At 43.7% G+C, this 144179-nt stretch overlaps 1 protein-coding gene across 1 annotated transcript; it reads right to left on the reverse strand.

Moving 5' to 3' along the window:
• Positions 1–21253: 21253 nt before the first annotated feature.
• TWIST2 (twist family bHLH transcription factor 2) lies at positions 21254–102802 on the reverse strand. Its single transcript, XM_034785750.1, has 2 exons — positions 102077–102802; positions 21254–22137 (listed from the first exon to the last, which is right to left on the reverse strand). Exon 1 carries the CDS (start codon positions 102595–102597, stop codon positions 102115–102117), a length of 483 nt encoding a protein of 160 aa, XP_034641641.1. The 5' UTR covers positions 102598–102802; the 3' UTR covers positions 21254–22137; positions 102077–102114.
• Positions 102803–144179: the final 41377 nt, after the last annotated feature.

Consider the following 144179-nt stretch of genomic DNA (forward strand, 5'->3'; position numbering starts at 1 on the left):
GCAATGGGCTGTATATTGTGAAAAAACGGTTTATACACCATTCCAGCTCACTAATGGGCTACAACTTTCTGATTGTGGGAGGTAATGCAGGGTGCAATAATAACACATTAAGAAACTCATTCCCAAATCAACTAATCTCTTGAGGCCTGACTCACAGCGGCGGCTCTATGTTTTTTACCGCCCCAAGCATGGCAGTCAGGTGGCTTTCGGCGGCACGCCTGTGGGCGGTCTGCTGGTCATGCCGATTCGGCGGCATGCCTGCAGGAGGTCCACCGGTGCCGCACCTTCGGCATCCCTGCTGCCAAATTGCCGCCGAAACTGCGGGACTGGCGGACCTCCCGCAGGCATGCTGCCGAAGGCAGCCTGACTGCCGCCCTCACAGGGACTGGCAGGCCGCCACCCGCAGCTTGCCGGCCCAGGCACACGCTTGCTGTGCTGGTGTCTGGAGCCGCCGCCGCTGACTCAACACCCCTTGTGTTGTCAGTCTTCCCTCATGTGAATACTCCCATCAGTTGCCACAGAACTACCCCCTGAGTGAGAGTTTGCATGATTGGGCCTTCAGACTCGAGGTCTCACTCTACTTCCTACTGGATGTTTGCCCATGTGGTGCCTACCTTCTGGTGGCCAGGCCACCTGAGCAGACACCTTGTTGGCAAACTCTCCCATCAGCTCATGTAAAGGCACAGGCAGTGGCTGTAGTACTGCCGTATGTTCCCTCTGTACCTTCTCTCAGCTAATTCAAACCAGGGCCCATGTGACCTGCTCTCCTAGAGCTAAGAAGCTACCTCCTCTGGCAGAGCCAGAGCTGTGTTAAGCTCCTCTCAGCTGGAAGTCACTCTCTTCATATCCTGCGGGCTCCGTTACAAAGCCAGAACAAAAAAGCCTTGGCAAAATAGCTTGGGAGAAAAGAAAAAAAGGGGTGGGCAGGTGGTGTGCGTGGGAAGTGCCGGAGGTCAGAATTAAGGCGTAGCTGTCTGATCTGGATGCCGTGAGCTTGAACAGTGCCTGGCTTTAGTCATCCTTCCACTCTTCTGAGAACCAAAATAGTCACCCTCTTCAGAGAGAAATGATGAGTCAGGGTGGATTCCCCTTAAAGGCTGGTATATTCAAAGGAGTCGGTGTCTAACTGCCACCATCAGTGGGCGGCACCTAATTCCTTCAGACCCCACTGAGTATGGCTTGGATTGGGATTTTGAATGCACAAAGGAAATCCTAGCCTCAGTACTGGCTATTCCCCTGTTCATCATTTGGCTCAGTTTCAGATTTGGTCTGGAATAGGAGAGGGGGAAGCATGTGATCTTTCATAGTAAATATCAGCAGGGGCTGACCCCATGTCCTCCACGCCAGCTGACCCTGGAGTGACTGGGCCCTGCAGAATATTTATTTTTAGAACGATGGGCTGTAAATCATTGGTGTTAGCTGCTTTTTGGTGTTTGCATGTGTTTCCAGCAGAGGAACAAGGCTCTGGCAGCTGAGAACTGGCCTGAACCACTGACCAAAACTTATAACTGAACCTAGCCTAAGGTTAAAAAAAGGTTGGTTAACTTTTCAAAGAATATTTCCCTGCTCAGAAACCAGGAAACATTGACAATCCTGGGAAAGCAGTACGTTCCTGTGAGGTTTCCAGACCAAAAAACCTTGGATAGTTATACAAGGGTGAGCCTCTTAACCTTTTGAGCTTAGTTTAGCATGACATCAAGGTCTGAGTTTGAGCCTGTGTCACCTCATAGGCCTTGTGTACCTGTAGGGGAGAAGTCCCACTAGTGATCTGATGGGAGGTGCCTTAGTGTAGACAAGGCTCTGGTAGCTCCTGGCATTTCTATCACTTTTATTAATGAAATTGGTTGGAGGAAGGAAGGAGTCTCAACATCATAATGGATGAAACTGGGTACAGAGAATGACTCACACAACCCCTAACCACTGTCTGTCTCCATGTCGCTTTCTAGCTTGCTTCCTCTTGTCTCTGCTGTTCCTGTTAGATATGTGCAGTTGAACTGGTGGTAGCATTGGCGGGGAATTTTCTGTGCAATTCCCTAGTGGAGACCAGAAGAGAAGGGAACAGAATATGATTGTATAGCTCATGCTACACAAAGCTCTTGTGTTTGTCCCTGGTATGCAGTGATTCAAACTGTGTAACAGAATAAAAGCAAAGTCCCAGCATTACTAATATGAGTGTGACATTGCATCAGATAATTTTTAATATATTTATTCCTTTGTGGAGTTTATATTTAGCTACAAGTTGACTTTGATGTGTTGGTTATTACACAGAGAGGATTTCGATTCACACTGGCAATACCTTACCTAAGAGTAAAAAAGTAAAGGCCAGTAAAAGAAGATGGGCAACATAAGGTACAATTTGTAGGCCACCATTAAAGGTAAGTCTTGTCCTAAACAATGCCACTTCCTAAGACTGGTTAATTGGTAATGTGATGTGCCAGGCATTCCCTGTCCCTGCCAGACCCTGTTACCTCAACACACTCTGTCTTCAGAAGCATCCCTTTAAGAAAAGAAGGGCAGTGAGTTTGGACTTCCAGAGGTTGCCTAGAAAGGCCTCCCAAGGTCAGGAAGACTTAGCCCTCTAGAGGCTAGAAGGGGTGGGAGCAGGCAGAGGCCAGTCGGGGTTCAGTAGGCCAGATGATAAGGGCTGTCTGCTTCTATCAGGGGGGCAGTTCTGGGTGAAGCCAAGGGTTGGATGGAAGGATCCTCCCTCTGCCTTTGGCCAAGAAGCCAAGCCTGGTGAAAGCGTAATTCTGACTGCACTTCATCTTTACGTCAGTGAGAAACCTTTGGATTTTTTGTGTGGAATCTGAAGCCCCAGCAGGCCATCCCGAGTTAGACATTAATTGGACTACTGAAATTAGGCAAGATCGCTTGGCCAGTGACATGACGGGTATATTTCTATTTCCTGCCTCATTAGAGTTATTATTATTAGAATTATTTGAATGTTGTAGATTTAGCCTGGGATTTTCAGAAGAGCCCAAAGGACTTTGTTAAAAAGTAATTTGGATTAGAAATGCTCTCTCTGGAGTACTTTTTAAAGGTAATGTTTGGGTTACTTGCTTTTGAAGATGGAGAGCTAATAAAAACAGCTAAAATTGGGCCTACAATGAGCAGGCATGGGGAAGTGGTATGCTCCCAACTTTATACCTGGGCCTCATTTTTCACCTGCATTACTATACTAGTGGTTACAAAACTACAAATGTCAAGCAGAAGATGCATGCCCTGCTCCAGTGCTCTTAAGTGGAACTTGGTGGTGTGTTTAGATGTTGATAGATGTTTGGCTGCGTGTGTTCCCTTTGTGTGCCGCCCCATCCCTGCACAGACAGCTAGCACGGCAGACCTTGAGTGAACCGCCCAATGATCACAGGATTCGTTAAGGGATGAAGGCACCCAGCCAGGCTAATTGTTGACAAAGCACAGTACTAGTATCCCACAGACTCTATCGGACCACTAATATACATGTATGCCTATAACAATGGACCAGCTCATTGAATGGTGGGACTTTCCAGTCCTCCCTAGGCCAGACAAAAAGACTCTCTCTGAGATACATCTTTATAGCCCAATACAAACAAGTGAGTACTGCCCCTCTGCCGTAGTTAGTTACTGCCCCCGTGACATGGCTAGTTATTACCCCTCACCTTGTACATGTTGATTCGATTAAAACATTTTTATTATGTACTGTCATCCTAACCTTATCCTTTAGGAGGGGTCAGTGTGTTCCTGTTATTCTTGGGCAATGTTTTTGTATCATCCTTGATATTGGGATGTTCTGGTACTACTTGATATCGGGATGTGTTTGCATGAGTACTCTGTGACTAGCACTTCTTAGGAATGTGTATTTCTGCAATATCAGCCCTGTTCTTGCCAGATTCTGTGAGCAGGTCCTGCCTTATAACTGGCCTCTGGTATAAGGGTGTATGTCTCAGGCTCTCTTCCTACTACAGAGGGCTGTGCCATGGCACTTATGTTCACTAGGGACTAAGTTGGAACTACAAAATTCATTTCCATTTGTGACCTAAGGCAGGGTTTGAACTCAGACCTCCAGTGCATTAAGCACCTTGAAGAATCAGGTTTTTCAGGGGAGACCAAGGGAATTTGACTTTGAGTAGGATTTGAGCACCTAACTCCCTTAAACTGCTTTTGCAATCCCAACCTAAATTGCCTAACCCAACATATGGGGAAAGGCTAATTTCTTTTCCCAGGTCAAATGGCCTTTGAAATTTCCTTTTAAACAGCAGGGGGCGCTGCTACCAAAGTGCCTACTGTGAATTGCTTGCCTGGAACATTTGAAAAGGTGGAATGCGAGAGTCCAGAAAAAGGGCTAATGCTGTGGAAATGCAGAATTACAGCAACCGCGTGTCCTGCTTCCCAGAGCGAATGTTTAGCAGTAGGCTTCTTTTCTCTCCTGGAATCACTCTTTCTCAGGGAGAATCACAGAGGCATTCAGAAGCTGCACAAAATCTTAGTGGGTTTGGTTTTCAGGGATTTCTCGATAGTTCGAACACTTGGGTTCAGATGAGTGAAACTAGTGAAAATGAAACGAATCTTTTGAATTTTACCTTGTTTCTCACAGAAACATACCAATTCTAATAGTACCAATTTTGCTACTCTCTGCAATTATGGTATAGGAACAGCTGAGGGAGAGAATAAAAGTGGACAGCCAGGAATCTCTGGGTTGCTGAGTTCCAGCTGGTTCAGTTTAAAATCGTTGCAGTATGTGAGGGTGGGAGATCATATTGTATTTGTATTTAAAACCTTTGCCACCGTTATTTTTACAGAGTTCCTCATTGACACTTTGTAAATTAAGTGCAGGAGCTGGGCACTGACAAGAGCTACAAAAATACTCTAGGATTAATAAAGAAGGAATGACCTGATGGTTTTAGTGAATGAAATATCCCTTTTGTTAACGCAAAGGAAAAACTAGTGGTACAAAATGAAAATTTATGTGACAGCCTCTTTGAGGGGAAGGACAGGGGGAGGTGTTGGATTTGTTTAAAAGTGAAATCATTGAGCTGGGGCCTAACCTCTGATCTCTCCTGACCTTGGTACTAATGAAGGGGAAAAGGCCTGGTCATATAAACATGTCACAGCATGAGGCTTGGTAAGGTGAGAGCTGATTACAGCACAACAAAGGAATACCAGGGCGGAGTTGAGAACAGTAACAGCTCCCAGTGAGGGCTGAGTGACTGCTTGGGGATCAGATTCCCCAAATTGTTCCTGGGTTGCTTTATCCCTAGCAGGACCTGAGGATCCCAGTGGAGGGAATGCAATCAATAGCCTGCTTTCTCCTGTCAGTCATGTCAGCCTTGGCTGATGGAGGTTTTGCTTTTAAATTTCGGAGTCTCTGTCCAGCTCCCCCTACTCAGCCAGAGATGCAGTGGTGACAGGCAGGTGCAAAATGCCCCAAACTGTCACATAGCTGAAATGCAAGTGGTGTGGCCCATTGAGTCATTTCCCCTTGTTCCCCAACAGATGGCAGCAGAGAGCTCCCTCCCGCACAAAGCTCCGGGCCATCTGGAGTTCTCAGGCAGCTCTGGGCCACTCTTCTCCCTATTCACCAACAGGTGTCAACAGTGAGTTCCCAACTCTCTCAGCGTTCAGGCCACTGGGCTTCCGTAGTCATACAACCCCCGCCCCAAAGACAAACATATAGAACATATAGTATTCATAAATAACCATAGAGCAAGCCCATGTCCAAAACAGAGCCTCTATGCAAATACCTTCCTAGCTGTGCAAACCTGACTGGTATGTGCCACTTTGAAAATCTGGGCCACGTATGGAATTCCTGTTCCATGGAAGTCAATAGCCAAACTCCATGTTGGGAACAGAGCACGTCTGAAAATCTAGCCCCACATTTGTGAAATCTATTGTCATTTTTTACAGTATCAAAGACCCATCTGTTGGGGAACAGGGGGAAATGACTGAATGGGCCAGGCCTCATTTGCATTTCAGCTATGTGACAGTTTGGGGCATTTTGGTTAACATATAGATAAATTCTGAGTTTGGGAGCAATAAATATTGACCCTGTTGGGAAATGAAGGGGTGAGAGATTTATACCAAATATGTCTGAGGTGAGGGGTCTGAAGTCTGGTACAATTGGATTAAGGATGACTGGGCATTCCTAAAAAAGGAGAGGGAATGAAGGAGGTTCCTGCTTTATGTTAGCAGTGCCTCGCTGGTGGTAAGGGCTCTGTTAAGGGCTCTGAATATTATGGATTCTTCTCTAAAGAGCTGAGCTGAGATTACTCTGAAAATGTGGACTGGGTTGAGCTCATGTGGTTGTGAGACACAGGATGGCACAGAGCTAAGGTGCTAGGGCTGAAGCTGCAGAGAGAGCAGTAGCTTACCTGAGGGACAAGCTAGCCCTACCCCACAATCAAAGCTGACATCACTTCAGCTGGCTCAGGTGGGTAGAGCCCTTGGAGCAGCCCAGGCAGCCCTGACCTGCCAGAATCAGTGGGCTCCACCAATCCAGAGCCACAAACTGTGAGTGGGGAACTGGGGAGGAGGGAAGTCGCTGGAATCATTCAGCTGCTCACCACAGCCAGAGGAGGATTGAGGTTGAGGCTATTGCGAAGACACCCTGTGGGGATGGGAAGTTGCACCTCGTATTGCTAATTTATTAATTGCTGACTTTCCCAAGTTTAGTCTGCTCTCCCCCACCCAGGAAAGTTCACTTTGTTGTAACCCCTGGTCTCAGTGCTTGTGAGTGGGGAAATATTGCCTATCAATGGTGCCCACGGTCGTATATATAGTTTTAAGGGCAGGGAGACTCAAGTGAGTGTTGATTAAGTTTTGAGACAGAATCCTTAGAAAATTCAGTCCGGCCCTTTTGCTGCCAACAACACCTGGTGGAAGGGTTACAGATACAGGATGTTACTTCAAGGAGAGGCTGGCTGGCAGGAAAGAGTACAACAACTTAAGATAGTGGTAGGATGACCAGACAGCAAATGTGAAAAATAGGGACGGGGGTGGGGAGTAATATGAGCCTATATAAGAAAAAGACCCAAAAATTGGGACGGTTGCTATAAAATCGGGACATCTGGTCACCCTAGATAGCGGCGCATCTACCAAATGGTGGAGGGGTGCTACAAGAGAATGGGAGAGCAACTAGCCTCGATGAGGTTGGCTCAACCCCCCACAGTGCTCACCAAACTGGTGTTAGGCAACAGGTCCCAAACTCAGAGTCTGAGGGACTTCTGGCAGGTTAAAAGGACTCTCTCTGGCCAAGGGTCAGTGAGCTGTTGGGGGAAACAGGCTGAAACCCACCACGGTGTCAGAAGGAGCTAGGTTTTCATAGGCTCCCTTCACAGGCGGGGTAAGTCTCCTGTATGATAGACATGCATTTAAAATGTTTATTGGGTTAAAATTCTTTTTCTCTTATGTTTTGCCTTGTTCCTACTGTTAAGATTAAACAATCCTTGGGTTTAAGAAGGCTGTCTGGTCTCTGTATCCATCACTGGTCACAGGCTCCCAGTGGTAAGAACCGCGAATACCCAGGGGGACTTGCTGGGTAAGTACTGTTGATCCACAGGGTGCTGTAGCCCAGGGTCCAGTGTGAGGGTGGGAGAATCATGGGAGTCCACCTTGGCAGAGGGGAGGACATAAGGACATAAGGGAAGGACATGTGAGGGGGTCATTTAGAGAGAGCAGAGGGGGTCAGAGCAGCAGCCAGGCTGCAACTGTGACAGGGCCCCTGAAAGTGTGAGCCAATATTAATACATGTTCTCAAGACTCTTTTAAACATGTATTACGCCACAGGTAAGGGCTATTTAAAAAAATACGAGTGCCCATACTCCACTGATGTAAATCAGGGTTGCTCTGTTGAATGGAACAATGCTAATTTACCCCAGCAGAGAATTTGGCCTGTGATTTTTATAACCTGACAGTAAATTTTTAGTTAAATGGGTCTGACGATGTTACTTGCCTGTTTAGTTTTGTTTACCCTCCCTTCTGGCTTGGATATTTTTTTCTTCCTCCACACTCCTTATTTTGCTTTATGCGCAAAAGACACATGTTTCCGTTTCATGGCAAAACCAGTTAGCACTCAGCCACCACCTAATTAGTGGTACTTCATATTAAAGTAGGCAGTGGAAGAGTTATGCGAGAGAGGTGAATGCCATCTAGTCATATTACTAATGGGTAGGATCCTTGCTCAGTTTGCCAAGGGTCCCCTCCATGGCACCATTTCCTCTAGCCTGGGAGCCAATGCAGAATGTGTTGCCACGTTGCCAGAAGCCCTGGAAGGGGCAGAGACTGAGTAGGTCAATGACAAGAATGGCTGCGGGGGGTAATGCAGTCCTGCCCAGGGGTCCTGGAGGTCAGAAAACCCAGTGGACCCACACTGCAAGGGATCTGGAGGGGGAACCTGCCAGGAACCAGAGCAGCTGTGAGGGCCTCCATGCAGCTAGCTCTGTGCCTCCTGTGGACACCCCAGGCTCTGCAAGGATTTTGAGGCATGGCCTATGGTCTATTCCTCTAAAGGGACAACCCTCCCATCCCCATAGGATAACAAGGTTGCAACTCTATTGGGAGAACCTTATGTAGGTTGCCCCCCCTCTCATGGGAAGGGCAATATTTGGGGGTTCCATGTTCTGGGCCTACTTGTGCAATATTTATTGCGCAGATGCAGTAACAACAAAGAGCTGTGATGTGAAATCTATTGATTTTTTTGCTTTGCAGAGGTGCTTATCCGTGTAGTTTCTGAACAGCTCACCACACACCAATCAGACAGGGAGTATTACCCCCATTGTGCAGATGGGCAAGTGAAGCCTACATTTCAGTGGGAATTAGGTACTTAAATACCTTTGAGGATCTGGGGCAGAGAAATGGGTCTGAAAGTCAATGGAACTTGGACAGCTAAGTCTCTGAGGCTCCTATGAAAACATCAGCCTAGGTAACTGGCCAAAGGTCACACAAGAAGTAGAATCTGAGGCGGAATTTCTGAGTCTGGCTGAGCTGGGCCTAAGGGAGTTAGGCTTATGGTCAATATCAGTGAGAGCTCCTCACAGAAGGAGGTTATAACATGGCCCTTACAAAAGGCAGCTTCCTTGCTGTTCTTATGGTGGAGAACAGGAAGGTGAGGCCTGTCTGAGTGAGCCAAACCTGGATAGTCAGATGGGAGCACTAGCTGATAGTTCATGAAAAATGGTTCCCCAACCACTTCCCCCGACATAATTTATCATCCCCTATACAAAACAAACAGATTGGAATGAAATGAATATTCCTTTATGGCTGAGATGACCAAGACTCAGGCCAGGCACCCAAGGTTCTAGAAAAGCAGATCGACCCATTATTATAAAAAGCAGGGAAAAAGACCTTCCCAGAGAGTACATGAGAGAGAGGTCTTGCAGGAGAAATCCCTGAAATGTTCCTGGATTGGGAGGATGCAGAAATTCTTCAGTCTGAAATTCATTTGAAGCTTCGTGGTTATTTATTGTCTTTTGTGGCAGGAGGGGAGATGAAAGCCAATTTCTCTCCCCTCCCTTGTTGCCAAGACACAGCATTCCAGCTCTGGTTCCCAAATCCTTTAAGCATCTTTGCGGCATCCAACTCAGTGGTCTTGGATGATGCAGAAAACAGCCCACCAGGCAGACTTCCTGATCGCCTGTGTATTGGGAACCCATTGGAGCATGCCATCCATCTCCAGCAGATGCTAACAAGCCCGAAGGAGCCTCTCAACACAAAATGCATCCATTCTCCATAGGAGCACTGTTACTGGGGCTGCACAACTTTATTACTGCAAAAGGATGACTCTGGGCTAGCGCTGAGCAAGGGGTGGGGTCTAAGCCCCCTCATCCTAGGAACAGGCCAGGGAGAGGCTGTAACTAGACACACCACTGAATCCCAATTCTTTCCCTGATTCCTGCTGACCTATACCAACAGCACATCAGAGTATGTGCCCGTGCTAGCTCGGCTGCACTGGCCAGTGAGTATGGGAATGTGGAGCCAAGGCTCTGCCCATTTGCCAACCCTCTCCACACACTCCCTGCCCACCTCTTCCTTGTGTGGGAGTGTGGTTCAAGTCACAACCTAGCCCTATGTCCTGCCACTGCCTGGATCTGAAAGGATGCATGGCAAGAGAAGGCTGTTAGAGAGAATATGGGGCACCAGGAATTTCATTCTTATCTGGAGGCCACATTTTAAACTGGACAGATTCTTCAAATAACTAAGCGAACAAATCAAAGATATCACAAACTGCAAGTTACCAATGAACCCCCCATTGCTTCTGTTGTTGGGAGAGCCAATGCAAGATCAGCAGCCTCTGAAACATAAAGATTTAGTACCTCACTTATTTAGTGAGCCTTTTGAGTACCAGGGCCTAAATATAGATTTAAAAGTCTAACATTTTTTAAAATGTTGGCCATGTTACTGTCTTAGAGAAATAAATCATTTTCAGGCAAATGCTTCATGCAGAAAGATATTTGTTTTGTTTTGAGTGTTGGCAAATTCACAGCCTTTGGCGTTAGCAGGCATTTCCCACTCATGATAACTGGCACTTGAGTAGGAAAAGACAAAAATGAAAGTATATAATATATTTAAGGATATACTCTACAACTGAGTCAGTCTATGAGGTCTCTACTGGAACAGGATTCACACTTTAAAGGTGAACAGCAAAGGAAACCCCAAAATTGAGCCAAGCAAGGATGTATGGACAGAATGCTCCTGCTAACTTGCCTCTGATGAGTATTCAACACAGGAATCATAGAATATCAGGGTTGGAAGGGACCTCAGGAGGTCATCTAGTCCAACCCCCTGCTCAAAGCAGGACCAATTCCCAACTAAATCATCCCAGCCAGGGCTTTGTCAAGCCTGATCTTAAAAATCTCTAAGGAAGGAGATTCCACCACCTCCCTAGGTAACCTATTCCAGTGTTTCACCACCCTCCTAGTGAAAAAGTTTTCCTAATATCCAACCTAAACCTTGAGACCATTACTCCTTCTTCTGTCATCTGCTACCACTGAGAACAGTATAGATCCATTCTCTTTGGAACCCCCTTTCAGGTAGTTGAAAGCAGCTATCAAATCCCCCCTCATTCTTCTCTTCTGCAGACTAAACAATCCCAGTTCCCTCAGCCTCTCCTCATAAGTCATGTGTTCCAGCCTCCTAATCATTTTTGTTGCCCTCCACTGGACTCTTTCCAATTTTTCCACATCCTTCTTGTAGTATGGGGCCCAAAACTGGACACAGTACTCCAGATGAGGCCTCACCAATGTCGAATAGAGGGGAATGATCACGTCCCTCGATCTGCTGGCAGTGCCCCTACTTATACAGCCCAAAATGCTGTTAGCTGTCTTGGCAACAAGGGCACACTGTCAACTCATATCCAGCTTCTCATCCACTGTAACCCCTAGGTCCTTTTCTGCAGAACTGCTGCCTAGCCATTCGGTCCCTAGTCTGTAGCAATGCATCTGTATAATCTTATAGACAATTTACAAATTCCATGAAAACTTCTGTCCAGTTCTTGGTTCATTTTTGTCACCCCTTACTACATAAATCTGGGACATCTCAGATACCACATGTTGTACTGTCTAGCTAGGGAATTATGTGACCATCACCTCCACCAAATCTGAGCACCTCATGACCATGAATATATTTTAGCCTCACAACTGAGGTATTCTCCCCATGTTCAGACAGAACAGTGTGGAACAAGGTACATTAAGTGACTTTCCCACCATCACACGTGGAATCTGTGGCTGATCCAGGAGCAGAACAGAGATCTTTTAAACCCTAGTTAATGCCCCAATCACAGGAGCATCTTTCCACTCTAATGACACCAGAGACCCCATGAAAGTCTCGGTGGCTGACATTTTCAATGGGACCTAAGACCTTTGAGTTTTCAGTGGGAATTGGGCTCCTAGAGAGGTAACTAGTGATGTTCCCCAAGGGTCAGTCCTAGGACCAATCCTATTCAATTTATTCATAAATGATCTGGAGAAAGGGGTAAAAAGTGAGGTGGCAAAGTTTGCAGATGGTACTAAACTGCTCAAGATAGTTAAAACCAAAGCAGACTGTGAAGAACTTCAAAAAGATCTCACAAAACTAAGTGATTGGGCAACAAAATGGCAAATGAAATTTAACATGGCTAAATGTAAAGTAATGCACATTGGGAAAAATAACCCCAACTATACATACAATATGATGGGGGCTAATTTAGCTACAACTAATCAGGAAAAAGATCTTGGAGTCATCGTGGATAGTTCTCTGAAGACGTCCACGCAGTGTGCAGTGGCAGTCAAAAAAGCAAACAGGATGCTAGAAATCATTAAAAAGGGGATAGAGAATAAGATGGAGAATATCTTATAGCCTTTGTATAAATCCATGGTACGCCCACATCTTGAATACTGTGTACAGATGTGGTCTCCTCATCTCAAAAAAGATATACTGGCATTAGAAAAGGTTCAGAGAAGGGCAACTAAAATGATTAGGGGTTTGGAATGGGTCCCATATGAGGAGAGATTAAAGAGGCTAGGATTTTTCAGCTTGGAAAAGAGGAGACTAAGGGGGGATATGATAGAGGTCTATAAAATCATGAGTGGCGTGAAGAAAGTGAATAAGGAAAAGTTATTTACTTGTTCCCATAATATAAGAACTAGGGGCCACCAAATGAAATTAATGGGCAGCAGGTTTAAAACAAATAAAAGGAAGTTCTTCACACAGCGCACAGTCAACTTGTGGAACTCCTTGCCTGAGGAGTTGTGACAACTAGGACTATAACAGCGTTTAAAAGAGAACTGGATAAATTCATGGAGGTTAAATCCATTAATGGCTATTAGCCAGGATGGGTAAGGAATGGTGTCCCTAGCCTCTGTTTGTCAGAGGGTGGTGATGGACGGCAGGAGAGAGATCACTTGATCGTTACCTGTTAGGTTCACTCCCTCTGGGGCACTTGGCATTGGCCACTGTCAGTAGACAGGATACTGGGCTGGATGGACCTTTGGTCTGACCCAGTATGGCCATTCTTATGTTCTTATGTTCCTAAATCCAGGTAGTCTCTAGAAATCACAGCTTTTATTCTTAAATGGCACAATTTTCAAGGACAAAACACCCCAACTCCCATTTACGCACTAAAATATTTAGCCAGGTTTTCAACAGAGCTCAGCACGTTGGGTACACAGCAGGAGCTCTTGGGTGCTGAGTTTTTTTGAGAGTCTGACTCCAAATGTGGATGCTCGTTAGTTGAAATCTGGTCTCACCCAGAGTAAGAACTTTAAAAAGCTCATCTCTGCTCTGGATCTTTTGCCACAGAAACCAAAGCTGAACGGATAGATCTGTATTTAAATACGAATCGAGCACCTATCTTACTCTTAACTGCATCGTTTTCTTTCAAGGTTTACCTTGAAACTGGCAACATACTTGCACATATTTAAAGTGACAGGAGAGTCCTGGAAAAAGATTTAGAAGGCACTTTCACTCCAAGGCTCTGAAATACTACAGGAAATCATAAAAAGGCTTAGTGCACTTTACTATATTCAAAACAAATTCTGAGACTACGAGACTGAGTCTGAAAGGGCATTGAAATCACAGTGTAAAGACACGGCTGAAACCCTGCCTAAGCTGGAACGATTGCATTCGAATTCTGAACAAACAGTTCTCCTTTCACTCGATTTACAAAACAGTTGTCTCCTGTTGTGCTATAACGTGGGAGAAATTATTACTGATGAGAGATTACATGGCAGCTCTTACCACCTTGTGGGGACTGCATATGTAAATAATAACGTGTACTGGTCTGGAATAGAGTCTTCTGATAGTTTCACAGCTCACTGCCCTTAACCTTTCCTCTGGCTTATTGTACCTCCTGGTAGAATTTCTCATTTTAGGCACTCGCTGAAAGAATCAGAACAGTTTTAAACTAGGTTTATCTGAACATTGTGCAGCAGGAGGTCAGTTAGCATTGTAGGGGTTGATTCTCCACTGAAATTCATGGGTATGCATCACTGCTTACGTTGGCCAATCCCGTGGAGCCCGATCTGGAGTCGCTAAAGTCAATGGCAACACTTCCTTGGGGTGTGCCACTCTGTATAATTCATGACCAAAAACGTAAATTGCTGCTCTTGTTTGACATTTTGAAGAGCAGTTGCAAAAGTTCAAGGAACCTAGGCCCAAATTTTCAAAACTGAACACTACGTTTGGGGGCCCTGATTTGGGAGACACCCATAGGAGAGAATGTAGGTAGGCCCGGGTGAGCAGAAAAACCTCTGGCACAGATTACTTGCTACTGTGTGGTGGCTCACCACTGTAGACCGGTGTATTTCAGGAAAAGGGCAGAGGGAGGTTGAACATTGGCTCCCTCCACTCCCCAGGATGACCTGTTAAGCATCACACATCTCACTTGACACTCATGCAGTTGGCAGGTCTGTCATATTCGCCTGCTTCTCAGGGAAAATGTCTGATATTTTTAAGACATTGGGAGAGCTCCTCCATAATACAATGCCCTATACCCTAGAGGAGTATTCGGTGAGCTTCAAGCCAGAAGGCTAAGCACTCTAGTCCCAGCTTCTATGTTGATTGCTGTTAATGCATCTATCCATAATGCTTATTAAGTAAAGCCTTCTCTCTTATTTTAGAGGAGGCATTCACCTGCAGCTACAACAACTGAGAAGTTGCAGGTCATGTTAAGCAGCACTATGACTAGAACCCCAGCCTCTAACATGGCAGAGACAAGCCTTAGCCTCGCTTTGTCAGGTTGTTCTGAAGAAGGCATGTACCAAAGTATGTGCTTGGCTGAGTTATCTGTAACCACTCGACCACACTCTGCTTCCAGGGCCAGGAATTCTGAAACACAACATTCCAGTGTTGGCTCACCAGTTGCTGTGTAACCCACTGGCAAGCTGTATGTCGTTGTAATCCCTCTGGGGGTTGTCTGAATCCCAGCTCCTGGAGCTCCTGTCTGAGAATGTAGGGAGCCTTACCAAAAGGACTCCAATTAAGATGGCTGCCAAAGTGTCTGACTTCATTCCCAGCATGCTTAGAATCAGAGTTGGTGACAGAAGGAACTAGAAAACCCTGCTGGGGCTGATAAGGAATCTTCTTCGTGGTGTGAGCTGTCCACTGGACCAATAAGACAGACCTGTGCAGAACCCCTTCCTACTGGGGGACAGCCTGACTACACAAAGGAGAGAGAGTTTTGCTTTGGTTTTGGTTTGGAAGCTGGGAGAGAGACAGCGTGGCATGTGGCATCCCAACTATGCACTTACTGCCCCCAAAGGGAGTTCTCTGAGACTCTAGCTCCAGCATTGCAGTGACCAGTAGCCAGAGAAGGAGAGAGCCCACCTAGCACTGGCTACCAAGAGCCAGCCAACACCCCAGGAAGATTCCAGACCAGGAAACCCAAGAGCCTGGCTGGAGTCAGAAGAGGACTCCAGCCTGAAGAGAAAATAAGGTAGCTTTTGGTTAAGTCAGTTGATGCCACACTGCTGCAACACTCTGTGTCAGGACATGCCACCTCAACACTGCCATCCACCTCAGGAAGGCAGCTGGGGTAGGAGGAGTTTGAGCATGTTAAGAGGTGGGAATTAACTCATTTATAGGTATTGGTTAAATATTAATTAACGGTAGGCTGTTACTTCCCCAGATCCTATGTTCTTGTTCCCAGTAAAGTCACTCTCTCTGTTGTCCTGTTATTTTATTCCTTTGCTGGGGTTCATTTTGTTTAATTTATTGTCCCCCGTGTACTGGGCTTTACACTCCTTGCCAGCTTGTAGTATTCTCATTGATTTCTCAAGGCCACAACCCCTGAGTATCTGGCACAGGGGGAAGATGCTTTGTGCGGAGGCACCAGGTGCCAAGTAAAAAGTACTCAGGATCTGCTGTATGCAAGGAGAGAGGAGAGGCACTCCAAGGACTGGTGATTGCAGGCATCTGGGAGAGAAAAGGGAAAAGGCTAAACCAACACCTTGGGGGAAGGGCTGCATTATTTCCCTCTATGGGCTGTCTCACAGAATAGATAACATCCCATTTATGCCGCTGGTTGCTACTGTACTATTCGTAGGACTGGGATCGAGTGTGTGCCGGGTTGCTACTGTAGCTGAGGTGGAAGAGGTCTCTCGTGGACTCTGGAGGCAGTGGGTTCAGAGCCTGCTGATGAGTTCCAGGGGTGACAGAGCATATGCCTGTGATTCCCTCTTAAGTAAGTATGTGGTTAAAATGACTATCTGAAAGAACAGGAATTCAAGCTTTCTATGTTTTTTTAATCAAAACTGCAATGTGATTTAAAGAATGAGCTGAGATTTCAAGTCAACTGCCAGGCTTCTTACCTGAGATCTGGGTGCAATGTTTCTGCTCAGCAGTGAGTGATACCACACCTACATTCCCCCGCTCTGCTTGCTGATTTAAGACTAGATTAAGCCTTTATGTCCAGCCCTGAGCAAGGGCCAGTATGTAGCTGCACAGCAGAATACACCTTAATTTTCTCCTTTTTGTTGGGTTTTCATTTCAATGAGCTTTCAGTTCATCCAAGGCTTCAAGTTAATGGGAGTTTTACCCTTAGGACCGGATCATGCAACTGGCTGTCTGCAGGGGCGCCTCTTCACCTGCATGCAGTCCTGTTGAAATCAGTGCAGCTCAACCTGTCCCCAGTTTCCGGATGAGGGCTTTAGATTGTAAGCTGTTCAGACCAGACGCTTCATCTTCCCTGTGCCTTTGAAGTGCTTAGTACGTTATTGGTGCTATAGAAATAATGCTAACCATTTGCTATAAACAGCAAATTGACTATTTCTATTCATGGTCAAATATTAATGGGGATTGATTTTGTTTTCCAGAAATGTCACTTGAGTGGTCCCAGCAGAGCAAGGGCTAGACATTGATAAGTGTCTCTGAGCAATTGAGAGCACTCCCTTCCTACCTCCTTCATGCTGTCAAAACTCAGGCTGGGAGGGGGTTAGGAGATTTTGCTTTTGAGAGAAAGTCTGTTAGGTTTTATTTTTATTTTTATTTTTATTTTTATTTTATTTTTTTTGGTTTGGAGCTGAGAACTTGAGTCTGAAAACTCTTTTTTCCCTTTGGAAAATCAGACTTTGGTTGGCCTTTGCCTGAGTAAGGTTTGAGAAAAAACTCAGTAAATCTTTGTTGAAAGACGGCTTTTGAATAAAGGTTACTTTGCAGTTTTGTAGGCTCGCAGCTCATTACAGTGTGTGTTGAATGTTTTCTGTAGTCTTGCATTTGTGTGTGACCAGTTTGGCTATAATATTTAGACAGTCCCTGAATGTGTGTGTGTGGCGGCTTGAAGAACTTACTATTGTGAAAAAGGATGGTCGTGTGGCTTAGCCCTAATGCAGTGCATTATGGGATGTGGATTTTACTCCATGTTTTACTATGCTTTCACTGATTTCAATGGGAATTAGGTGCCTAAATGCTTTCAAGGATCTAGGTCTCAATCTCTCTCTCTGCCCTGTTTTCTATCACACAGGGGTGTTTGTGATTGGAGCAGGGACTGTGGCAGTGAGCACCATAAACAAACTATAAATAAAAATGAACACAAAATATGTGAGTGGTTAGTTATAGCGCATTAGGACAAAGCTGTATTGTTGGTTCATTATTTCACCTTGACTGTTGCTTCTGCTTACTTTGTATTTGCTTACTTGTATTTAATTGATACATGGTGCTGACTGAATAGCTACAATTCATAATGAACAATTTCTTAGACAAATGTAGCCCTTTTTCTCTGTTAATCAAAATAACCGACTTTTTCTCTATTAATCAAAATAACTGACTTTTCAAATGTATTTGCTATTCAGAGTTGTTTTACGTGAACAAATTTCAGTTCACAAACTGATATTCACGACTCAATATTGGGGATCTGTGATTGGTGACTTAAATCACATGGCATTCTTCTGTTTTCTCATTGGATAACCAAACCATTAGTTTCAGGCAGAAAAAGGTCTTTATAATTTTGTTTAATCATTATATTGATTTAGATTCATGATTAAATCAATATTGGCTATGGGCCCCAAATTTGCTTTCTATGAATATTCACGTGAATAAACCTTTGCTTGACCAAAAAATCATGAAAAGTCCATACTGATGGGTGTTTGTGAGTATTTATTTTCACTATTTGCCCAGCTCTAGTTACAATAGATTTTTAAAATTGGTATGTCCTACAAAAAGAGAGAGCTTTAATCCGTCATTCGGTGTACTTGAGCACATCACTGTGAAACGAGGAGTCCAGAGCATCAGAAAAAAATAGCAAAACATGTTGATGATTTGATTTTAAAAATCTTTTCCCACTGCAGAATATAGAACCTTTCATTCCACTGGGTTCCATGAGCTATGGATTGGGCACTTGTGCCCCTTGGTAACATTAGCTAAGGTAACATTAGATGGCAGCCTTAGCAGAGACGGTAGGTTTGAGGCTTCAGTGAAGCATTTAAGCATGGGTTAATAACTACAGTGTGTGCTTAAATCTCACTGAAGTCAAGCCTGTGCTTGGGTGTTTGGCTGACTAATGGCCTGCATGTGCACAGAGAATGAATTACCCTCTTACTCCGAGCTGTGTTCCCTGTAGCTCAGTGTTGGCACTTGTGAAAATCAGGCTAACATTTTGCTTCATTGAGATTTGGACTCAATTTATCTTTGAGCATCATTAAAAGAGCAGCTGCGAAAGGAAGGGTGAGTGTTGCATGGATTGTGAGAAATCTAAGACCAGACACCCACTGTGAAAATCTACCCACTGCACTGTTGCGTGACCTATGTTAAATATATCTTATTGAATGGTACCAGAACCCAGACAGAGATGTCAATTACCTTTTGAGGCAATAAAGACTTTTAATTGTTTTGTTTGTTTTATTCCATGCAACTGGAAACATTTGGGATTACAGTTTTAAAACCTACCAAGCAAATAATGCATTTCATGCATATATGTATGTTCTCTGTCCAGTGTGTTGAAACACTTCTCTCTGAAACAAGTTTACATGGACTCATTTTATTTCTGGTTGAAATAACTGTAAACCATCACAGAATTATTTTTCCATAGTAAAATGTCCTTTTCTATCTTTTTTGGACACGTCGTATTTGTCTGTTTCCAACACAATCTTTCTTATGAGGCTATCTTTTCTCTCTTTGCAAAGATGAATTGATACTGCGATCACTGAGTACTGAGACTCAGACGTTGTCTTTGTTAGAGACTCTCCATTTAATCAATCTAAAATAATTTTTCTCAGGCACCTGTGTTGTCTCTGAATATTTCAATCCCGATGTTCTCAAATAGGCACGATCAACTGGGGGTGTTAGTCTAGCACCGAGAGGGCATAAGAGCAAACAGTCAATTTTGATGATTAATCCCTTTTTTCAAATCCAAGGTAAGTGTTTCTTAAAGGCGTGCCTATTAAGAATGATTTCTTCTTATGGCCTGGAATTTGGAACCTCTGCTTCATAATCTGTAGCACCAACAGGTTTGACAGAAAACCTCTGAATGATGCTAAAAGGAAGGTCAGTCTCTGGTAAAGTAGCCCTACCTATGGTCTATTGTTTATTATTTTGGTGCTAAGGTGAATTGTAAGACAGAGTGGATAAGCAATGCTGACAAGTACATCTTTCCAATCCACACAGCTTCAGTTCCACAAGATTCTAGCTAACAGTCTTTAGCTAAATAGGAGCATTGAGAGGAAGAATGGTCCAGTGGTTAGGGCACTAATCTAGAAGTTGGAAGACCTGTAGTCAAGTCGCTGCTCTGCCACAGACTTCCTGTGGAACATTGGGCAAGTCATTTAGCCTTCCTGTGCCTCAGTTTCCTATCTATAAAATGGGATAACAGCACTTCTGTACCTTGCAGGGAGTTGCATTCAAAGATTGTGAGATGCTGAGATACTATAATGATGTGAGTCCTATAAGTAGATAACATGAATTGGGCTAGAAAGGTCTCTGTCCTGGGTATAGAGTATATGTGGATGGATGAATGATGATTCCAAAGCCAAACTAGGTGACTTGATTGTAATTTTCCTACATACCTTTTTATTTTAAATATAGGCGTTCAGTAGAGCTGTTTGAAATTTGATGGAAAAATACCTTTTTGATCAAAGCAAAAAAAATTGAGAAAATATTATTTTGCTCAGAATGTTTGAATTTTTAACAAAGAAAATGGAAATGAAAAATGTTGAATATTTTAATGAAATTCAATGTGTTTTGATGGAGAAAAAACAGTTTCTCTCACATTTTTATCATTTGCTGTAGAGAGAAAAAAGTCAAAAAGTGAAAGGAAGTGAGGTTTTTTTCACCCCACTGAAATTAAACAAAACTTTTCAGAGAATTTTGAAAAATTAAAACAAAAGATCATGGGAAATTCCAGACAAAACATTGAATATTCTTTGTTTTTTTGTGTGAAATATACTTTTTTTTTTAGCAGCCTTAACATGTAGTAGTAACAAGGACCAACATGATAGAACATGGTATGCATTCTGTTGTTCCATCTAACAACAGGGATTTATTGGAACTGCCTGTTTCCTTCACTGGATCATACTAGACATCCCATTAAAGTTAATGGGACTACCCAGTCTTTGCAGGACTAGGACCTGGGTCTCTGTACAGTAATTTAGGATCACAATATTGCTTTTGCAAAAGCCACTAACAACTGTGAGCTGATACTGAATTGGAAAATGTGTGACAGACTTGGTGAACCAAGCCTCCCTCTGAGCAGCTTAGCTTTGGCAACATCCTGCTATCCAATGTTCATTGGCAAAACACCACTACTGCCATAGCCTTCCCACACACACACAGTTCATGAAGACTTCAGAGGTTTGGTAGATAATCCACTGCTTTGGCAGTTAACAGACCTAGTTTATCTACTGATATGTTTTGTGACCCAGGGCAATTCACTTCTCTCTATGTTCTGTTGTAAGCTCTTTGGGGCAGGGACTTTTGCCCACTATTTATAGCCCCTAGCTGACAGAATCCTCTAGGTACTACCATTATATAGATCATACATAATAAAAGAAGTGCTAATTTTTAGAGAAAGCAATTCAGAAATAGATACACGGTTAAGTGGCATTATATTTTATTTAATAAAGACTTTGACTTTAATAAAAGTTGCACCAAAGGTATGATTTAAAATCAGTTTAGTTAAACTAGTGCAAACCCCTTGGACGACACTCTAAAACTGATTCAAATTTGGCTTATATCCATTTAGCTTAAGTCAGTTAGTAACCAAATATAAGACAGGTTGAAATCAATTAAACATAGAGGTTTGCGCTGGTTTAGTTGATTCCAGGGTCAGAAGGCACCATTAGATTATAATCTAATTTTACCTGCATAACACAAGCCATAGAATTTTACCCTATTACCGCTGTAGTAAGCCCTATAACCTGTGAAACTGATTTTAGTTACTGGTGTGTCCGTTTAAATGTAGACATGGTGAAAAGAACAAATAAAGAATTTAGTGTCCTTTTTGCTTAAGTGTTGGATGGTGAAATCACAAAGTAAATCAAATACCTCCAGTAGCTGCAGGACAACTTTATTTTTAGTGGCAAGAGAAGCAGTATACACAGCCACATTGCAGTCTCGTAGCTTGTTAAAAATATCTCAATAAATAAAACAAATAAGCAACATATACACTGGAACAGAAAATGAAACATTAACAAAGGGTTTAGCTGTAGCAAATCATGGAGCAATTGGAAGAGGTGATGAGTGTGTGGAGAGCAGAATCTGTAATCCAGACTTTACTTGAAACAAATCATGCAGGATTTGGGGAGGCCATGATGTTTTTTTTCTGAGCGCCTTGGTCCAGTTTTGATGTTACTGTACAAGAAATCATTTTGAGTTAAAATATATATTAAAAAAAAAAGAATACAGCAAAGGGAAGATAAAATCCAACCCGAAAGATTTCTCATAAATGTACTCCTGAATTAAGATGTTCAGAAAAAAAAAAAAAAAAAAAACCCACACCCACAAACAAAATCCCAATGACACTACACAATCAACATGGTTTTCTTTTCTTTTTGGGTCAGTCTCTTGGGGAGAAATGTTGCAAAATTTCAGCCCATTCCCTTCGGTGCTGTTTTTCCACTCAGTCTAAGTGCTCTGCAAGAGTTCAGAGCTAGGGAGGTCTAGAGGGGTCTTTTGGACCAGTTTACTTGAGGTTGTTAAGGTTTCAGAAGCTACAAACTTGGATACATCCCAATTCCTCTTCAGTCTCAGATACAGGACAGTCTAGAATAAAAGAGAGGAAAAAAAACAAGTCATACTGGACATCTTCCTATGCATGTTCTCTGATAAGCCCTTTTCTCTTACAAATCAAGGCAATGATTCAGGACAACATATGCCTAAATCTATTCTTGTTCAGGCTAAAATGACACACACCCAATGTTTACTCCCCACCCCACCAGCAGTCTTTTAGGCCTCCATCCATTTTAAAAACAAGTCCACTGATTTCTATATAGGCTTAAAGTTAAGCATGTGTTACAGTGCTATCCTGAACAGAGCGGCTTTCATGAATCAAGATTCATACCTACACACGCACCCATAGAGGCATGGAAAGCCTTTTAGATGAGAGAGACTTCCTGACAGCCAGGGAGGGGAACTTTAGGATTAGTTGAGAATTATTTAGCTTAGTGAGGACACAAACAAGAGCTAACATAGTAGAAATAGATGCAGTGATGAATGGCGTAGAGAATGTCATTCAGATGCTCCCGTTTACCTTCTCTCATAACACAACACCCGGCACCACCTAGAGACATGAAATGACAATATATCTTAAAACTACTGAAAGGAAAAATGTTGGCAGGACTAATCAGTGGAACTCGCTGTCACAGGAGATTTTGAAGGCTAAGAGGTTAGCAGGAGTCAAAAAGAAGGTTAGATGTTTCCATGATTGATGATGATATGCTATGCTCAGTTGTGCTAATTAGGGTGCATTTTATGCTGGATATAAATTTGCCATAGAATCATAGAAGATTAGGACTAGAAGAGACTTCAGGACGTCATCTAGTCCAATCCCCTGCTCAAAGCAAGACCAACCAAACTTAAATCATCCCAGCTAGGACTTTATCAAGCTGGGCCTTAAAAACCTCTATGGATGGAGATTCCACCACCTCCTTAGGTAACCCATTCCAGTGCTTCACCACCCTTCTACTGAAATAGTGTTTCCTAATATCCAACCTAGACCTCCCCACTGCAACTTGAGACCATTGCTCCTTGTTCTGTCATCTGCCACCACCGAGAACAGCCCAGCTCGTCCTCTTTGGAACCCCCTTTCAGATAGTTGAAGGCTGCTATCAAATCCCCCCTCACTCTTCTCTTCTGCAAACTAAATAACCCTAGTTCCCTCAGCCTCTCCTCATAAGTCATGTGCCCCAGCCCCCTAATCATTTTTGTTGCCCTCCGCTGGATTCTCTCCAATTTGTCCACCTCCTTTCTGTAGTGGGGGGGGCCCAGAACTGAATGCAATACTCCAGATGTGGCCTCACCAGTGCCGAATAGAGGGGAATAATCACTTCCCTCAATCTGCTGGCAATGCTCCTACTAATGCAGCCCAATATGTCATTAGGCTTCTTGTCAACAAGGGCACACTGTTGACTCATATCCAGCTTCTCATCCACTGTAATCCCCAGGTCCTTTTCTGCAGAAATGCCACTTAGCCAGTCGGTCCCCAGCCTGTAGCAGTGCATGCGATTTTTCTGTCCTAAGTGCAGGACTCTGCACTTGTCCTTGTTGAGCCTCAGATTTCTTTTGGCCCAATCCTTCAATTTGTCAAGCTTGAGTCACTACAGCTTGAGCTGAAGTGTCCCAGTCCAGAGGTGACGGATGTATATCCCCTGTGGATCGGACACATGTAACACACACTCGTTATACAGGACTCTGCACTTGCCCTTATTGAACCTTATCAGATTTCTTTTAGCTCATCCTCCAATTTGTCTAGGTCTCTGTGGCCCCTATTCCTACCCTCCAGCATATCTGCCTCTCCTCCAGCGTAGTGTCATCTGCGAACTTGCTGAGGGTGCAATCCATCCCATCATCCAGATCATTAATGAAGATGTTGAACAAAACCGGCTCCACGACCAACCCCTGGGACCTACCCCTGGGGCTTGATACCAGCTGCCAGCTAGACATCGAGCCGCTGATCACTATCCATTGAGCCCGATGATTTAGCCAGCTTTCTATCCACCTTATAGTCCATTCATCCAATCCATACTTTTTTTAACTTGCTGGCAAGAATACTGTGGGAGACCCGTATTAAAAGCTTTGCTAAAGTCAAGATATATCACGTCCACCACTTTCCCCATATCCACAGAGCCATATCCACTATCTCATCATAGAAGGCAATCAGTTTGGTCAGGCATGACTTGCCCTTGGTGAATCCATGTTGACTGTTCCTGCTCACCACCTTCTCCTCCAAGTGCTTCAAAATGGATTCCTTGAGGACCTGCTCCATGATTTTTCCAGGGGCTGAGATGAGGCTGTAGTTCCCCAGATTCTCCTTCTTCCCTTTTTTTAAAGACGGGCACTATATTTGCCTTTTTCCAATCATCCAGGACCTCCTCTGATCACCGTAAGTTTTCAAAGATAATGGCCTATGGCTCTGCAATCACATCACCCAACTCCCTCAGATGCATTAGATCTGGACCCATGGACTTGTGCATGTCCAGCTTTCCTAAATAGTCCTTAACCTGTTCTTTCACCACTGAGGGCTGCTCTCCTCCTCCCCATACTGTGCTGCCCAGTGCAGCAGTCTGGGAGCTGACCTTGTCTGTGAAGACCAAGGCAAAAAAAGCATTGAGTACTTCAGCTTTTTCCACATCATCTGTCACTAGGTTGCCTCCCCCATTCAGTAAGGGTCCCACACTTTCCCTGACCACCTTGTTGCTAACATAGCTGTAGAAACCCTTCTTGTTACCCTTCACGTTCCTTGCTAGCTGCAGCTCCAATTGTGCTTTGGTCTTCCTGATTACACCTCTGCATGCTCGAGCAATATTTGTATACTCCTCCCTAGTCATCTGCCCAAGTTTCCACTTCTTGTAAACTTCCTTTTTGTGTTTAAGCTCACCAAAGATTTCTCTGGTAAGCCAAGCTGGTTGCCTGCATATTTGTTATTCTTTTTGCACATCGGGATGGTTTGTTCCTGAGCCCTCAATAAGGCTTCTTTAAAATACAGCCAGCTCTTCTGGACTCTTTTCCCCCTCATATTAGCCTCCCAGGGGATCCTGCCCATCAAGTCTCTGAGGGAATGAAAGTCTGCTTTTCTGAAGTCCAGAGTCCATATTCTGCTGCTCTCCTTCCTTTTGTCAGGATCCTGAACTCTACCATCTCATGGTCACCGCTGCCCAGGTTGCCACCCACTTCTACTTTCCCTGCCAATTCTTCCCTGTTTGTGAGCAGCAGGTCAAGAGGAGCATGGCCCCTAGTTGGTTCCTCCAGCACTTGCACCAGGAAGTTGTCCCCAACACTCTCCAAAAACTTCCTGGATTGTCTGGGCACTGCTGTATTGCTCTCCCTGCAGATGACAGGGTGATTGAAGCCCCCCATGAGAACCAAGGCCTATGATCTGGAAACTTCTGTTAGTTGGCATCTTCAAGTCATGAACCATGGGTTTAGAAACACTAAGGCTCAGATCCACAGTTATTTAGGCTCTAACTTCCACTGAAATCAATGGAGGTTAGGTGCCTAAATACCTTGGAGGATCTGTGCCTAACTACCCAAAGTTAGGAGGACAATTCCTGCTTATATATGCTATCATGGGGGGTTAGCACTTGACTGTGAAGAAGCATCTGGCGTTGGCCAGTGTTGGAGACTACTGTACAGATGGACCTCAGGAATGGTCCAGTCTGGCAAGTCCTATGTTCTTTCACCCTCACCTTTACACCTTCCTCTAGGCTGCTGTGATGGGGAGTACAAGCCCTGTGCTGGAAAGGAAGGGGTTAATGAGGTACTTTGGGTCCAGGCACCCCACCCTGGTTGGAGGAGGCGTTCCTAAGGAGGTGCTCCTAAGGAAACCAGGCCAGCTCAGTAGTAGGTGGCCTGGGGAAGTGAATCCATCTACGCTTTTAGCTCTATGGAGGCAGCACTGCCTGGGACCTCTGCCTATTGTGACTCTGCCAGACCCACTTGAGAAAAGGGACTCAGATGGTCTGAGATTGAGCTTTGATTTATATTCTTTCATGTCTGTACTTTGCCTATTGGGAGAAGGGGGCTGGGAAGTAGCAATTCAGGGAAGCAGCAGTACAGAAACCTTGGGTGCAGACCTTAGCCACCTGCCCCAGGGCTGTGAATTGGAACCCCGTGGAATGGGTGGGTCTGGGTTCCACGACCAACCCCTAGGACATGCAGAGGGCGATGAGCGTACCCTGACATATGAGAATCGAGATGGACAACAAGGCCCTGAGACTAGGGGAGTAGGGCCTTCAAGACATAGACTCAAGGGAAACTTGGAGAACTCTTGACAGATCCACAACCAGAATCCTTTGCATATCCTGAGTGGAACAAGGCATGATATGACTCAGGTTTTTGTTTGCTTTTGGGGCAATGGGAGGGTGGAGGTGTTGAGCTTCTGGAACTAGTGTCCCTTCTGAGTGATTAGAGGCAGACTCACCCTAAGGCTCTGTCCAGACATAAGGGAGTGCCCTTTGTAAAGTGCTTTCAACAGTCACTAGTTAGAGCCCGGGCCGTGATGTGCCATGGCTGTTTACAGCATATCACTGCTGGCATCTGGATTGAAGGACCATTTAGCCAGCCCTGGGAGATCCCTCCCACCAGAGGGGTGGCAGAGGAAGCATGGCAGAGGGGAAAGGAAGCGTGGGTGGGTTTCCCTACTACCCACTAATTGCTGACTGCTGTATCCACCTCTTGATATGCAAGAGGACCTGCCAAGCACACAGCCAGCCCAGGATCAGGGCAGCACAAACAGCACTCTGGCACTCTGCCTCTGACCCATGCTGTGTGCTCCTCAGGCATAGCTGAGGATCTGAGCTTGGCAATGCAGTTACTTACAAGCCGGACTAGTGTTATGCTCACAGAACACTGGGGCATTTCATCAATTCCCTAAGAAAAGTGCTATGGAATTTTATCATCTGCTAAGAGAAAGACAGAGGGGATCTCAAGGCAGTGCCTGTGATAATTGCAGCACTCTTTGTTAAGTACCTTACTGTGCAACAGAACCAGCTCTAGGTACAAGCTAGGGCTGTGCAAAAGATTTACACCAAAATCTGAAAACCTCCATAGCTGGGGGTGTTGACATGAATCTGAAGCTCCAAGCCCCCCTCTGGAGATTATGAACCCATGAACCCAGGTTATGAACCCTTTCTCTCTCAGAAGGAGAAAGAGGAGTGTCCATGCACCAGCAATGGAGATACAGGTGAGCAATCGTTTCCATGTTCTCTCTACAGGTACTAATGCGGAGAATGGACTAGATGACCCATCTGAGGGAAGGGAGCAGAAGGAGACTCCACCGATTGGAAGGCAAAAGATGCACTGTCCTAGGGATGGGGGTTCCACGACCACCATTCCCAAGAGGAGGGAGGAGGGTGGTGGTGGTCAGGGACTCCCTCCTCAGGGGGACTGAGTCATCTATCTGCCGCCCCGACCGGGAAAACCGAGAGGTCTGCTGCTTGCCAGGAGCTAGGATACACGATGTGACGGAGAGACTGCCGAGACTCATCAAGCCTTCGGATCGCTACCCCTTCCTACTTCTCCACGTGGGCACCAATGATACTGCCAAGAATGACCTTGAACAGATCACTGCAGACTACGTGGCTCTGGGAAGAAGGATAAAGAAGTTTGAGGCGCAAGTGGTGTTCTTGTCCATCCTCCCTGTGCAAGGAAAAGGCCTGGATAGAGACCGTCGAATCGTGGAAGTCAACGAATGGCTATGCAGGTGGTGTCGGAGAGAAGGCTTTGGATTCTTCGACCATGGGATAGTGTTCCAAGAAGGAGGAGTACTAGGCAGAGATGGGCTAACGAAGAGAGGGAAGAGCATCTTCGCCAGCAGGCTGCCTAACCTAGTGAGGAGGGCTTTAAACTAGGTTCACCGGGGGAAGGAGACCAAAGCCCTGAGGTAAGTGGGGAAATGGGATCCTGGGAGGAAGCACAAGCAGGAGAGCGCAAGAGGGGAGGACTCCTGTCTCATGCTGAGAAAGAGGGACGATCGATGAGTTATCTTAAGTGCCTATACACAAATGCAAGAAGCCTGGGAAACAAGCAGGGAGAACTGGAAGTCCTGGCACAGTCAGGGAATTATGATGCGATTGGAATAACAGAGACTTGGTGGGATAACTCACATGACTGGAGTACTGTCATGGATTAATATAAACTGTTCAGGAAGGACAGGCAGGGCAGAAAAGGTGGGGGAGTTGCGTTGTATGTAAGAGAGGAGTATGACTGCTCGGAGCTCCGGTATGAAACTGCAGAAAAACCTGAGTCTCTGGATAAAGTTGAGAAGTGTGAGCAACAAGGGTGATGTTGTGGTTGGAGTCTGCTATAGACCCAGTGCCGGCTCTGGCTTTTTTGCCACCCTAGGCAGAAAAGCCACGCGCCGCCTCCCCCCCCCCCCCCCCAACGCGGCAGGCCAGAGCGGAGAGCCCCCGGCGGCCAGAGTGCCGGGGGGAGGGCGGAGAGCCCAGCTGGGGCTCTCCGCTCTCCCAGCGGCCAGAGCAGAGAGTCCCCGGTGGCCAGAGCGCCAGGAGCAGGGCGGAGAGCCCCCAGTGGCCAAAGCACCGGGGGGAGGGCGGAGAGCCCAGCTGGAGCTCTCCGCTCTCCCCAGCGGCCAGAGCGGAGAGCCCCCGGCGGCCAGAGCTCTCCGCTCTCCGCAGCGGCCAGAGCTCTCCGCTCTCCCCAGCGGCCAGAGCGCTGGGGGGGAGGGCAGAGAGCCCGGCTGGGGCTCTCTGCTCGGGCTCTCCGCTCTCCCCGGTGGCCAGAGTGCTGGGAGCAGGGCGGAGAGCCCAGCTAGGGCTCTCCGCTCTCCTCGGCAGCCAGAGGACCGGGGGGAGGGCGGAGAGCCCCCAGCGGCCAGAGCGCTGGGAGCAGGGCGGAGAGCCCGGCCGGGGCTCTCCGCTCTCCCCGGCGGCCAGAGCTCTCCACTCTCCCCGCTGGCCAGAGCGCTGGGGGGAGGGCGGAGAGCCCAGCTGGGGCTCTCTGCTCTCCCCGGCGGCCAGAGTGCTGGGAGCAGGGCGGAGAGCCCAGCCGGGGCTCTCCGTTCTCCCCGGCGGCCCGAGCGCTGGGGGGAGGGCGGTGAGCCTTCCGCTGCTCTCCGCTCTCCCCGACTGGCTGGCGCGCCCGGCCGGGCCCCTCTCTCCCCGACCGGCCGGAGCGCTGTGGGGAGGACGGCGAGCCTGGCCAGGGCCTGCTCTCCCCGACCGGCTGGAGCGCCGGGGGGAGGGCGGCGAGCCCAGTCGCAGCCCCACTCTCGGGCCGGAGCGCCCTGCCGCGCCGCCCCACTCCAGGTGCCGCCCCAAGCACATGCTTGGTGGGCTGGTGCCTGGAGCCGGCCCTGTATAGACCACCAGACCAGGGGGATGAGGTGGACGAGGCTTTCTTCTGGCAACTAGCAGAAGTTGCTAGATCGCAGGCCCTGGTTCTCATGGGAGACTTTAATCACCCTGATATCTGCTGGGAGAGCAATACAGCGGTGCACAGACAATCCAGGAAGTTTTTGGAAAGTGTAGGGGACAATTTCCTGGTGCAAGTGCTGGAGGAACCAACTAGGGGCAGAGCTTTTCTTGACCTGCTGCTCACAAACAGGGAAGAATTAGTAGGGGAAGCAAAAGTGGATGGGAACCTGGGAGGCAGTGACCATGAGATGGTCGAGTTCAGGATCCTGACACAGGGAAGAAAGGAGAGCAGCAGAATACGGACCCTGGACTTCAGAAAAGCAGACTTTGACTCCCTCAGGGAACAGATGGGCAGGATCCCCTGGGAGAATAACATGAAGGGCAAAGCGGTCCAGGAGAGCTGGCTGTATTTTAAAGAATCCTTATTGCGGTTGCAGGAACAAACCATCCCGACGTGTAGAAAGAATAGTAAATATGGCAGGCGACCAGCTTGGCTAAACAGTGAAATCCTTGCTGGTCTTAAACGCAAAAAAGAAGCTTACAAGAAGTGGAAGATTGGACAAGTGACCAGGGAGGAGTATGCAGGAGTGAAATCAGGAAGGCCAAATCACACTTGGAGTTGCAGTTAGCAAGAGATGTTAAGAGTAACAAGAAGGGTTTCTTCAGGTATGTTAGCAACAAGAAGAAAATCAAGGAAAGTGTGGGCCCCTTACTGAATGAGGGAGGCAACCTAGTGACCGAGGATGTGGAAAAAGCTAATGTACTCAATGATTTTTTTGCCTCTGTCTTCACGAACAAGGTCAGCTCCCAGACTGCTGCACTGGGCAGCACAATATGGGGAGAAGGTGACCAGCCCTCTGTGGAGAAAGAAGTGGTTTGGGACTATTTAGAAAAACTGGACATGCACAAGTCCATGGGGCCGGATGCGCTGCATCCGAGGGTGCTAAAGGAGTTGGCGGGTGAGATTACAGAGCCATTAGCCATTATTTTTCAAAACTCATGGCAATCGGGGGAGGTCCCAGATGACTGGAAAAAGGCTAATGTAGTGCCCATCTTTAAAAAAGGGAAGAAGGAGGATCCGGGGAACTACAGGCCAGTCAGCCTCACCTCAGTCCCTGGAAAAATCATGGAGCAGGTCCTCAAGGAATCAATTATGAAACATTTAGAGGAGAGGAAAGTGATCAGGAACAGTGAGCATGGATTCACGAAGGGGAAGTCGTGCCTGACTAACCTAATTGCCTTCTATGATGAGATAACTGGCTCTGTGGATGAGGGGAAAGCAGTGGATGTGTTATTCCTTGACTTTAGCAAAGCTTTTGATACGGTCTCCCACAGTATTCTTGCCGCCAAGTTAAAGAAGTATGGGCTGGATGAATGGACTGTAAGGTGGATAGAAAGCTGGCTAGATCATCGGGCTCAACGGGTAGTGATCAATGGATCCATGTCTAGTTGGCAGCCGGTTTCAAGCGGAGTGCCCCAAGGGTCGGTCCTGGGGCCGGTTTTGTTTAATATCTTTATTAATGATCTGGAGGATGGTGTGGACTGCACTCTCAGCAAGTTTGCAGATGACACTAAACTAGGGGGCGTGGTAGATACACTAGAGGGTAGGGATCGGATACAGAGGGACCTAGACAAATTAGAGGATTGGGCCAAAAAAAACCTGATGAGGTTCAACAAGGATAAGTGCAGAGTCCTGCACTTAGGATGGAAGAATCCCATGCACTGCTACAGACTAGGGACCGAATGGCTAGGTAGCAGTTCTGCAGAAAAGGACCTAGGGGTCACAGTGGACGAGAAGCTGGATATGAGTCAACAGTGTGCTTTTGTTGCCAAGAAGGCTAATGGCATTTTGGGCTGTATAAGTAGGGGCATTGCCAGCAGATTGAGGAACGTGATCGTTCCCCTTTATTCGACATTGGTGAGGCCTCATCTGGAATACTGTGTCCAGTTTTGGGCCCCACACTACAAGAAGGATGTGGAAAAATTGGAAAGAGTCCAACGGAGGGCAACAAAAATGATTAGGGGTCTGGAGCACTTGACTTATGAGGAGAGGCTGAGGGAAGTGGGATTGTTTAGTCTCCAGAAGAGAAGAATGAGGGGGGATTTGATAGCAGCCTTCAACTATCTGAAGGGGGGTTCCAAAGAAGATGGAGCTCGGCTGTTCTCAGTGGTGGCAGATGACAGAACAAGGAGCAATGGTCTCAAGTTGCAGTGGGGGAGGTCCAGGTTGGATATTAGGAAACACTATTTCACTAGGAGGGTGGTGAAGCACTGGAATGCGTTACCTAGGGAGGTGATGGAGTCTCCTTCCTTGGAGGTTTTTAAGGCCCGGCTTGACAAAGCCCTGGCTGGGATGATTTAGTTGGGAATTGGTCCTGCTTTGAGCAGGGGGTTGGACTAGATGACCTCTTGAGGTCCCTTCCAACCCTGATATTCTATGATTCTATGACAACCAAGCCATCTGACCTGGTTAACTAAAAACCCCGTGAACCCTAATCGACGAGCTCCTCTGAGCTGTCGCGTGACCCCAAGTTGTGGTGCAGAACTGAACCCCCGCAGCCTTCTGGCCCAGAAACAAGATTTCTGCTACCTGAACATCCGTGACACCAACGTGCACCTAGTAGCATTTATTCCCAGCATTTTTAACTCAACCCAAACCCTTTAATTCCTTAGAAACCTTTTCCAAACAAAGAACTACCCAGGATAGTTTTGCCTGAGAAAGAGACTCAGTGACCCACTGTATATAATTCAATACCTATTTTAATTACATGTTTAAAGTGTGTGTCATGTTATATATTGCATTATGAAATCAAGCCAATGGTGTCTGTGTGTCCGTGTTACACATTGAGTACCTGGCACTTCATTTTTTTTTTTTTTTTTTTTTGCTATGTGGGCTAGTGAAGGAATACTGTACAAAGGCAAAATGCCTTCACTTTATCTTGTGCTGATGGCTGCATATTTGGAATGTTAAATTACAGATGGTATTTGCCCTGTCCCCATTCCCTCATCAGCCTTGAGAATTCAAAGTACCAGAAACCCTGCACGGAACCTGTTAATCAAATAACATGTGAAGATCTGATGCTCTGCTCAGGTGAGCTTGCCTATTTTATGTTACATTTTAAAGCAAAATAATGTAAAACTGCCATTGACTTCCATGAGAGTGAGGGTGGGCCAATGCCGAGCACCCCCTTTCAGTGACTACGTGTTCTCCCTGTATGATGAAGCTGACCCTTTTGCAAATACACGCATTTACACCCCACTCTTGGGGGGCAGTAGTCTGGGTGCAGGCCTCAGGCTTCCATGCTTTTAAAAACCAAGTCCACTGATTTTTATGCCACAGTAGGCTGCACAGCTTAAATCTAGTCTGTAGTTCTACAGCCTCTCCAGGGCATATGGTATGATGGCAGCGAAAGGGTTAAATCCAGAGATGGAAGCAACACCCTCATCATGCAGCCTGTGCAGTCCCGGGTCCAGGTCCGTGCATCACTTTCCTGGATCCTAGGGAAGCCGCAGGGCTACCATCCTTCAAAGCCAGTCAGTATCTCTCATTAGGTGCTGGACTGGCTGTGTTGTTTAACCTTCGCCATTCCAGCCAGTCAGCAAATTTCAGGTAGATGTCCCTGGGAGAATCCAAAGAGCCAGGGCTCTAGGGCCTTTTAAAACATACAGATAAGCTCATCATTTCAATCCAGCTGTAGCACTTCAGCCTAGCTCCACGGCTCCATCCAACCCACAGTGTCTCCGAAACACCCTTTAGGCTCAAGCGCCACACAGGTTAAATCTCACCAAGGGGTACTGAGCTCATCTCGCTTAAGCACGACTGGGTCATGCCGCAGGACAACAGAGGCCAGCAGACGCCTTCCTGTGCAGAATAATGAGCATGCTGCTGTTCATTTGCCCAGTCCAGCTCAGACTAATGAGGCAAGCCCTGTAAGCCATGACTGCCCAGGGGACGCCCCGCGTAATTTTTTGGCTTTTCATGGAAGACACTGTATCTCCCCTCCGAGGGCTGACTCAGCTCACATATCAAAAATGATATATACTTATTTCCTCTCTCTAAGGAAAGCTTCCATTTAGCCTTTTAAAAAAGTTATTAATTATCTAATTACACCCACATTCTGCAGAAGAGTTGAGGACTTGACTGACTGCCCAGGGCCACTTAGAAAAGTTTACATGTTGGGCGTGCACTGACAGAAGTGGCTTGTATGTGTGGGGGTGTGTGCTGGCGGATGACAGACAAGGCTTTCCTTTGCACTTGTGCACTACAGCCCTGTTGTTTGTGTGTGTGTTCTGCAGGGGGAATAACGAAGCAGAGGAAGGAGAAAGACACCACGGGATAGTCCCTTGCTTGGGGTGGAGCAAATGTTAAACGCTGCACTTCCTTAAATCCCTGTGTCATGTGTCCAGGGAAAATGCTATGGTAGTACTCCTAGCTTTTATGCAGCACTTAGCATCAGTAGGTCTCAAAGGGCTTTACAAAGGAGGTCTGTATCATTAACCTCATTTTATACATGGGGAAACTGAGGCATGGGGAGGGCAGGGAGCCCAGCTATATACTGGGTTCCACCATGATTTCAACAGCTTCCACCCCACCATCAACCTCAGCCTGGACCAATCTACACGGGAGGTCCACTTCCTAGACACCACCGTACAAATAAGCGATGGCCACACCACCCTATACCGAAAACCCACCGACCGCTATGCCTACCTTCATGCCTCCAGCTTCCACCCCGGTCACACCACACGATCCATCGTCTACAGCCAAGCACTGAGGTACAATCACATCTGCTCCAACCCCTCAGACAGAGACCAACACCTACAAGATCTTCACCAAGCATTCTCAAAACTATGATACCCACACAAGGAAATAAAGAAACAAATCAACAGAGCCAGACGTGTACCCAGAAGCTTCCTCCTACAAGACAGGCCCAAAAAAGAAACCAACAGAACTCCACTGGCCATCACCTACAGTCCTCAGCTTAAACCTCTCCAACGCATCATCAGTGATCTACAACCCATCCTGGACAATGATCCCTCACTTTCACAGACCTTGGGAGGCAGGCCAGTCCTCGCCCACAGACAACCTGCCAACCTTAAGCATATTCTCACCAGCAACCACGCACCGCACCATAACAACTCTAACTCAAGAACCAACCCATGCAACAAACCTCGATGCCAACTCTGCCCACATATCTACACCAGCAACACCATCACAGGACCTAACCAGATCAGCTACAACATCACCGGCTCATTCACCTGCACGTCCACCAATGTTATATATGCCATCATATGCTAGCAATGCCCCTCTGCTATATAGGTTGGCCAAACTGGACAGTCACTACGCAAGAGGATAAATGGACACAAGTCAGATATCAGGAATGGCAATATACAAAAACCTGTAGGAGAACACTTCAACCTCCCTGGCCACACAATAGCAGATGTAAAGGTAGCCATCTTACAGCAAAAGAACTTCAGGACCAGACTCCAAAGAGAAACTGCTGAGCTCCAGTTCATTTGCAAATTTGACACCATCAGATCAGGATTAAACAAAGACTGTGAATGGCTATCCAACTACAGAAGCAGTTTCTCCTCCTTTGGTGTTCACACCTCAACTGCTAGCAGAGCACCTCACCCTCCCTGATTGAACTAACCTCATTATCTCCATACTGATTTATACCTGCCTCTGGAGATTTCCATGACTTGCATCTGAAGAAGTGAGGTTCTTACCCACGAAAGCTTATGCTCCCAATACTTCTGTTAGTCTTAAAGGTGCCACAGGACCCTCTGTTGCTTTTTACAGATTCAGACTAACACGGCTACCCCTCTGATATATACTGGGTGTAGAGATGAAAGTGGTTCAGGTTGATATTGGGGAGGTATAGGCAGCAGTACTCTGCTTTCCTGCACAGCACCTGGTGTAGGAGTGGCTGGAGGTGTGGCCAGAATGCTCTCTATTCCAGTTAGTTTGGGCAGTTGAATTTAGCAAGATAGAGGCCATTGGGCTGCTCTAAATTACACTAGGGATTTAAGTCCCCAGCAAGCCCAGCATTAGGTGGGTGTAGAGCCACCACTGTCCCTGGTGTGCCTCCTGCATGGTGTAGCACAGAATCTGGCCTTAAAGGTTTGGATAAACCTGGGGAATGGAAGTGAACTGGAACCTAGGGAGTCCTGGGATCTCAGCTGGCTGTCCAGAATTACAGCACTTTGCATCAGTAGATCTTATAGCACTTTAATTAAACATTAATGAACTAAGCCTCCCAATACACCACTCAGCTAGGTAAGCATTAGACCTGTCTCCCATGTTTCCCAGGGGAAACTGAGGCACAAGGGCTGGTGGGGGGAAATGGGCATGTCACAAGCTACCTTGAAGGTGGATTTTGGGGGACATTGTGCCTCACTCACTGGCCCTTCTGGGAATGGGGTGTTGGGCCCACCGTTCCCTTCCCTCAACAATGATGGAGGAGAGTGTTCACAGGGCTACCAGGCCTCCCCCTTCAGGAGGTGGCTGGAGTGCATTGGGAGAACAGAAGTGTGGCAAGGAGGTTGAGGAGCAGGGGTTAGTACCAAGGGGATAGAGCAAGGGACTGGGACTTAGGATACATGGGTTTAATTCCAGGCTGGGCCACTGGCCTGCTGTGTTACCTGGGACAAGTCACTTCCCCTCCCTGTGCCTCAGTCTCCCCATCTGTAAAATGGGGATCATGATGCTGACCTCCTTTGTAAAACACTTTGAGAGAACTACGGAGGAAAAGTGGTCTGTAAGAGCTAGGGATTATTACCATGCATCAGACTAGATGATACAACTATATAGTATGTCAAAAAGCAGAACCCCCCAGGACCACTTTATTTGAATCTGAGTACTGAGGTGCCAGCCCTGCCGTAACCTGGTATCGACTTTTTAATTTACAAGATCTTTCCTTTGACAGTATGACTTCCAATTGGAAAAGGTGCAGAGAAGGGCTACTGGGATGCTCCGAGGAATGGAGAACCTACCTTATGAGAGGAGACTCAAAGAGCTTGGCTTGTTTACTCTAACCAAAAGAAGGCTGAGGGGGGAGATATGATTGCTCTCTATAAATACATCAGAGGGATAAATACCAGAGAGGGAGAGGAGTTATTTAAGTTAAGGGCCAGTATGGACACAAGAACAAATGGATATACAGTGGCCATCAACAAGTTTAGGTTTGAAATTAGATGAAGGTTTCTAACCATCAGAGGAGTGAAGTTCTGGAACAGACTTCCAAGGGGAGCAGTGGGTGCAAAAAAAACCCTAACTGGCTTTAAGACTGAGCTTGATAAGTTTATGGAGGGGATGGTATGATAAGATTGCCTACAATGGTATCCGGTTTCAGAGTAGCAGCCGTGTTAGTCTGTATCCGCAAAAAGAACAGGAGTACTTGTGGCACCTTAGAGACTAACATACAATAGTATGTGGCCCATCTGCAACTGCTATTAGCAAATATCTCCATCGGCCAGTGATGGGACACTAGATGGGGAGGGCTCCAAGTTACTACAGAGATTTCTTCCCAGGTATCTGGCTGGTGGGCCTCACCCACATGCTCAGGCTCTAACTGATCGCCATATTTGGTGTTGGGAAGGAATTCCCCCCAGATCAGATTGGCAGAAATGCTGTGGATTGTTGCCTTCCTCTTCAGCATGGGGCACAGGTTCCTTGCTGGTTTTAACTAGAATAAATGGTGGAACTTTAAACTATGATTTGAGGACTTCAGTAAACTCAGCCAGAGGTGAGGGCCTATCACAGGAGTGGTTGGGTGAGGTGCTGTGGCCTGCAATGTGCAGGAGATCAGACTAGATGATCATGATGGTCCCATCTTGCCTTACAGTGTGCAAGACGGAGCGCAGGGAGACTTGCCTACCTGGTAAACAGCAGCTAGGCTGGGCCCTAGGTGTAGGATTTGGTTTCACAGGGCACGGAGTGCTTTGGAAAGGGATGAGAGAGAAACTGGACTTATAACGCAGTGACTGTGTGGGCAGATGTGGCAGCTGCTATGCACTTAGCCATGGCTCACGCACAGGCTATGATCAGAACCATCTTTGTCTGGATCACAGGAATAGCTCCTGCTCTTTTCAATACGTGCTATGAGACCCAGACTTTCACCTGGGGTCAGGTGAACAGCACCTCTGAGAGATTGCATCTCCCCTCAGCTCTGCATTGGAGTGGCTGCCTTTTTGAGTGTGCCAGGGGGGAACTTCACCACATAGAGTACGTCTATACTTACCGCCGGGTCCGGCAGTAAGCAATCGCTCTTCTGGGATCGATCCCGGAAGTGCTCGCCGTTGACGCCGGTACTCCTGCTTGGCGAGAGGAGTATGCGGAGTCAATGGGGGAGCCTGCCTGCCACGTGTGGATCCGCGGTAAGTTCGAACTAAGATAGTTCGACTTCACCTATGTGGTTAACGTAGCTGAAGTTGCATATCTTAGTTCAAAGTGGGGGGTTAGTGTGGACCAGCCCACAGTCTTCTGGCCCGTGGATACTAATAGAGTGACTGTGGCCCATAGCCTCCTTAAAGTGCTGTGCAAACAAGATTCCCCGGGGCCCTACCCCCATGGGAGTGAGGCACCTAAATACCTTTGAGGCTCTGGGCCTGTGACACTGCAGATTACATGGTATGGGTGAGAGGACTTCAAAGCAAAGCCAGGCAGTGCTGGGCACAACCAAACAAAGATGGGCCTCACGATAAGGACAGGATTCACTGCTGGCATAAGTAAAAGCAGCTTAATTGAGGAAGTGGAGCTGTACCCTTACACCAGGGTGGAGCAGACTGCTGTGCAGAGCTACTAATTTTCACTCTGGTTCCAGCTAGCCTTCCTCACTGTGGTGTCTGAGCAACTCCCAGTGGACGTCATTCTCACCTCAGTGAGGTAGTGAATATTGTCTCCCATTTACAGATGGGGGGACGGAAGTGTAGGGTAGATTAAGTGACTGGCCCAAGGTCCCACAAAAAGTCTGTGAGGGAACCAGGAATTGAATATGTGCCTTTATATTTGTGAACCCATGCTTTACTTATATAGCTCCATACGTCCTTGGGAATCCGAGCCAGTGTGGAAACGTACATAAAACGAGGGCATTCAGCCCTCTGAGTACAATTACAAAGTTGCTACTGATAGAACTGTGGCTACTTCCACCTTGAACCTGCTTTTCAAATTGAAATGATACCTGCTCCCCCCATGGAATCTGATTTGCCTTTTCAGTAGCATTTCAACAGGAAAATGTTAAAAAAATGTCATTTTCACCCCCCATCCCTCCCACAGACCCTTGTTTGTTGTTGGGTCGGAAATGTTTTCCACAAGGAGCACCTGGTCAGGATTAGCTACCTATTAATGCTTGCCTTGAAACTTTCCTGGGGGTCTAATTTCAAAGGAATAGGGCAAAATCAGTGTGTCGTTCAAAAGAGAGTGCATTTTCCCATGCCTCCAGTGTTACTTTTATGTCTCAAATAAATAAATAACAAAATAGCCCTACTCTCAGGTGCCTGTATCTTCTCTTATATCCTAGTCTAAAATGTCATTTTATTTGATGGGTTGGTGATGCTTCCAGAAACAATGATCAGCCCCACAAGGAAGCAGGTCTGACTGGCAGCAATAGACCCATATATTAACTGCAATTGTTGTTTCTTTATTCAGAAGTACCTGCAATGTTTTGGTACTGTGTGATATTTTGTTTATTTGCATGGGTTAAAAACTCTAGGCAGTATCTAAATGTAAGAAAATAAATCAGTCAGAAGAGGGGAGCGAGCTATACTAGGGATATTCTCAGCTTCCAAACGAAGTGCACCACAACTGACTAAAAAGCATTTGTCTGTGATGCAATTATGCATTCAAGATATATTTAGTAAGGCCATCAGCAATAGCGCCACTTAGAGACTTCCAAGAATATTACAGTACCCAACTCACTAGAGGAAAAGGCAGTGATAAAGCTTTGTGATAATGCTGTTCTTGTCTGTTGTACTGTTAGATGCTGAACTTTTTTGAGAAGCTGGTCATCAATATCAAAATGGGAACTGCTGAATGCTGAGCTATTTTGAAAATCTGGTGCGAGGAGACTGGGCTGGGGGGTAGGGAGGGAGACAGGACTAGGAGAAAGACAGGCTGGAGGGAATGTGTAAAAGAAGTCAGGCTTAGGGGAAACAGGAACAGAAGAACTGTGGCTATTAGAGAACACTGCCCTCAAGACCTGGAATGGAGCCAAGATTTGAGTCTCACCATTCCTCAGCTGTCAGTAACGATGTCTGAAATCCACTGGCAAAGTGTGTGTCTCATGCCCCTACTGTGGCTGGTCCATATAACAATAATAATAATAATACCTAGCTCTTATATAGTGCTTTTCATTCATAGACCTCAAACCGCTTTATAAAGGAGGTCAGTTTCATTATATAGAGGATGACAACCTATTATTGCTGTCAGTTACTTAATTGGTTCAAGGGGCAGAGGCCTGTGCTGGGATCTAAAGAGTCCAACCCTGCTGATGACCCATGTGGGTGTTAATGTGATTCCACATGAGAGAATTCCTGTATTTTCAGTTCACTTTTTAAATTACCTAGGAAATTATACACAAAAAAAATACATTAAAAGAACATTAGGGAGGTTGCAAAATTAAGTACTCAAAAGTTAGGAAATGCCAGAATTTTTGCTTGTGACCTTAATTGAGCCCCTTTGTGGGTCTGCAGTTTGATACAATCTTTCGTTACATGATCACATTCTATTTTTTTCTCCATTGGACGCCTGTCTCATTCAGTGCACAGGATGGACCAGCTCAGTGGGTGAATTGGGGTTTTGTAATTCAGGAGACTGTTGTTTGTCAGCCTGCAGCCTCGTGTGTTGCTGTAGTTGGAAGGTGTGCAGTAGGAGGAGGGGGATTACAGGAAAAGGAAGAATGGTCTTGTGGTTGAGGTGGTTGAAAACCTGGAGAACTGGATTCTATCTCTGCCACTGAGTTGCTGTGTGTGGCTGGGTAAGTTGCTTAAACCAAATTTTTAACATGTGGCCACTAACTGTGTTTCTCATTTTCTGAATATCCAACTTCAGACCCTGGGGGCTTATTTGCAGATGTGCTGAGCACTCACAGCTACAAGTGAAGTCAATGGGAGCTGTGAATTGGACACACAAATTGCTTTATAATGCTAAGTGTTCTGAAAAAACAGGTCCTAAGTGTCTCAAATCGGCATCCAAAATTAGTGGATACTTTTGTCCTTAATCTCTCTGGGTCTGTCTACACTGCAATTAAAAAGTCATGGCTGGCCTCTGCCAGCTGACTCGAGCTCATGGGGCCTGGGCTTGCGGGACTATTTCATTGCACTGTAGACTTCTGGGCTTGGGCTGGAGCCTGGGCTCTAGAACCCTATGAAGTGGGAGAGTCCTAGATATAGGCACTGACTCTGTGGGTGCTCTGGGGCTGGAGCACCCATGGAAAAAAAAATAGTGGGTGCTCAGCACCCACCAGCCAACCACCGATCAGCTGTTCGTCAGCGGGCAGGAGCTGCTGGGGGGAGGGATGAAGCGGGGCTGGGCCAGGAAGTGGTGAATTGAGGGGGAGCCTTGGGGAAAGGGGAGGAGTGGGCGTGGAGCACCAAAGGGAAAAATGAAAATCAGCGCCTGTGATCCCAGAGCTCAGACTTCAGCCTGAGACCAGAAATCTACACTGCAATGAAACAGCCCCGCAGCCCAAGTCATATGAGCCTGAGTCAGCTGGCACGGGCCAGCTGCGGGTTTTTAATTGCAGTGTAGACATACCTCAGTTCCCCATCTGTAAAATGGGGATAATATTAGTTCCTCATCTCTCAGGGGTGTTGTGATATAAATTCATTCATGCTTGTGAAGCACTCGGATACTACAGTGAGGAGCATAGAAAAGCGCATAAGGGAGAGTAATAATTCCGTCTTCAGAGCAGGGTTTGAATAGTATGCAGTAAATAAGTCTAGGGCGGAACACTGAGCAATGAGGATAAAACACAATATTGAATGGCTGCTCATTCTCTGACCACTGTCTGTCATGGGCACTGAAAAAGGCAGGAGTCTTGTGGGAAAACAGTATGTGATCATGTAATTAAAGACTGCCTCATACTGCATACACACAAGGGGGCTGAGTTAAGGATGTGCAAGCCACCTTAATCCTGGCATTTCCTACCCTTTTTGCCCTCAACACTTTTTAACAGTTTTTGTGTGTAGCAGAACTATAGGCCGGTATAATCTGTGAAACGCTATAGGACCAAATCGTCAACTGGTGTAAATCGGCATAGTCTCATTGAATTGGTTTACATCAGCCAAGATTCAGAGTCTTGAGTGTTTTCAGAGTTTTCTATAGGACTTTGTTTAATTTCTATAGACTCCTACTGGCTTCATCAAGTTATACCAACTTTTCTGTGGTGTCTCCCACACCTTTCACTTACTCGCGCAAGGTGCTGCTACACATTTATGATCCTTTTACCCAGGAGGGACTGAGGAAGGCACTCTTCAAAGCCTGTCAATGGATTCAGCTGGTGGCTGCTTTTGAGGTACTCATTTGCTCCCTTCCTGACTGCATCACTTACACAGCTTCCCTAACTCCTGCTGGCCCTGGGGAAACCAGCAGACTCTGATCTCATGTGTGGCAGTGTGGAGTAATAAGAGCCCGCTTCAGCTGCCTACTGTTTCAGTGTAGCTCTCTGAAATGGCAGTATAAGTGTGTATTGCCTTTAGAAACTCTGCACAGCTTGCTGCTTACCAAGCTCATTGTAAACCAATCCATTCAGCTATTTTTCTTATGGTTTTCTGCTGCTGCCGCCACCCATAGAATCATAGAATATCAGGGTTGGAAGGGGTCTCATCTAGTCCAACCCCCTGCTCAAAGCAGGAACAATCACCAGACAGATTTTTGCCCCAGATCCCTAAATGGCCCCCTCAAGGATTGAACTCACAACCCTGGGTTTAGCAGGCTAATGCTCGAACCACTGAGCTCTCCTCCCTAATCACTGTGGTATCTGAGTGCCTTCCATATCAAATCAATAGCAATAGCAAAGTCCTAATGGACGGCTTGGAATCACTGGCAAATCTTCCTTTTCAGGGTCAAAATTTTGCTTGTGGTAAAATCATAGAATATCAGGATTGGAAGGGATCTCAGGAGGTCATCTAGTCCAACCCCCTGCTTAAAGCAGGACCAATCCCCAACTAAATCATCCCAGCCAGGGCTTTGTCAAGCCTGATCTTAAAAACCTCTAAGGAAGAAGATTCCACCACCTCCCTAGGTAACCTATTCCAGTGCTTCACCACCCTCCTAGTGAAAAAGCTTTTCCTAATATCCAACCTAAACCTCCCCCACTGCAACTTGAGACCATTACTCCTTGTTCTGTCATCTGCTACCACTGAGAACAGTCTAGATCCATCATCTTTGGAACCCCCTTTCAGGTAGATGAAAGCAGCTATCAAATTCCCCCTCATTCTTCTCTTCTTCAGGCTAAATAATCCCAGTTCCCTCAGCCTCTCCTCATAAGTCATGTGCTCCAGCCCCCAGTCATTGTTGTTGCCCTCCACTGGACTCTTTCCAATTTTTCCACATCCCTTCTTGTAGTGTGGGGCCCAAAACTGGACACAATACTCCAGATAAGGCTTCATCAATGCCGAATAGAGGGGAATGATCACATCCCTTGATCTGCTGGCAATGCTCCTATTTACATAGCCCAAAATGCTGTTAGCCTTCTTGGCAACATGTTGATTCATATCCAGCTTCTCGACCACTTTAACCCCTAGGTCCTTTTCTGCAGTGTAGGGATAGCATACAGAGGGACCTAGACAAATTAGAGGACTGGGCTAAAAGAAATCTGATGAAGTTCAACAAGTGCAGAGTCCTGCACTTAGGATGGAAGAATCCCATGCACTGCTACAGACTAGGGACCGAATGGCTAGGCAGCAGTTCTAGCCATTCGGTCCCTAGTCTGTAGCGATACATGGGATTCTTCCATCCTAAGTGCAGGACTCTGCACTTGTTGAACTTCATCAGATTTCTTTTAGCCCAGTCCTCTAATTTGTCTAGGTCCCTCTGTATGCTATCCCTACACTGCAGAAAAGGACCTAGGGGTTAAAGTGGTCGAGAAGCTGGATATGAATCAACATGTTGCCAAGAAGGCTAACAGCATTTTGGGCTATGTAAATAGGAGCATTGCCAGCAGATCAAGGGATGTGATCATTCCCCTCTATTCGGCATTGATGAAGCCTTATCTGGAGTATTGTGTCCAGTTTTGGGCCCCACACTACAAGAAGGATTGTGGAAAAATTGGAAAGANCGGCAAGAATACTGTGGGAGACCGTATCAAAAGCTTTGCTAAATTCAAGGAATAACATGTCCACTGCTTTCCCCTCATCCACAGAGCCAGTTATCTCATCATAGAAGACAATTAGGTTAGTCAGGCATGACTTGCCCTTGGTGAATCCATGTTGACTGTTCCTGATCACTTTCCCCTCCTTGAAGTGCTTCAAAATTGATTCCTTGAAGACCTGTTCCATGATTTTTCCAGGGACTGAGGTGAGGCTGACTGGCCTGTAGTTCCCCGGATCCTCCTCCTTCCCTTTTTTAAAGATGGGCACTACATTAGCCTTTTTCAAGTCATCCGGGACCTCCCCTGACTGCCATGAGTTTTCAAAGATAATGGCCAATGGCTTTGCAATCACATCCACCAACTCCTTTAGCACCCTCAGGTGCAGCCCCATGGACTTGTGCTCGTCCAGCTTTTCTATATAGTCCTGAACCACTTCTTTCTCCACAGAAGGCTGGTCAAGCTCTTCCCCATACGGTACTGCCCAGTGCAGAAGTCTGGGAGCTGACCTTGTTCTTGAAGATAGAGGCAAAAAAAGCATTGAGTACATTAGCTTTTTCCACATCCTCTGTCCCTAGGTTGCCTCCCCCATTCAGTAAGGGGCCCACACTTTCCCTGACCACCTTCTTGTTGCTAACATACCTCTAGAAACCCTTCTTGTTACTCTTAACATCCCTTGCTAGTTGCAACTCCAATTGTGATTTGGCCTTCCTGATTTCACTCCTGCATGCCTGAGCAATATTTTTATACTCCTCTCTGGTCATTTGTCCAAGCTTCCACTTCTTGTAAGCTTCTCTTTTGTGTTTAAGATGAGCAAGGATTTCACTGTTAAGCCAAGCTGGTCGCCTGCCAGATTTACTATTCTTTCTACACATTGTGATGGTTTGTTCCTACAACCTTAATAAGGATTCTTTAAAATACAGACAGCTCTCCTGGACTCCTTCCCCCCTCATGTTATTCTTCCAGGGGATCCTGCCCATCAGTTCCCTGAGGGAATGAAACTGCTTTTCTGAAGTCCACGGTCCATATTCTGCTGCTCTCCTTTCTTCCTTGTGTCAGGATCCGGAACTCGACCATCTCATGGTCACTGTCTCCCAGGTTCCCATCCACTTTTGCTTCCCCTACTAATTCTTTCCTGTTTGTGAGTAGCAGGTCAAGAAGAGTTCTGCCCCTAGTTGGTTCCTCCAGCACTTGCACCAGTCCCAGCCCAGCCCTGCAGGGTAATGGACCCCGGCCCGGGGGGGCAGGAACTAGCGATCCCTGCCGCTCACCATGCCACCGGGCTCCCTGGGACGCACCACTTCCCGCTGCCTGCACCGGCCTCCGCCTCCCGCGCTGCTCTGAGCCCGGCCCAGCCAAGCTGCCTTTAAAGGAGCGGCTGAGCCAGTACCTCCTGCAGCCCCCGGGAAAGGCACCCAAAGGCCGGACGGGGAGCCCCTCTTAGGGTGACCAGATGTCCTGATTTTATAGGGACAGTCCCAATTTTGGGGTCTTTTTCTCATATAGGATCCTATTACCCCCAACTCCCATCCCGATTTTTCACACTTGCTGTCTGGTCACCCTAGCCCCTCTCACCCGGCTGCGAGTGGGCTGCAGCGCTTGGCTGCCCACGGGTGAAGGGAGCGGGCGGGCGCCACCCTTCACCCCCCTGCGAGCTACCTTGACTGCCCTCCATGCGCTCCCCGTGGCTGCCGTTTTTTTTTTTGCTTGGGGCGACAAAAAAGCTAGAGCCGGCCCTGGATCCTGCAAAGAGACAGGACCCATGGGTCTGTGGTTGTGAGCTAGCCTTCTCCCCCTTCCTTAGTCAGCGCTATAGCTTTTGTTTTCCTAGTGGGAGTGGCTCTCAGGTCTCATGCTGCCAAAGTGACAGCCCCTGGGAGAGGAGGAGCAATGGGCAACAAACTGGGGCACTTCTGCTGTGTATTTCTCCGAACCAGCTGCTCACAACTGCAGCAGATGTTATTGATTTTTGCAGCCACCGAGAAGTTTATAGCCTGTTTCCTCCCCCTGCCCTTAATCTTGGGGAAGTAAAATACTATGTAGGTCAAAGGCAGAAAACCCCTATGCTTCACCATTGGTAAGAGAAGCCAGAGAGGAGTTCCCATTCTGTCCAGCGGCAGCCCGGTGACTGGGAGCAATGGAAATTGGAGCATTTACCTTTGTGGCTATTCCGAAGGGATGTGGTTTCTGACCAAACATCCTTCATTGCCAGACTGCGTTTGACTTAAAACAATAACAGAGTTCCTATTACACAATCGCAGAGTGTATTTTGAACCGAACCCCATCTGCTGCTGTCTGTATGAGCAGGGGTCATAGAAATCCACAGGTGCAGAAAGTCTATGGCTCCTCAAGGTGTTGCTGCAGATTTTGCTGCATCCTGCAGAATCCAAGCTGCTGTTTTGTGTTTCCCTCCTTTAATACGTTTCCCTTCTCAGACTGCCTCTGCTCTCGAAGTCTCCTGATGCTATTCATTTTAATGGTATCTTTACTTCAAAGCTAATTTTTGACTAACTCTGGGGCTTGGAACTGTGAGCTGTGTTTTCAGCCGCTCTTCTAACTTTCGAGTGACAGCGTTGCCTGCTGATTAGATAGGATTTGGCATCACACAAAAGCACCACCAAAAAAACCCAACAACCAATACTGTTCATATGAATGTTTTCCGTTTGCCCTAAAACCATCTTCCTCCCCCTGAAACAAAACACACGTGGAAGAAATTAATATTAAAAAAATAAAGGGCAAGGGGGAAAGGAGAGAGCCACAGAATCAAATCAAAAGATCAGAATCAAATCTCCCCAGTCCACAGTGAAAATCCATAAATAAAAGGGAAACAAAAATCCCAAAGGGAGAAAAGCAGGAGAAACCCAAGACAACAAGGTGTTCAGATTATCCTTATAATTATCATCATAATCCCTAGAGGGTCCCATCATGCCAGTTGCTATAGAAACAGGATTTCCCAAGGCCCTACCTCCATGCTACGGTCCTAGTGTGGGATTTGCTGAGGGCTCTTCCCCTATCAGAGAGCCAAAGGCAGTAGCATGAGGTCCGTTTCACCACCCAGGAAAAGCAGCAGGGCCACTTCCACCCATGAGCAGCAAGGGGCCACCCAGTACTTGCTTCACTGCTGTGGTGTGACTGCTTGAATGGGTCATGCCTGCTGCACTCTTCTCTGCTAGACACACTCCAGTGCAGTGGGTTCTGGAGGTATCTTAGTGAAATGAATGAGGGAGTCCAGTTGTGTCTCAGGCTCTTGGCAGACTCAGGCAGGCAGCACTGCAGCGGCTATGCTCAGGTAACATTTTCAGGCTTTAACTATGAGAGCTAGAGACTTAGGCCCAGATTCTCAAAGATATTTAGGAGCCTAGCTGTGAATAGAGAAGTTGTTTACTCTTTTCCACAATACTAAAATGAAATGAACAGGCAGCAGGTTTAATACAAACAAGAGGAAATACTTTTTTCACACAATGTACATTAACCTGTGGAACTTATTACCATGGGATGTTGTGAAGGCCAAAAGTATAACTGGGTTTAAAAGAACTATGTAAGTTCATCGAGGATAGGTCCATCAGTGGCTATTAGCCAAGGTGGTCAGGGATGCAATCCCATGTCCCTAAACCTCTGACTGACACAAACAAGGAGGAGAAGACGAGTGGCTCTCTCCAAAATTGCTGTGTTTTGTACACTCCCCCTGTAGCACTGGCCACTGCTGGAGACAGGATACTGGGCTAGCTGGATCATGGGTCTAACCCAGTGTTTCCATTGGAATTAGGAACTTAAATACCTTTGAAGATTTGGCCCTTACTGTTTTTAAAAAGCTGGGACTCCGATCTAGCTGCGTGACTCTGGAAGTCTTGGGCCCTAGGCACAGTCCAATAGAACCTATCCCTTAATTTATTCCTGCTCCCAGGTGCTGTTGTCTCCCACAGAGCACAATGTGGGGGTGGAGAAGAGCATCGCTGCTGGAGAAGAGGGGCAGCTCAGGGCACAAGAGAGCACCAGGTCCAGGAACCATTAGGAATATAAGAGCAAAGTCCAATGGCACTAACTACAGACCATTACAGAACTAATGTCCCACCTGCTAGGGACTAGACTGAGAGGATGCGTGACTGGGGGATGCTCCCAGCCTCACAGGGCACCCATGGCTGCTGTTCTGTGCTGCATTGGCCCAGACCCCAAGCTAGCATACTGCCCATCTCACAGCCAGCCAGCGGAAACTCCGTCTGCTCCCTCCTGCTGCCTGCATGGATACTGGACATGCAGCCCACACTCCTCCCCACGCCTGGACTGCCTAGCTGTCTGGAGGCTGGGGCCATCTTGTCTCTGTGGCCTGGCTGCCCAGACTCAATCAGAATGGAGATCTAAGGGGTGAGGGCAAAATCCTCCTTTCAGATCTACGTGGAAATAACTCAGCTTTTGTTAACTGGTCTCTGTCACCTGTGCCTGTATAACCAGTGTGTGTTACATGTGTCCGATCCACAGGGGATATACATCCGTCACCTCTGGACTGGGACACTTCAGCTCAAGCTGTAGTGACTCAAGCTTGACAAATTGGAGGATTGGGCCAAAAGAAATCTGAGGCTCAACAAGGACAAGTGCAGAGTCCTGCACTTAGGACAGAAGAATCCCATGCACTGCTACAGACTGGGGACCGACTGGCTAAGCGGCAGTTCTGCAGAAAAGGATCTGGGGATTACAGTGGACGAGAAGCTGGATATGAGTCAGCAGTGTGCCCTTGTTGCCAAGAAGCCTAACGGCATATTTGACTGTATTAGTAGGAGCATTGCCAGCAGATCGAGGCAAGTGATTATTCCCCTCTATTCGGCACTGGTGAGGCCACATCTGTAGTATTGTGTCCAGTTTTGGGCCCCTCAATACAGAAAGGATGTGGACAAATTGGAGAGAGTCCAGCGGAGGGCAACGAAAATGATTAGGGGGCTGGAGCACATGACTTATGAGGAGAGGCTGAAGGAACTGGGTTTATTTAGTCTGCAGAAGAGAAGAGTGAGGGGGGATTTGATAGCTGCTTTCAACTACCTGAAAGGGGGTTCCAAAGAAGATGGAGCTAGACTGTTCTCAGTGGTGGCAGATGACAGAACAGGAAGCAATGGTCTCTAGTTGCATTGGGGGAGGTCTAGGTTGGATATCAGGAAACACTATTTCACTAGAAGGGTGGTGAAGCACTGGAATGGGTTACCTAGGGAGGTGGTGGAATCTCCATCCTTAGAGGTTTTTAAGGCCCGGCTTGAAAAGCCCTGGCTGGGATGATTTAGTTGGGGTTGGTCCTGCTTTGAGCAGGGGCTTGGACTAGGTGACCTCCTGAGGGCTCTTCCAACCCTAATCTTCTATGATTCTGTGATCTCTGGTGGTCTCCAGTTCCTTCCCTGCTGGTGGACAGCACGTAAGTGTGTAGGTGGGGGTGGGGATGATTCAAGTGATTGGGTGCCTCAGAAAGCCTGGATGAGCTTTCTATGGCTAACCCAGAGGTTATTTGTCCCACAGCTCTCACATTGGCTTTTTAGTTGTAGCTGCACATGCTTGTACCTCTGGAAATCCCTGATTCAGTCCTTGGTGTGATGGCCACGATGGTGGGCAGCGAACCCAGCTGCTGTGGCAATGGTTGCTTTAGCTAGGCATATTGAACGGAGCTGTAACAATCGCAGCCGCAGGGTTGCACAACAGTTTCCATCCTAACTCCGTGCTTTCATCTGCTTATCGTCGCTTGGTGAGACATGCTATCTTTGGGCTGGAATTTTCCATGCCTGAAGGTGATTTGTTTTTGTTTTTAAAGTCTGAGCAAAAACGGTCCAGCTGTTTTTGAGCACGAGGGGAGTGGAAAGCACACTTTATCCTCAAATGTTCCTTCCAACCATGTTTTGAACATCTTTAGGGCTGCCATGGCTGGGATCTGAAAGCTGTAATCGGGTAAGGAAATAGCCCGCACGGAGGCGCAGGGTCTGACCTAGTACGGGAGGAAATTGATTTTGTTTTGACCTACTTATGAACCTTCCACAGTCCTGCTTCTGAGCAGGCCTGGTAGCTCTTTTTCATTAAGACTTTGAAGTGTGCACCCAAGGAAGGCAGCATGTGGCACTATTTTGGCTTGTGCTGTATCTGGGCTGGCACTGCCATAGCCGGTCAAACACTGCTGCTGTGACTTAGAAGGGCTATCGGAGGCTAGGGGAATGGGTTTCTAGATGCCGCCATATTTGGGGTCGGGAAGGAATTTTCCTCCAGGGTAGATTGGCTGAGCCTCTGGAGGTTTTTCGCCTTCCTCCGCAGCATGGGGCAGGGATCACTAGCAGGAGGGTCTCAGCCGATTGAAGTCACTAAAACACAGGATTGGGGACTTCAACGGAAGAGTCCAGGGAAGGGTATTGCGGCCTGCAGCATGCAGGGGGTCAGACCAGATGATCATAATGGTCCCTTCTGACCTTAAAGTCTATGAGTCTATGAGGAAGAGTTTCTGTGGGCAGCTGCTAAAATGAACCAGAGTGGGACTCACTCCTATGTCCTTTAGGACATGCTGGGTGAGGCTGGCTGGGGATGCATTGCAGTTGTGCACTAATTTCTGTAACATGGGATTAGGAAAAGTGCGTACAGCCCCCATGGGTCTGGAAGCTGGGAAGGGATGAAGAAGGAAGTTTACAGAAGAAAGCCCTGTTCTAATGAAGTGTATGTCTACTCTGCAGCTGGGAGCAAGTCTCCCATCCTGGCTGCTGCTAGGAGGGCTCAAGATGGCATGCTATTGTTTGCAGGCTAGTGTGAGTCTCTCTACCGCGGCTTTGAGGCTCATTTCCAGCTGCAATTCCCTAAGAGCCCCACAACTGGGGATGCCCATCCTGCCTTCCTCAGCCGCAGAGCACCTCACGTTTTTGGAGAAGAGAATCTCCCCGGTGGAGCTCCTTAAGATCCCAGGTCAGTGAAGTTCTTATGCACATACCTAACGTGCATAAAGTTAGGCAGGTGCTTAGGTGCCTTGCTGAATCCAGGCTTAAATCTGCCACAGAGGGCTCCCTCCTTTAGCCTTTTTAAAGGGTGTGTGAGTGCTGTTCTGGTGGTGTTGAGGCAAACAGATCTGGACTGGAATCTCATGCTACTTGCTGGGTTTGGGGTACATTCAAAGTTTCCTTGGGGGATGGGAAAAGCATTTCCCACCTACCTCTATCCAAAATGTTTGCATAGCTACTGATACACAAACACAATATCTCTGTGTGTGCGCGTGCTGGCATATGTACATAACACTATCTACACAGAGCACACTCCGCTTGATGTCTCAGCATTTGATGGCTGCCTGCCTCATGCTTTCAGAGTTCATTTAAACAATCATGCCGGGGTTGTGTTCAGGTTAGCCTCGAAGAGCAGAGTTTCTTAATTCTCATGAAAGAGTCAAGGTAGGTAGTATATAACAAATCCATGTGTGCAGACAACAAACACACTTACTGTATAAATCACATGTGCATCTGAGATCTAGAACCATTTGTCCTTCTGCTCCCACACCACTAGTCTCTACGGAAAATTCCCATATCTCATAGCAGTAGCACCTCTTTAACCCCACTGTGGGCCAGCCACTAGAGGGCAATATCACACTGGCATGCACACAGAAAAGGCAGTATGTTTTAGTAGGAAAAAACGAATGAGGAACAAATTTTGGGTTGCCATATGCATTTAACATCTGGAGCATTTCAGAAAGGGAATGTCTACTGCTTGTTGGTAGCACTCTAGGTTACACACAGCATGAAGGGGGAATGAGAGAATGATGAGGAGCAAAAAATGGATATCTAACTTGTGTCCTTGCACATGTATATTTTGCAGGCAAACAGATAATTTTATGTATAGGCAACCTGACTGTTATTCTGTTATTCACATTACAGTTATGCCCAATGGGCCCACCACTCTAGGCACTGTGCAGACATATAGTGAGAGACAGTCCCTACCCCAAAAAGCTTACGGTCTGGACAGACAAAGGTGGAAGGGGCAACTGAGACACATGGGGAAGCCAGAAACAGAATCCAGGTCTTCTGATTTGTAGGTAGTTCCCTGTTCACTGGACCAAGAAGAGGTCATAATACCTAGCTTCTATATAGCATTTTCATCAATAGATCTCAAAGCACTTTACAAAGGAGGTCAGTATCATTATCTCCATTTTACAGATGGGGAAACTGAGGCACTGGGTGATGAAGTGACTTGCCCATGGTCACCTAGCAAACCAGTAGCAGAGATGGGCATAGACCCTGGGTCTACTGAATGGTGGCCCAGTGCTCTTTCCACTAGGTTACACTGCCTCCCTGTATATACTCTGTGTGTGTGTGTGTGTGTGTGTTTGTGTGTGTGCGCGCGCACACACACAATTATCCAATTTTCATGCCCATTTTCCCTTACTCATTTGCCAAGTGTGCATTATGTTGCAGGCACAATTTGGGCACCTGCTTATTTAAAAATGTGGTCCTAGCTTGACAGAAAGTAGCTGAGCAGCAGGTCCGAAAGCGGAGCCACTTTCTCTACACTTGCATAAATGCCCAGAGTTTGCCTGCAAGGTTCAGGCATGAGGAAGCAAGTGGAGAAAGGAATTCAGATAATCATAAAAATGAGGAAAAAAAAGAGATCAAATCAGATCCAATGCCGTGAGTGAGGATAGACTGAAAACAGATACCCCTTGCTCATGTTTTTCTGCTTCCACTGGTATGAACTCTTATCGACGTCCACTACTGAAGTCTTGCAGATGAAAAAAAGCAAGCCACAATTATGTGCCTCTTACATCTGGGAAACCATTAAATAACATATCTCTTCCAGCCTCTGATTCCTGAACAGCAATCCCTTTGCACTATCACCAAACTCTCCCCTGCTCCTTTGGTTTTCTCCAAACATTCTTTGCAGACAAGAATAAATCCTATAATCTTAATTTACCTCAGGCATTTCAGATCTTGGAGGATTTATCTGCCCCCGTTCAGGAGTAATGGAAAATCTCCTCAGCTGTGTCATCAGGCTCTCCTGCAGGCTGCGCTCCCATTAATGGCACCGGATAATGTATGACTCAGAGGCAGTTTACCACAAGGGAGAGAACAGTCTACTCCCCCTTCACTAGATGTAAACTCCACGCCCCTGCCCCATACCTGCTTCCACTCCTGTTCACTGTCAAGAAAAGCTGATTTAAGTTAAATGCTGCCCACTGGGGTGGGATGTGGGCTCACCCAGGTCTAACTGCCCTGGAAAAATTGCAATAACAAATATCCCTTTTTAAAACCCCAACTCATGGAAAAATCATGATTCTTCCTCAGCCTTGTGGCAGTACTTCCTATGGGAAATACAACCCCAGCCAGAAAGGACACTTTGAGCCAATTTTGTTTCTGCTGGGTCCTTTATCAATGAGCATTTCCACTCCTCCTCATCCAGGGTCTGTCTCATCTGCCCTTCTTTTCCTGCCTTTCCCCATTCCTTTATCTTCTTTCCCTTTTTGATTTGGTTGGTCTGGTTTACCTTTGCAGCCAGGCCCCTTTCACACCCCTCTTGCAGTGGAAAGTGGGCACAGATGACACGGAGACTCACTTTAAGGTTCCTTCATGGAGCAGAGTAAATGGGATCTTAATGTTAATAGGAATCAAGGCCTGTGAATCCTAAGTATTCGATGTATACATATGGATGGCATGCCTCAGTCTGTGGCAGCAAAGCACAACTTAGCGGTGGCCGCATTATTGGCATGGTTTTGCTGTTAGAGTGGTAGGCAGGTTGGCCCTAACAAATCCTGAAAGGACAGGTGGTGAAGCCCTGCTTAAGGCTGTCTGAAGTACCATGGGGCCAGGCAAGTTCACACCACACCTTACCAAAGGATGTGTCTTTGTGATGGCCCCTATCTTGGCTGACACACCAGGGACCACCAGAGCTGACAAAGCACAAGCTGCTACTGCTTGAGTTAAAGCACAACAACACACTCACAACTGCAGATTGGGCATAGAGGGTAGCAAACACTCATTGATGGATTACACCTTAATGATACAAGTGAAACCTCCAGTTTTCACTGAAGGTAATGGAAGACTCTCTGGCATAGGTGCCGATTCTGTGAGTGCTCTGGGGCTGGAGCACCCACGGGGAAAAATTAGCAGGAGCGCCGCACCCACCAGCAGCCAAGCTCCCCCCGCCCCTGCCCTACTTATTCTCCGCCTCTTCCTCCCCTCCCAAGTGGGCCAGGTCCCCGCTACTCCTCCTCCCTTCCAGTGCTTCCTGCCCCCCCAACAGCTGTTTGGCAGCATTTAGGACTTCTGGGAGGGAGGGAGAGGAGCGGGGATGCCGCGTGCTCAGGGGAGGAGGCGGAGAAGAGGTGAGGTGGGGAGGGGGTGGAATAGGGGCGGGGCGAGGGCAGTGCAGGGGCAGGAAGAGGTGGGAAGAGGCAGGGCAGAGCCGGGGAGGGGTCGAGCACCCACTGGGCAGAGGGGAAGTCGGCCCCTTATGCTCTCTGGGATCCAGCCCTGTTATTTTTTTGTGGGAGGTGGGCGGGGAATTTCCCATGACACTCTGTAGCAGTACAAGCTCTCAATTCAGAGTAGGGAGCTGCCATCATCATAGTTGGAGGTGCCATTGTAACCATATGCCTTCTGGGTGTGGTGTTGTCCCATCTAGTGGCACTGAGACCACTTAGAGAGAGAGAGAGAAAATGAGTCTGCTCTACAGCCTTAGCTAAGCACAGCCTGGCTTTTAGGGCATGTGGTAGAGGCTCATGCACTAAGCTCCCAAGGTCCCCGGTTCAATCCCACATACTGTATGAATTTCCAAATACTGCCCAATCAAATGAGATTCTTTATCACCTCTACACATAGAGTAGTTTTTGTTTTGCAATCTGAAGTTTCACACCCCCTCTCCTGCAAATCCCAGGCTGTGGATTTACATGCACATTTTAGGCCCTGCTCCTGCAAATATTTACACACATGGTCAACTCCATGCATGTCAGGAATCCCACTCAAGTCAATGATCTGCTGACAGTGCAAAAGTCAAGCACATATTTAAGTGACTGAATGATCAGGGCTCTAAAAATTGCAAAATGCATGGAAGCCAAAAGAGCAAGTCTCCCCTATGTTAAAAGCTAACACCAAATAGAGGGACAGCTCCTCACCTTATGCCTGGTCAGGATGGCTGTGGAGAGCTCTGCTGATCTCCACTGAGGATGAAGTAATTTCTGTGAGTCTGATGGAGGTCTTTGGATATTCTTGAGAGAGGGGACTTACCCTTGTGGCTCATAATAAAGTTCTGAAAAGCCATTTATTTAACCTTTAGTTTGGACCACACTGAACCAAATATCAACAGATTTCCCTTCTTACACTCCCTTGCCCCACTCTACTTCAAATTAAACATGCTGAACACTGTCCTACACTAGCTATATACTCAGTCTACTTTTCAACCATTCCCAGAGGTGGGCCTTTAATAGGTCTACTCCAAGGCACTGCCTGGCCTCATGGTGTGACAAAGTGTGACAAAGTCTTTTGCTTTAATGGAAAAAGAAATGAATAGAGGATTCTTCACACCCCACCCTTCTTTGCTTGCATGGGACAGGGGGTTTGTTGCAGGCAAAGGGACGACTTTTTAGTGGGAGCCCCTTATTAAAATATTGGCAACACATCACTGAAAGCAAGGCTAGAAATTGCCAAAAGGCGGAATCTGCTAATGAGAAGTTGGAGCAGGAAAAAGCAGGGCCGTTTCCGAACTCTAGAGGACCATCTGAATTTGATCCCCGGCTGTACCCACCCACCTTGTTCTTGAGCAGCATTCCTAAGAATCAAAACTCAAAGAGCAACACCCAAGTCTTCTGGCAACAGAAACTGCTTACGATGCTAGAGACCATGGACAGCAAGTATACAGCGACTCCCTGATGCATACAAGATTGGAATAAGAGCAACGTAGAGTTGAGAAAGGGACAGACATTACTGTTTAATGTCATTTGCAGCAAATCATACTACATATGCAGCTGCAGCTCATCCATGTAATTGGATTTCTTTCTTTCTTTGGTGGATTCTTTTTTTTATGGACATGTTTCTTTAAAAACAAACAGACAAACCCAACATGTCCATGGCTTTGTGACACTTTATGCAGAAGGGTGAATAAGGGTATGTACGGGTGGGGAAGATGGAAAATAAGATTGTAATTTTGAGTAGCTCCAGGAAAGTGTGTAAATCAGAGCAGTAAGACTGATAGGGAAAGGTGGGTGAGCGAGAAAGAGGATGGAATATATATATACACATACATACACACACACAGTCATATTCATGCATAGTTAAGGAATGACACCGACATTAACAAAGTACGTGCCAAACATGAGCTCAGTCATTTTGCTTGTAGGTTGCATCCATGCCTCCCTCCCTGTCCTTTTCTTTATCTGATTTTCTTTATTTTTCATGACTCCTGCTTCAGTGTAGGATCAGGACAGTAGATTGAAAGCAATCTGGGGCAGGCACCTGCCTTATTTTCTGCCTGAAGTGCACCCACCACATTTTGTGGACTTAAAATCATAATCAATAATTGTAATTCATGGCAATGTGACATCTAAAATTAGATGAGGAGAGCTAGCGTTGTCACATGTGGCTCAACAATGGATTGAGCCGTGCTATGTGAAATGTTTATGATGAAATCTATGTGCAATACATCTAGTTCAGTCATAGAGTCGAAATGCCAACTAAGTCGTCTCAAAAGACCATAAGAGTGGCCATCTTGAGTCAGACCAATTGACCAATCCTGTCTCAGTGGCCAGTGCCAGATGCTTCAGAGGGAATGAACAGAACAGGGCAATTATCGAGTGATCCGTCCCCCATCATCTGCTGGCAGTCAGAGATTTAGGAACACCCAGAGCACGGGGTTGTGTCCATGACCATCTCGGCTAATAGCCATTGATGGACCCATCCTCTATCAACTTATCTCATTCTCTTTTTAACCCAGTTATACATATCCTCTGGCAACGAGTCCCAAAGTGCTTCCTTTTGTTTGTTTCAAACCTGCTGCTTATTAATTTCATTGGGTGACACCCTGATTCTTATATTATGTGATGGGGTAAATAATACTTCCTTATGCACTTTCTCAACACCATTCATGACTTTATAGACCTCTATCATACATCCCTTAATCATCTGTTTTCTAAGATGAACAGCCCAAGTCTTTTTAATCTCTCCTGATATGGAAGCTATTCCATACCCCAATCATTTTTGTTGCCCTCCTCTGAACTTCTTCCAGTTCTAATATATCTTTTTTCAGATGGGGCAACTAGAACTACACACAGTATTCAAGGTGTGGGTGAACCACAGATTTATATAAGTGACATCATGACACTTTCTGTCATCTATCCCTTTCCTAATGGTGCCTAACATTCTGTTCGCTGTTTTGACTGGCACTGCTCACTGAGTGGATGTTTTCAGAGAACTTCCATGATGACTTCACATTCTCTTTCTTGAGTAGTAACAGTTAATTTAGACCCCATAATTTTGTATGTATAGTTGGGATTATGTTTTCCAATGTGCATTATCTTCTACCTATCAACTCTGAATTTCATTTGTCATTTTGTTGCCCAGTCACCCAGTTTAGTGAGATCCCTTTGTAACTCTTCACACTCATCTTTGGACTTAACTATCTTGAGTAATTTTCCATTGTTGTATGCAGTGTTGTTGTAGTTGTGTTGGTCCCAAAGTTCACAATCACCGATATCCAGTGGCTATAGTGTACTTGGACTTTCAGAAAGCCTTTGACAAAGTTCCACACCAAACGCTCTTAAGCAAAGTAAGCTGCCCTGGGATAAGAGGGAAGGTTCTCTCATGGCTCAGTAACTGGTTAAAAGACAGGAAACAGAGGGTAGGAATAAAGTCCATTTTCACAATGGAGAGAGGTAATTAGTGGGGTCCCCCAAGGATCTGTACTGGGACCGGTACTGTCCAATGTATTCATAAAAGATCTAGAAAAGTGGGTAAAAGAGGTAGGCAAAATTTGTAGATGATACAAAATTACTCAAGAGACAATGTGGGTGAGCTAATATCTTTTATTGGACTAACTTCTGTTGGTGAGAGAGGAGGTGAAAGCACGATTTGCCCCAAAGATTACTGATAGGGGCTCTAATAAAGAGCAGAGGGCCACCTGTCATGCCCCACGAGCTCTGCACACTTTCATAGATTTCAAGGCCAGAAGGAACCATTGTGATAATCTAGTCTGCCCTCCTGTATAACACAGGATAGAGGACTTGCCCCAACTATTTCCTAAAGCAGATCTTTTAGAAACTACACTACAATGGTGAAATCTTAATATGCAGAACCAGGGGATTAGCCATGGGCCAAAAAGGCACATTGGACCAGAACTTTGTGTCTTATAACGGGCAGAACCAAACCGGTAGAACAGAAACTCTCAAAGCTGGGAATTTGCAATCCAGATCCAACTCCAGATCCAGGCTTTTCCAAATGTCTGGGTATTCAGATTTGGCCATTTATTGAGGTAGACTGAGATTTGGAATGTGGTTTTGGTCTGGGGCCATCTCTGCAGGGAAGAACACAACCTAGATTTGTGAAATTAACAGGTACTCTGGTGCCAATGACAGCAATACAAATGGTTTGTGTGTCTATACCATTTCTGAATGACACAGAGTATATGGTAAGTTTGAGCCATTTCTTATTCGCCTAGTAAGGGTGAAGACTTTGCAGGGAAACGTCCTGCTGGGATAGACTGTTTCTCTGAGAAAAGGACTGCAGATGTTTTTCGTGAAGATCTTATATTGTTTGACCACCTTTGAGCAGGGGACTGGACTAGATGACGTCCTGAGGACTCTTCCAACCCTAGTGTTCTATGATTCTATGCCAAAACTGAATATCTGAGAAAATAAGAGACAGAGCACAATGCCTTTTACATCTGTATGATGGAGTGAGGCTGTTGTAGAACTAAGAGTGAGGAAAAGATTGCTGATTGGCCAGATGGGCTGTCAATCACCCTGAAACTCCTTGCCTTCTAGTGTGGAAAGGGAGTTGCAGGAAGAAGTTTCAGCTGGTGAAAACTGGGCCTGTTGGAGTTATGGTATGTAAAGTGTTTCCTTTTTGAATTATTATGTCTTGCTGTTGCACTCTGGCCCCTGTGGCATATGTATATGGGACTGTATTTATTTGGGTTAATTAGGGTAGTGCATAACCAACAAATCATATTGTTGTTCTCCTCCCTCAAACCCCCAGCCACTGCTGTATGGTTTTGACCTTAAATTGTTCTCAGGTCAGGTTTCGCCTGTATGCTAATTGAGGCAAGGGCCATGTCTACCACTTGGCTTTTGGGAGGTGCCCAGCACATATTATTTAGGCTCTCAAAAAGATGTGATTATATCAAGAATAATCTGTGAAAACCCACTTGAGCTGCAAATCAGCCTTGAGATCAGGATTTCTCACATTTATTTATTTGTGCGTCAGCAGCTTCCAAAAGTCCCATAAAGAATCCCATTGAAGCCAGTAGTAGCAGTAGTAATAATAACATTATCCAGCTCTTATACAGGGCTTTCCATCAATAGATCTTAAAGCACTTTACAAAGGATCTCAATATCCTATCCCCATTGTCCAGATGAGGAAACTGAGGTACATAAAAGTGAAAGGACTTGTCTAAATTACCAGCTCCAGATAATTGGCATCTGAGAGTGTAAAAAGAGTTGGCTGAGTAGCTTGCTCAACCATTAATGTTGACTTTCAATAAGTCTTAGAGCAAAGACTGGAAGAAAAGTTAATATTGTACCAATTTTTAAAAGGGTAAATGGGATAACCTGACTAATTATAGGCCTGTCAGTCTGACATCAATCCCAAGCAAGATGATGGAGTGGCTCAGATGGGACTCGATTAATAAAGAACTAAAGGAGGATATACATGGGTTTATGGAAAATAGTTTGACATGATCTATCTTGATTTTTTTTATTAGATTATACATTTTGTTGATAAAGGTAACATTATTGATTAAATAGATGTAGACTACTCTGAGTGTTTGCCTTGATAGCACACAACACTTTGATTACTAAATGAGAACGATATCAAATGAACATGGCACACCTTAAATGGACTGAAAACTGGCTAACTGATTGGTCTCAAATGGAGAATCATCATCAGGCAGGTTTCTTTCCATTGAGGTCCCGCAGGAATCTATATGTTTTTGATCCTACTCTATTTAAGATCTTAATCAATAACCAGGAAGAAAACATAAAACCATCTGTGATAAAGATTGTAGATGATGCAAAAATTGGGGGAGCGGTAAATAATGAAGAGTACGGGTCACTGATTCACAGTGATCTAGATCATTTGGTAAGTTGGGCACAAGCAAACAATATTAATAATTGTTAATATGGCTAAATGTAAATGTATACACGTGGGAACAAAGAATGTAGGCTGTACTTAGAGGATGGGGGACTCTATCCTGGGAAGCAGTGACTCCAAGAAAGATTTGGGGGGGAAGGTGACTAATCAGCTGAACATGAGCTCCCTATGTGGTGGCCAAAGGAACTAGTGAGATCCCAGGATGCATAAACAAGGGCATATTGAGTAAGAGAAGAGAGATTAATTTACCTCTATTTGGCAGTGGTGTGACCATGGTTGGAATATTGTGTCCAGTTCTGGTGCCCACAATTTAAGACCGATGTTAAGAAATTGGAGAGGGCCATGAGAGTGATTAAAGGATTAGAAAACACGCCTTATAGTGATAAAGTCAAGGAGCTCAATGTATTTGGCTTAACAAAGAGAAGGTTAAGAGGTGACTTGTTTAGTCTATAAGTACCATGGTAAACAAGCAGAGAAAGGGCTAACCCAGGACCATGGCTGGAAGTTGAAGCTAGGCAAATTCAGACCGGAAATAAGGTGTACATTTTTAATGGTGAAAGTAATTATCCACTGGAAGATCATGGATTCTCCATCATTGAAAAGTTTTAAATGAAGATTGGATGTTTTTCTAAAACATCTACTCTAGAAATTATTTTGGGAAAGGTCTCTGGCCTGTGCTATACAGTAGATCGGACTAGATGATCACAGTGGCCCCTTCCTGCCTTAGTTTCTATGGATAAGGTTACCCAGCAGGCCAATAGCAAAGCCAAGAATGGAGCCCACAACTTCTGACTCCTAATGCAGTGTGCTATACACTAGGCCATACTGCCTCCCATTAGGTGCAATAGTTCATGCTAATGGAGCTTGAGGCAGGATTTGGGCCTAATTTAATAACAAGTAACAGTGTGAAAGAACTTATTTAAGTCAGATGCTAGAGATAATATTATTCATGAGCCCATCTGATTCCTCATAGAAAGGTAGCTTTCCTGTGGTACAGTTCGACTGCTATAATTAATATAGTCAAGCGGAGGGGAAGGATAAATGAAAGACAGCAATCGTCTCTAATGAGTAGTTATACAAGGTTTTGCTTAACATAAAGGGCCAAATTCTCAGTTGGGGTAAATATCATAGTTCCAGTGACTTAAATGGAGCTTCTCCTTTTTTACACAACTGGGAATTTTATCCCAAATTGTTTTTAAAAATAAAGAATTTACATTATTTTTCCTTCCTCTAAGAGGGTTAAAGAGGACCATGATACTAAGGCTATCAGACGGAAAACCCTATTTTATTTCCTTATCAGTGTTACTAGTAACAACTCAGATGATAGAGGAGAAGAGAATCTTTACAATCTAATTTGTTCCTTGTTCTTTTGGCCCTTCTCTCTGCAGGGGCCATGAGAATTAAACTAGCTAACTTTCACTCTTGTTTGTAGTCCATTTCTAGCGCACTTTTCACTTTCAGGTTCTTATGTACTAACACAGTCCTGCAATATTTGGGTTGCAGTCAAGGCAGGGGAATGTTTAATTATTGGAAACACTACTGTTCATCTTGTATGTTTCAGGCCAAATTTAACGCCTTCCACATCTTGCCCATCAACTTGTATCACAAAGGACAATATTAGGGCATCCATTCTGACTAACAGTCCAAATTTTGATCTGGACACACTGCTCGACAGGAAAAGGCCATTTGGCCTGATAGACTTCTTCCCTTTTAAGATCTCTCATTGCCCTTTTCCTTCAGTGTTAGTGTATCTTTCATCTCTGTCTCCCCACACCTGCTTTAAAAAGGGCTAGCTGTCTGAAACTCATCTAAAATCAATTGCTTTCTCAGCTTATTCTCTGGGCTGTCTAGTATGTGAATGAAATACATTGTTCTGCTTTCTCTGTTGCATTCTAACGTTCTAGTTGGCAACAGGGTGAGAAGCAACATACATTGTGAAGACTCTCTGCTTGTCAGCTCTTGTGAGTTTCATAATAATTGGTGTTTTTCTTAAAACCTCAGCTGCTGGAGTCATGTGAATCACACCCTTGAATTTTAAAAAAAGTAAGTTTCTAGCTCTCATGGTTGCAGAGAATAGCATGAAAGTGTGCCCCCCATGGATTCTACAGGCACAAAAACCAGAAAGAAAATGAAAAGGGCCCAACATTTTTTTGCTTGGTTTTTAAATTCCATGATTTTAAGACAGCCAAGATTAAAAAAAAAAAAAAATGGGACTGGCAATCCTGGATCTCTGCAGCTCTAAAAGTCTCTACTCTAATATTCCACTAACCATTGGTGTGTGCACCGTGAATTAGAAAGGGACAGCACGTACTGCAGTTGTCTATTTGATTTTGTATTCACTCTGCATTTCGTGCCTCCACACTGAAGGTTATCACGATAAGCCCTTGTAAAGAGTGGTTTTGGCCCTGATTTTCTTCTGCCCTATCTGTTAGGTAATCATTTACATCTTGGCAAAGTGGGTGGGTAGAAAATGATACCATATCAGCCTGGTAGCTACATCCAATCATTTTTCACAAGGTCCTGGCAGCGGAGGACCAAGATGTTCTTTAGTGCTTAGTTCACATCACCATGTTCCCCTGTGAGCTACCAGCAAGTACAAATGAAAATTGTGGGTCTCTTGCATCTGTGTTCTCCTTCCCTCTGGTACAACGTACACATTTTGCGAAGTTGACCTCCTCAATAAAGAGGTGGCTTTGTTTTAATTAGCATCTCCCCACTCACTACTGCTATAATGCAAAGACACTTACAAAGAAGGTGACTTATGTTGTCCATGTATCCTGTCAATGACCCTCTGAACGATTCCCAGAGGGGCGCACTCAGCTTTTCCGACAGCACTTTCTATTTCCTTCCCTCTCCAAATTATCTATGTGATGACTCACATGTTCAGAAGCTACAAAGTGTGCGGGGTCTGTGTGGCAATCTTCTCTCTCAACCAATTTGGGGAAAGCATGACTCGCTGACTACTGCAGCTTATAAACATGGGGCCATCTAGGGATATGTCACATTCTCTCTGTGGCATCATGGATGGTGCTATGTATTTGTTGTTTCATCGATGTTGAATTCGTGTCTACAAGCTCTTTATGGGCCTCATTCTCATATACACTAAAGCCCCTTTAAGGGGCCTTCAAGTGGGTATTTATCTCTATTCTTAGACCCTTTTGCACTGCCAGAGAGTGGTGTGAAGGGCCTTTAATGCAAATGAGAATCAAGTCTTTTAATTTCCAATGGCATCGCTTCACAGTAGATGGGGCTGCACTTTATTTATATATAAAATGGGAGGTTGTATGATTTTGAAGAGCCATTCTGATCCATTGCAGAAAACAGGGGAGGGATGGGGAAAGCTATTTTTACAGGAAGAAAACGGTTATGAAAAGCAGTTCTTCCCAGGAAGTGAAGAAATCTTACCAGTGTAAAGTCCCTAAAAGACCTGAGGTCTAATTCTCATTACACTAAGGCCCCTTTAAACTGCAAGAGCAGAGTAAAGGGAACGTCATGTAAATGAGAATTGGACCCTTGACCTTTTGCTCAGAGGTCTGCATGTCTCCATACCTCTGTTTTCTGGCAGAGACGAGAACCTTGCCCCCTTCGTCAAATTCGTGAGTAATAGCAAAGAGAGAAATGGTAGCTTGGCCCAGCTTTTCTTTACATGAGGCAACATTTTAAGAATGTGGCCTTTCTTGACCACACCCTGCTCCATTATATCAGAAATTTGACTTGTTAGGCCTAATCCAGTGTGTGTGTTACACACCAGCAGGTGCGGCCTTTTTGATAACCACAGAGCTCTGAGTAACTCTGGTGATTCAGTGGAGATGTTACTCATCTGTTGGAACTTCAGAACCTCCCACCCAACCCCTCGCTGGTGTCAATTGGCACAGCTCCGGTGGAGTCAATGGTTCAGATCCCAAGTGCTGTAAATCTGCGTAGCTCCAACGAAACTAGTACAATGTACACCCGTTTAGAATCTGGCCTGCCATTTTTTTTATCAATAATGGCCAATTCAGCATTGCTGCAGTAGGATCCACAGGGCTGTATTGTGTTACCCTTGGGCAGAATGAAAATACCTTACCCATCGAGTCATCCCATCAACAGGATGAGCTGTGGAGCAAGTTACTACTCAGTGTAAGGATAAGACAATCTGGCTCATGAGTAACTGCCCGATTCCCTTGAATTACCTCCAAATATTCATGTACTGTTTGTCCAATGTGGCTCTCTTTAAAATTCATATTGTGCGATCAAAGCAGTTTTTATACACTATGCAAATGGTGGTAGTGACTGCTTGGTTAAAGAATACTTTAGAGACAGTTATAGTCAAATGACCTCAGACTAGAAAACCAATGAGGACTTTTTACAGAGTATTTAGAATTTTGATTCATAGATCTTAAGGGCTGGTCTTCACTACAGGGAGACTGATGCTGCTGCAATCGATGCAGCGGGGGTCAATTTAGCGGGTCTAGTGAAGACCCGCTAAATTGATGGCAGAGCACTTTCTGATCGACCCCGGGTACTCCACCTCTCTGAGATGAGTAAGGGAAGTCGAACAGAGAGCGTCTCCCATCGATGCAACATAGTGAAGACCCTGGGGTAAGTCGACCTAAGCTATGTTGACTCTGGCTATGTTATTCATGTAGCTGGAATAGTGTAACTTAGGTCGACTTACCCCAGTAGTGTAGGCAAGCCCTAAGGCCAGAATGGACCATTATGATAGAGTCTGACATCCTGCATAACGCAGACCAAAGATCCTGTTACATATATTCCATATGTGCATATTTGTTACATATCTTAGGCAACAGAGTACAAGATTATATTATTCATTGTGTGTATCACACAAATACATAGACTGAGATTAGGGCCCTGTTGTACTAAACACTGTGCATATATATATAACAGGAGGCAGTCCCTGCCCCCCAAGAGCTCACAGTCTAAATAGATAAGATGTACTAAAGATGGCAGGGGATATGGGGTGAAAGGACTTGTGAAAAGTCACCCAGCAGGTCAGTAACTGAGCCAGTAATTATGTCTAGAGTTCACCAGTCTCAGGCCAGTGTCCTAGCATTATACTACACTGTTACCCAATTTGTTTTGATAATTCAGCATTTCCTAATTTTGGCTCTGATCCTACCAAAAGTTATGCGTGCATGAACTTAGGCACATGCTTGACTCATTCCTATCCAGTTAAGCACTTAAACACATGATTAATATGCCTCAAAGATGTGCTTTGCTGAATAAGGAGGGACTGCTGAAAGGGAGCTTAGAAGTCCAGCTTGATGTAACATATGTGCAGTAAGTTTGTGAAAGCTCTGGAAAATTGGTTTCCATGGTCTTTTCCAGGCTGTCACACTGTAAAAGCCAGATATAGATTTTCTTGCCTCTGGTCTTTAGATTTTTTTGTACTGAATGAGTTAAATCTACACTTTGAACCAAATTACTATTGGGATGACTAAATTCAACACCAGCTGGTTTGTCTTGTTTAGGATTGCCATCTGCAAGCTAGACATGTTTGAACCTTTGAGTCTGAACCCTGCTATGCTCCCACTGAGCTATTTGTCTGTATTGCTGTCAACTCTCAAGTATCCCATATCTCTTCTACCCCCCCCTTTTTTTTTTCGCTCCTTCTCTCCGAATCTCCATTCTGATCCAAGCAATTATTCAGCTGACTTACAAGTACTTTTGGATTTTCTCAGACCATGTTCTTGGTTAATATCCTCCTAAACTTGTGCTCTTGCTGATCCGGGACTCCACTCAAGTTACCGCTTGTGTGGTTCCCAGTCCTACCTGCCTGCCTGCCTTTCTGAGAGAGATGCTGAACAGCCTCTACCCTGGACACAGCCTGCTCATTTTACATGCAGTTTACACATGTAAAATATAAATGTAAACCACTTATATATACACTGCCATTCCCCCAAGTTAAAAAAGTCACAACATTAAAATGTTTGGGTGCATACATCACATATATGCTTGTGTGATGTATGGATATAATGTGTACACAATTACATATGTTTGTCTACAGCTATAGACATATGCTTAGCCATATGTAGCATATAAAATACACATAGCGGATGTAATTAAAAAGTTTTCCTTTATTCTTTTACATTGTTACCAGGTCTGATCAGGTATTCCAGTTTTAGTTGTCGGAACTGGTAATATCTTATGTAGCACTAAAAAGATAAAAGAAAACTTTCCAGTTGCCCCTCTGTGAGTGTGCATGTAGGCAAATATCTGTACAGATGTACATGCATACACGTAAGTATAGGTATATGGCTGTGAGAGTGCATATACACATACAGTAACTCGTCACTTAACGTTATAGTTATGTTCCGGAAAAATGTGACTTTAAGCGAAACGATGTTTCATAGACAAAAGACTATATATATATATATATATATATATATATATATATATATATATATATGTATATATACACACACACAGAGTATAAGTTTTGAACAAACAATTTAATACTGGTACACAGTGATGATGATTGTGAAGCTTGGTTGAGGTGGAGGAGGGAATGCCTTACTGCTAAATGATGAACTAGCAATTGGCTGAGCCATCAAGGGTTAACTCTCACACTCTATAAGGCAGCAGGAATGGAGGGAGGGGAGACAGCATCCCAGAGACAGAGATGCGCATTTCCCCTTTAAGTACGCTGACCCTACTCTTAAGTACACTGCCTTGTTAATTAGATCAGCTGGCTGAGTCTGCAGCTGTTGCCAGCAAGCTCCCTCCGTCCTGAGCTCTGTCGTGTGTCCCCCCGCTCTATGGAAGATGGGGTAAGCGGGGTGCAGGAGCAGAGAGGAGGGGGACACCCTGACAGCCCCCCTTTTCCTCCCCTCCCCCCCACAGCAAGCAGGAGTCTCGGGGAGCAGCTCCAAGGCAGAGGCAGGAGCAGCGCATGGCAGTGGGGGGAGGGACAGCTGAACTGCTGGCAATTGATAACCTGCTGGGCAGCTGCTGCACAGGGAACTTAGGGGAGGGGGGAGCTGATGGGGGGCTGCCGGTCCACCCTGGTTCCAAGCCTCCACCAGCTAGCTGCAATGGGCTGCTCTTCCTGCAAGCAGTGGACAAAGCAGGAGGCTGCCAAACGATGTTAGAAGGGAGCACTGCACAACTTTAAACGAGCACGTGCCCTAATTGATCAGCAACGTAACAACGTTAACTGGGACGACTTTAAGTGAAGAGTTACTGTATCGCCATATATGTAATATAGCGTGTGTCTGTATACGTGTACCTATCTACCAGACATTCAGCTGCTTGGGAACAGACTGTAATGATAACAGGCAGGTCTAGTGATGCGATCTAGGTGTAAGCAGTAAAAAGTTTATTATGCTGCTGCTTCATACCTGGATGGAAGCGATTTACTCACTGTCCATTATCACCTTAAAGAGAGAGTTTCCACCTAGTAGTGATAAGAAGTCCTCTAACTTCCTTTAACATGGCATACACCTTAGATTCAGTTAATGCTCAAATGACACCCACATGTTAAGCTCTCCATCAGCCTGTGCTCTCCGGGGTGTCCACAGCTCAGATGAAATGGGAATAAAACAGTGGTTTTACAAAGTGCTGCTGCTAGTTCTTTTGACTCAGATATGTAAAAACTCAATGAAAAATAGAAACCCTCCTGTCTCATATACTGAACTGTAGGTGGAGTGTGTTCAGGAGTGGAGAAGTGCAAAGGTGTCCATAAGTCACATTTATTTCCCTCTCCCCTGCTCCAGTGGCTGTCCTGATGCCAGTCTAGTCCCTGGCTCAATGGTAGAGCCAGGACTAGGGATCCTGAATCAGAGCCCACAGCACCATCTTGGATCACTGTACGAGGCAATGGATCCTCTGGTGCTGGTGCTATGGCAGGAGGTGCTGGTGCTATGGCAGGTCTGCAACAGGGATAGATGCAAAACTGCCCCCAGGGCACTAGAAGTTGGGGGCTCTATGGGTTATAGTGGATAACCTTTGCTGCACATGCAGCTGCATGGATATAGCTGACTCTTTAGGTATGTGTGTAAATCCTCAGTGTCTAACCTGTGGCCCCTAGATCATGTTCCTTCAGGGTAACCCCGACAAGAAGAAAATGCATGTTTGATTATGGATTGAAAACGTCCTCCCCAGGTTGTGCCTTGTGATGTTTAAACTGAAGTGTTTAATCAGCCTCATAGCTAAGCGGCCGACTAGTGCTGCCTTCTCAACTGCCTCCCACTACTATCCCTGTGGCTCAGGCTCTGGAGTGAGCCAGGACTCCTGCGCAGAACAGCTGCTGTTCCTTTCCAGCTGCAGCTGCTCAGTAGCTCGCCTACTGGTCACCTGCTGCATTGCAGGGGAGGGAGAGGAAAGTACTTCTGGGGGCTGCATTGCTGCCAAGCTGTGGGAGCCACGGGAGAGCAGGATCTGAGCTTGATGGACAAGGCACTTAGCAAAGAATAGTTCCTCCCTCCCATACAGTCACCCCTGGAAGCATAGGAGAATGGAAGAAGCAGAGAAGCTGAAAACCGAAAACCAAGCAGGACTCCCTTGTTCTTTGCCCAGCCCATCCTTTTTGCTGCAGGTTATACTGCTCTACAGCCAAAATGCTTCTGAAATAAATGTAGTCAAACTTTACTAATTCTGGGTCACTGAGAATGAAAATGATGCTTAAAATTGTTGATTGGCTCTAGTTTTTAAGATATGCTATTGGGTCAGTATATACAACCCTTGACTTGGGAATGGCCGAGGATAAGTGAGTTATAAAGGGAAGGGATCTCAATTTAAACCAGAAATGACTAAAATACATCTTGACTGGATCTATGAATAAATCTATGACTGGGTTTGGACAGTACTTGCTTTTTAGGCAAAACAATGAATGATGCAATCTGAAGCTGGTATTGCGTCATACATTATATGAATTGCATCATGTTATTCCTAGAAGTCATGGATGATGCAATCATAACCAAGCTTACATCACTCTGCTGAACAAATTGCCCTATATCAGCTCTAGAAATCATACAGTGTCGTGCTCTCTTATTTGTCAGTGTTTGATTTTGCAAAGGGACACATTTCTGTTTAGCCAAAGTGAGCAGAGATGCCTCGTACTTGTGTGAACAGTGCAGATAACTTCTGCTAGGTTTGTGGTGAAGTGACTTTTGCATCACAAAAGCGCAGTATAACCACTATGGTTAAGAAAGCCTATCACTTTTATTTTAGCTGCAAAATTGGAGATCAGGACAAGAGGTGGGCCCCACACATATGTTGCAACACTTGTGCAACAAATCTTCACCAGTGGTTGAACAGGAAAAGGAAATTTATGCCTTTTGCAGTACCAATGATTTGGAGAGAGCCAACAGATCATACCAGCAATTGTTACTTCTGCATGGTGCCTCCAGTTGGGAAAGGTGTGTCAAAGAAGAAAAAGTGAACTGTGCATTATCCAAACATTCCATCAGCTATACGTCCAGTACCCCACGGAGAAAGACTGCCGGTTCCTGATGCACCAGAAGACTTCTCACTTGAGTCAGATGAGGAAGAGGAAGAGGATGAAACTTCTGGTCCTGAACCATCAATGTCACAGGACCCACATTTTCTCCCATCCTCCTCCTCTGAACCACACCTCATAACACAAGGTGAACTGAATGACCTTGTCAGGGATTTGGAACTACCCAAGAGTAAGGCAGAGCTGTTAGGCTCCAGACTACAGCAGTGGAATCTCCTGGCAGGTGATGTTAGGGTTTCCATGTTCCGTGACCGTCAAAAGGATCTTGTCCCATTCTTCTTCATGGAAGGTGATCTTGTAGCCTGCAACAACATCGATGGTGTGATGGCAGCCCTCAACATCGTTCATGATCCAGATGAGTGGAGACTGTTCATTGAGTCATCGAAGACGAGTCTTAAAGCTGTTTTACTGCATAATGGCAATGTTTTGCCATCAATTCCAGTTGGTCATGCAGTCCATATGAAGGAAACCTATGACAACATGAAACAACTTTTGAGGTGCATAAACTATGACCAACATCAGTGGCAGCTTTGTGGCGATTTGAAGATTGTTGCTCTCTTGCTTGCTCTGCAGACTGGATACACAAAGTACTGCTGTTTTCTCTGCGAATGGGATAGTCGTGCAAGAGAGTGCCACTACATCAAGAAAGATTGGCCACTCCGACAGTCATTGGAGCCTGGGAGGAAAAGTGTTCAGCATCCACCACTTGTTGAATCAAGGAAGATTTTGTTACCACCCTTACATATCAAGCTGGGTCTGATGAAGAACTTTGTCAAGGCCATTGACAAAACACAAGCAGCTTTCAAGTACCTCCATGGAAAATTTCCAAGGTTAAGTGAAGCTAAGATGAAGGAAGGTGTCTTTGTTGGTCCTCAGATTCGTGAACTTCTTCGAGATGATGCATTTGACCATGCACTGCGTGGCAAGGAAAAGATGGCATGGAAAGCCTTCCAGTTAGTGACAATAAATTTTCTCGGAAACAACAAGGCAGACAACTACAGGTTGTTGGTGGAAAACCTCCTCAAGGCATACAAAAGCCTTGGTTGCAACATGTCACTAAAGATACATTTTTTGCACTCTCATCTAGATTTTTTTCCACTGAACTGCGGAGCAGTGAGCGATGAGCACGGCGAGCGATTTCACCAGGACATTGCAACAATGGAGAAACACTATCAGGGCAAATGGAGCCCATCAATGCTTGCAGACTATTGCTGGACAGTGACAAGAGATGCTCCATTTAAGAGACAAGCCAAGAAGCGCTGAGTAGACACTGAATAGGACTAAACTATGTACATAATAGTTTTTTGCCTTTTGTTTCATAATACATTTTATTTATATAACCCTTTTGCTGATTTTTAAAGTGTTACATAAACAGGACAGGTGAAATATTATCATGTAAAGCAACCATAAACACATGAAAAAACCTAGGTTTACAATTTATGATTAAAACTCTACTATCTACACAATATACATAGACCTAAAATGTAAAAACGTAAATATCTTAGAAACAGTAGCCAATCAGTTGTTTTAATTGTCATATTTGAATTCAGCACATCAAAATACATAATAAATAGCACATTTTATCTCTGAAGCAGACGACTTCTCAAAAATTGTAGACCAGTGTTACAGCAGCCTGGAGGTTGCTCTAGCCTGCTTCAGCTGGCTATGGTCTTCCTGGGGAGAGAAGCACAGTGCACTGCAGTCCTTCTGTCTCCCTGTCCTACCAGGTCCTCTGCTCTACATCCAGCAGGGGCTGTGCAGGCAGTTACTGCTCCCTTTGCACCACCTGACTGTAGTTCACAGTGTTGATTGTGGCTCCCTGACCATGGCCACCCTCTGGACAGAGAAGTTCAGAGACTACTGCTCTAGATCAAGTCTTGCTCTCGATAGCAGTGGGAGTAAGGATGGCAGGTTTCAGCTCTAATGCTCTGGCTTCAGTAAGGCATTCCTTATGTGTTAAGTTTATTCTAAGTGGAATTAGAATAAACGTAGTCAGTAGTTGAAAACTTTCTATTAATGTTATTCCAACAGAAAATGACTTTTTCAATGCCAATTTATGCAAAAAGTTTTCATTTTTGTCAAAACCTGAAATTTTTTGTGTTTGAAAAATGAAAACCAACATTGTCCTGTTTTAAACCTGAAATCTTTGGTGGGGAAATAAATCATTTCCTGAACAGCTCATTCAGTTATTTGCACACGTGGTTAGCTGCACTTGAAAAGCTCCAGTAAGGGCTTGTCTACATGGGAATCCTCAGGAAAATTAATCCCAATTAACTAAAGGTGTGAATTTAAAGTGGATTAATTAAACTGTATTGTATCTATGTGTGCACTCTTATTCACAATTAAAGTGGTCTTAATTTTGTTTAGTTTAGTAAACTGAACGGAGGCCACCTTAATTCTGAATAAGAGAATCCACATGGGGATTTTATGGGGATTAACGAATCCACTTTAAAAGTTAACTTTGCCAAGTGGGCCATGTAGACAAGTTGTGCTTCCAGGGACTGTTGTTCCACATAACAGCTCTCCATGATAACAAATTCTATTGGCCCTTTTAGGAACCTTCCTTTCAAACAGCCTCAAAGTACAAGTGAGTCTTTAGTGCAGTCTGACTAACAGGAAAATGGGGTGAGGCACAGGGACTGATTCTTGAAGAAAAGGCTCTTACCTCAAAGGTGGAGAAATCAGGAAAGAAAGGGTAGGCAAGTTAGCTAACAGGTGACAAAGATGCCAGACATTCAGCTAGGAATGATAAAGACCCTTAACCAAAGCACAGTGATTGGCTGGAGCTTAAGTGGGTTTTAGCCCACGAAAGCTTATGCCCAAATAAATTTGTTAGTCTCTAACTCCTTGTTGTTTTTGAAATATATTTGGAGTTTCAATCTACTTGAACTGCAGAAGAACCCACCTTTCACCCGTAGGAACTCACAGAAAGTTCATAGAACTCAGCTCCCACCACACAAATGACAATGTTCGTGCATTCTCCTATGCCATGCTCAGCATCAAGACAGGTGATCTGCAAGAGCTGGTGAGGATTTCAGATCACACTCTTCCCCCAGGCGTGTGTGTGTGTGTTTATTTGCATGCACAAACCCAGTCTACAGCCATTTAATCCCCCTACAGCCCGCAGAACAAAGCAGGTTGTGTCTTCTCTGGTGCTTTTTTTTCAGTTGACAGCACAAAGTGAGCCTTTAGAAAGTCCCATCAGGAGGTCACACAGCTGAAATAATAACCAATGAATTTTTTAAAAATGGGAATTTTGATTATTAAATGGTCTTTTCCCCTGTTTGGTGTGCTGAGAGGAGGGGGGAAAGCTCAGATCGGACACTGAGGGGTGTTTCCAAAAACTAGAGCAACTGCCCTTCTTCTTTCTATAAGGAACAGTCCTGCTCTTAAGCTAAAGTCCACGGAGGGCAGCCTCAGAACTCAGTGGTAGCGGGAATTGTTGCAGAACAGGGAAGTTAATTGAGGGACTCTCTTGGCACTTGGCAGCATCATTGGCAGCAATCTTTCTTCTTTTGGACTCAAAGCTGTCTCTCTGCTTGGCTCCCACCACTTTGTCTTACTGTTTTATCCTCCTGGATGCTCTTATATGCAGGCACTGCAGCTCAAAAAGGAGGGACATAACTGGATCAGATCCTCAGCTCCTGTAAATCAGCATGGCTCCACTGATGCTAGCTTACACCGTGTGGGACTTTGCTCGTTGACTCCAGGGGCACTGTGCCGATCTACTGGGGGTCTGGCTACATATGTTTATTGATCATATCGCCATACTGGCAAATCCGGTCTCCTCCTCCATGGATGTGAAGGCTCCCTGGGCAGCCTGGTTAAAGATCTGTCTCTAGGGTGACCAGACAGCCTATATAAGAAAAAGACCCAAAAATCGGGGCTGTCCCTATAAAATCGGGACATCTGGTCACCCTATCTGTCTCTGAAGCTGCACCAGAATAATAGACTTTCAGAGCAGTGTCTTCAACAGTACATCAGGTGGGAGCTCTGTTCCTTTCCAGGGAAGCCTCAGGAAAGTTCATGCAGCCATTCTTGAAGAGATGCTTTGACATGGCTGGGGGGAGGAGAAGGGGAGTTGCAGAGGAAGTGCAGCCATGCTCCCAGGGAGCTGGAGAGGGCAGAAGGCCACAGAGCGAGTGCAGAAGCAAAGAGATTTGGCAGGTTGGTTCATTTCATAAAGGGAGGCCCCTACCCACATGACTGAGCAAGCCAAGCAGAACTCCTGTAGGTCCTCCTGAACATGGGGGTGATCCGGCGTGTGGATAAAAATCTCATCTGCTTGTTGCAATAAAAGCGATAGGCTAGGGGTTACAGTCTGAAATAAACTCACGTGCAGAGGTTTGCAGCAGCGTAAAGTTTCAAAGCTCCATAGTGGAGATGCCCAAGAAACACACCTGCCATACCGAATGTGTCCATGGACCTCTTCAGGCCTGTTCTGTGAGATGAGGCATCATGGCCTCAGTAGGAATAAGTCAGGAGGGCTAAAATTTTCATCTCTCCCATGAGCTGTTGTAAAACCCACTAGGAAATCTACTGACTAGTCTGGAATCTGGAAAAAAAAAAAAAAAAAAGGCTGCTTAATATACCTTAGAGCTTGGGGGGAAAGGAAGAACCCTGACTTGGGAGACCCAGGTTCAAATCCTCCTTCTGCTTCTTATAACCTTGGTCTGCCTTTGCCTCATTTCCCCCTTTATAAAATGGGGTTAATAGCACAGTTCTACCATAAGGGGGTGCTGTGAAAACAAATGCATCAGAGATAGCGAGGTGCACAGATCTTACAGTTATTTGTCTTCTCTTGTGGGCAAATGCCATCTGTGTCCAGAACGCATGCACTGAGCTGGTATTTGTCTTGTTGAGCCCACAGAGACCCAGCCAGAAAAACTCAGATTGTCACACAAAAAAACACTTCAATTGCGAGCCTGTGGAGGGGAATTAATAAGGTGTTCAAAAAACCTCAGCCACCGGATGAGATTTAGTCAGAAAAGCTTAACAACTTCTAGGAAACAATTGGGTACATATGAGCCAGTTCAAAACCAAGTCTGATCTTCTCCCAGCAGTCAAATTCAACCTTGTTTAAAGGGAACATTTTGGTAAAGCCTTTTTTTTGGGGGGGGAGGGGGGTTACAGATAAAATTAGAAGCTGAAATGGTGAAATATGGCAATTAAAGTTGGTGTTGAATATGTTCGGTCAGACCAGAAGTACTAAGTGTCTGAAATTTTGGGAGAACCTCGTTGAGCCCTATTGTACCCTAAGAAGCCTCGGATCTGCATCTGGGCTGGTATTTTTTCCAGGGGTACAGGAGTTAGGAACCCAAGGGAGTTGGATACCTTCACAAATACTTGCCCTGGACTTCAGTGGCCCCTCTTTGAACTGGACCTCCAAACTTCTTAGGTTTGCTGTCACTTCTAACTGTATATCAGAAACCATAGTAATTATAAATACAAATCAGAACAGAAAAAAATTATGTTCCATTGAGCATTGGTGGAACTATTTCATCAGGAAGCTAGCAGCATGTATGTGAGGCTGCTCCACTGTGGGGATCAGGTGCACGGTGCTATATGGAAATAGTTTTATCTTGGTTCCAATCACTCACTTATTTTTTCCTTCTGTGGACTTTTTCTTTCATCCGTTCTCATAAACAACTTTTTTGCCCTATGGATGTGTGAGATACGTCCTCCACAGGGCTGCCCACTCAAAGGATGCAGCGGTATGTGAAATATGAACCTTCCCAAAACTCCCTGGGTGCCAGATTTTGTAACAAACTTAAAACGCGGACTAACTTTGCTGAAGTCCACAAAGCTAGTGAGGCTGGACTGAGCTAGCTGGGTTGATATGGGGATTCTGAGAGAAAAGCTGGTGAAACTTGGTTTCAACAAAACTCTGTTTTGAGTTCGGAGGTGTTTGTGTCCTTACATTCGCTCCTAGTCTGCAGTGATTTTTCTGGAACACTTTGTATGTCCCTCTCCTCTCTCACTCTACTCGTGTGTATCTCCTGGTGCGCATGCATGTTGGTTTTTGGAAACCTCTCATTTCCAGTTGTATTGCAGAGCTAGATGGGTGGGATTTCTGGACTTAGTCTCTGTTGCATTCGATGGCTGTCCAGCTTTCTTCTCCTTGGCCTGCTTGGAGGTTGCCCAGAATGCTCATTGACATTTACAATTTGTTTGCACATACTTGACCAAAGCTTTTTTTTTTTTTTTTTTTTTTAATTGAACTCCATCTGGAGAGGACAGGGAAAGCTGCATAGTTAGTTTGGTTTCCTTAGAAATGTCAGTCTACAGTCTTACTGTGATAAACCCTCCAAGAACTCCCCTTGGGGAACCCACCCTATCTTTGAGGCTTTGCACTGCAGACACTCCAGTACTTCCAACCAGAGGTACTGGAACTAGGAGTGCTAGGGGTGCTGCCACACCCCTTGGCTTGAAGTGGTTTCCAATATATCCAGGGTTTACAGTTTAGTTCATTGGCTCTCAGCACCCCCACTATACAAATTGTTTCAGCACCGCTACTTCCAGCTGAGCAGGACTGGGTGGGACTCTGCTCAGAGACTGTCAAAACTCCCCCTTAACTGGTCAGCAGGTTCACTGTGAAGCAACACAAACCATTCTCCCAAGGGCAGGAGAGACCAGGATCAGAACCTGGCAGTATAGATAGGGTTATGCCGATGACCTTGTAGCAAGGCTCTATCATCTTGGTTTTTAAACTACACTTCCAAGTCACACCATATATTATCATGTTTGTCTATATCTTGATGTACCCTGTGTGCCAGGTAAAGAGTTGGAATTAAAACGTGCAAATATACTTTGTGTCTCTTTGTGTGTATTATAACTGCAGCATTGGTGATAATTATCTTTGAGGTTGTCTAAAAACATCTCTATTACGGCTCCTTATTTTCAGTTCCTTATAACTGTCCATAACTTGCACCACTCAGTATGAAATGTTCTATGCCTGAACTCTGCCCAAGGTGTTATATCTTTGGAAAGATTGAATGAAAATAGCTCAGCTACTTTAGGATTTGGGGCGGGGGGAATAAACAACCTAATGCATAACCCATTAAAAATAATCTTGGCAATAAAAAAGCTCTACAGCCAGGGGAGCTGGGAGCAGAAGGTGGAAATGCTGATAGGCAGATAGTCCTCACTGAGGAGAAATGTCTTTGATGGTTCTTGTTACAATTGGCTTTGATTTGGCTGATGTAAGAGACTTTGAAAAATCATACTGAATGCACAGGAGTGTGGGCCAGATCTCAGCGGGTGAAAGTGGATGTTGCTGCACTAAAATCAAAGGAGTAATGCAGATTTACACCAATTGAGGATCTGACTCTATATTTAGCCATAAATATATAACTTGTTTTGTCAAACAAAAATTCCCCAAATTTTTGGTTTTCAAAATCAGTTTTCAGTACAATTTTTCAAACACCAAATTTTTTTTACCAAAGCCTGACATTTTTAACCAGAAATCCCAATCTTTTTCACTTTCCATTTTTTGGTTTATCATGCAAAAATAGAACATTTCAACCCCACTGAAGATTTTGTCATGAACATTTTTGCTTTGGTTGAAAAACCATTTTTTGTTGGAAACATATTGGTGAAAATATTATAGCCAGCTCCACTTTGTAAGCTGATGGTCCCCATCTAGGAGATGTAGATGAAGATAGATCATATGCACTTTTGGTCCTTACATCCTCCTTCTCCGATTTTAATCGCGTGTCTCTTGCTCACATTATGCCTCAACTCAGCTCTAGTCCATATGAACAAGGATTTTGCTGGGTGTGTGTCAATGAAATATTTATAGTATCACTAATTGCTTTTTTCAAAGAGCTCCCTCTTTTCAAGAGCACGAGGGTCTGCTGGAGAAATTTACATACTACCCCAAAGTAGTCGGTATAGACTGGGATTTTTAAAGGTGTCTATGGGAGTGAGGTGCCCAAATCCAATTGGCTTCCAGTGATTTTCAGTGGGAGTCAGGTATCTAATTCCCTGAGGCATCTTTGCAAATCCCAGCCATGATGCCTGGTATGGATTCTGTAGAAAGGCTCATCTTTCCCAAGAGCCCATCATACATTAGGATGAATGCAGTGTCCCACTTCTGTTATGTGTATTCTGTCTCCTGTAAATACCAGGTGTGAAGTAAAGAGGGCCAATGCCAATAGACAGTTTTAATAATTATTATTATTAATTATTATTATAGACCTCCAGATCATTCTCCCTTGTTCTCCCCTCACACTGTCCCAGTAAAGAATGACCTGCTGTGTCATTATTTAGTCAGTGTTTTCAGTGCTTTCAACTTTATCACAAGCCTCACATTTAGTGTTCTTCTTCAAGCCCCAGGTCCTGGAATCAGGTGATGATGTGAGAATTTGAGCTTTCTTTTTAAAAACGTTTCTGCCCCTTATGATGGTTCAGAAAAGCTTGAAAATATGAACTCTAAAGATTTCAGCACCAGAAGGGAAAATAAAAAGAACCCCAAATGTATGATTTAAAAAAAAAATCTCATGACAATCTGGAGCCTGACTCATGAATTTTCAATGCTTGGGATTGACAATAGCGCATATGTAACTGGTAGAGCTTATGGCATGGGGTGTTAAAAGTTTAAGAAACCGGACAAGACTGAGACTGTTGTAAGACATGATATTAAAAAAAAAAAAAAAAAAAATCTGAGCAGGCAGTGAACTGTGCATTCAAAGATGCCCATACAATAATGGTTGCCTCAAAAGTACTTGTAAATTCTGCATTTATTTGGGCACAAAACCTTACAGTTGTCTCTTTTGCATGTTCAACTGCCTGTTTGCCAGCACAAATTGAGGCTCTAATAGCCATAATTTTGCCAGCCAGTTTAGAAAATGTGGCCCAAGATGCATTTTGCTAGAAGCCAGAATTACTATTTAAACTAACTGGTTAGGGTACTATTGAAGCAACTGTTCAGCCTCAGATCTCAGCTGCATATTCATGTTTCATTCATAACAATGAATCATTACTCTTACTTTCAGCCCCGATTCAGCTAGGTAGTTAAGCACTTGGGTAACTGCAAGCACGTGAAAAGTCCCATTCATTTGACTAGGCTTGTAGCATGATGAGTGGACCTGGAGAAAGAGAATCAGGTTTCATAGATTGATGTGACATCACGGGGTGGGGTGAGGGGGGGTTCTGGAATGTAAACTGGGGCTAAGGCGTTATTGGACAAACACAGGCCTCTTACCATGCAACTCTGGCTGCTATGCATGGTGAATAAAGAGCGCTTTCCTACCACTCTACCTGTTTGCTCCATCACATATTGTCAGTGAAACGGGTCTCATCTTTAAATGTAACCTAAATATTCTCACAGAGTATACATATTGTGACCTGAAATCTGGTCAGTTTAACTGGTTTAAATATGTATTCAATCACATATTTTACACAATGTAATGGTGGAATATATTTGGCCAATTTTAAGGGAACTAGACATTTTCTTAACACACTGATCTGAATGCCAAAGCATCAGAAATTTAAAGCCCATCTAACTCTTTGGGACACTTTACACAGGCTTTTTAGTGAAATTCTGCTTCAGTGTGAGACCTCAGATGGCTCTGGGTTGTGCCCTGAGATCCGCAGATGCTGACCTTCTTATAAACTCCCACTCCTTGACTCAAATCCCCGGGAAGCCAGTCCTTCTGTTGCTACATCCCTGGCACTTTGAAGAGAGACAGATTGCACAAACTCTGTCTTGAAATCAAGGTTCGTATATTTCAAATGTCTTCATAATTTGAAGTGGCTTTAATAGCAAAGATGAGTGACAGACAGAATATGCAAGCTTGTGTGTATCTTTAACATAGAGACATATATTCACCCAAAATGCGTGTTGAGCCTAGCTCATGTGCATATTGCAAAGTTAGTTCATACATTGACACTGTACATGTATGTCATGCGCGTTAGCAATGACACGGACGCTTTTCCTGAGTTATGCCATTTTTCCAGGATTCGCTTTCAGCCTTGTGCTTCCAGTGTGTACTGAACACGTAACTGAAGTGAATTAGTAAATTACTTGGGGCTACATGTACCATTTGGTTATAGTTCATAATGGAGGGAGCAGGTATGGAATTGCAGATCCTGGGTGCAGTGAGTCACTCCTCCATTTTGTAGTGGGTACATGTGTAAAAGTGGCAGAGCTGTAGCCCCCTTCCGAACCTTTTGGAACTGCCCTGCACTCCCACGATAGTAAGGGCAGAGGATTCTCTGTGCTCTGCCATGCACAGGGGCTGCAATGATGCCTGGCTCTTACATGGTCTCCTTATGCAATGCCCTTGTGCATGTGCATAAGGGCCACTTTGCTAATGTTTACTGGTTTGAAGATGCAAAGTACTATGTGTAAGTGTTGTTGCCAAGGCTGGGCCTATGCACTAGCATAGCAAGCAGCAGCTGGGTCCCCACTTGATGGAGACTCTGATCTGGTTTGTGTCTGATTCAGCGGTTAATGAAACAGACACTATCAGCACATCAAGGAATTCCCCCCTCAGTGTGTAACTCTGCAACGTGCCCAAAGGTTTGTTAAATGGAAACCACACCTCCAGAGCCAGACCCCTTGCCAGTGAGACTTTTGCTATCGACTCCAGTGGGAGCAGGCCCAGGCCCATCTTTGCTTTTGTCATTACACTGTAAATGACAAACACTTTGCCCCATGCAATCCATCTTCCTGTTTGTTTGGAAAGCCGTTGCTCATGCTGTTTGTTGTACTGAGCTCATTGGATCGGTTCCCAGAGATCAGTACAGCCTACAATCCTCATTTTCTTTGCTATCTGCTTTGTTAATTTGTGTGTCTGTCTTTTGCCTTTCATGTTTGCTTGTTTTTTTCTCTTCTCTAGGTCACCCTTTTTGGGTCGTTTTTTTACTAGCTGCTCGGCAGTGTTTTCAGATTCTTGCTTTTCGGATTCAAACCTTTGTTTTAGGAGCTAGAATACAAAAAGTAAATGGCTTTGAAACCTTCATTCAGCATTTGCTGCCCAAGTAAGTTTCTAAACCAGCAATAACTCTTATTAGAGTGACTCACATTGAGCTGTTTAACCTCGTTGTCCGCTTTTATCTCTCTCCAAATTTGAAATGAACATCTGTAATTTAGATTTATGAAATGAAAAGCTGTTAAATGCATCTAAACAGATGCAGCTATATTAGTTGGAGACTAAAATACATGCAGAGAGCAATTGTTTATTTGGAGCCAGAGGGTCAAATCCTGACCAGCTTTAAAAAGCAACTGAAAACATTAGACCAATGTAAGTTTGGCACCCGAAAAACATAGCTAGTAGGGGGGAAGAATCGTCTTCTGGGTCAGACCTAGGAGAGCTGGGTTCAGCTCTGTACAGACATTCTGTGTGACCTTGTCACGTAATCTCTCTGTGTTTGTCCTGCCCCAAAGATCTTACAAACTGGACAGACAAAAGATGGGACAAAGGAAGTGTTATCATTCCTCTTTTACAGGTAGGGAAGCTGAGGCATAGAGGTTAAATGTCTTGAGCAATGTCTTGTTTGACATCCAAGCCAGGAGACTTTTCAGAGCAATGCCATACACACAATATTAACCTTCTTCAGATAACTGTACCAACTACAGCGCTAGGTGGAAGCTGGTCCTGACCAGAAAGCAGCGGTGGGGCATGTGCAGCACTACAGCAGGAAGTAACCACCAGGTCACCAGGATGGGAAAAGCAGAAGAGGGATGATATGTACAAAGCAGTAGAACATTGGACACAAGCCTGCATGTTACAGCTGATAACAGCTGGATGGCAAGAGCAAAGCCAGCAGGAAATCCCTAAGTGGCCCTCAGGGGAATCAAACAAACACACAGCAGATGCAGCATTGCCTAGCAGCCTGAGCATCATAGCTGAGGCATGACAGTAGGTGCCATAGCTTTTTTTCTGACTGCCATCTTCCAAGGTGCTCCCTCATTTTTCAAGCCATGTACTGCTCCGGATCTAGTGCCAAACTGATGTGAGTGAATTGCCTTCCCCGGTAGTTTGACCAGCTAGCCATGTTCATTCATTTGAGCCAATGACACCCTTGGCAATTTATGCCTGTCGCCTTACCCCACTTTTCCATTCCAGGGGCCTGTTTTGAAAAGCTGCCTACTGAAGTGCAGTTCTACTCTGAACAGTGCCTCTATTGTGTGGTTCCAAGCACCTCTCAGTGATCTCACAAGAATCGTGCTTGGACGATCAAAACGTTTGAAAGTGGGTTTTCAACTAAACACCATTTTTCATTTTCTTCCAAATTGTGTGTTTTTTTTTTTCAACTGAAAAATGAAGTACATTTTTGAAATGTTCATTTTGTATTGGAAGAAGAAATGTTTCCATAATTTTTGAATAAAATGAAAAAAAAAATCATTTCTTTTAAAGGATTGCTCAGAAAATACTTCCCATTTCTCCAACAACTGTACTGAGTTTACAGTTGTGAGGGTAATTTCTCTGTTTGCCAGCCCTGCACACTTTATATGGACTCAGATTCAAGCTGGGTTCTTCCCGCCTCACCCATCACCAGTAATCAAGACTCTGCAGACCATCAAGATGGCCGTGGCTGGAGATGGGACATTGGATGGGAAGGGCTGGGTCTCCGAGGTGGCACTGAGAATTTTCCCTCTTAGGTGCTTGGCTGGCTGGTTCTTGCTCACATGCGCGGGGTGTAACTGGTCACCATATGTGGGGTTGAGAAGGAATTTTCCCAGGTCAGATTGGCAGTGACCTTGGGGATTTTTCACCTTCGTCTACAGTGTGGGGGTAAGGGTCACTTAACGATTGTGGGGCCTCGAGCACTGGTGTACCTTGATCCTCCCCCACCCTGTTCTCCGTCTGAGGCACATCATAGTCTAGTCTCCTGAGGGGAGGGCTGTAATATTTTGGCCTCATTACGGTTGTTGGGTTCAGGGGCAGGTGCTGGGTGGCCTGTGCTATACAGGAGGTCAGATTAGATGATCTAGTGGTCTCTTCTGGCCTGAAACTCTATGAAATGCTCAGTCTAGATTCCACAGCCACTCTCGTACAGATAGAAGTGAGGGCACAATTTGAAGGCAATAAGGGCTTCAGAGATTTACCCAGAGGAGAATTTGGCTTTTAGATTTTTACAACAGGTGATGAGATGTGAGAGGAAAAGAACCCAGCTTGACTCTCAGCCCAGATTGAATTTGCTGGGCTGACAGCACTAGTTGGACAAAGCATTTTTTTCGTTGTGGAAAATGATGACAAAATGAAAATTAATTTTGGCAAGAAATTTAAGATGGAAAAATTCCAGCAGGAAATCAGACATTTTGATTCTGAAATGTTGCTGCAGTGCCTTATGGGAGTTGTATTTTTGGGTTCCTCGTGGCCCGTTTCTCCTCTATGAGTGGCCAGAATACATCTCCAGTGATGCACCATAATGTCCCCTCTTGGTGAGCTGCCCCACTGCATCATGGGAGTGATGTGGCTGCAGCATTTCCAAATTGAAATCTTCTGTTTTTCAGCCAAAATTCAGTTTTCAGGTGCTCAGTTTTTCAATGAAAAGTTGGTTTTCTGAGGACAGTGGAACATTTTAATTTAGTCAAAAACCCAATTTTCTGTTTAAAAACAGTTTTGGCAAAAAAAAAAAAAAATTGACTCATCCTGCTGACACGTTGTAGATACTCTGAGGCCTTGGCTACACTTACCAGCTAGTTCGACGGCTGGAAATCGAAGTTCTGGGTTCGACTTATCGCGTCTAGTCTGGACGCGATAAGTCGAACCCGGAAGTGCTTGCCGTCGACTGCGGTACTCCAGCTCGGCGAGAGGAGTACCGCGGAGTCGACGGGGGAGCCTGCCTGCCGCGTGTGGACCAAGGTAAGTTCGAACTAAGGTACTTCGACTTCAGCTACGTTATTCACGTAGCTGAAGTTGCGTACCTTAGTTCGAATTGGGGCGGGTAGTGTAGACCAAGCCTGAGAGGCCTGAAGCCCTAGAGAGTTGGGAGCTCGCTATTGACACCTGTTGGTGAACAGAGAAAAACAGCCCATAGCTGCTTGAGAACTCTGCATGGGCAGGAGATTTAGTGGGCAGGGAGCTCTCTGCTGCCATCTGTTGGTGAGCCAGAGTAAATGACTGAATAGGCCAAGCCTTGTTTGCATTTCAGTGACATGACAGTTTGGGGCGTTTTGATTAAAATATGGCGAAGTTTTGAGTTTGGGGGCACTAAAATGCAGTTGACCCTGTTGAGAAATGAAGGGATAAGAGATCTACAAAAATGTGTCTTTGGTCACCCTGACTGAGCCTGCTTTCGGGCACACTTGGATCAGAGAGCCAGGCTACTTGAGAATCCTAAATGTGACTGAGCTCTCTCTCTGTGGAGCTGAGACTGCTACAAAACAGTGGGTGGTGCAGAGGTGAGGTAGCTTCAAAGTGACAAAAGGTGCTGAGCTGAGGTGACTTGGACTTCAGCTGCAGAGAGGGCACCTGCTTCTGTACTCTGGAATTAAAGCTGTAATCACCAAAGCTGGGTCTTGTGGTGGAGTTCTGGGACCAGCCAGCATCCTTCAACCCCACAAACTCTGGGCGACAAAAGGTGAGTGGGGAGGAATGAAGGGGCTAGAATACATCAGCCGCTTATAATTGCCAGAGGATGATTGAGGTTGGGACTCCTGGGGGATGGGGGGAGAGAGAAGTCTTATCTAGTATTATTAGTTTATTAATTGCTGGCTTTGCCAAGTTTATTCTGTTGCCCCTCTCCCAAATCAAGTTCTGTTTTAATCCCCTGAGCTCACTGCATGTGAGTAGGGAAGCATTGCCTGTCAAGGACCTGCGAGGAACATACACAGCTTCCCAGGTTTCTGGATGGGGTCTCAAGCAGTGGTGTTTAAGTCTTAAGAAGAAGCCCCTAGAAAATTGATGACACTCGACAGAAGGGTTACATGTGAAGTGAGCGTGTTAAGACAGACAAAATATGGTACCCTTCAAAGGGGGTTGTATTTTCCGAGCAGAAGCACATTTCAGCATCTATCATTCACACGCACAAGTCTCAAGACTGCGATAAGAATAGGATGACCAGATAGCAACTGTGAAAAAACAGGACAGGGGGTGGGGGTAATAGGCGTCTGTATAAGAAAAAGTCCCCAAAAACGGGACTGTCCCTATAAAAATGGGATATCTGGTCACCCTAGATAGGAATGGATGCCATGAGAGGATGCACTGCACTTTGTGGTATGCACCATTACAACTGTACATGTAAGGGGCACAGAAAGAAGTGGTTTCCTTCTTTTTTGCTTAAAAGGAATAAGGATCTGTCATCTAGGGTGGAAGAAACTGTGACTAATCTCAGGAACAAACTACGGAGCTAAAATTCTTTCACCAGGCTCCGGTTTATTAATATCCAGCTGTACTATAAAGGAGCCTGAGACCTGTGTAGGCTCTTGTGAGCTGTTCACTATGAGAGCATAGCTTATTTCTTGTGGTCATCTGATCTGCTTAGTTACTACAGCACATCACAAGAGCAGATGTTCACAAACAAGATATATTGCTTATGTATAACCTGAATTTGTAACTTGTATTTCATTTTTTAATAGCTGATCCTTTAGATACTTTTACCTTAGTCATGTGACATGACTTGAAACCATTTTTTGTAACCCTATGTTAGTGTACTGACATGTTTCAAAATTAGGGCACACTTTTCTTATTAGATTCTTGTTAGTCCCGTAGGGCCCAATGCTCATCTTACTACTGCCAGGCTTACACTGGTTTGGCGTTCGGTGGAATTACTTCTGTTGTACACTGGTGTAAATTAGACCAGGAGGGCAGGCTGTAAGAATTTGTCTCAATTAAGCACCTGCGCTGATTGTGATCAGAGGAAATTGTTGGGAAGGTTGACTTCTATTTGATATCCAAGCACAGAGGAGGAGAGTCTGTTATTTTCCATTATACGCAGAATCCCATGTCTTCTATGATTTTGTGGCTGTGGCATTTGCAATAGAATTCATGCCTTGCCGTAGAATTGTGCTACTAAATCTATGTTTTAATTTAAAAGGCAAACAAACAAATATTGTTTCTACCCCTTCTGGCTTGCAAAGAAAACATTTCAGACTTGAATTGCTGTAGTGCTGCCTTCCTGAGTAACAGGCAGCTTCTAATTGTATCTCTGAGAAGTATAAACTTCCCTCTCTCATCTTAATTCCACCACCCCAAAATAAAGAGCACAGGAGGCTACTGGTGCAGGATGTAGGCACCTGGTTGCAGAATTTAGGTTCAGCTTGCTGTGCAGTAAAGGAGGTCTTGATATCAGAGCTAAGCAATGTATATCTGGTGGGGGTAACAAATGCTTTCTTGGTATACTTGCAACAAATGTGTCCTTTGCCTGGGCAATAATAAAGTCTGTGCCATCCATTTGGACAATGCACTCTGCCCTCTAGTGCTAGGTGTGGCATAAAGTAGGCAGCGAAAGCTGAGACAGCATGAAAGTGGAGCCACAAAGACAGACCCTGTGTACTCTCTGCTATTGTGTTCTGTATTCTCTTTAAGGACGTGCTGTTGCTGGGATATTTGGCCACCTTTAAATGGTGAGCATGGGAGGCTGTTGAATATTAACCTGCTGGAAAATGAAGAAATATTGTTTAATTATATTTGTGCATTGGGGGAGGATAGTCAAGAAAACCCCTTTCAGACTGTCAGAGAGGAGATCAAGTTACCACTTATCCTATAAACAGACCTGTCCTATTCCCACTGGCATTCAGAAGATAAAACACCATCCTAGATAGAGCTGATCAACAAATTTACATTGATAGGTTTATTTTGAGGAAAACTGATTTTTCAACAATTGGTTGAATTTTTTATTTTTTTTCCTTTTCAATAAAGCACTAAACTGGACAATATTCCAGCGGAAGGAAAGGGAGCGAGAAACAAAGTGAAAATGGATGTTTTTTTCCTAAAAAAATGTTTCAATTTTCAGTTTTTGTTTTGTCCAAAAAATGAGAAAATGTGAACAAAACAAAACAAAAAATGTTTCCTTTCGTTCAAAATTGTTCGCAGAAAATAAATAGCATTTTCCAACCAGCTCTACTAACTATTGTCTGGAACCGACACTAATATTTCAAGAGAGACACAACGTGGAGGACATCATATCTTTTATAGGACCAACTTCTGTTGGTGAAAGAGACATGCCTTTGAGCTATCCAGAGCTTTTCAGTCTTGAAAGCTTGAGAGCTTGTCTCTTTCATCAACAGAAGTTAGTTCAATAAAAGATAGGATCTCACCCACCTTGTCTCTCTAGGATCCTGGCACCGACATGGCTACAACAACACTGCAAACAGCGAACGTTTTAGGAGTTCTCTATTGCTCTGCTCCTCCACTGAACCCAATCCAGCGGAATTCCGCTAGGCATCCTTCTGCTTGACATGTCTTTCTCCTTAGCTGTGTGTTTTGAATTTTGATTTCTTCCCTAATAGTTTTAACATTTTTATAAGCCACCAAAAATGGTTCAGTAGAAGCAGTGAAATAAATGACCAAAATCTCTTCTGGTATAAATTGATGAAGCATTACTGAAGTCAGTGGAACTGCATCCTTTTCCATCGGGGGGAATTTGGGCCCAGAAGGTATGCTGTAGACTCTTTGCCTGAGGGGTTGCTGTAAGAGTGTGGGAATTCCAGGTAGGGCATGTTCTAACAATTGGGAGACCTTGTTACAAGAACAAATGGGGCTGCTGTTATTTCTGTATGCTAGTTGGATGCTTAAAAAGGCACTGCAATGCAGCGCAATGTATATTACTTCCCCCCCCTCAGCCATATTAGAAACCAGACCTAAAATGTCTGAGATTGGGGGGGATGTTTAAGAGGTCACCGATCATTTTCTTCTGAGCTCATTGTATAAAGTATTAATGCTCATATAGCTGTTAGGGTGTGACTGTTTCTTTAAGGTCACTCCAAGAGGGAGGACTAGTACAAGCAATGTGGCAGTTATGGCACTTTCTACTTGCTTTTAACATGCATCTCAATGGTAACACGACTTGCTAGTGAAGGAGGAACAGCTGTCCAGGCATTTGCAGTGAGATTTTTACACTTTTCTTGTTGTCAACTAGTTATTCCCCCCCCCCCCTTTTTTCAATGTAAGTGTTTTCTGTTTGGGATTCAGGGGATGTCCCCTCTTTCCCATCTGATTCAGCTTCCAGGCAGGCTAATTTGCTTTGCACGGTGGGAGCTTCAGCGCGAAGTCGGAAAAGTGCCTAGTACTGAATTCCAGTCACTACACAGCCCCTTTTTCTAGGTCAGCACAAGCATTGTTGAGATTAGATGGAATTTTTGTTCTCATATTAAGAGTTTAAAGGCTCCCTATAGTTTTTGGTGCCCAATTCCCACATCAATGAAAAATGGATGTGCAAATCCCTTAGGTACCTTTCACGGGTCTACATAATTTAAGACCCTAAGTGTGACAGGTTTACACTTGTTTCCCATTCCTTAGATGGGTTCCGTCTGTGGTGTGCTCTAGATACAAGTGCTTAGTGCAGCGTATGCAAGAGGTGAGCTAGCTAGAAAAGGAGAGTGCCCTTTGAGGCACCCCCTCACATACCTCTGCTGGCCAGCTCTCTCATTGTACTAAGTGCTGTAAAGCACCAACAGGCTGCGCTGTGGCAGGTGCTCTATCAGCAGCTGGATGTGAGGATGCTACAGTGAAATAAAATTTTCTCTGCAGTGTTTTATGAGACTCTCAGACCAACCCCAGAGAGGGATTGCGCAGCAGAAACAGGGTAAGTGACTTGTCCAAAGACAAGCAGCAAGTGTGTGGCAAACATGGGACTAGAACCTAGCGGTTTTGACTGCTGTTCCCCATTACACACCACCACTTCTCACTTCACTATAACTGGGCTTGGCAGAATTTTGACAGGTAATATCAATGTTTCTTTTTAAGAGTAATTAACCATTGCAACAGTTTACCAAGGGCCATGATGGATTCTCCATTACTGACCATTTCTAAATCAAGATTGGATGCTTTTCTAACAGATCTGCTCTAGGAATTATTGTGGGACAGGTCTCTGGCCTGTGCTATACAGGGGGGCAGACTAGATGATTACAATGGTTCATTCTGGCCTTGGAATCTATGAGCTATAACCTGCAAACCAAGCTGGTGTGGGCTTGAGAGGGGGAGAATGATCTTTACATTCCCCGCCCCCCTATTCTCACTAAGGAAGCCATGAAGTTTAACCAGGAGAGTGAAAAATCCAAGCAATAGGACCTTAGTTGTGATGTCCTTTTGCTACTGATTGACATTGGACTTCTTGGATCTCAATAAGCCCAGCTAAAAAAATCAGTTAGGGAACAATACTTCATTAAAAAAGCACATCTGAGCTAAGGGACCTTGGGGTTACAAATTGCAAGTTGCTATTAATATCAGTAATAGATGGTTTACATAGTGCTGCAGACAGAGAAAAGCAGACTTTTGAGGGCATGTGAATAAGATGTCGTGTAAGAAATGGTAGATTTGGGGATATTAGATAGAATGTAAGAGATTGCAGTTATTTATACTAGGGCAGCTCCCAGAGGGAGTGCTAGGTGCTGTACAATCATGTGTGAAGATAGAATCTCTCCCCAGAAGATCTTACAAGCTTATGTTTGGTGGCTGTCAAACAGAATGTATTGGAATGGCACATCTGAAATAACTGCAAAGCCAATGGTTCTGAAATCTTTCAGCAGTGTATGCCATTGATCAACGTGCCTGAAATAAGAGGTAAAAGGGGAACCTAAAAGGGCAGACTGATCAGTTGAGTGGTGGTGAAAAGAGTTTTACTGGGGGAAATAGGTCTTCTCGCTAAAAAAGGAGGTTTTAATCAGATTTAATTAAAACTACATCTCATAAATCAGTTTTCTGTGTAGTGGAGGATAAAATGGAAGAATTTGAAAAGATATGGAATCCATTTGGGTAGATACAACTGTATGACAGCTGAGTCGTGCTGTGGGTGAGTTTAAAATATTGGGAAATAGGCACACAACAGCACATGCAAAGGGAGGGAGCCAGCATGGACAGGGAATTATTAATTACTTTGTAGATATACCATTGGTTACACTTAATTTAAAATATGGAGCAAATGATTCATGAAGTTTTAAACTATAATAAACACTGTTCAGTACTGATATTTGAAAACAATCAAGCAAATGCCAATAAAAGAAAAATAAATTAAAGCATTGTATTTTTAAAAATGCAGGCAATATTTCAGTTCTTATATAGTTGACAGTGAAGTGTTAAATAGGTAAAATTTTCAAAAATGCCTTAGTCCCATTGTCAAAAGGAACTTAAGAGGTTAGGGGTTATATTTCAATAGCACCTAAAGGACTTAAGCACTCTTGAACATTTTACTCTGTCTCATTGAAAGTCAATGGGTCTTAGGTGCTTAAGTACCTAAGTACTTGTGAGTTCAATCCTTGAGGGGTCCATTTAGGGATCTGGGGCAAAAATCTCTCTGGGGATTGGTCCTCCTTTGAGCAGGGGGCTGGACTAGATGACCTCCTTAGGTCCCTTCCAACCCTGATATTCTGTGATTCGAAGCCACTTTTGAAAATGGAACTTACACATCTAATTCAATTTTGAAAATTCAATGTCATTTATCCTCTGTGCATAGTTCAGGTAAATACTTAAACCTAACAGAGTGGGCATCTATTTGCATTTATCCTATTGGACAAAATGCTTGTTTTGCGATGTTCTCTGTTATGATGTTTGCATTCTTTTGCCTCAGTGCAGGATGGTGTGTGGATGTCACAGCATTCAGGTGCCCACCCAGTACATCAGACTGTTGCATTGCTCGGAACAAATCTGGGACCCTTTCAAAATACTGCCTTGTGCAATGAGTTTTCTTATAAGGGTGACTGATCATGAGGAAGATATCCCTAGAACTCCCTTTCACTTGTGACTTAAACTGGAGCTTGAGCGCAGGTCGCTACAGTTCAAAGACCAGTGTTTTGAACTGCAGCACCATCTAGCCCTCCCTCAGTCAAAGCGTAAGTGTAATTTAATTTCTCCTCTTCTTGAAATGCGGTCACACACAGGTACTACAGATCCTTTGAAAAATGAAACATTTTGGACGTGTGAAAGTTCAGTGCATGATAGAAGTCCTTGTATTATTTAGTGTCAGTAGTAATAATAATAGAATCTTAGATTTAAGTAGCCCTTTTCATTGCAAAGGATGTGAAAACTGCAAAATATTCATAAAACCCCACTGAGAAAGTTGGGAGCTCTGAGTGCAGACAGACTGCAGTATTTTTACTCTAAAAATTAGAGGGATTGTTACTCTAAAAATATGGTACTCTAAAAAATAGAGGGATTAAAAAGAACTGACGGTATGAGATGTTTCCTTACCTAATCAGAGAAAACAATATAAATTGTCATCTTAAAAGCTGACACCTCAAATCTCCAGTAACAGTGTTTAATGTGATGTATGGTGTATTGAATTTGATCTGTTTTTATACTATATTTTTATTTTATGTACTGGAATCTTTTTGAGATTTTTTTTCTTCATGGTGGTATATGCGGGCATCATAAATACCATGGCGGCTGCTACAGCATATGACCAAAATTTTAGTTGGGTAGAAATATTATTTCATTGGTCTGATCTTCATCAGTTGTTTGCATGAGTAGCCTCCTGTGTGTGTGGCACGCTGACAAATTGTTAGGTTAAATCTGTATTGGAAGAAGTTCAGCTCTGCAGTGTGTTTGGCAGGGAGAGGATGAGAGGTTTGCAAGAACTCACAAGTCCAATGAAATGAACAGAAATACATGCAATGACTTCCGTAGTTTTTCATGACTTCCGTAGTTTTTCAGACTAGGTCCATAATGAATGTGTCATGGTAGGTGTGTGTGTGTGTGTGTAAGAGTGAGAGGGGGTTAACACTGTTTTAGCATGCTGAAGCCTGATGTACTCACATTTTTTGTACAGATATAACAATATCATCTAGGAGTGTAATTTTCTTTTTTGCCCACCACAATAGTTATACTGGTACAATCCCAAGTGTGGCCACAGTCATCATACCATTATCAATGTGCATTGTACGGGTATGTCTTATATACAGGGATAAGCTATACAGGTATAAGGCACCTTTATACTGTATAACTGTGTCCCCACTGGAGTGGTTTGTACTGCTTTAACTGTATTGTTACAGTGGTACATATTTGAATGTAGAAAAGACCCAAGTGTGTACCTCCTATGCTGCCACTAAGTATGCCTTGATGATCATTATTATTTCTATTATGTCAGCACCTGGGGGGTGCCAGTCACAGACCATGTCCCCACTCTGGTAACCACCATACAAACATGAATCTGATCCCCCAGCCCTGATCTTGTCACGCCCTATCAAATCAGAGTCTCTCGTCAAGTGGCAGCATTTATTCTAGAAAATCATTGCACCCCCAGAAACAAACAGGCTGCCCTGTGGCATGACCGTTCTCATGTCACTGGAGTGAGTGGGACTGTCTGACCTGAGTCTGACTGGGGCCTGCAGCCGTGGCTGCTGCGGTATAAATATTAGGTAATAATAATGGCCCCGATTCGAGAAAGCACTTAGGCATGTACATGAGTGACCTCACTGAATAAGGATGCTTTTCTGAATCTGGCCCAATGTTTCATTGGGATCTCAAAAGGGTATACCGTACAACATAGCAGCACAGAGAACCAGCAGTGAAATGCTTAATGGCCAGATATTAAAAGATATTTAGACACCTACTGGGATTTTTAAAAATGCATAGGCAAGTTAGGTGCCTAATTGCCATAGATTTCAATAGGAGTTAATTGCCTAATTAATTTAGGCACTATTGACATTCCCACCAGCTGCTTCTCTTCACCTTTAGGCACCTAAACACTTTTAAAAATCTGACCCTAAATTATTAGTAGATAGGTGGCAGCTTCTGAATTGGAACTTTTCTTTCGGGTTCATGCCTGAGTTCAGGATTCATTATCAAAACCGCTGCTTGCTTTGCTGATAGTTTTACAGCCAATCAGGTACAATGGATCCTAAAGAATGCCACAATCCCTGGAGAAATAATTTGCTGTTGAGATTCAATCCTGATGTAATTATTTCACAATCTGAATTAGTGCATTAGATTTAAAACAGAATGAATGTTCTAGAAGAAGAGCTGGGATCCAGTAACAACATTTCAGGTGCTAGTCTTTATATCGTCATAAATGTGGTGCATCGTTTGGAGCCTGATTCTGCCTCTCTTACTCAGGTTAGGTAGTGTCTTGTACCTTGAGTAACCCTGCTGCTTTTAATGAGGCTGCTTGAGGATGAAGGTTTGAGGAAGAATGGCAGAATGTGGCCCTTAATGTTTAGAGAGCTTAAAGACTAGTTGACGCCTGATGGTGAACATTAGCTTTAGAGAGAAGTCTGCTTAGCTGTCATTCTATTTTCTTATAATCTTTTTTTATTGCCAGAAGAGGATTTTTGTTTTAAGAGCTTATTTTGCCCTTCAAACTCAGTATATCACATCACAATTGGTTACTGTAGAGAAAGTTATGATGTCACAAACCAAAGTGCATGACCAGTGGGTGAGGAGAAGGCAGCAGGAGTTGATTCATTGTTAAGTGACAAAGATTTGTAATATCACTAGCACAGGGATCGGCAACCTTTCAGAAGTGGTGTGCCGAGTCTTCATTTATTCACTGTAATTTAAGGTTTCGCGTGCCAGTAATACATTTTACATTTACAGGGGCTGGTGGACGGAACCCCAGACCGGCAGCAGGCTGAGTGGGGCCAGTGACCAGTACCCCAGGCCAGCAGCAGAGGCCCCAGGGCTGGCGGCCGGGACCCCAGGCCGGCAGCAGAGTGCCACTGAAAATCAACTCGCGTGTCGCCTTTGGCACTCGTGCCATAGGTTTCTGACTGCTGTACTAGCATCACAAATGAGAGGCAGACATTTGTGTTTCAAGGGGCAAGTCACAGATATGTTTACTAGTATATCTATCATAAGATTTTCTACAGCACTGGTCACCAAAGGATCTAAACAATTCCTGCACTGTACATGCCACAATACAGTTATTATCTGAGCTGTTACATAGATTCAAATGCAGAGTTGTTCCATTTCAGTTGGCACACAAACAGCAGGCATATTGGGAACAGGGACATTATTGACTTAGTACACAATTGTTTAGAGTTGATGCAAAGGATAGCGATGTTATGTGATATCTACATGCCCCTAGGAAGGCTTGTGTTTGTAGTACTATATATACAGCTGCATAGTTGACTACGTTTTTCTTAAGTCTGTCTCATGAGTCTGCTAAGACCATGCTTTCTTTTTTAATTGATCGTGATATTTTCTAACCTGATCTGTGATTTTTTTTTAACTATTCCAGAGTTCTCCTCTTTTACTTATGCATATCTTTGGTGTAGGAATTTGTTTTGTGGTCCGTAATACAGCAATACATTTCCTAGCTGCCATTTATACCTTGAATAAAGGTCATTCCCGGGAGGTGTGTGGGGTATATGTGAAGGGGATGGGAGTGAAAGAGAGAGAAGACTGCCTCCCAGAATGTGGTTCTACTGTGTTTTTAGTCAACAGGCTGTTGGAGTCACTTGTGAGCTGTGATATAGCTGTGATTAGAGTGTTGGGCTCTGAAGCCAGACACAGGAAAAGTCATGTTTGTGCGTGTATGTGTGTGTGTGTGTGCGTGTGTGTGCGCATGTGCTGAATGATTGGCCTACTGTCCAGCACAGTTTGGGAGTGTTTGAGTACATTTTGGTCCTAATCCTGCCAGCTAGTGCATGTGGGCACAGCCCTGCTGAAGTCAGCACGGCTCTGCATCGGAGCAGTGGTCCAGCCCCAGGGATTAGCTTGCCAGACTCAGATCTTGCTGATGTCTGGTGTGTAAAAAGCAACATGCAATCACTTTCCATTGGTGGGATGTGTATCTGGATGAGGAGAACCCAGGGAGTCCCCTGTGGTAGTGTGAAACGTCTCCTTTCCATTTCTCTTAATTAAATTCCCTCACTCTCCAGAATTTTCCATGACGGGTCAGCTGACTTGTAACAGGGGTGCTGTTAAAGACTTGATCCCTCTGTCTGTCCTGGCTATGCAATTAGGTTTGTTTGTATTTTAAACACAAACATATGATTTTTAAAGTATATCCAAACAGCTTAAACCAAAAGAATGATCACATAAATTACAGCATACAGAATTTTGGTGGTCAGATTGATCAGAAACTTAATTTCTCATTTTAGAACACATGTTTGGCAGGTCTTGTATCTTTTAAGGAAATGCTAAACTTTTTCTTGGGGGTGGTGGTTATCAAGACAAAATTATCTTATTAAGAATTCAATTAAAGCTTGCACAGGCTCACTGGAACTAGTCCAGTAAATGTAAATCAAACTGAACTAGCAGACATCTGCCCCCTTTTTATTTTCCAAGTTTAAAGGCAGAGAAGAGAAGAACATGGAGGTGGGGCTGTTGCTCATTTCTAGTTGTATGTATGCAGAAGCAGCCAATGGCAATTTTCTTTTTGTTTTCTGATCACTTCTGTGTGCCCCACAGAACCAGATCGGCATAGCTGCTGTCTTTACATAACTTGTTGAGTTAAATGCGTTTGATATCAGGGTGCCTCTGGCATTGAAACTTACAAAATTAAAACAGAACATGCAAAAAGTCCCCCTGTAGAAGCAGAAATGCAACTCTAAATTGTAGACTTATGTTTTCATGTTTACAAAATAGCTCCCCAAAAGGAAGAACTCCAGAAACTTTTTCTTTTGAGAGCAACAGAACTGCAGTCAAACTACCTGCTGCCCTTTCCTTTCCACAGACTCTCAGTGAGACTATGTAACAGGGACATTGCAACTTATTTTGATCTAGCATCTTTTCTACAAATAACACAGACATTTTCTATCGAACGCTTTACTGAACATGGTACGAATGCTCTGCTTCCTCTAGGCTGTGCGAAAGAAGGAAACATACTGTGACGTTGCTGTGTTGAAAAACATACGTTGTCCTTTGGGGAGTTGATTTGCAACAGCATTACAATAGATATAGTCTGGCCTCTTGACTGGACTAGATGAAAATTATTAAACAAAAAAGTCCTTGCTCTCAGAAGCATATCTCCAAAGTTTAAAAATATAGGCTCTGACTTCTAAAGGAAAGTCAATGGTAGTTGGGCCTATAGTTCCCTGCAGCTCCTTTGAAAATCCCAAGTATATATCTATAAGTAACACTTACCAGCAATATTGTTATTATGATTGTTTCATATTTGCACTGCAGTATTGCCAAGAAGCCCCAATCAGGGATTAGAGTCCCATTTTGCTAGGCACTTTACATGTATTTGAATCCATTGCCGCACAGGATATAACAACACTTCTTTTAGGCTCTAACCTCACTTACATGGATGCAAATCCACGTTTCAAATGATTGATCTGGCTTTTCCCAGTGTCAATGTGATCAGGAATAGGCTCTATTTACAAGGCAAAATGTTGGAGTCAGCAGACTCTAAGCTGGTGATTTGCATGGAAGTTCAAGTGGCTTGCACTATTTTCCAAAAGAAAGCCCTGGTCTAATATAAAGGAGGAGAGACGTACATTGAAGAGCCATTTTAATTCCTCCCCACTAAAAGTGAAGATCGTGGGCCAAGGGCTACTCTCTTGAATCCATGCAACCCCGTTGACACCAGCTGGGTTATATGTGTGTGTAAACAAGAGCACAATTTGACCCATACATTTTCTATCTACATAAAAGGCTCAGCAAGGGCTCTGCCTTGCAGTATTCAAAGTCAAGCTCCCACAAAAGTCAAATAAAGGACAGGATTCAGCGCAGAGCCGCAGATAAATTGATGTCTGAGAGTTGAGCAAATGTGTTGCAAATGAAGGCCCTAATCCTGCAGTTGTAACTGCTCAGGGAGTTCCTTGTGGAACCTAATTGAAGCCTGATTGCAGGATTGGGGCCATCATTAGAATAAAGTGAGAAGCAGAGAATATGTCACCATGAAAATGAAAAAGCCCCATTAGTATCTAATGCACTAAAGAATCATAAAATTCGGCTGCCTAAGGTTGGCTCCCTGATTTGTTCATTAGAGCTTTCAAAAATCCCGACTGACCTGTTTATGATCATTTTATCCAATATGTTTGATGGGGTTTGGGGGGGAAAGTTGAGGGTACATGTGTGGCGGTGTGGGAATCTCAGGGATTTATTGACTAGCTGAGTTAATTCATTATTTGTAGGTATTAGTTTTCACTGCTGAGTGGTCATCACCTTCAGCTGTAAATCCAATTCATTGTTGGGGGGGGTCTAGAGTTTTTTTGGGTGGACTTTTTTACTATTTGAATCTAGCATGATAATAATTAATTACTATGATGACGTTTGTCAGCTGGAGAACATCCCAGTATTCCTCACTTCTAAATTTCCTTAAGAAGTAAATCATAAGCGTTGGCATATAGTATTCTCCAGTCGCTTAGAGTAATCCGTTGAGATGTTCAGCTAGATTCTCAACTGGTGTTTATCGATTATGTCGATTTACACCAGCTGAGAATCTGGCCTGCTATTCTGGGGTTTTCTTTCTAACAGCACAGCTGTTTTTTTACGATTAAATTGCATTCTGCTTTTACTTGGTGCCTACTCAGAAAGCTAAAAAAGAGTCTATGCTTTCACCAAAAGGCAACTTAATTTCCTGCTCGTGTGCATTGATCTATTTTTACTCTGGAGTTCTGTAGTGTTTTCTGACCTGTTCCCCGACTCATCAAAATAGTCCTTCTGCTTGAACTGAGACATACAAACTTTAGATTTGGAGATTTCAAAGCCATGCAGAAATGCGTCGCAGAACTACAGCTATAAACGTAACTTTATTGCTAAAAGAAAAGTGATACAATATGTCACCAAAAGAGATTTCAGCTGCAGTTATAGAATCCATCCTTGCCCCATTGCATAGAAGATGGTGCAATGACCAGCAAGCATGTTTTACTATTTCATCTATTGCTATATGTATGAAATAAGCCTAACAAAAGCTAAAGGAAGGAAGATATAGAAAAAGAATATGAGGACAATCCACAGTTCCTTGTTGCAATCTGCACATTTATATTTTTAACAAATAGAAGTCTGTATTCTCTAAATTTGAAGCTATTCAGTGCAGATGACCACCAAATTAGCTAAAGTGTATACATTTATATTTTTCCTTAATGATCCTTCCTTGTGTCTCCTTCATGACAGGACTTTCAAAGCAGAATGACTTCAGTAGGTTGAATAACAAAACGTTTGTCATTGTTCTAAAGTGTCCTTCTGTTTCAGGCCAAAATGTCTCTCTATCGTGCACAGACTTGATATTTTCTAACTTCATATGATCAAGAAATGTACATCTGGGATTCTGAAGCATGAATCATGGACGATAGAAAATTATCTTTCATGTATGTGCAAATGCATGTATGAATGTGTGTATGAATACGTATAATGTGGGTGTGAATGTATGTATAATACTTAGTGCATTGACTTACACCATTTCATGCTTTCTTCAGTATTTTTTCTTGTGTCTTTATTTGGGTGGTTTGTCTCCCATTAGCTTTGGCTGGTTGACTGCTATGTATTTGGTTGATACTGTGTAGCAGATTTATTCTTTCCCAAGAAAAGACACAAATGTAAACAGACCATCTAGAATGCATTTTGCAGGGCTTTTAAATATACCAGCATGTAAAAACTAAACCTATTAATGTAAATACCAACTTTAAAAACTTTCCTGTCAAATAAGTATGTTTACATTTTTAGTGGTGCATTTAAAAAAAATTGGGCTTTTGAAAAAAGATTTAGTTATAGTATCATGATACAACCAGTTAACAACAGTTAACCAGCTCTACACTTTGAGTGGTTTCCAGAAGAAATTGTTTTGTTTCTATAAGGACAAAACAAAATAGAGATGCTAACCAATCTACTCACTTTTTCCATTGAAGAAACTCCTAAAGTCATAGTCAAATCTTAAGGAACAATCACCTGGATGTTATAAAATACACCCATTTACTAAAACCTTCTTCCAAAATGAACAAGGTTGGCAAATGCTTTCATAATATAAGGATCGATTCATGTAATGTATACAGCCTTTTATAAATATATAATCCCGCCACAGTCCTTAACGGTAACTCAAATGTAAAAAGTAATGCTGACAAACAGATCTTACTAACATGCTGGTGTAGAACTATATCATCATCATTGGCTGGTGCTTGCAAGGTTACACTGCTTTAGTTCTGGCTTTTATTCTTGTCCTACCGACACCTCTGATTAGGTACTATATTTCCACGCTTCTTACCAAAAGAAATAATGGAAAAGAATCTTTTTTTCTGAAACTGTCGACTGTTTGGAACATCTCAGACATTCTAGCTTCCAAAAAAATAATTGAGTGGGGTGAGGTGAGGTATGCAGGTGCTAGGTAGTAAACAGCTGGAGTGCTGGTGTGGATGTGTGTGTTGCCTGCATTTGTATGTTTGTTTAAACATCCTATAGCTTGATATGCTAATTGAAGTGAAAAGTTGTGTCTGTTTCATGTGAAATTACAGGAGTATGTTTTCTTTAATTACATGGAACAGACCAGAAAAATCTCTGATTGCTGGATAAGTCAGCAATGGTCACCTACCTACTGGCATTCTCAAATGCCAGGTGGCATTTCCCCAGTTCCCAGGGCTCTGATTTTCTAATCAAAAAGAGCCTCTGATTTTTCTGTGGAACAAGCTCTTTAGCTTCTTCAAAGAGAAATCATTTCTTGCCTGTTTCTTTTCAAAACCCAGGCTAAAGCAAAGAAATGTGGATAATATAATTAGTAACAAGCGCCTGATCCTTCATTCTGTCTCATAGTGACATTCCTCAGAGTTGCAGAATTCCTACAAAATACAGGATCAGGCCCCAAATTTGTTTAGCCATTTCCTATGTTTTTTTCTTTCACCCAAACAACGTAGCAAACGTTCTTTTTGTGCATCAAAGTTTCCTCTGATGGACAAATGCACACAGGATTCCATGCTAAAAGGATAAGCCACACTTGCAAATTTCTCCAAGTTTCTGGAAGCACTTGTAGCGCTGGAAACAATTGTTTATGCCTATAAATGATTGACCCAGACACTTGCCACACTGCTCTTTAGCAATAATGTTTTCAACAGTGCCACCACAAAAAAACATTTTTTTTAAATGGAAGGTTTTGGTTTATTTACTATGAAAGGAAATAATTGTTAAGTCATGTAAGGAAAAATAAGAAACAAATAGACCACTTCCAACATTTGCTAGGAGGCCAAGTTACAGAAAAGATACCATATACCAGTTCAGCATGAACCAGATGAATATGTACTGTATACGCTTAAATGTGTTCTTCAAAGGTCTATTTGGATACAAATAATTTTCAACTCTAGATTTAGCTATTTCATTGTTATTAATGAAAGTCTGAACTCACTGTCTAATTCCTCATATAGGGACTATTTCCTAGTGTTCACATTCAGTATCTTTCTCATCAGACCAATCTGAACTCTAATTCTGTTGACACTGCACTTGAAACATTGTTGTTGTTTTTTAAGAAAAACGTTGAAATACCATTATCTGCTCCTAATGTACAGAGGGAAGGATATACAGTAGATAACAGATTAAAATAAATTGACTAATGACAGCAAATAATTTAGGAAACAACAGAATAAATGCATTGTTCCATTGTAGAGGTTTAGTATTCAGCCAATCTAAACTCCTGAAGAAATATGTGTTTGAGACATTTTACATCTGTTTTTGACAAAGACAACAGAAGATTCCCATAAAGGAGGTTCCCCTCCCCTTCTTATTGCCTTAGCCTTTTTTAAACCATATTAACAGAAGGAAAGGCAATGCATTTTATAAACCGAAGTTTAGAGTTTGTTTGAAAAAGCTATTTTGTTCAGTTGTTTGCAGCTGAAGCTACAGCAAAGCCACATATGTATCAGGGGAGACCTGTCTTTTTTCTGGCCATGATAACAAAAGTAGTTAACTTTAAATATTTAAATTGCCTGTTAGTGTGAGATGGATAGACTTTTTAGAATAATGAAACTAACTTCTTTCTAGGTTTTCATGAAGGGGTGATAGAAACTCTATTGAAGATATTAAAATACAGAGTATTTCAAACACAAATGAATCATGAAGTTGTTAAAATGCTGTATAAAATGTTTAAAATCTACATTTTACTCCTTTGCCTATTATTGCCTAAATATTGCCTATTTCAGATTAAATGTTGCCAATTGCATCAAGTTTCTTGTCTGTGTCCTAGTTATTGATAAAACAAATATGGATTTGTATAAAAAAAATTCTGGCTAATGGATCAACCTGAGCTTTCTTTATTCTTTTAAGGAGTTAATGTCATCTGGATAATTAACCAATTTCATTTACACTACTGCATGTTGTACTACAAAATGTGAGTGTCCCCTTACTTTCATTTCCTTGTTTACTGATAAATATTTGTAATTGTATGATTATCTTATCTGTCTTTTGGTCTGTATTTTATCTTTGGATGTTCTGTGCGAGGCATGCAAACAATAGGAATAGATGTAAACTCTGAAATACTGCATGATTTATAGATGACTGAGAGGTGTTTCTTAATTAATGTAAAGTTATGACATCATTTAGAATAATTTAGGGGGGTTGCCTAAGCACACCTCCTCTCCCCCTTCTGCCCTCCAGACTCCCCCACCCCTCAAAAACCCCAACACAATTAAAAAGGAAAGATAAGAGGAAGCTGTTTTCTGGTAATGGAAACTGATGAGGACGAGTTCAGTGCCCCGAGTAAATAAGAAATGATGTTCAAGTCCATAAGAGTTTGATACCAGCCTTAACTTTACTCTAGGGAAGAGAAACCGAATATGAACTTGACAGTGGGTTTGTTCTATCTTTGTTTGCCTTTTATTTGTAAGGGGGGGGAAGGGAAGTGGACACAGCACAGACAAACAAGTACAGAACATCTGCTGATCATACAAAAATGTTACTAAGATCAGAGCAGAAATTATTCTTCACAGGATCAGCTGACCCCCCCCTTCCCAAAATGGCAAAATTGTAAAAACACTTAAAGCCTATTTTGTAGGTGCTGGTTCTTTTAGAGCACAGACATACACCAAATCCAATAAGCAGCTGTTTCAGGTCTTGTCAGTGTGTTTTACTGGCAGTCTTTTTCCTCTCTTTTGAAATTCTTCTCTAAGAAAAGTACTCTTGCAAATTTCACACCATTCGCCATTCAACGTTACAGCTCCCCTCTTGGTAGCAAATCATTTAAAAGACAGCAGCAGTGTATAAACACATTGAATTTAAATCTGAACATATCAAATGTTTTACTTACTAGAATTTTCTCTTATTTTTAGATTGGGGTGAGTGGAAGGGGGAACAAATGTAATCTTGATCTTTAATCTAGTTGTTTGTGGCCTACACAAGAGAATAATTGAGACACTGTGATGGAGAGAAATGTTTTCTCCCCTGTCTAGATTATCATCTGAATCCTTTCTGTCTTACTTCTGGACGGCTGCTGGATTTTCAAGGGGCTATAACATTTTGGGTTCCCCATTTAAAACAAGCTTAATATTTACGTTATAGCATAGACGATGTGAAGCTTCATCACTAAAACAAGGAGACCTGTGGCAGAATTCAATAAGATGCAGTTAGAAGTAAAAAGAAAGAACCAGGTACCTACCCCTTTGGCAGTTGTATTTGCTTTTGCCCAGGTACTGGCTAGTGGGAGGCAGACATGGACCAAGCTCCTTCCATCCTCCACACTGAAAAGGCATAACTAAGCCGCTCATGGGCCACATAGCTGCAGCTTGTCATCTTATTGTCCATCTCGTCACTCTGTAGGACCTGGTAGAGGAAGTCTATGTACCTGGCTGCGAGTTTGAGAGTCTGGATTTTACTGAGTTTGTCAGAGGGCAACGTAGGGATGATTTTCCTCAGGGCTGCGAAGGCTTCATTGAGGGACTGAGTCCTCTGCCTCTCTCTGACATTGGCCAAGATCCTTTGGCTTTGGAGTTCTTCATAAGATTGGGAGCTGGGACTGGACTTTTTCCCCCTCTTGACTGGGTTGGGGCTGCCATCTTCACTGGATTTCTTACTGTATCTCCTCTTCCTGCCAAATCTCTTTGGCTGCCTTTCCAGCTCCTCTTCACTGGTCCCCAAGCTATCCACAGGGGAAACAGGAGAACTGGAACTTTCTTCCATTCTTTCTGCAAGAAGGGGAGGGGAAGAGACTTTTCCCCCCTCCTGATGTGGTGTGAGTGTGTCTTAAATGTGTTTTAAATTCCTGAGACAGATCCTTTGGAAAAAAACAGGAGTTTTTTGCTGACCAAACGTTTTCCAGGTTGCTTGAAGGGCTCTTATTTCAAGGACGGGGTTGTGCAAAAACTGAGGTCTTGGAGAGAGGAAGTTATTCTAACTTTTTTGGAAACTTTAGCTGGGCTCGGTTGCTAAATAGTTGTCAGAAGTGAGGGAGGTGCAGGGCTCCTTTCTGATTGGACAGCCAGGCCAGTGGGAGGAAAGCTTTTCTCCTGCTAAACTTTCACAGTTTTATGTTACACTTAACTAAAATCTTGGGAATGCACCTCCAATAAAAGACAGTTTGCAACCACCGCTCCTCTCTCCCCCTTTCGATATATATTTGCAGCTGTGGGACGCCCTCACGTGCTAATTCAGTGGGGGTTATTTTGTTTGTAAACTTTGCAAAGTGCCTAGGTTCTAAACAGGCATGCAACGCTGTGTCATTAAAATATCCAGTGCAGCCCCCACTGATAATGCATTAGGACAATGTCACTGCGTATTTTCAACCTGAAAGACAAAACTTCAGGCTGCATCACCAGGCTATAGGTTCTGCAAGAGATTATGACACAAGCATTTTATTGATACCTGGAATGAGTCTCGCAAATGGGCTCTGCTTAAATACTCATGTCAACCCTCTGATCTAAAATTTAATGAGGGAGGAATAACAGACAGACACCCCCTTACACCTCCCTCCCTAGCTGTTTGAATGCACACAGTAATGACAATCTTGCTAATAAGGTTTACACCACTTTGCTCAGTTTAACAGCTTCTCTGTCTTCTTATAATAGACAAAACACTTAATTTTTTCAGCCTTTAGGACATTCATTCTGCCACTTCTTTCACAGTAGCTTAGGGAAGTAGCTCATACCTTTGTGCTGTGCTAGGCTGATGGGAAGAAATCATTGTCTAAGTCCCAAAGTTTCAACTGTGATCAAAGTGATAAAAGTCAATTATTTTATTTTAATGCAAAATGAGAGCAACTCCTGCAATTTACAACACAATGATCTAAACTGATGAGGATTATTAGTAGTAATATTTATTATTTTTACAGAACCAAAAGGAGCTAAATACATCGTTGCCAGCTATAATATATAGCACAAAGTGGAACCAAAGTATTGAATTTTGAATGAAGCAATGAGTATTTTGAAAGGGTGCTGGGTGCATTTTATATGGGTGTATCAATATCCTATTTGATTTTTTAAAATAGATAGTATGCACATTGTTTGTTAAAAGGATGGGTGCAGATTTCATTTGCATTGCCCTCTCTCACACCTTACAAACAGGAGGGATCACCCTAGGCGACAGAAACATAATGGAGAGGGGATATGTTTTAAAACTCAGAGCTTGAACTAGAAGGATTTCTGTCAAGGGGAGTTATAGATCTCTAAAATAATAGTGCATATTGAATGACTGGAAACAAATTCGGATTCCCCTCATGTTTCCCCATACAAGTCAAGTCCCATAACCAAAAACTCCATCTGGAAAAGCAAAAGCCAGAAGCAGAGTCCATCTTTGGGGTGCAGGGTTAGCTGAGGGGTGAAAATGAAGGGGGTTACAGAGGGATGAGGAGGAACAATGGGGGTGGGTCTGTAGAGGGGGATGGGGATCTTTGGGTGCAGCATGGGGTTAATTCTAGGAGGTGGGAAGAGCAGTGGGGTAATGCCAGGGTAATGGGGCAGTAATAGGGATAATTACAGAGAGCTGGGGATCAGATGCCAGGTATTTATAAGGGATGAACAATGGGGTGGTGATGGAGGAACGGGGTCCCAGGTATTCACTGGGAGATGGGGAGACCCAGGGACTCAACTTCCCCCTTTGTCCCCACATGGCTTGTGGCTGCTGGGGAGCGCAGGGGGAAATGCCCAGTGCCAGAGTGCCCTTGGCTCCCCCCACCCCCGCCAGGCAGGACGCTGCTGCAGAGTAGGCCCTGGCTGCCAGAGCTGTGCTGAAGCAGCCCAGGATCAGCATCCCCTCCCCTCTCCCGCACAGCCAGCAAGAAGGGGCATCGGGGGGGGGGGAGGGGGAGGCAGAAGCTGGGAGGAAATGTCAGGAAAAGCTGGGGAGGGAGCCTGGGAAGCAGGGGATGGAGCAGGGAGTCTGGGGGTGCAGATGCTGGAGGGGGGGCAGAGGCTGGGGGAGGAAATGGCAGGAGAAGCCTGGGGGGCAGAGGCTGGGGAGATGGAGTATGGAGTTGGGGGGGGGCACAGATTGAGTGATGAGGGGGGCTTCTTGAGAGGACTATTTGGGGACCAGGAGGAGGCAGGGAATGTGGGGGTTGAGTCTCAGTCGGAGGTGCCAGAGGGTGAGGGGTCACAGCATGGAGTAAAGTTCAGGGGACATAGGTACGAGGGGGGGACAAAGGAGGAGCAGGGGACAGAGAGAAGTACAGGGAGAAGCAGAGACTGGTGGGGCTGAGTGGTGAGCCAGGGAGGCAGGGTGTGTGGAGAAGATCTCAGGAGCAGGATCTCTCTCTTGGCTAGATATGAGAGATGGAGGTGACAGACACTCCCAGACAAACCCATCACAACCTGAACTATGGCTCACTGAAAGAGCAGGCGATGCCTTGTGGAAAACTCTGCAGAGTGCTCCCTGGAGAGACAGTGCTGGTTAGTTACCGTATCAGGTTGGCATTTCGCCCTGTGTCCTGCTTCTGTTGTTAATATCCATGGCGCTGCCATGAAAACAGGAGCCTTGATATCTGCTCCTCCAGTTTTTTCCTCTCCTGAAACCATGGTGCTCGGTTTGTGACTTAAAAAGGACAGTAGTTGCCATAATGATTATGATGCGGGAAACTGATGAGAAAGGGTCCAATCCTGCTCTCAGTACAATATTATAAATCTGGAGTATCCCTGTTAGGTTCACTGGAGAAAATCCCGAGTAAAATGAGAACAGGATTTGGCCCTGTGACTTCAGTTGGAGAATAAATAGCAGGAACAGATGAATTCTTGAGCAGCAAAGATCATGTTTTCAGTTATAATAATTTAAAAGAAAAGGAAAGAAAAAAAATCCCAGGAAAAAATTATATCAGAAGAATTGTTTCTGAACAAATTTCTTTGCAGAGTTTTCCAGTGAGCATCAACACTTATTAATGGAAAAATAATGTCTGGTTTGAGTGGAAAGCGCTTTGCTGGGTGAAGGAATGCCTGGAACTCACTTGACTAGTGGTAGGTAATGTTTATAGTGGAAAGACTTCCCCAGGGAAAGCCTGTGTTTGTTTTCCAAAGGAAAGGTTTTCAGGTGCAGCACAGAAGTCCGAGAGCCACGGCAGTTTTGCAAATAGACTTTTAATCCAGTTGAAAACCCTGTGGAGTCAAATGTGAGGGATGCCTCCTACCGTAGGTTGAATTCTAAGGCCAGGTTTGCAAAAGAGTTCAGGGCCTGGCTGTAAAGGCTCAGCATCTGCAGCTGGGGCCAGATTTTCACGAGGGCTCAGCACCCAATATACCCCACTTTGCTGAGCTCTTTTGAAAATCTGGCCTCACTTGCTAAATTCCATGGGAGAGCCAGAGCAGATGGTGACTCTTAACACTGTGCAGATCTGGAGAAGAATTTTGCCCTTCGTTAAGGACAAATGGAACATGCAGTGAGAAGTTAATAGTGATGAATTCTGGTGTGCTAGTTTATAGTTACTATGCCATTCTGGTGCCATTGGAAGTAACTCCATTGAAGCCTTTGTAGAATGTATGCTCTAGTTCAGTCACAAGTTACTGGCCTCAATGGAGGAATCACTGGGTGAATTTCCATGGCTTACATTATGCAGGTGGGTGAACTGCATGGTCATAATTGTTGAAGCTACGAAGTCAACGGAGATACTCCAATGTGAAACTAGCCTGACAGAGACCAGAAACGCTCCCATAAATTGTATTCATTATGTAGCTAATGCGTTTAGAAATCTTATAATCTCAATGTTTGGGGTGATTTTGAAGTATAAACAGAATCATAATGCACAGAGTGACCCAGGGAAACCAGCAGTGAAAATTCCAAGGAAAAGTCTCTTTGTCTAACCTCTAAGAGCAAGATTAGATCAGAGTGAGCAGGTTAGCAATAAAGGGACCTGGTTCTTCCATTTCTTATGCTGGATTTGCAGTGGTATAACCTGTTAACCTCAATGGAGCTATTCCTGGTGTGCAAGGTTGGTCACTAAAACCAATTCAATTGTGACAGTGATGTGATTAGATTGGTGTGGACCAAATGTGTTGTCAGAATACGTAGACACATCACTGAAAGTCCTGCAAGGACTGGTGGGAGAGGAAAGCCTGATTGTGGTTTGGAATAATACACAGGCGTGAGAGGAGGCCAACCTGGATTATGGTTGGAGTCTACAAGAATAAGAGGACACGTGATCCTGCTTGCTGCCCTCCCAGAGCAGGTGGGTGAGGAGGCATGGCAAGTGGACAGATATTTATAATGCACTTTCTTCTGATTTCTTGCAACAATTGCTGATAGATGGTCGTGTTTTGACACCTTTCCTCATGCTGAGTAGTATCTTACTTCCCTAATTGAAATGGGACTACCTGGAGGTACTGCTCGTCGTCATGAATAAGGATGGTAGAAGCTGGCGGCAAACAACTGTGTTTTCATACCAGGTGCCAAATCTGCAAGGCTGCATTGTCTAGTGCGTAGGGCACTGGACTGGGAGTCAGGGGATCAATTTCTATTCCTGGGTCTGCCACTTGCCTGCTGTGTGAGGTCTTTGGAGCGGGGACTTTCTCGCTATGTGAATGCACAATGCCTCCCTAACACAATGGGGCCATGATCTCACTTGGAGCCTGGAGACACTAATGTAATATAAATAATCAATAACAAATCCTGCTTGCCTTACTCATGCAAGGGACTGTTTACCTGAAAAACACAGGCAGGATCTGACCCATAATGGATGTTATTTTAAAAAACTTGGACCAGCATAGCGCATATCCTCTAAGTTATCTACCTAATTTCCTTTTGAAGCTCTTCATTTTCATGGCAGTCTTCGTTAGAGGAGATTTATGGTATAACAAGGCTGTATTGTAACTACCAACAGTGTAAACACACCCAGCTCTGATCAGACTCACTGGGAAGACTCAGTGTATACGTATACACTTTACAGCCATAGAGCCCCCTAGCAGTGCTTAGTGCCAGACTTAACTACAGTGTTGACAATACTGTGGATACCTTCCCTTAGAACAGACTGAATGTTCAGGCAGCTGGTCCCCTGGTACTGGTGAAATGTAATCTGGTCCCTCAATAATAGGGATAGGTATGTATAAGGTATGCAATATTCTTCTTCTGTATGGCTTACAATCAGCAGTGTTAGATGTCCCAGTCTAGGTTGGTGAGCCACTTGCTTGCATCTAGTGACATGGAGTGGATGGCAGAGATACCATTGGGATATGATCGTATGGGATATTGCTGGATGTTTGTTTCTGCAGTTAAAAGATCACTGGGTTTGGTCCCCTCTGAAGAAGGGCTAGGGACCGACTGGCTAAGCAGCAGTTCTGCAGAAAAGGACCTGGGGATTACAGTGGACAAGAAGCTGGATATGAGTCAGCAGTGTGCTCTTGTTGCCAAGAAGGCTAACGGCATTTTGGGCTGTATAAGTAGGAGCATTGCCAGCAGATTGAGGGACGTGATCATTCCCCTCTATTCAGTATTGGTGAGGCCTCATCTGGAGTTCTGTGTCCAGTTTTGGGCCCCACACTACAAGGAGGATGTGGAAAAAATAATAACTGATAATAATGCAGTCTAGTTCAAGATGGCAAAATGAGGCTCCAGAGGGAAGACAGGTGTTTTCCCTGCCAGTTCTCTACTGCTGCTGCTGTAGAATCTGTATTTGGCTTGATTGCTGCTCTCCAGTCTCCCAGCTTTGGGTGTAAAAAGATTCTGGAAGGTAAAACAGAGAAATAATCATTACAAGAGAATCATAGAAATTAAACATGGAGACGATGCATTAGATCCTCCAATCCATCTCCCTGCTAGTGCAGAATTGTTCCTTGTAAATACATATTGTAGTGCCCTGGTTTTAAACCCTTTTTCATTTGCAGACCCCTAAAAAATTTCGACTGGAGATGCGGACCTCTTTGGAAATTCAAACTTCAGTCCGCAGGCCTCTGCCATAGAAGTCTTAGACTGAAAACTGACTGAACAGAATTCAACTATCCATGTTGCACATGCGTGGCATGGCATTTGATGCAGCATGAGAAAGGGTGCTAAACTGCGGGCTTCTATGGTAATGCCAACACTTCTGGGTTTTGACCTGCAGGTGGGGGTATTCACATACTTTTGACTGAGCAGAAAAACGAAATGCCTTGTCTGGGATCTGAAACTTTATTTTCATTGTCACCTTTCGTGAACCCCGTAGACATAGTCTGCAGACCCCCAGGGGTCCGCAGATGACAGGTTAAAAACCACTGTGCTAGTGCAAAGTCCTAAGTGAAGGGGTGTCTATCACATTCCTAAGGAGAATATTCTACAGTCTAGACGCGATAGATCGACCCCCGAGCGCTCTCCCATTGACTCCTGTACTCCAGCGCCATGAGATGCGCAAGCAGAGTCGACGGGGGAGTGGCAGCAGTCAACTCACCGCAGTGAAGACACCATGGTAAGTCAATCTCAGTATGTCGACTTCAGCTACGTTATTCACGTAACTGAAGTTGCGTAACTTAGCTCGATCCCACCCACCCCCCAGGCAGGGCTGGCTTTAGGCCGATTCCCCCAAATCGGGCCCCGCACCTAAGAGGGCCCCGCACCTGCGCCCAAGAGGGCCTCATGCCCTAAAGAAGAGCGCCTTTTTAACTTAGGCGCCTTTTTAATTTTTACTTACCCGGGTCTTCGGTGGCATTTCGGCGGTGTGTCCTTCACTCGCTCCGGGTCTTCGGTGGCACTTCAGTGCCACCAAAGACCTGGAGTGAGTGAAGGACGTGCCGCCGAAGACCTGGAGCGCCACCAGGTGAGTCATCCCTGCCGGGGCCCTGTCGAAACTATTTGAATCGGGCCCTGCACTTCCTAAAGCCGGTCCTGCCCCCCAGTGTAGACCAGGGCTAAATTTCATCCCATTACTCCTGTTCTTATCCCCATAACTCCAGATTATACCTGTCTCCTAGTTATAACTCTGTATATTGCTTGATGAATTCTCTGCCCACTCTTTGTTTGGCTCATTCACATATGAGATTATGAGAAGTATCTTCCCACCTTGCGGATATTTACAGGAGCTCTGCTAATCCAGAATGCAAACCCTTTACTTACAAAACTTCACAGGAGTGGCTACCGATTCTCCCACCTGATATTAGGAGCTGGTGACTTTTTAAAAACAGACCCTTTGTTTTTGTTCAGACAGATTTATTCTTCATGATCCAGCTTTAGCCAAAATCTTGATAGAGCAAGTAATCTGCTGAGGATATTTTTCCCCAGAATACATTATTTTTAAAAGGAAAGATTTAATGAACCGTAAATCTGACTTCAAATCCATCCTAAAGATACTATGATACCCACAAGAAGTGACCCAAACCAAATGTTAGCAAATAGATACATTCTTCCAAGGCACTCTTCCTCTTGATTCCTAAGACACACCTTCTCTGTTTCTCTCTTTTTGATTATAAAATCTTTGGGGCAGTGACTGCCTTCCCTTATTTACCTTGTACAATGGATTCTGAACATATTGTTGCCAATGTAAATAATGATAAATGTAAATTGTAAATAACATTCTTAAAAGAGTACAATCGAATTAAATGGATAACATATTGTATGTATAATGACTTCACGAAATCAGGCCCCAATTCAGTAAAGCACATATGCATGTGCTTAAAGTGAAATATGTCTCATTGACTTCAATAGGATTTAAGCAGGTGTTTGAAGTTAAGCACATGCTCAAGTGCTGTACTAAATCAGGGTCCAAATACATGATCCAAAGCTCACTGAAGTTGGTGGAAAGACCTAGGTTGATTTCAATGGGCTTTGGATCAGGCCTTAGCCTATCAATCTACTGGACAAAGGCCAGATCGTCAGTTGGCATGAATTATCATAGCTCAGTTGTTAATGGAGCTATTACAATTTACTCCAGCTGCAGATTTGCCTCTAGATCTTTAGGGCCATAGTTCAAGCCTCGCTGTCTGAAATCCATATAATTCCCTATACCAGTAACATTGGGAAGACCGTTTCTCTCTACCAAGTGGGGATGGAGTGTGTCACTTTGACTCTGGAATCTTGCTTTTTAATGGTTGTGCAAAACAAAAAGTATAACCAGTATTTGGGGGACAAAAAGTAGAAATGATCACAATTCCAAAAATAACAGTTCTATTAGAGATCATTTACCTTAGCCTACTACGAGCTACAGATCAAAACTGAATGCCTCCCTGAAAATCCACAGGGAAGACAACTTTTATCCTCTTTTTCTGGCATGTAGAATATTAATTATGGCTGCAACATTGAGAGTACAGTAGCTAAAAACTTGGCTGGAAAAAATGAAAATATTATTTCATGAGCTGAAAAAGCAAAGTATGCAAAGTATTTAGTTTTCTTTGATTTTTTTCTGATTAAAATGGGGGTGAGGGGGAGATATTGTGTGGTGAAAGGCTGGCTTACATCAATTTTTGGATTGAAACAATAAGTAAACCTCATTATTTAGTGCTAGTATATATAACTAGGAGCACTGAGCCATTAAACTGAGTATCCTGCCTCTGGCTGTTAGCAATACTTGCTACTTCAGAAGAAGGAGAACATCCCTCCACAATAGGGTGACCACCTTTTCAAAAGGCAAAAGCAGGACACATGCAGAAGCTCTGCCCCCTCTTTGGCCCCATCCCCTGGTCCTCTTCCCCCTGATGCTCCGCCCCCTGGCAAGGCCGGAAGCTGGAGCCAGGCAGAGATAAGAGCTGCCCAGGGAGCTCGGGGCACTGTGGGGAGCCCCTGACCCTCTACCTGCCCTGGGTGGAAGGCCAGGATACCCGAGAGCAGCCTGCAGCCCCTGTAGCCACCCCCTGGTGCACTGTTCAGGGCAGATGGAGGATTTAGGGCTCCCCACAGCAACCCAGGTTGCCTGGGTGGCTCTTACTACTGCCTGGCTCCGGCTTCTGGGTCTGGCCTGTCCAGGGGGTGGGGCCTCAGGGGGAAAAGGATCAGGGGGCGGGGCTAAGACCCACCTCAATCCCCACAGCCACTGGGAAGAGGCTGGCACCACCCTGAGCCTTTGGCAGGTGGGGAGCGGTGCTGCAGGGAATCCAGTACAAATGCTGTCCTGGAGTCATTCAGCCCAGGACTGGAACTTGAACTCTGCATTTCAGGACTGTCCTGTCCAATTTGGGAGGGGTGGTCACCCTACTCCACAAAGATCTTAGAACGTGCTCTTGAGACTAAACTTCTGTTGACTTTAATGGTACTAGAGCGCGTAAACACCTAGATTTGGATTAAATCAGCCTTTTGATCACACATTATAACAAGGGTTCTGTGATTACAGTGTAGTTACGATGCAATTACATTGGTAACTCCTTTTGATACCTGTAATCACCACTAATTCATGAAACTTCAAAGTTCATTGGGAATAATTAGTGTGAATACAATTTAGTTAATGCTAACAGTATTAAGGATTAAGTAAAGCAACAAAAGGACAGGAAGTAAATGAGTCTTGTAGTCAGCCTTCTAGTTATGTGAATTAGTAGCAATTACATACTGAAAAGTAAAGCCCTGTTGCCATGCATCTTCCTGAAGTAGTGTTGAAACTGGTTTAATTGCTAGTGTAGGCAAAACTACTTTCACATTGCAGTAGCGATAAAAGTGTGATCATGCTTTTTTAGATGGTGTCAAAACCAGTTGTGCCAACACTAGCAATTAAACCAGTTTCAAGACCACTTCAGGAAGATGCATGTTATCAACAACAGGTCAGTTTCCTACTGTTTGTGGTGCCTTGAGATCGTGGCTGAGGGAAATGATCTGAAATATTAATGTGTGATGTAAACAAAGGCAGGGTCAGAAGAGGCTTAATTTAATTCCTTTTAGTTTTTAGACTACAGTGGTTTTTAGAGTAGATAGAAGAACCTAAGAGTAGAATCTGGTTCATGATGTCAGTATGTATTGTAAATAGCACTAGCAAAAAGAGCTCAACAATAATTTCACTAATGCTAGTTTCAATTTTTTTGCATTTAAAGATGTCAGAATTCAGATTATAAATGGGATAATTTTGGACAAAAATGTTCCCCGTTTTTTCAGTCAACTAGAGCTGTAATGACACCAGCAGCCTCTTTCTCTCCTCTTCCCACAGAACTTAATTCTCTAACCAGTTCTCTCATGGTTTAATCCTCACTTGAGGCCGGATATCACGTTCCATTATTCTTCTAGCTGACAAAGTCTGCACAGCTCATTAGGGTTACTCATTCATTGATTGGTCAGATGAGTCCCTACTAAGTGACAAGTCATTTATCCCATTTCCCTAGGGTCGACCGTGCTGCCTCCAGAGTGTGCCCAAGTCCCATTGGCTGGTGTAGTAAGAGACCATGAATGGAATCTTAGTTTCCTGCACAGAATTTAAGAGCACTGCCTACCTGATAGATCACTGCACTAACTCAAGAGATTGGCTTACATCTCCATGTGATTTGCCTCACTATTCAGAGACACGTAACAGAAAAAAACCTCAAGGCCATGAAGAACCAAGTTACAGCTGTTACTCTGTACTTTTGCAAGGCTTCATAGCTCAGTGGAAAAAACACATTATCATTTGTCTTCTCTTAACTAGGTGCATTACAGTGAAGGAAACACTATCTTCAAAAGCATGCATTTGGGGAGATTCTCATGCTCACCCTTCCTTCCTCATTCATCTCTTTAACGTATTTTCTTTATTTAAAAAATATTTTCCCATTCTATTTTTATCTTCTTTCCTGCATTTCTCTGTGCTCGCTGCACAGCTTTAAGTGTTAGTGCCATCACCAGCTCTTGTGGAATAAAACAGTATCCTGGACTCAAACCTTGTTAGTTAAGTGCGGGCAAAAGTGCTGATTTTTAAATACAGTATTTTTGTTTTAAAGTACAATCATTTGATATATGTAAGGTTTTGTATTTGTTTTTTAAGTCTATATGCTTTGGGACTGATACAAGGCCCACTGAAATCAGTGGAAAGATTCCTGTTTATTCCATAGATACTGGTTCAAGTCTTTATTGATTTAGCATCTCAATGGAATTTTAAAACCAAGTAATTTGGGGTTTATCTTTTCAAATAGTGTAATCTGATGATGAATCTGTGGCCCTCAACTGCAAAGGAAAATCAGTGGGTAGGTACCCTTCTTTTGCTGCTTTGTGATGTATAAAGGGGCCTGACTGGGGTTCTGCTCCTGAAAGACCCATGGATGACTGGAAAATTTATGACTAGAGCTGGTCAAAAAATTTCCATCACTATTGTTTTTGATGGAAAATTGGATTTTCAACTAAACAATTTTTGTCATGAAAAGTGCCCACTTTCCATGGAAAATTTATACTTTTTGTCCAAACCTGAGTAAGTGAAAACCATCAAGTTTTGATTTAAACTCAATTCATGGGCATTGTAGTTCAGCTGCCTCATGTCTCCATTCTCTACTACAGGTGTCTACAGACTCCTGTGATGCACCACAGCATCTCAACAAGCGGAGAGACTGTGGTGCATTATGGGAGATGTCATCCAGCAGGGAGTCCAGCAGAGTGAGGTTAATGGGGGGCATGAGGCACTCAAACCACAACTCCCAAAAGCATTTCCAAATTGAAATTTTTAGCTTTTGGCCAAAAAGGACTGAAGGTTTTTGATACTTGATTTTTTGCTGAGAAGTCAAATTTTCCATGGGGTGAAAAAAAGGAAATGTTATGATTAGCTCTATGTGTGACATCAGAGAGGCCATACAACTAAACCTAATTTTAAGAAGGGAAATTACTGTTATTCAGACTGAGTAAAACGTTTGTTTTGTTTGTCTCTGTTAACATCTGGGACAAGACTGGGAGCAAGCAGGGACTAACACCGCCGTGGGCAAATGCTTTGAGTAGCTGATGAACTGCTGCTGGGCTCCTAAGTCTTCCACCCAATCAGGCGGTTTAACCAATTAGGCAGCCCACTACAGGCCAGGCTTAGCTGTGCACATTAGGTGGCCTGGAGACTGGCTCTGCTGCAGGCCCTGATTCCTGACAAGTTTGCCTTTGAAGAATTGATATAAAATTCTTCTGTTGGGTCAGGTTTGGCCCCTGCTCTGTGGAAAGGGCAGGGGCTCAGCCCTGGAAGTCCCTGGATCCCCTAAGACCTGCCTGAGCCAGGGTGTTCTGCACAGGGTACTCTGTACTCCACGCCGGCTTCTGTTCAACACTTCCAGCTGCTGCTGGTGCTCCTCCATTAGCTGCTGCCCTCCCTTCAGATGTATGCAGGGTTCCAACCCTTGAAGGGCTAAAGTTTTCAGACTTGCTCAACATTTATCTTGTGCCAGGTAGCTGTGGGGAGGAGGGAGATGCTGCAGCAGCTTTTCCTCATTGACCCACCTACCCCTGGCTCTGCAAAGCTGAGTACTTTGGAGCTCCACAGAGTGGCTTCCCTGGGGCAAAGGATGGAGAAGCTGAAGAGTCAGCACTCTCCCCTTCTGCATATCCCCGGGCTAGACTGGCAAGCCCCAACTCCTGTTTGCTTGAAGGGATGCGCATGTTGGCCAACATTTACAAGCGCATGTGGGTAAGACTGGTACAGGGGGTTGTTGTTTTCCTTAGAGACCAGGCCCCAAAGAGGCCTCGCCTGATGACTTGCACTTAAGACAAGTTCCTATCCCTTCCATTCACATGCTGCCACCAGCAGCCCGAGCTAGAAGAGGGAACATACATTGTTTCTTTCTGAAGCAGCCACTAGGAATGATGGCACAGGGACTACCCAGACCCCTCTTCTCGACTACCCCCTTTGCATGGCTCGGGAGAGTAAACAGAGGAATATGCCCAAAGAGATGGATGTAATAATATTGTTTGATATGTATAAGGAATGTTGGTCCCGATTCTGCAAAGCACATGTTTGAGTGCTTTGTTGAATTGGGGCCTGTGTACCCTGTTAGAATCTATGTTCTTTGTTTAGCAAAAAGAAAGTTTAGCAACTTTCTCTTTTCTGGTAGAATGTGGTGTGTAATTACATGGGCCCAGGTTCGGATGTCCTTATTCCTATTGAGTAATACCTTGCTACGGGAGTAGGCTCACTGAAATCAACTCACGAGGTAGTATGTGCAGCAGACATCATTTCCTGAGGATGTGGGTGTGTCTGCAGAAAGCAGAAGTCATCCTCCATTTTGGAAGATGGGTCTATGCATTGCAGGGGCAGATCAGAAAGTAGCAGGCTGCAGCTTATCACAGCTTTAGTTTCTGTGTTATGCAATGCTTGAATAAGAACTACATCCTCATTAAATACAAGCACTCATTGCTTTAATGCAAAGAATAACACAGGTAGTGTTCACCATGAGTAAAGGTGGCAGAATCTGGTCTGTAATGGATTTGCAGGGTTTCAAATATGGGTCGTTATTACATTTTTGTGTATTTTTACTTTGAGTTCTTCTAGCTCTTCTATTTAATTGTTCAAACAGAAGGGCTGTTCTCAGCTGGGCCACATATTTTTCATATTGAATGTAGTGATTTATTTGGGGGGGGGGACATTTCTGATGCTGTTTCATTTCCTTAACTTTATCTTAGATAAAAGGGAAAGAAAACTATCACTTTACTGTCAGTTTCACTGTGTTGATAAGTTTATGAATGGCACTATATGACAGGGTTGCCTGCGATAGCAGGGAAATGGCCTTGATAACCCAGTCCTATGCCTCATGCTTCTACATTCCTCTGGCAGGTGACGGAGTCTGATCGAAAGCCTAGTGAAGTCCATAGGAGTCTTTCAATTGATCTCCATGAACTTTGGATCAGGACTTTAATCTTGCACTTGCAAGGGGACACAAGGAAGGCTCTAACAGGCCTTTTTCATGTCTATACACCATGTTCCTAAAGGACCAATTGGTTTTTGCAATTTGCTTTTAGACCTCTGATTCCCCACATTTGTTTACTCATCTCCATGAAGACTTAATAGTGCATCATATTCAGGCTTGGAAGGATTCAATTTTTATTGGTACATATCGGTGAACGTTGATTTTACCATACCCACACAAACTGACAACAAATATATCTATCGATGACAACTGAAATGTACAGATAGTCAAAGAAAGAAAACTGCTACTTGAGAACTTATTGGAGTTCGATTTAAGGGTTTTTACTTTGCATATTTTGATGTGATGTTGACAATTTGTGTTTTAATGGTTATGTAGCTTTAACTTTTTGAATGTCAACATCTCTAATTCAATAATTGTCTGTCCCTCCCATAATTTTCACAACTGTAAACTTTTAAATCGATAAAAATTGGGGAAAATGCTTTAAAACAAACATATATATTATCCATTAAAATTTTGTAAAAAGTGGAATTCTGCCAAACCTAATCATATCCCACTTGTATTAAATTTAATTTTTCCAATTGCATTTCACTGGAAACAGTACTTGCAGGAAATATAAATGGGAGATGCTTCATAGGAACTGACTTAAATTTTGTATATGGGCAAGAAATTGAGCCTATTTGTGACAAAACCAGATGTTTGATTTTGATACAGTAGAGAATATCTGAAAAAGTAATAAAAGATAGTGGGAGTTATGTCCTGGCATCCAAGGGACAAAGCAGAGTCTTCAACGTTCAGTATTCCATTTAGAAAGAATTAGCATTAGGAGGATATAGGCACAGAAATCGCCATTGGCTCAGGTCAAATATGTTCCTTGTGGGGATTTAGCATAGCTCCTCTCCAGTTCTATACTCACTGGAATGTCATTATTCTAAGAGCAGGGGAAAAGAAAATGGAGGTACCCAAGATTCCACAGCTGAATGAAAGGGAAAGATAGAGCCATTTGTTTGACCATTTTCTTGAGGGGGAGTAGAGATCAGAGTGGAAGACACTTAGCAAATTTCACAAGCAGTCGCTGAAGTTAAACTCTCAACTCACAGGTTTGTGACTGTCGCTCTGAAGACCTTTGGGGAAGAGAGCATGGGAAGAAATTAGAATTCCATCGGAAAAAACAAATGTTTTTATAGACTGACTTTTGTCACAGACAAACATTGGCCAAGATATTCAAAAGCGACAAATAGTTTTGGGTCCCTTAATTTTGGGGTGCCCAGCCTGCCATGCCCCTAAAGGGGCCCTAAAGCTGGTCAACAGTTTTCCATCATAATGTTTATTCAATGCAAAATGGCTTTTTTTTTAAATTAAAACAGAAACGTTCTTGAAAAACATGTGGGTTTTGGATTTTCATCAGAAGCCAAATATTTTTTGGTTTTCAGCAAAACAAACAAACAAAAATTGCGTGGGGAAAGAAAATCTGTTTTCATTGAAAACCAGGAAAAAAGGGACAGAAAATTTAAACAAAAATTCAAAAACTTACTGAATTTTTCATGGGGTGGGGAGAAGAAATATTATTTCCCAACCATCTCAATTTACACTATAAGACAACATGATTGCTGACTCATTTCACCACCATTCTGCAGTCTGACCTGGTGGATTACATTCATTGTTGTATGCAGTGTTGTTGTACACAATGTTGTTGTAGCAAAGTCGGTCCCAGGATATTAGCGACATAAGCTCTAAAGCTCGTCTCACTCACCAACAGAAGCTGGGTCTATAAAAGTTATTAATCCCCCTCCCCCTTGTCTCTCTGGTGGATTCAAGTAATTTGCAGACCCCAAATTGAGCGTTAGTGTGGCACAAGACTGGTTGTATGTAGGTTTTTGTCTTGTGTGGAAGTGGGTGAAGGGAGAATTTACTTATAAACTTCATGTCGGCGGCATTGCCTGTCAAATTTGCATAGAAGGTAATCCATGGTTAAGGATTTCCCAAACTGAGTGGATCCCAGCCCAGATATGTTTTATAGTTGTCCTTTCTTGTGATAGTCAGATTTCCACCATCCAGGGAGAATGGATTGTTCCATTGTCACACCACAATGGAAATACTCATTTGCTGAGAGAAAAGATCTCAGAGCATGCCTGCAGGGTTATTGCTGGCAGTGTCTTTTGTGTCTATGAGTAATGGGAGAGGGTCCATGTCAGGTAAGGCTGGTTCTTCATTCTTCTCCCTGCCCAATCCCCGCATGTAATCTGTCTTTCTAAAAATGTGCTCTAGCTCAAACCGCCAGCTATGGACATGATGCAGAAATCATTGGTTGAAATTATATGGTCTGTGTTATACAGGAGGTCAGACTAGATGGCCCGAATGGTCCTTTCTGGCCTGAAAATTTATCAATCTGTGCATATTCTGGTGCATTTATTTTGCCAAGTAGCAGGAAGCAGCTACAAAGTGGTAGGAATTATACTGTGAACCCTTTTCCCACTGCATACCCTCCAGTTTTCCCCCACTTTAGCTATGCCCATCTACTTAGTTACTATATGCAAGAGAAGGAAGTAAATGGGCTGAGAGTGGAATTTTCAAAAGCACAAAGTATTGGCCTAACTCCACTCCCAGTATAGTCAATGGTAAAACTCCCATTGAATTCAGTGGGAGCAGTTAGGCCAATACTAAGTGATTTTGAAAATCCCATCCTAAGGCTGTCAAGCACCCATAGGGTTGCCAGCCCTCCAGGATTGTCCTAGAGTCTCCAGGAATTAAAGATTAATCTTTAAAGATTATGTCACGTGATAAAACCGCCAGGAATACGTCCAACCAAAATTGGCAACCCTAAGCACCCAGCATAGATTAATGAAAAGTACAGCACAGATGTATGGTAAAATCCTCTCCTATAGAAGGGAAAAATCCAACATGTACTATATTTTCATTATAATGCCATCGATGTATCAGTAACACACACAACAATATGTACACTATATTGTTATGCCATATGTTTTAAATATCATGAAAATTGGCCCGTTTTGCAGTATATTTCATATTCTAACTATTGTCACTAGGGATGGGCAAACCAGTTCAGCTGGAATATGAATTGGCTTTAACCTCAGCCCAGTCTCTGATCCATATAGAACTTTAAAAAAAAAATTTAAGTGCAGTTCTAATCTGAAAAGTGACTATGTAAATATGCATTGTGGTGGATCCACATTCATCATCTCACAGTTGATCCATATACAACTTTCTCAGTTCACAAAAACCTTTTTGGGGGGGCTAGGGCTGCTCAACAAAAATTGGATGATATATTTTAATCAAAAATAGGGTTTAGTTGAAAACATTGCAAACAAATCATTTAAAAAAAAGTTTCACTTTTTTAAAAAATGGAAAAATACTGAAATGTTGATATTTTTGATGTTTTGTTTAGGAATTTTTGTACAATTCTCACTTTCTCTCAGGTTCCCTTTTCCATTTTTGTTGCCACTGGAAAAATGGGGAAAAGATGAAAAACTGAAAGGAATTGGGGGAAAACCACTTTTTAAAATACATTTCCCATTTGAAACATTTAAAAAAAAAAGTTTAAAAAATGAGAGAATTTTTTTAAATTTAAAACAAATCCCCCCACGCGCACATTTCTGGTGGGGAGAAAATAGGGGAAAACACTTTCTGTCATTAATTTACTCCCCTCCCACACTGTTTCCACTGCAACAGGGAACAAAGTAGAAAAGGTAGAGAAAATTGGGACTTTTTTTCCATTTTTCCCTCAATTTTTCTTCCTTTTTCATTCCCTCCCCCTTTACAGGGGGGGTGAAAATGAGGGGAATAAATAAGTGGGAAAGGTGGTGGGAAAACACCCCAATTTTTTAAAAATCTTTTTGGCAATGGAATCACAACAAAAATTTTGAAATAATTGAATAGTTTAAAATCAACTTTTTGTGGGGAAAATGTTTGATATTTTTCAACCAGCTATATCCCCCCCCCCCCATTGAAAACTGAAATCTGAACATCAGATTGGGTTTCTTCTAGTTCCATCCTGCATCTTTGCCAGTAATCAAACTCTGGAAGTAGGACTGTGGGTTAGTCCTGTGGTTCTCAACCAGGGCTACACATAGAGATCTTCTGTGGTGTACATTGACTTAACTAGAGAATTTGCCTAGTTTTACAATAGGCTACATAAAAAGCACTAGCAAAGTCAGTACAAACTAAAATTTCATACAGACACTCACTTATTTATACTGCTCTATATACTATCCACTGAAATGTAAGAACAATATTTATATTCCAATGGATTTATTTTATAAATTATATGGTAAAAAGGAGAAAGTCAGCAATTTGTCAGTAATATTGTGCTGTGACTCTCTTGTATTTTTATGTCTGATTTTTAAGCAAGTTGTTTTTAAGTGAGGTGAAACTTGGGATACGTAAGACAAATCAGATGCCTGAAAGGACTGCAGTGGTCGGGAAAGATTGAGAACCACTGGGCTAGTCTAATTTGAAACACTACAGCAGCACAGTTTTCCCATTGTCATAGTTAATCTCCCTCCCAGAGAGGCAGTAGCTAGGTTGATGGAAGAATTCTTCCATTGCCTTAGCACTGTCTACACCAGGGGTTAGGTCAGTTTAACTACGTCACTCGGGGTGTGGATTTTTCACATCCCCGAGCGACAGTTGGATTGACTTAATTACTGAGTGTAGACGTGGCCTTAGTTAACAATTCTTTTGATGACACACATGAGCCAGAAGACAATGTAGCTCACTCTCTGAGAGCTGTCCTGACTGCGCAGTTACTACAGGAGTACAAAGCAGTGTGGAAGAAAACAGCAGTAAACCCTACTTTCCTTGCTATAGTTGGCACTGTGGATGAACATAGGGAGTCAATCTGATGAATAAGAAGTTGCATTTTGAACGAAGACAGCTTTTGATCACAAAGTCGCTGTAGAGTGCAGTTCTACTTTGCAAAAATAGTGTGTAAATTGGTGTCATCTTGATCTGTTCTCTGCTTGTGTTCACAGTTGTATCAGCTTACTTTCATTTTAACTCTTCTTTATTCCTGTTAGAACTGCAGAGTCAACAAAATGAATGCTGGGATTTTCAAAGGAGCTAAGGGAGTTAGGGGCCCAAAACTTATTGAAATTCAATTGGCATTCAGTGCCCAACTCCCCTGGGCCCTTTCACAAATCTCATCCTGGCTACCAGCTGGATTCTATTCCTTCTTTTTTACTAAGCTCCATTCAGATAAACCAGTGCAAATGGACTGGCAGTCATGTACTTGCGCAGTAACGAAGAGACCATATTTTGGGCTGGTGGTGGTGGTGATTCAGAAGAGGGGAAGGAAAGAAACCACCTTAATGTTCAGATCCCAGGTTGCATGTTTAGGGCTAGCTGCTAGAAAAACCAGTGGTTGGTTGGTTGGTGTTTTCAATCTCGTTAACACCCCTGCTCCAGGGATCAGGGACGGGCAAAATGATTCTGGTTTAGGGGAAACGGAGAAACTTAGGCTGTTCTTTTGAGGATGACCAATGTTGCCCACTGATTTGTTCATAGATCTAGAGAATTTCAAGGCTAGAAGGGACCATTAGATCATCTACTCTGAATGCCAGTATAGCACAGGTCAGAGAATTCCATTCTGTCCCTGTGTTTGACTACAGAATATTGCAGAAAGGCCTCCAGTCTTGATCTGAAGATTCCAAGAAACAGAGAATCCAGCAGTTCCCTTGGTAGCTGGTTCCAATAGTTGATCACCCTCACTATTAAAAATTTGCATATTTCTAATTTGAATTTATCTGACTTTTGATTTTGTTCTACCTTTCTCTGCCAGATGAAAGAGACCTTTAGTACCTGGTGTTTTCTCACCATTCTCACTGTAATCAAATTATTTCTTGATCTTTATTTAGCTTGCAGGGTCCTCTGAGAGTGACACAACTTCATCTCTTCCCTCTGCAAATCCAACACACTCCCACGGTGAATGTACATTGGCCCTCAGAGGCAATCAATGGAGTGTTCTCTATATCATGACTCCACTTACAGAGAGAACAACAGCTAGGTGCGTTGCTTTATCAGGGCATCCAGAACTGTAGGTCACCCATATTACCTGCCTGCTTTAGGATTTGCTGGTGCTAAACTGGGCGACAGCTCCCACCCAACCTGTTCTGTTAGCCACCCCAGACAAATTACTCAGGACTCTGCCAGCCTTTACTATGTCTTGCAGGTTAGAACTTGGTGTACCCCAGTTCCCGAACTTCCCAGAAGCATCCCTCTGTAGCGGCCAGCCTCTGTCACTGAATGCTCACAGAAATTACTAAGTTCGCTGTCTCCAAAGAGACAATGGACATACGCTCCAGCCTGTTTGATTCAACTAAGGAGTCATACTTTGCTTAATATTCTAGCATAGAGATGTACTTAGGATAAAACCAAGAAAAGCTTATTAACAAAGTCAGAGATGTAAGTGATACTGAGGAATGATAGCGGAAACACAATTGGTTACAAATAAAACCCAAGTATAATACTCTTCTAAGAGACTAAACATCACTTTAGCAGGATACAATCCTTGGGCTGGAGAAGTTTTCTGACTCTCAATGTCTGTCTGCAGAGCTTGTTGGTTTTCAGTCACAACCAGGATCCATAATGGTCAGGAACCACTCCCCTGTGCTAAGAGTGTTCCTCAGTGAAATGTATAACAAAATGTCTCCTCTTTATATCTCCCCCAAACTCATTGTTTTGACCCCAGTGACAAGACGCCCCTCTCCCCCCCTGTGATCCCTGGTTTCACATCCCCCTTCAGCCTGGCTTTTCTTGTTGACTCGCATGCAAATGTAGCTCCTGTTGTGTTTTGGCTTTTGCGAAACTCAATTTACATGTGAGACCTAGGCAGGCAGGTAAACCAACATTCCTTTCCCTAGGACAAACTTGTTTATCAACCCTGCCTGGTTACATGGCTTAAGCGTTCTTTCAGAACATACATACAACTTCTAGATTATTCCCTGTGCATGCCTCATGCAATGCCTATAGGGGTCAGTATAATATGAGCTTTCATTTGATACCTCTCACAACTTTCTTTACAGACCAACTCTATGACAGCAATGTGTTAGGTGTGGTGAGTTTGTCCGGCCTGATAAAATTGTTGACATAAAATATTGACCCATCAACAGGCTTCTGTGTCAAACCTGACCCCTGACGTTGATTAGACAAGGACTACTCTGAAGGTGTCTGTTCAAAGTCCTCTGATCACATAGAATCAGGGGCACCTTTCCCCATTCTTAGCGTCCATACTTTCCCCAGTGCTAGCCTCACATCCCTCAGGGTCACCCAGACCCGTAAAAGCTTCTGTCACCCCAGAGGTGTGAAATCAGACACTTTACCAGCCAGAGTCTCCCTGCTCCCAGTGAAGTTTTGGCCTACAGCTGTGCTTAGCTGTGTCAGTGTCTCACCCCATCCAGCAGTTTTTCCCTGTTCCCAGTCCTGGCCATAGCATTTCTTAGCGGTACCAGTGACTCCTAGCAGATCCTGGGCCACAAGCTCGTCTAGCTGTGCTGCGGTTTCCCTGTGCTCATTGGATTCTGGCCTCCCGCGTCCCCTCGCTGTACCAGAGTCTTACCATTCCACTAGGTTCTGTTCTTGTAGCGGTAGTATCAGTATTATAAATTAAATACTCTGTCAGTCCAACTGCAGACATGATTCCATGGAGGCCTCTTGTGTTTCAGAAAGGAAGTTTGGGGTTGATGATCTTTTCTCTCGCCAATGGAGATTCAGTTGTATTTGTTTAATTATTCCAGTTAGGTCTCTTGCAGATGACAGTCCTTTAGCAGTAGTATCGATGTTTCATCCAACCCCATTTTGAGTCATTGCATTGGCCATGGCTTGCTGGCCGCAGCTACATTTCAGTTCTCTTCCCAAATGTGACAAAGGCAATTCTGGCTCTGTTGCTACAGTGACTCATAGGAGGCTAAGTTATTATTAAGATATTAAGTCCCAGGGCCAATGCCAAGAAAATACAGCATCACAGTTGCTAAGCCTCTGTTGTGTTTTATGGAATGTTACATATCAATTGGAAATTTGCTAAATAAGTCGATTGCAACAATCAACAAATGTATCTCTGATAATGCACATTTCATGGTAGTTTCCATTGTTCTGCCTACAGGAGGATATATTAGTGTTCAATAACTTCTCTTGTTATAATATAGACTCCTGATTGGTTTCTTGGCAGCTTGTAACTTACTGGGAAAGACTGTAAATTCTTGGAGAAGCAAATAGTGCTGGCTATTTTTCACATTTCAGAATGTGTGAGTGAATAGGCTGTAGTGGGGAAAAAAACCCCACTCATTTAAAATTAATCAATAATCAAATCAGAGTGAATATCAAAATGTGCACATAAAGGCTGTGAAAAGACAGCCTCTCAGCGCATTCAGTGGGCTTTTATAGAAATCATGAGCCTTGGCAACCATTTAATGTGTGTCTGTCTCAGATTTCTTTTTCGAATTCAACACAAACTGTGTTGAAATTCAAGGGAGTAAAAGCTTCAATGCGCATTTCTCAAACCACTTTCATTAGTTCATAAAAGTCACTGTAGAGAAGATGGCTTTGGTGCCCAAACATAGGATCCCTTAAGGGGAAATACAGAGTGGTATAAAGCATATAGGATGTAGCCCATCTGATCAGGAGCAAGCCATTAGCTGCTTCTGTGGCGTGGTGTGAGACAGCACACATGCTGTGTTCCTCCTCCTCGCTCTAAAATCATCATGACTAATCATCAGGATTTTCCTGTTCTCTAGGGCTCCCAGCTTTGCTCAGAGCAAGGCACAGGGAGGTGACCTCAGCAGGCGTGCAAGAGCCACTTGCCTTCCTCTCAACCAGAGACCATGCACAGATATAAATGCTTGTGCAAGGTGTGAGGCAGTGGCAAACCAGGCTGTGAGTTCTTTGATAATTTGACCCTAAATCTCTTATGTGCAATTATCACAAGTACATGTGATAATTTTGTTGGACCAGAACTTTGTGCTTTCAAGGATAAAATCTGTTGAATATAGGATGCATGGCTGAAGATTAGCAGTGGCTGAAAATGTTCCTTCTAAACGTTTTTTTTTTCCCAACCTGGGTTTTTCACTAAATGAAAATTTTCATGAAAAGCATCTGCTTTCCATGGGAAATTTTTTGTCAAAAAATTGGAAACCAGCAAGATTTTGGCCAAAAAAATGTGTGGTTTGGGGTTTTTGATCAGAAGTCAAGGCTTTTTTTGTGGAAAATTTCAACAAAGTTTTTTGTTTTGTTTCGTCAAAATTTTCTGCAGAAAACTCGGATTTTTTTTTCTGACCAGTTCTACTGAAGATGAAAAGAGACAAGGGAATTGAAATACCAATATGAAGAGATGGAGGACTGAGGAAATATGAGAAATAAATTTGCTGCCCATTTTTCTACAGACTGGTTGGAATTTTTCAAATTTCAATGAAAAAAGTGTGGAGTGAGAATTTTCAGAAAAAAATGTAAAGAATTTTTCTTTTCCTGCTTTTCAGTCTGCTCTGGTTAGAAGCACTACCTCTCCAGGTCATGGTTGAGGTCTTTTAGTGTGACAGTTGGAGAGGCTGCATTCTTGTAACTGTTCAGTGGGCGAAAGAACAGACATGCCATTTTTGACAGTCTCCCCAGCACCGTCCATTGAAAAGTTTGAAACAATTTTTTTCAGTCTGTTACACACAGCCTTTACCTGCAGCTTGGGAGAGATTTAGAAATAAAGGCGAGGACAGATCTCAGCCATCTCTCTGTGGTACGGGCCATTGATTTCTGTGTATGTTTATTATTGATAGGGAAGGTTGCCATTTTAATACAGGTTCTCAGCAAATGGTGAGTCTATGCTGCCTTCCCTGTGGGGGGAGGGGTGGAACAAAAGACTCCATATGCTATCTTCACTCTGAACAGGAAGTCACCTTTTGTCAGGGCCGTCCCACAAAATTTTGGCACCTGAGGTGGGGAGCTCAAATGACGCCCCCATGCCCCTCGCTTTGTCACACCCCAACAGCCCCCTCCCTCAAGGGATCCCCTGGGGACGGTAGATCAGCATCGTATATTGCTAATGCTGTTGCAGGCATCGCAGGGCATTTTGGGGAAGGGTCAAAGGTGGGAGTGAGTGTGGAATGGAAGATTCCTTTGCAGGTCGTGAAAGGCCAGAGGGGGAAGAAGGAAGAGAGCAGAGAACAAGTTAACTCCACACTCCTGCTAGGCCCAAAGATAAGACGCTGACTCCAGCCTGCTCAAGGCCAGAACACGCATCTGACTCTCAGCCGCCTGCCAAAAAAGGGGGGGGGGCCCGAATTCACCGACCAGCCCTGAGAAAAGAAGATGCAGCTGGACAGACCTGCAGAGGCAGCCCATAACGAGCGAGACAAGCGAAGGCCAGCACGGAGGAAAACAAAGAGGACAACAAAGTCTAGCCAGTGTGTTTTGGGAAAGTTGAGGAGACCACAGAGAGCCAATTATGACTGGTACAAAGAACACCAGGAACAGAGGTCATTGAACGAAACACCCCCAAAGAAACCCTGGACTTAAAAACCCTCCTGAGAGCTGGAGCAATTCAGAGATTACAGCAGACCCTGGACGACCTGGGCCAAGGACAGAACTCCCATCCACCCTTCCCCCTCTTCTTCTTACATTACACCCAGGCTTGGCCAGCCGTGGGTAGTGCATGTGTGAGTATGAAAGTGGGTTAGGGCTTGGGGCACTAACGCTTTCTTCCTTCCTCTGAGTGACGTGGGGAGCACCCATCACTCTCCACTGTTATTTTATTATTTTATTAATAAAGCTTTAAAACTTAGACATTTGGTGTATTGCATCATCTCCTCCCTAAAGATCCTGTGGCCTCAGCCTGATCACCTGATGCCTCAGGCAGATTGGTAATAAAAATCTGCCACAGCTTGGGCCAAAACTTTGAAAGGTCTTAATTCTGCCTTCTTCCTGTTCTACTCCTCTCATGGTACTGCTCTGCTACCTGCCTCAATAAAGGAGAACTAACAACTTAAAATGCCTTGTTCAAAAATTTTAAGTAACACTTAACTTTCAAATGCCTGAACAGCATGTAACTTTTCTTGTCTGCACAGTAAACACTGACATTTTTATCTGTTTGAATAATCAAAGCGGTCCTTTCCATGCCTTCTTGGTTGCAAAGATTTGAACTGCTTCCTGAAGGTCCACAGTCTGGGCCCACTCATGCTCTATTGAGATGGTTGCAAGGCCAACCAGCCTCTCCTGTGTCATTGTGGAGCATAGATGTGTTTTTATTAACTTCAGCTTGGAGAAGCTGCGTTCTCCACTGGCAACTGTTACAGGAAGTGTTAATAAGTATGCGCAGAGCAACAAAAGCATTTGGAAAGAAGGTGGTCATCTTCTTTGTGCACATATATTCCACAACAGCCTTTGGAGTTGATCCTGCTGAAATGTATCTTGAAAGGGCTTTCAGTTCATCACCTAAATCACTCGCATCAATATCACGCATGTCATCATGTGTCAACACTATCTCTAGTGCCCTTCATTGCTGGTGTAGGTCTTCTTTAGGTATAGTGAAGAGTTTGGGAAATTCATACAACATCCCAAATATACTGCTGTGTTCCTTGAGCTGCATGAAACATTCTTCAGCTGACTGTATTGCACAATCTAGCACCTGGTTAAATAATTCAACTTTAAATTGTTGTTTGAGGTCTCTTATAGGATTATCCCGTGCCTCATAATCAAAATGTCATCTTCTTTGGTGACTCTTGTATTCTTGAATGGGTGGGAAAATAGCTTCAGTGTGAAGTTCCTCTGCCAACTTCTGTGCACTCTTCAGAACGTTTTGAAATCCCTCATCTGACCGGTAAGACTGTAGGTATAACTTTGCTTTGTCCAGTTGTTCCATTGCTCCAGCTATAGCAAGGTCAACACCTTGGAGTCTCTTGCTTACAACATTTATTTCAAACAGTAGGTCATGCCACAACACTAAGCCACACAGAAATATGAAGTTATCTATGTTTCTGGTAATTCCATTTCCCTCTGCCACTGTTCTCCCATGAACAGTTCTCCCATGAACAGTTCCTGTCATAGCATTATCCTCCATAATGACAACTATGGCATCATCTATCTTCCCAATTTGGTGTTTGATAGGCTTTATCGCCTCCACTCAACTTTCCCATCGTGTGGCACTCTGTGGTTTCAGTGTCAGAGAGGATGTTCCCAGATGTTTCTTCAAAATTTGCCATCGATGAGTTGATGCAGAGAAAAATACATAGATGCTTTGAATTACATTAAAAAATTCAGCAGCCTCACTAGAAGCTGATGTTGCATCACTGACCACCAAGTTCAATGAATGAGAACTGCATGGGACAAAAAAAGCTCGAGGGTTTAACTCTCAGATCTGTGTCTGCACTCCTCTATTCTTTCCTCTCGTGTTGGCACCATTATTGTAGCCCTGACCTCTCGTGTCAGCTATCACAATTCCTGTATCTTCCAGCTTTTTAAGAAGCACATTTGTCATACCAGCTCCTGTAGTATTATCAATGTCAATAAATTCTAGAAAATGCTCTCTGACAGTCACCATTGCAGGGACATTTTCACTAGGTTCTGTTGTTGTTACAAAACACACCATTAAAGTCATTTGTTCCGTATGGCTGTATGGCTGATGTCAGGTGTGCAGTCCAGAATAACAGAGTAATATCTTGCTGACTTCAGATCTGCCATGATCTTCTGTTTGACTTTTGTTGCCAATAACAGTGCTAGGTTTTGGGTAGCAAGCATTCTCACAATGGCAATGAGCCTTTTCAGAACATTTTGCCAGTAAAGAGACTCTGATGCAATCTTCTCTTGATGCTGATCATCTATGGTGGCCTTTAATCTTAGTCTCATCTCAAGCTCTTTCCACCTATAGAATGCTCTCTGGTGATTTGCTGCCTTCTCATGGCATGCCAGATTTCCAACCAGATTTTTCCAGTCCTTTGTTCCTGTAGAACCCAATGTGGCTGGAACATTAGACTGGAAAAGTTTGCAACAAAAACAGAATACAGCATTCTGGGTTTTTGAGTACATAATCCATGGCCTCTCCATTTTGTCACCATTGGGGATTTCACATCAGTAATGTGTTGGATGGAAACTTCTATTTTCATTGTCTTTGGGGAACATGAAGTTTTTCACTTGCTGTGGCCCATGCAGTACAAGGAAGTCCCTCAGGCTACTGCTCAAGTGGGTCCACAGTCCTGTATCTCCTAAACTTAAGGAACCAAACTCAACAGCAGCTGTTTCTTGCGCCTCCACCGCACTCTTCTCTGATCTACACTTTTCTTCAGGAATGTGCATGGTTACATCCATTTGAGATGGAGATATGGATGCTGCAGTAGCTGCCAGGTCACCTGCACTCTGACTAACTGGAAGATCAGGCATCTCCTCACCACTCACATCCTCACTGGGGCCAGAAGGCTCAGCGTGAACATTTGTGTCTATGTATCTCAGGAGAGCTCCTTCCTACTTAGATAGAAAAGCTTCCTTTGCTTTCTTTCTTTTTCTGAATGCTGCCCCAGAGAGGCATTTTCTTCTTTTACTCATGACTGATGTTCTGTGCCAGCTATTGTGGCTCTCAACACTCAATTGAAGGGAACAAAAAAGCGGGCTGGTAGCAGGGCCTGAGTGAGGGAAGATATCAGTGTCTTAAGGGCCTAACTGGCTCCTACTACTTCAATTGACTGCCTGTTCTCCTCAAGTGGGTTCAGAGAAGCAGCAGGAAACAGGAAGCTCCCTGAGAAGCTGGTGTTAATCAGTCCAGGGGTGCTAGAGAGGTACATAAGAGGCTCCTCCTCCTCTCCCTCCCTGCAGCTCCTGCTGCTTTCTGTTATTCCCTCTCACCTTTGCTCCTGCCTGCCTGTTATGTGTCTTGTGCCCTCCTTCCTCCAGCACAGCACTCTAGCTCCCCCCCACTCCCCTCAGTCTGGCACCTGAGGTGGCCGCTTCAGTTCACCTCATGGTGAGGCCAGTCCTGCCTTTTGTAAGGGAGAAATGCCATTGACTGATGAAGAAATGGGGCTGTGTGTTTGAGACCCTAATGGAATAAGTCAGAGGTCAGCAGCCAGATTCAGGGCTAGATTAAGAAAACTTGGGATATACCTACACTGCGATAAAAATCCTGTGGCACCAAGTCTCAGGGTCCGGGTCAGCTGACTCAGGCTCACTGGGCTTGGGCTGCGGGGCTATAAAACTGTAGTGTAGATGCTCAGGCTTGGGCTAGAGCCTGGGTTCTGAGACTCTCCCCCTCATGGGGTCTGAGAGCCCAGGCTCCCGCCCATGTCCAAACATCTACACTGTAGTTTTATAGCCCCACAGCCTATGAGCCTGACTGAGCTGACCCGAGCCAGCTGCGGCTGTGCTGTCAGTCTTTTATTGCAGTGTAGACATGCCTGGGGAGGCACATGCCAAATGAAGCCATGTGTGTTCTCACCCCCAATTCGTATAGTGTGGCCATGCCCTGTGCCGTGGCCAGCTGGAAGAAAGGCAGCAATACTGAGCAGCAGCTTGGAGCTGCTTAAACAAGTAGAAGAAGTGGCTAGGAGCAGTTTAAGAAATCTGTTCCATTCCAGAGCTACATAGAATTTGAGGACAGAAGAGACCACAAAGATAGTCTAGTCTTCATAACACAGGCCACAGAACTTCCCCCAGAGGAGGAGTGTAGATGCAGTGACTAGGAGCCACTTGATTTGAATTTAGTGGTGGAAGCAGAGGTCACTTTCAGTTGGAACCCCTTTGCTTAATTCCTCCTGCTCCTACTTGTGTTAGGGTGACCAGATGTCCCGATTTTATAGGGACAGTCCCGATTTTTGGGTCTTTTTCTTATATAGGATCCTATTACCCTCCCACCCCCGTCCCGATTTTTCACATTTGCTGTCTGGTCACCCTAACCTGTGTGCAGATGGCAGCATTGTATCAGAGTCTAGCAGATGGAGGCAATCCTATTTTTATCCAGAGCTGGTGAAATTTCAAACATTTTCAATGAAAAAAAAACACAAAACATTTTTTCTTCAGTTTAGAAACTGAATATTGTTTGGTTTTAAATTTTCCCCTCCATGTCTCTCCTCACTCCCCTCCTCCCCCACCCCCTTCTTTTTCATTTTACCCCTGGAAAGGGGAGCTAGGAACAAGTATTAGAAAACTAAAAAACAGTTTCAAAAAGAATTAAAGAGTTTTGGGGGAGGTCAATATATCAAAAAAATACTCAGAAAATATTTGTTTTTTTTTCAATAAAAGACCATTTTTCAGCAAAAAAAATTTTGGAAAGAAAAATTTCAACCAGATCAGCTGATGAAAAAATTAAATTAGGCTGGTTGATTGTATTAATGATCCATTACACTCATAAATCAGTGTAGTGGGGGATAAGATCCATCTAGTGACCTGATCCAAAACCCACTGGAATTCTGGAACGACTCCCACTCATTTCAGTGGTCTTTGGATGTGGCTCCCAATTAATTTGAAAAAAGACATTTTGATTTATTTGCTCAATTTCTTTAACTGACTTTATTTGATATTAATTTATTTTTAATTATGTGCTATGGCATAATGGGTTGGCTCGCAAAGATGCTTTATAGATTCAACGGGTGTACTTTTTGGAAGATAATTACATGAGTTCAAAGTCTCTTTGGCCAATCATATTGCAATAGTCATGCAAGCGGTTTCATAATACTGTTTTGAACCTTGTTGGTGGCATAACTAAGTTTTAATTAAATACAGGAATAGAAACATGTTTGTTCATTTGACCATCTGTGAGTCAATGACTACAGTGGTTTGCTTAGTTTCTATGCTACATGCTGTTACTGAATATTTCATATTATTTTCCATCTCCCCAACCACACTCACACGGTTTAAGAGCCAGTGAAGAGCCAAGACAGATATCCTAGTCTTGCTGGGATGAGGATCTCTGTATGTTCTTCTCCGATATTGATGTTAGGGAGGAAAGTAAAACTCTGGGTATGAACTGCTAAAACAGGGGAAAACAGAAACCCCAGAAATGAAGAATTGGATGGTTTAATCTAGTGGACAGAGGAATCAAGAGAGCAAATTTGGCTTAATTTTGGTGGGTAATTAGATATCTTTGCACAAGCCAGGAGCTCCTGTTTTCTAATAATAGTGATACTATATTTAACTCTCACTATGTGTTTGTAAAACACAATGGGGCCCCATTCTTGGTTGGTACCGCTAGGCAGTACCATAATAGAAGGAATTATTATTATAGTTACTATTATTGTTATGACTGTCGTTTAGTGGTATTGTGGGAGCACTCAAGGGCCCAATTCTGGGAAAGGACCCGAGTGTGCTAAACTCTGAGCAAACACCCAACAAAAAGAGAGTTGTACTAGAGAATTTTTCACCTGAATTCTTTTGTCAAAATGGAATTTTATTAAAAATGGAATTTTCACAAACACATTTTGATTTTCTCCATTGTTTTCAACAAAATCTTTTTTGTCTCTTTTTTTGATTCACTTTTTATTTTCTGCTTCTTGGGGCTTTTTTTACATTGCTAATATTGATCAGTTAAACCACATTGTGAGGATGCTTCAGAATGGGGGGAGGGAAGAAATTGAAAGTGAAAGTTTTCCATTTCAAAATTTGAAACAGAAATTTGATTACAAATTGTGGAAATTTTTAAAAATATAACAGCGGTCCATTTAAACACCCTGCAGAATGGAACCATCTTCAGAGATGTCAAAATACCTTTTTTCAAAACTATTGTGCAGATAAAAGATTTGAATCCTGCTCTTTATAGCAGCATTACATTCACATGCAAATAAACTATAATTGTATGTTCTTTTACAAATAATCTCAACATTGTGCTTGTGTGCGTGCGCACAGTGACTTCAGTCTCTTCTTTGCCTCCATGATCTCTGTGGCTGCGTCTGCCCCACAGCCCTGGTAGACAGACTTGCATTCCCAGGGCTCAAGCTAGCACCCTATAATTACCAGTAGAGCTGCTGCACCTCAGGCTGCAGCTCAGGCGCTAAAGCCCACCCAATCCCCTCGACTCCAGAGTCTGAGCCGCAGCCCAAACCGAAATGTCCATGTGTCAAGGAGGCTTGCTCCCAGCTGCTGCATAGACAAACCCTGTAAGGCTGCACACTTAGGGTACATCTGCGCTGCAATAAAAACCCTGTGGCACAGAGTTTCAGAGCCTGGTCAATTGGCTTGGACTGTGGAGCTAAAACTAGCTGTGTAGAGGCTCCCGCTTGGGGAGGGACGCTTTCCTATTCACTATCTTGGCCTGAAGTTCAATGAGGAAAAATATTGAATGTGCTTCCTCCTGTAAAGTAAACTTTTCCCGAGTGTATCATCTCCCTGGGTGCAATTCACCCTGTGCCAAGAGCTAACACAAAGCCAAGGCACCCATGACACCCTGCTTATATGCCCAAAGTAGAACATCAGCGAGGTACTTAGTCATGAATCCTCACCCATGAATCCTCCCAACAGTCCTGTCCCAGAGGGCCCTGTCACAGTTGAAGCAGAACATTTCCTGCTTTCAGGGCAGCGCTGGTGTGGGGGGCAAAGAGGGCCCCCAATCCAAGTAGTGGTGTAATCTGAGAGCACATGGGGTTGCAGGACCCCTCTGTTTTTAGAGGGGCGATCAGGCCAGATCAGAATGGCTTTGCAACCCTATGTGCTAGGTCACAATGGCAATCAAAGCTGGCCCATCCACTCTTTCATCTCCATCTATGAAGGGGCGGATGGGCCAAATTTAAGTGGTGCTGTGTCCCGCTTCAGCCACTTGAAATGTTGGGAGGTACGGTCACCCCATAATAGGCATTAATACAGCAAAACACATTCACAGCTTCAACCATGTTCTTAAGTCCCAGTGGGAGTTAACCACATGCTTCTGTGCTTGGGCGAATCAGTTGGTAAGCTCTCCCAAGATGGTGTAGTGACTTTTCAGGGACAAAGCATGAAATGAATACAGATGAGGTTACCCCCCTTTGAGAGGTGATATTCTTTGTGAAGCTATAACAGCTCTAGCTGGAGCTCTATTATCTGATCCTCTGCATTGTTTGAACCCCTTCCTTGCTCCCCATCATGAGATACATGCTGCAGAGGGGGTGTATCCTCATGTATCTCGTGCTGGAGAGCAACAGAAAGGATGTGGATAATGCAGAGGTTTCAGGTAAACGGGAGCATACTGTATTTCACAGCTATGCCATTGCCTCAGACTGTTTAAGACTGAAGGTCAAATCCTCAGTTAAATTAAGATAGTCCCATTGACTTCAGTGGAGCTATGCTGCTATACACTAGCTGAGTATCTGGTCCCGAGAGTCCTGTATTATGATATTGGTTGTTCTGTGCTGAAATAGGCCATAAGGACTAAGACAATATGTCAGCTATTCTTCTGGGCCCCTTGTGAATATGAGACGTGGATCTTATAAGGCTGTCCCAGCAAGAAACCTTTGAAATACAATAATAAATAATTTAATACAAAAACAAACTGTGTTTCAGACAAAGTGAACTGTCACGAGTAACCAGATCACCAAAAACCTACATAGAACATGAAAAAGTCCACAAGTCCCATAGTAATTTTCAAAGGGCAGGAACTGAAACCAGCCCTTAGGATTGCCGTATTTTTAAAAAAATGAATTTAATTTGATAAGCCTCTAACATAAAAACTTTCTCCCTTTTTAATTAAAAAATATACTGTGAGCTTTTCCCATTCAAAGTGGATTTTAGTTACTGCTGAGTTGTTGTCAAATTTTTCATTGTTTTCCCTAACTGTAAGAGCTTAGGTTTCAGAGTAGCAGCCGTGTTAGTCTGTATCCGCAAAAAGAACAGGAGTACTTGTGGCACCTTAGAGACTAACAAATTTAAGGTGCCACAAGTACTCCTGTTCTTTTTGTAAGAGCTTACATTCAAAAGGCATGCAACATGTAAATCTGTGACCGTGGAAAAGAGTTTCCTCTGTTGGAATCTGTTTCTGGACAGATGTTATAAAGATACATTTATGCTAAGTACAATAGACATTCCCCTGCATTCCTTGACTTCAATGGGAGTTTGGATTGTTTAAGAAATGCAGGAATGGGCCCTATCCTGTAGCTCATTAATCTCTCTCTATAGATGAAACTTATGTAGAGGTGGTAACATTTTTATAAAAACTTTTTTGGCAAAAATGTATTTGTCCAGGAAAAATTTAATTTTGCTCAAAAATTTACTTTTTGGTTGAAATTTTCCATCCCCCCCCTCCCCCAAACCCAGAAACTGAAAACTAAACAACAAAAAAGTAAAAATTCTGTTTCTAAGTAAACATTTTTGGTTTTCAGTAAAAACGTTAATTTTTGTTTTTTAGAAACTGAAATAATCTACCAAGAAACCAGAATTTTTGGAATTTTCACTTTCTATTTGAGAAAAAAAAATTCACAGGAAAAAAAATTCAATTTTTTCAAGCCACTTTAGTTCTCTTGTTCTTTCATTGACTCATCTTGACCCCTGTTGAGGACAACACTTAAGCATGCGGTGAACTTCAAGCTTGTGCTTAACTCATTGACTTCTGACTTATTGAGCATGGCCTCTAGCCTGCAGAGCCTTATGCATGTAAATAACTCACAGTGCATGTTACATAAGTTTAAGCATGTACATAAGTCTTTGCAGGATCAGGGCCTATCTGCTAAAGTACTGTCCTAAGAGTGACACTTTTCAGAATCATGGTCTTAGATAATTGCCATTATTGTAGTGAGTTGGTGTGGCTCCCCGCCGGCTCGGAAGGGGAAGAGCTCATCCGGTGGGCGGAGCTAGGGAGTTCTGAGCCCGCCCCTCAGAGGGTCAGGCGGCGACCTGGAAGTATAAAACCGGGCCCTCAGAACTCAGTCAGGTCCCAGCAGCCGGAGAGAGCAGACGTCTCCAGCCTAGCTCGGGGCTGGGAAACCTCCGCGGCACGGAGTGACCGCCAGGAGCTGCCGGGCCTGCCCAGCGCCTGCTACCCCGAGGAGCCACCGGGCCTGCCGTACGCCCACTACCCCGAGGAACCGCCGGGCCTGCCATGCACCTCCTATCCGGAAGAGCTCCCGGACTTGCCAAACGATCCCTGGCCGGACGAACCCATGCTCCAGGATCCCCCCGAGGCCAGCACCCAGGTAGGCCCAGAGGGGGAGTGTGGAAGTAGCCTGAGGGCAGCCGACCCCAGTCTGGCTGCAGAACTGCCAGAGCCGATGTCAGTGTGTTGCGGCCAGGATCCCCACTGACGAAGCAGCAGGTCTTCTGCCGCTGCTAGGGCCCCGGGTTGGGACGCAGTGGAGTGGGAAGGGCCTGTGTCCCCCCTGCCGTCCAACCTGTGGGTGGCAGACTCCCCCTCTCCTAGGCCTGTTGAGGCTCAGGCCTATTACTGTGGCTCAGCCCTGCCTGAGGGCCTGAGCTCTGCCTCTGTGTTTGTTGCCCGCCCTGACCTAGGGCCTGGGTTTAAATACTTTATTTACTGTAGCTCAGCCCTGACTAAGGGTCTGAGCCCTGACCTAACGCTGGTGCCCGCCCTGAGCCGGGGTCGGGTTTCTTGTATCTTTTAGGGCTGCAAGGGCTGCTGGGCGAGACCCTGCAGCCAGACAAAGGACTCAAGCCCCAGCAGGTAGTGAGTCGGTGTGGCTCCCCGCCGCCCCGGAGCGGGTCGAGCCCCGGCCAATTCCTGTACAATTATACATCCAGCTCCTTTTTAACCTGTGCTGACATATGTCATATTGATAAGGTTCTCTCTCAAACATTATCAAGTGAAAGCAGCGTGGCTGGTCTCCTCAAAATTTTCTTCAACATCTTCCCTCCACCCCACCCTTTGCTGTCTTTCTGGTTTAGATTGTAAAGGACGTATGTTTATTTGCAAAGCAGTGGAGAATACTATGTTATTTTACATTTTTCTAGATGTTTTTGGCAAAGCTCTGAAGTAATTTTTTAAAAAAGTTGCAGATGCTTAAAATCTGTTGGTATTCTAGTTCCCAGAGGGACCCCTCCAATTCGCAGCCCCCATGTGCTGTTACCATGGCAATCTTCCTCTTTCCTTTAAGCTCTAGCATGCCACATTCCATGAAATTTGCACAAAAAGTATCTTTATTATAAGCAAAGGCTTGTCAGTCATGTATTTAACATTCTGTATCAATAAACAAGTTGGTAGAGTTGACTTTCTCCTCTCAGTAAGAGACGGAGTTTTTTTAAACACATCTATGAGAAATTCCCGAGATTTCCTTTACAATAGAACAAAGGGGGCGGGGGTGTCTGAGTGTGTGTAGTGATAAGTAGAAAATGAATGAGGTATTTACACTGATACTTTTATTATATATTAGTATAAATAAAGTAACATATACATAAGTTGCCCATATAAAATATTATATATATCATATATCACACTGTATATATAATATTTTATATGTGCAACTTTATAAGCAATGTAGCTAATCCTAATTTGGATGGATGGATGGAGAGAGGGTGACACTGAACAGAGCACTTTGGAGGGAGGGGACTCTGCGCTCAGACCCCATTTCATGGGATAAATGCAAAGAAGAAGAAGGAAGAAAAGAGAGATATTAGAATGCTTATGTTGATTGCAAGGTTGCCCTTATAAAAATTGTGAGTTACAACTAATCTTTAGCTTTAAATAAAGAAAAAGAGATTCCTAAGGGGTGGAAAATGGTGTATGATGTGATAGGATTCAGGTGCAAAATTCAGATTCTGAGCTGTATCTGAATTGGCTGAAAATTCAGAGGGATTTGGATTCAGATTTTTGCTCTGACCTATTATAGACACTACAAAGATCTCCTACATAGAAACAATTTGAGGAGCTTGATCCTGGTATTGTAATTCATGCTCATCTCTAATTTACAGTTTGGAAGAATAAGTAAAAATCAGGTGTGTTCTTTGAACACTTTCATTTGATGTGTGAAATAATTTTGTAAAGAGCTTGGAGATCTTCAATTGAAAGGTGCTATAACCACGTAAAGTGTTATTACTATGCATTGTATAAAGACAATATTTAAGAAAAATAAATTGAATAGCTTTGAGATACTGCTTACAGGCAGAGGGAGAAAGGGCATTTTTAGTGGTTGCTGATCAGATCTAGTCAACTAAAGCAGGAGAATAAATGCAAGAAAAATATGTGATCAAGACTTACTTCAATTCAAATATATTTGTAATTTATATTTGTATATTTAAAAATAATTCATAATGCAAAAGGAACAAATACAGGTAGCAGTATAATGAAATGAAATTATTTTGCAATGAATAGAAATAGTGCATGTTTCCCAGTAGAAAAAAAAAATATATATATATATATAGATAGATAGATATAGATATAAAATGTAAAAGACTTAAACTTTGTTTATTTACCTTCTTGATTATATTAAACAGTGAAGTAATGACTAAAGGCAGGAGTGTTAGCCATACTAATTATATTTAAAACCCCTCAATCCATTTCTTTTTGGCTGAGATGATTACAGCAAACACACCTGCAGTATTTTACAAGCAGGCATGATCTTGGATTGAGGTGCCATTCTGTTGGAAACAAGCCCATAGTCTTAACCCTACTATGAATCCAGACAAGTTCATAAACTTGCTTTCCCTCAAAATACAGTAGCAGCTTTGCAGATGTTGCAAATGGCATACTAGGTAAATACATACAGTACTTAAGAAATTGGGTGGGTTTTTCTAAAGATCCCAAGTGATATAGGAGCACAAGTCTGAATGAAAGCCAAAGAGACTTGTACTTCTAAATCATTTCGGCTATTTGGAAAATGCAACTATCGATTTAGATTCACAATGGAGAATAAATGTACAACAGACTTACATAACCTCTCAATGCTAAATATAATGGACCTGATTTTACACAGGTATAACTCCATTGACTTCAATGGATTTATTTCAGATTTACATCACTGTAAATGAGAGGAGAATTTGGGCCAATTTAGTGTTGTAGGATATTACACAGACGAGGTGGGTGAGATAATCTTTTATTAAAGCAACTTTTGCTGGTGAGAGACGAGCTTTCATGCTAAACCCACCCTGTCTCTCTCTTTTTTTTTTTTAGTCCAGCCAGATAATCTATTAACCACATGAAATGAATAACAGCTTTAAGAGCAAGGTTGTTAATAACAAAAAAAAAAGGGCACTCTAAAATATAAAGCATAATAATATATAACGGGGTAGCCTCTCCACTCCATAGAGGGAACTCTGCTATGGTAAGTGTAGCAAAATGTAAACCCCGAGTTATTTCAATGCACTGCAATGTATGCAAAGTGACACTGTTCACAGTGAGCTTCTGCTTATAGAATCTGATCCAAAACCCATTTGAAGTCGAGGGGATTTTTTTTATGAACATCACTGGACTTTGGATCAATTAAGTTGTTCTATGGAATAACAGACTACCACATAAACAGTGGTAAAACAATTGCAGAATGAAAACTATTACTAGAATAATAAATTTTTAGAAATGTATTAAATGCTGCAGTAACAGTAATATAGTACTGCATGTTTCCGAGTGTATGTAATAAAGGCAAAATGTGGCTGAGAACTGCTTGCTCATGAAAGTTTGTGTGAACATTTTCCCTTATGAGCACAGACACGGTACAACAGACACCAATATGTACTGAACATAAAGAGGCCAGATCCTCACCAGCTTAGGATTTGGCCCTCTGTGTGCCTTTGTGTGGATAAATACATTAATATAAATGTGTACTGAATTCTCTCTGTATAAACATATAAGTATGTATTTTATTTAGACTGATATTCACCACATTCCAAAAATACAATGAAAGATAAATTCTCCCCCACAGAGTGGCTTGAAAAGATAATGTCCTATTTTTTCTATTGTTTATTAAAACCAGGTTTTTATTCTCTATACCTTTTCCTTAAAGAGGAACTAGATCTTTGCCCATCAAAAGCATCTGGATGAGTTTATGAACTTGGCAGAGGCTTTTTTTCGTTCAAGATTCAAATGCACTGATTAGCTCTAGTACTATTTTTATCGAAGGACATTGGACGTGGTAGTCTTTCTCATCTGTTGAGACAGAGAAATTCGGCTCAGAACTATGAAATTCCCCACAAAGATCTGCACTGCGAAGAGCTGCCCGCAAAGCAGGAAAAAAGCCGTAGCTAAGACGTGTGCTAGAGATCGGTGGCAAAATAACAGAAATTGCCAAATGAAATTAAGCCAAAAATCACTTTTCTCCCTATTTATTCAGGGTCTTTAATTTATTCGAGCAGTGACAGAAAGTGGCTTAAAAGATACTTATACAAAATTGCTATGATAGCAAAGAATGTTTTGGATTCAGGTGAGCTCACTGAATAGTCTTCTATGCAGTTTTTTAACTGAATTCTTTATTAGTTTTGAAAAACTCAATATTTATATAAGTTATGAACTCTCTCTCATTCTTTGAAAAATATTTTATTAAGTGTTCTCAGAAGTAGAACAGTAGACCCTCCACGTGGTAAACATTTTTACAATTTAAAATGTGTATAAATCAAAAGAGAATGAAAACAAATTCTGTTTGCTACAAAATTGCTCATATTCTGAAATCAGTAAATTACAGGATCGAGAGAGAAAGTTTTTAATAAGAAATAATTTTGATAGTGTGCAGTTTACCAAACAATCGCACATTTTGTATGTGCGTGCACATTTAAATATGTCTAAAACTGGTAACATCTGACCTAGTCGTTCTATTACTAACATTTTTTTAAATGTTGCCAAGCTTCTTTCACTGATTTAATTTACCAGTTTGATAGGATTGTTGGGTTACTTTTCATTTTAACTTTATTTAATCAGTTCCTTGATAAGATACCAAGTGAGCATTAATTTCATTTTGTGAAGGAACTCAACTTCAATGTGAGGCCAGAGTTGCGTGTTGTAAGGATTTACCCCAAATATTAATACTTTGCCTTGACATTCTCTGCACAATCTGCTAATCTTTCCATGCCATGAAGACTTAAGAGTCAGTAAATGCAGATAATGTGAGAAGGCAAAAATCATTTACTGAACAACCTGTTCTGTTTCTTTTTCTGACACAGCTTTAATGTACAGATTGTCGTTCTGCTGGACCTCTGCAATGTTGCTAAGTCCGGTTTTCATACCATTGCTTGTAGGCATAAATCACAGTCAATAACCACCAAAAAAGGCCTGTATAGACAGTATTAGAAACAGAGTATCTGAGATTGACTTGCTGAGAGGGATCAATTAAAAGTGTGAAATATCTTTAAATAATGAGATTTTAAAATAAAATAACAATAATTAATAAGCCACTGTACTTGAGGCAACAATGTTTTCCCTATAGAAGCCCCAGTTCTAGAAAACACTTAAGCATATTCTTATTCTTTAACTATAAGTAGATGCTTAAGTCCCAATGAAGGCGATGAGATGTAAGTAAAATGCTTTCCTGAATCAGAGCCCCCCAAGTATTTTAGAGCCTGATCCAAAGGTGATTGAAATCAATGGGTGTCTTCTCATTGACTTCAGTGGGATGTGGGTCAGGCACTTTAAAAGTAAGGATAATCTAGGCTATGCAATGAAAACAATTGATTTAAAATTGCAGAATTACAGTTGTGGCATCGCAAGCCAGCTGGTGGGTTTGAAAATATGAATGCAAAGAATTAGACCGAAAGATGCATTGGGGAAAGTCAGCTCCAGGCTCACTTAGCTAGCCATTGAAAACGCAGGTGCAGGTGTTACTGCATCAGTTGAGACTCCTAAATGGGGTAAAGGAGACTGGATTTCTTTTCCAGAGGAAAAAACGGGAGGGGAGAGCAGCACACTTTGTTGATCATTACCGACCCCTCCAGAGTATCTCCTGTACACTGGACAAAGCAGTCGGTGTAAGGATTGGTAAACTTAAAGAAGACAGAAGTCAAAAACCTTATTAGAAAGGGGAAAATGGGGTCAAAATGGAATGAGTACAAATAAAGGGAAAATTTGATATTTGTTGACAACCAAGTCTCAAGTTAGCTCATAGCTGGGTCTAGTGCTCTCATGCCTAATAATGATTGCTCCGGTTCATTTAGTTTTGTTTTCCTCCAGAGATTTGGGTAAAGGTTAGTTTGGAAAAATGTCTCTTCTGCAGCCAAAAATGATATATTTTATTTTATTTTATTTTATTTTATTTTATTGTGGTCTGATTCCATGGTAAGGAGCCTTGTTAAAATAAAAAAATGTCTAATTAGGAATCAGAACTGAAATCTTTCACTCCAAAGGAGACTGGAAAGGATCCTTTGCTGAAAGCCTGAGTCTGGCCTCCTGATGATAAAGGTCATTAGAGCTCCAGGCAAGAAAGAAAATAATTAGAAAGTGGCATTGAAACGTTTTAAGAGTAAGAGGTTATAGTCACTGATGAAAACCTTGACAGAATCCTCACCCATTCTCCAAGTCCAATAATAACAAATATCTAGCTCATGTATATATGTATGAACTAAAATACAGTCCCTCCCTCTTTTTCCCACCCCTCGTCCCTTATATATGGAATCTCTATGTAATCAGAGATTGATGCACATGCATACATAATAGATGGACTGGTAAGATTGCCTGACAGTTCCCATTATAAACCCCAGTTTTTAGTTGCTTATAACTTTGCCAAATTGTAACCATTTTGGCTGAAACTTTCCATGCTGGATGTCTGCCTCCGGCTAAATATTTCTGGAAAGTTTCAGCAAAAATGGTTAAACTATTTGTGAGAATGAGATGAGGGACAAGTACATTGCTATAGGATAGACTTCTCTGGGAATGAATCAGGGTTGTGTAGTAAATGAGTCTGCTGTCTGAAGGACACTCAAGCTTAATGGAGGCTTGTGGCCATCTTTGTGCCTCGGTTTCCCATGTGCCTCAGTTTCCCAGGGGTCCTGTGAAAATAAGTTCATTAATATTTGTGAAGTACCCAAATGCCAAAGCACCAGAGAAAAGCCCAGGAGGCAATTAATAATTTTGTATTCAGAGCGGGGTTTGAAAAGTGTGCAGTAAATAAGGCCCAGGGCCATGCATTGAAAAACAAGAAGAAAATAAAATACTAAACAGGTACTCATTAAGTGAGCAACCATTCTTTGCACTCAGTGAGTCAGGAGTCCTGTGGAAAAAATAGTATGTGATCATGTAATTAAAGCAAGGGAGTTGAATTATGGTTCCACAGGAACCTTCATTCTGTCATTTCCTAACTTTTGAATGCTTGATTTTGTAACCTCAATGGTCTTTTAAGACTGTGTGTGTGTGTGTGTGTGTGTGTGTGTGTGTGTGTGTGTGTGTGTACACTATATATAAAATAATATGGGATATGTGGAATAGAAAAGGAGGAAGAGATTATATAAAAAGTGTCTTGTATCAGAAAAACAAAGCATACAAACTCATGATTATCTCTTTACAATTAGATATATGTACGTGTGGACACAGACTTATAAACTTATGTATCAGAGGGGTAGTCATGTTAGTCTGGATCTGTAAAAAGCAATAGAGTCCTGTGGCACCTTTAAGACTAACAGAAGTATTGGAGCATAAGCTTTCATGGGTGAACACCCACTTCGTCAGACGCATGTGACGACGCACATGTGTCTGACGAAGTGGGTATTCACCCATGAAAGCTTATGCTCCAATACATCTGTTAGTCTTAAAGGTGCCACAGGACTCTCTATTGCATATAAACTTATGTTTATTATATATGTGCTTCTTTG

The sequence above is a fragment of the Trachemys scripta genome, chromosome 11, assembly GCF_013100865.1.
Source record: "Trachemys scripta elegans isolate TJP31775 chromosome 11, CAS_Tse_1.0, whole genome shotgun sequence".
NCBI classification, from domain to species: domain Eukaryota; kingdom Metazoa; phylum Chordata; order Testudines; family Emydidae; genus Trachemys; species Trachemys scripta.

What these genes read in the sequence shown, in the direction of transcription:
- TWIST2 (XM_034785750.1), bottom strand. Translation starts at nt 102,597, where the DNA reads ATGGAAGAAAGTTCCAGTTCTCCTGTTTCCCCTGTGGATAGCTTGGGG.